At 40.5% G+C, this 139,149-nt stretch overlaps 1 protein-coding gene across 2 annotated transcripts; it reads left to right on the top strand.

Moving 5' to 3' along the window:
* Window positions 1-32,337: 32,337 nt before the first annotated feature.
* Window positions 32,338-121,627, top strand: LOC124721229. Of its 2 annotated transcripts, none has more exons than XM_047246085.1 (6): window positions 32,338-32,759; window positions 32,883-33,036; window positions 50,575-50,727; window positions 89,424-89,602; window positions 116,605-116,781; window positions 118,112-121,627. In XM_047246085.1, exons 2-6 carry the CDS (start codon window positions 32,919-32,921, stop codon window positions 120,626-120,628), a joined length of 3,144 nt encoding a protein of 1,047 aa, XP_047102041.1. In that variant the 5' UTR covers window positions 32,338-32,759; window positions 32,883-32,918; the 3' UTR covers window positions 120,629-121,627. The 2 variants fall into 2 exon arrangements, with proteins under 2 accessions (XP_047102041.1, XP_047102040.1); XM_047246084.1 differs by having other exon boundaries at window positions 118,109-121,627.
* Window positions 121,628-139,149: the final 17,522 nt, after the last annotated feature.

Raw genomic sequence — 139,149 nt, 5'->3', positions numbered from 1 at the left:
GCTCCCTGTCCGACAAGTATAATAAACTACATGCCTCGACATCTGTTTCAGTCTCACTTTCACTTGTTAAAGCACGTATTGTCATCATTGCACTCCTCATGACATTTCTGTACAGTCAAGCGTATATGACGCAACACATCAGTATTGGGACAACCTATGTTCCGCACCCAAGTACCAGTATCCAAGATGGCGGCGATGACGTCAGCTGATGATGTCATCCAAGATGGCGTCCGTGACGTCATCCAAGATAGCGGCCGTGAAGTCACCCCACCCCAAAGTGATTTCTCCGCCAAAGTACCGTTATCCAAGATGGCGGGAAAGTGTCACCCCCCCCCCTGCCACGCCCTCCCCCTGGTGGTGAGTTCAAATTCCATCAGGACAATACAACCTCTAATAACCTAAGAAAATCACGGGAATACAAGTCACTTGGGCTACATTCACCAACCTAAGTCACCCGATCGCCACTTCATCATAGGAACTGGCGCCAAGTTTGAATTTTGGTGGGAAGATAGGTCACTGGGGGTGGGGTTTCTCTACTAACCTAACAAAATCGCAGGAAGATTAGTCACTTGGGCTACCTCCACTAACCTAAGTCACCCGACTGCCATCTCATCCTAGGGATTCGTGGGAAAAGGACTCGAGCAGTGCTGGACATAAGTCTTTATTTTGTATGCACTATTTTATTTACACAATTAAAGGGCACTACCACCATCCAGTGTGGTCACCAAGGGATCTGGACTCCAACTGACCTAGTAGACCGTACTGCCATCAGAGGGGGGCTGTCGTCCGTGATGTAATCCAAGATGGCAGGGGAAAATGGCGACAGACAGTGTCTCCACCAAGAGATCTAGAGTCCAACTGACCTAATACACAGTACTGCCAGCAGAGGGTGCTGTCGTCTGTTCCATCATGTAGCCCAAGATGGCGGTCTGGGGTGGGGGAAAATGACGGTAAAAGGACTTTATTTATTTTTGAACAATTTATTTAGAGATGGAGCATATTTATCACACTGATAGAAAACACATGCCTGGGGTCACAATACACAGTCTGCACTCCTATAAACTACTCCTAAATAACGTTCTGTAGACACGCAAACAACTCCTGACTTACCAAAACAATTTCAGTATAGATCCTCAAACTGCTCCTAAATAATGCAGCACAGTGATGTGTAGACATGCTCAGGACTCGTAAACTGTCCAAATTGCGCATAGCACAGCCTACAGACCCACTCGCAAAATTATTGCAACAGATACGCACAAAGAACGCCTGCCGCCCACTGTCCTTTGGTCTGCACACACTCCCAGAAGTATCATAGCTAAACCGCCCCTTCTCTACTTTGTGAGCATAATTGTGAATGCAGATAGATGACTGCACAGTACGTCCATTCAGTGTTAATTCTCGAACACATAAACCATCAAAGTATACCAGACAGCACTCTACATATTTGTAACACCTCGAGCACAGTGCTTAATTTACAATCTATCTCTCTGCGTATGAGAGTCGCAGAGCATTCTCGCTGTCTTAGGGCACAATTAGAGCCTGAAAGACCCTCCTCACACTGTAATTGACCAACTCGCACTGCAGCACCGTTACCGAATTAATCTGCAACCGATCAGAAGTAGACAGCAACACTCCACGTCTCGTGAATGAATAGAGCTTTCCGATTCCTCGCTCATCTAAGTAGATGAGATTTCTCGAGATGCGCCCATGTCGAGGAGCTTAGCACTCCTTATCGATGTATAGCAAGAGATTTCAAAGTGTTGTGATGTAATAGTAGACGGTTAAGAAGAACAAGAAACGAATGATTTTTATGCATGATAGAGCTCCAGACAGATGGAGTTCGACGCATTTTTACGTAAATCAACAAAGCTATCAACTCTATTGTTCTAGAGTCTAGGATTGGTACCTGGAAGGTATTGATTGGTATGAGAGAACATAAACAAACGCACTCCTAAGGCTACAATGTTCTGCACTTAAAACGGGCTATAATGTTAGATTGCCTGCATTTCAAACCTATCAGTCGTATGGATTGTAGCGCTGTTAATATTCGAACGTAAGAAATATATTTCAAGCGCATGACATACATCCTTCTTCCCGGTTTCTCTACGATAAACTATGTTATCGAACCGTAAATCGAAAAAACTACTTCCGTAAAACATTTGCTCTGCATGATACAAGCACAATATAGCTTTCCGGAGAAGTATAGTGTCCACTGTTCACATCCGATCACTCTTCAGAAATTATACGATGCCTGCATCAGACCCATATAAAATGATCGTTAGTAGCGGGGGATACCTCCTACAAGGAAACAGATAAACGCATAGCAGCAGTGTCTGACATGTGAAAATTACAAGTAATTCCCTCAATAACTCTGTAAACAGCACGTCTGTCAGGCAAATGTGTACATGGGGATTGCAACGCCTCAAGCATCTATCGCTAACTTAGTTATGACGCTGAAGTCTCGATTTTACACCCAAGATGCGACAGGGGGTGGATGGAATACATCGCATAAATCGTTCTGCATAGGCAGTTTGACAAGTAAATTCTATGACGGAGGGGGTGTCCTGTAGGAATGCTATTCTGGGGAGCAACGCGAAATCTCCCTCTCCGCGCCAGTCCGCACCGCAGCCACGCCTCATCGTGTGAGCTACGGTGGCCAGGTGAATTCTATATCGGATGAAGTTAGTAGAGCTTGTACAGTTCTTAATTTTTCTCTTTTGGGGAGTAGAGAATAACGATGATGGCATGTTGGGCTGATAGATTTGAATGGACTCGGATCTGCTTTGGATTGTAGTATCTGTATCTAGTTTGGAGAAGTATCACATTGTGTGCATTTCCACCGAACGCTCAAAACACGATCCTGTTGCACAAGTCAGCGATTTTGTTACGAGGTTGCACCGTGGGTGACGTGTAATTGGAGAGCTGGTCTGATACCATATACTCCTGTGATCACCGTCACGGCATTTATCCGGACAAAAAAACCACCTCATTCAGAGGTAATGTTGTACCTCGATTTATAAAGACAGTATAGCTTTTAACGTGGATACTTGGGTGCACCTGTAGAACCATGACCGCTTGTGACAGTAACATACCGTAGTTGTTTTTTAACATATGGTGGTTAAACCTCTCTTTCTAGGACACGGTGGTGGGACTCACAAGAAAACGTATGATACATGTCCAGCCATGGTTGATTTTCTCTCAGTATTATTTTGTATCGTAGGTAATGAGTTACTGACAAAGTATTATACTTAGTAGTAGGGGGTGCGTGATATTTTCGCATTTGAGCATCAGGCTTATAAAGTATGTGTTTGTGTTCCTTCATGTGTAAAGGAAATGTCTATGCCCAGCCTTAAGCAAGGTATGGAATTGACATGGAGTACTGTGATAGCATGGGAAGAGTATGTCAAGTCATAAGAATGGTACTGACATTTCTGTTTCCAGAGCCACAGCTGTCAACAGAGTGTGTTTCCGATACTTCGCTCATTGTCGAATGTCGTTCAGCTGAGACCGCGATCGTAACATTTAGTTGTAAGTACAGGGATCAAATATATATGTAACCGATATCTTAGGATAAACATTCTACTTGCACATGCTCGGCCTCCAGCGCCGGTGACCGGTGCTGGGGTGATACAAGTTTCCCTTTAACAGTAGGAGCTGTCAGACTGGAGATGCCTGTTGGAGTCTACATCTACATCGACATCTGCATGGATACTCTGCAAATCACATTTAAGTGCCTGGCAGAGGGTTCATCGAATCACCTTCACAATTCTCTATTATTCCAATCTCGTATAGCATGCGGAAAGAATGAACACCTATACCTTTCCGTACAAGCTTTGATTTCCCTTATTTTATCGTGATGATCGTTCCTCCCTATGTAGACCAGTGTCAATAAAATATTTTCGCATTCGGAGGAGAAAGGTGGTGATTGGAATTTCGTGAGAAGATTCCGTTGTAACGAAAAACGCCTTTCTTTTAATGATTCCAGCCCAAATCCTGTATCATTTCTGTGACACTCCCATATTTCGCGATAGTAAAAAACGTGCTGCCTTTCTTGCAGGAATGTATATGAATTAACCGTGTTGTCTTCTAGACGACCACATAGCTTTCGTGATTGTGTGGATATTTGAGAATGAATATGGAGGTGCGTTTGCACTGGACCGTTATTCCCGCCCATGTAATTTGTTCGGTTGACTGCTTCTGCACATTTCGCGCCTTTCTTTAATTGAGAGAAGATTGATTAAGGCGTGTGCATCTAGTGTGTGGAAGACACATTTGCCAGTTCTCTAGAACTGAGAAAACACTTTAGTTGACCTTGTAAATTACAGGGATGATATGGAGTCTACTACATCACCGACATCGGTATTCGAGAGTGGAAATATCAGTTTCCTCTATTTGTTTCGTGTTGCCGAGTAAAGGTCTTCACAGACGGGATAAGTTTCTACTTACTCAATGGTCTAGAGCACACTCCACATAGCTAAAGTGTCGGGTTTGTAGAGAAATAATTCGGAGTCCGCATCTTCAGAATTATGTTGTGTGAGAGATCGGTAGGATACTGCTGTGTACAAACCATCCGAAAAAAAAATTTTTCTTGTACGCATTTGTGTCTAAGGGGAAATGGGCCAGTCTTTGCACAACAGTCCTGAGAGTGACTTCGATCCACTGACGGCTTTCTGATGTAAAAGGAATAATTTTATATACTGGAGGATATGAATTGTATGTTTACTACATCGACACGGTATGCAGTGATATATTGCTGGGTTGGAGATCGGTTTCACGCACTAATGTTCAAGCTCTTGTCCTCAGTAGGAGGGCAGTGTAATTGAGTAAGAGTTTGTATTTGACGATATGTATGGCACTTTGCCATACAGTTGTCGGTGCAGTATGGTGATCAGTGAAAAATAGCTTTTTTGCCACTGAAAGTCATGTCCGTAGAAAGAAAGAAAAGGCAGTTCAAAATGGTTCAAATGGCTCTGAGCACTATGAGACTTAACTTCTAAGGTCATCAGTCCCCTAGAACTTAGAACTACTTAAACCTAACTAACCTAAGGACATCACACACATCTATGCCCGTGGCAGGATTCGGACCTGCGACCGTAGCGGCCGCGCAGTTCCAGACTGTAGCGCCTTTAACCGCTTGACCACCACGGCCGGCTAGGAAAAGGCGGATGGTGCTTCCCTAGGACTGAGGAGAATCGTGACATATAGCCAGTGTGAGTGTAGGCATACCATAATTTTTTCGTGTGCTGTACAGATATAAAAGATAACTCCACTGTTTGTGTAAAATGTGTATATGGTTCAAATGGCTCTGAGCACTATGGGACTTAACATCTGAGGTCATGAGTCCCCTAGAACATAGAACTAATTAAACCTAACTAACCTAAGGACACCACACACATCCATGCCCAAGGCAGGATTCGAACCTGCGACCGTAGCGGTCGCGCGTTTCCAGACTGACGCGCCTAGAACCGCTCGGCCACAACGGCCGGATAAAATGTGTATATATTGCATTGTAAAGTTACTGTGGTTTATGTTGTGGCATGACAAGAGAAGATGACTGTGTGTGCTGATGTGAGGGACGTATAGATTCAGCACATCGATAACTGTCAGGATATGAGAGAGATTTTTTTCCCTGGAAAATTATGTGTGCTATAGATACTGAGCTTCGTTCCACAAGCACAGCCGTCACGACGAGACATTACCTGTACATCGATTGGTGTCAGACTGAAGCAGCAATCGTAATATTTAATATGTAGTTCCACTGGTAAATATGTTTCTGGATTCCAATATTCTTGTGAGTCTAGTATCTATTTGATGTTCTGTAGACAACTTTGCAGGTATAACTGTCAATGGAATTTAACGATCTGTGCAAAATAATTTTACCACTGGAAGTCTCGTCTGCAGAAAGAAAGAAAAAGTGGATGGTGCTTCGATACTGGCGGCATAAGGAATTCGGCGGGTAAATTCGAAAAGAGTCAATCATGATGCTCGATTCATTCACAAGACATCCTTTATGCTGTGATATAGGAGTCTCTACATAGCAGTGAGAACGTTTGCGTATGTTGAGATCAGGAAGGTATCACCTTAGGACCACTGGGAAAAGTGCATTCGATGTTATTCTGCACTATTTTCGTAAACAGGTTCTGTTAGGGATAGAATATGCGTGCATACAAGCTAAGACATCGCGAAACGCCTACAATTTACTAGAGTTCGACTTGGCTATTATTTTAGATAGCCATGTGGCTTCAGTATAACATTGGGAACGATGCTAGAAGCGCTTGTGATGGTATGTAGCTACACGCGGTGATGTGTCAGCCACACGTTACGCATGGTCCATTACAATCACTAGGGAGAAAGCAGCTTGTGATTCTGGAACGGATTTCTGCAGCGTTGTTTAGCAGTAAGCTGTACGCCGTATTGAAGGTAGAGGGAGGGTTCACACCAGCAGCGGTCAACGTGAATGCGTGCCCCACCTTGAAGCGTCTGTGCTTTGTATATAGGTTATCGCTCCCGTGCAGCCACGTCATCAATGGCACCTAGGTGGACATGTATTTTGTCAGGAATTGCTCGGTGTTGTGTATGAAAGGGATGCCCCCACCTCATGCATGCGGGACTCGAACGGGCACCTGTGTGTGGTTAAACAGCTGACAGCCATGTCACGTTGTGGTGCTGTTGGTCCATCCCGACTTCTGGGAGCGTGTGTAGTTCAATGGACAGGGGACAGTGGGCGGTGTCTGTGCGTGTTTGTAGCATTATTTTGCGTGCAGGTATGTAGGCTGTGCTATGCGCAATTTGGACAGTTTACCAATACTGACTGTGTCTACATATCACCGTGCTGCATTATTTAGGGGCAGTTAGCAGGTCTGTGCTGAAATTATTTCGGTAAGTTAGGAGTTGTTTGCGTGTTTGAAGAGCGTTATTTAGGAGTGGTTTACAGGTGTGCAGACGGTTTATTGTGACCCCAAGCATTTGTTTTGTATCAGTGTGATAAATATACTCCTTCCCTAAATAAACTGTTCCAAAATAAATAATGCACACTCCTTCCTGTCTCTCTCCAGCAGGCCAGCGCAGGCTGAGTCATTTTTGTGCCATTTTCCCCCTCCAGATCACCATCTTGGATCACAGGAGGTATGACAGTACCCTCTGGAGGCAGTATTGTGTACTAGGTCAGTTGAACTCTAGATCTTGTGATGGAGTCCTGCCTGCAAAATAAAGGCTCATGTCCAGCACAGGCAGAGTCCTTTTCCCGCCATTTTCCCTCACATCATGGAACAGGTGACAGTACCCACTGCAGGTAGTACTGTGTACTAGGTCGGTTGGACTCGAGATTTCTTGGCAGAGACACTGTCTGTCGCCATTTTACCCTGCCATCTTGGATTACATCACGGACGACAGCGCCCTCTGGTGGCAGTACTGTGTACTAGGTCAGCTGGAGTCCAGACCCCTTGGTGACCACACTGGATGGTGGTAGTGCCTCTAATTGTTTAAATAAAGTAGTGCATGCACAATAAAGACTTATGTCCAACACTGCTCAGGTCCTTTTCCCACGAATCCCTAGGAGGTGGTGGCAGTCGGGTGATTTAGGTTAGTGAAGGTAGCCCAAGTGACTTATCTTCCCACATTTTTTTTTAGGTTAATAGAGACACCCCAGGTGACCTATCTTCCCACCAAAATTCAAACTTGGCGCCAGTTCCTAGGATGAGGTGGCGGTCAGATGACTTAGGTTAGTGGAGGTAGCCCAAGTGACTTATCTTCCCGTGATTTTCTTAGGTTTGTAGAGGTCGCATTGTTCTGATGGAATTGGGACTTCCCACAAGGGGGAGGCCGTAGCAGGGGTCGTGGCACTTCCTGCCATCTTGGATAATGGTACATTGGCGCAGAACCCGCCTTGGGTCTGGGTGACAACACTGCCGCCACCTTGGATGACGTCATCAGCTTATGTCAGTTGATGACGTCATCGCCGCCATCTTGGATAACGGTACTTTGGTGCACAACATAGTTTGTCCCAGTACTCACATCCTACTGCAGAAACCCTAGTATTTTATCTGCCACTTCTTTCTCACTCTGCGAAATTCATTGGGTTCCTTTCTGACAAAATGTCAACTTCAGCAACTGTTATTGTACATATAATGCAATGTTTGCTTTGTTTATCGTTGCCATTGCTCTGCTTTGTATCGGCGCACTATCACTGTACCAGACTTGTGAGCTACTCATCAACTAAGCGGTTCAACTATGCTCCATCGACTCATGATGTGCTCACCACTGGATACCTCCAGTTGCCATTAGCATCCAATATTGTGGTTGCATGATAGACAGTATCTGGGACGTATAATGCCGTAAACATCATTGGCCTTTTGCAACCTCGCGCTCAAGTGGTTCCTTGGATATTTGTCATAGCGTAATACCAACTTTCCAATGCTCTCATCATTAAAGGCAGTTCCCTCTGCTTTCCTCCAGTTCCATACGCTGATCTGTAGATTGCTGTCTGTGCCAAAATGCTGTCCTCATATACCGACTGGTTGATGCAAGCAAAGAAATGAAAATTAGAAGGAGCCAAGTCCGGGCAGTATGTTGGATCATAAAACGGTTCCCATCGAAAACACATGCAGGAGCATCATTGTTGCACCTGGTCTGTGCTAGACCGCATCATCAGAAACGAAACACATGGCAGTTACTTAATGTGGGCTGTATGAAATCATGCGGAACCACTCAGCAGGCACTTCACACTTGTCAAGAGACTCTATTGTTTTAACCATTTTTACATGTTCACTATGTGTTCAAAACTTAAAAATGCGACGTTACATACTCGACGGCCATACTAGATACACTGCACAACACATCTGCACAAAGCTTCGTCAGATTTTCACTGTGGTTTTAATTTCACTACCGATCCGGGGTTGAATAAAAGTAGCATTCATATTTACTGTCTCTCTTTGTGGCAAACTGTTCGAAATGAGTTACTCTTATTGGTGACCAACTCTTTTGTTACATTACTATCCGCTTCTTTGTAGTTATTAATCAAAGTGATATATGCCTGTTTTTCCTTGTCTAATCCTTAAATTTTAGTTACCAGAGGCAAGAAACTCTTCGGCAGTATGCAGCTCTATCAACTCCATGAAAAATACGTGAGTCGAGTGTCATGATTCTGTCATTCTCTTTCGCCAGTACACGTACTAAAATAACAGTTGCAACTGCTAGAGTCACTGAGAGTAGGCTGGCAGCTGAGCAAATTTTAGAACTAATTCTGCCGTGCGTCTACATGGAAAGACTTTTCGGCAGTCTTACATGTACACAAATCTTCAGCCCGTCGGCCTTTTGCCACTTTGTCAAACTTTATCAGTTCATACAAGACTGTTCAGACTTCCGTCCATATATGACGTTTTATTTGACAAATCTGGCGTGATCATGCAAGACCGACAACAAAACGCCGGCCGCGGTGGTCTAGAGGTTCTAGGCGCGCTGTCCGGAACCGCGCGGCTGCTACGGTCACAGGTTCGAATCCTGCCTCGGGCATGGATGTGTGTGATGTCCTTAGGTTAGTTAGGTTTAAGTAGTTCTCAGTTCTAGGGGACTGATGACCACAGATGTTAAGTCCCATAGTGCTTAGAGCCATTTTGACAACAAAACGTTACGTGTAGATCAGGCTTTAGCTTCACCTTACAAATAACGCTCAAAATAAATTTTCCTTTTGCGTTATAACGTCATCTGAATCTTTTCAGTTAGTGCTAAAACACTTTCGGATGCCCTTGGAAGGGCACAAGCGTTTTGGGAGACTCAGATATAAATAGGGCTGGGAAAACGACACTTGTGTTGAAACAGTCTAGAGTAGTGGCCCGCGGACCTGATTCGCATGCTAACTTAAGTTTTTGGGTGCAGACATTCTTATGCTCGTGGGCTGCCACGTCAGGTGAGGCGACAACAGCGGCACTAGTGCGTACATTCGAAGTTATAGTGCCCCATGACGTTAACGTTAGAGGGGTAACGGATCGATATGAATGGCACCCCTTTCCCAATACGGTACGCCAACAAATTATCCTTCAAAACACCCACTTGAGTACATTCATTTTACGTTCACATCATCGTCAGATGTTTACATGTAGTTATGCGTCATGACAATTGTTTGTTAGAAAGTTTTACAGTAGCTGTCTGGAAAACATCGGTTGCAAAATTCTGTAACGCCGTTAGTAGAGAAACAACGTTCATGACAAGCAATAAATGTGAACATCCGAAAACGGGGTGCTAGGCATCTTGAAATGTCACCATGGAAAAATGTAAGCCTATAAAAGCACGTCATTGCAGCTAATTCATTATAAATTACGTTCGTTTACAGCAGTTGCAGTGTTTTAATACATCTACAAAGGACGAGTATTATTTACTAATGATAATATGGAAATATTCGAAAATAGATGTAAAACACAATGCGGCCTCCCAATTTCTTCCGCAGACCAGGCTGAAATCGATTGCAGGCCGGCCTAGATATCCAGATATGACTCAGCGCTCGATATAGTATCGATTCTGCACAAAAAATGACGTAACATTTGGTTAAAGGTAAATTCACACTTGTCGGAACTTCACCGGCACGTTATTGAGCGTTGTCGGTCAGAGCACTTCCTGAGCGTTCACACTACATGGCACGTCAACGTCGAAGAAAGGTTGTGACGTTACAGCTGGTTCATAAAATACCCATCAGAGACTCTATTTCGTAGTTCGTCGTAGATCGCCATAAAATGTCGAAATTTAGTTTAAAGCAGCTTGCAGTGATTGCTGCTACATTTGATGATGAGGAACAGGAACAGCGAGCAAAATGGAGCCGGAAGAGGAGGAGTCATCGTTCTATAAATATTTCAGAATGTCTAAACAATAGTTTTTTTTACTTGTTAAGCAAGATACAAATAACAATTACGAAGAGAAATTCAAGGTTTACGCGCCCAATATCACGACGACATAAGGTGATGTTTTGCTTAAGGTATGTCTCCATGGGCTGTCTTGCTGAACTGAACAAAACAAATATGGAGATGCTACTCACCGGCAGCAACAGGAAAATATCACGTGACTCCGTCAATGGTCCGTCGAAACATTCTTCCCGCGAAAATCTGACGCGAAGTGACGTATCGAGGACGTACCGTCGACGGTGCGCGTGATGACACCAATTGAATTACAGAGAAGAATCTCTTGACTTGACGGTGACGTCCCGTCAAGTGTGAATCCACCTTTTCTCGGCATGAGTTTTAGATACACGAGAAACTACGAACTAGCCACACGAACAAGCTATAGATATGCTTAAAATTTGACCATTTCGTCGTGTACAGGAGTAAATTGTTCGAACCGTTCGAGTAGTGTTCAAGCACAGTACTAGATTTAAAGTCTGTTGGCGTTAATCATTAACAAACACCTGAGTTCTTACTTTGTTCACTCATTTTGTAGCATTACGAGTATGAATGCATTGCGTACGATACAGTGGCGCCACTTTACACCTACAGGGGTGATTTGGCACCAACGTAAGAAAAAGATTAAATCCTGTCTATTCTAATAACAATTTCGGAAAAGTTTCAGTTGTACCCAACGGTTGGCAGCACCTGTTTTCTCAAATGAGGAGTGTTAAATTTGGAGGCTACAACCGGCATTTGACATTAGGCTGGTTCTCCGGTCACGTAGTGTCCCTCACTCCTGTGTGGTGCGATCTTTGGCTTGACCGCCGAATTTACGAAAGCGTTGCTCAGGATTTGACCACAGTTAAATATTTTTGACAAGTAAGGATGTAAATGTTATTGCTGCTCGTTTCAGTCAAAGCAATTAAGCTGCGTGGGATAGCCGCGCGGTCTAGGCGCGTTGCCGCGGTTCGCACGGTTTTCCCCTGTCGGAGGTTCGAATCCTCCTTTGGGCATGGGTGTGTGTGTCGTCCTTAGCGTAAGTTAGTTTGAAATAGATTAAGTATCGTGTAAGCCTAGGGACCAATGACCTCAGCAGTTTAGTCCCATAAGATCTTACCACATATTTCCAAAGCAATTAAGGCTTCTCTTTTAGGTTCCTGCCTAACCACACCTTCGGAAAAAGGGACATATTCAGAATAAACAGCAAAGTCTTCCTGGTAAGGAAGGCTAGAAATATGATTACTACTTGTTTCACTAGCAGCTATTGAAACTGTCCTCTTAAGTTTCCGCCTGTTCGAAAAAAAAAATAATAATAAAAACAGCTACATATCTGCGAAGATCAAGAATACAAATACTATTGCTGGAGGTTTCACTGTTTTCACTTGCGGGAATTCCAGCTTTCGTTTTTTAATCGGACTGAAGTCACAATATCTAAGGATCTCGTTCCTGAGAGAGCATGTACCTTGTACCACAATTAGTCACTTCCTTTACTGTTCCACTCGCAAACGAAGTGAGGGAAAAGTGACTGGCTGTACACTTCCGTACGGGCCCTTATTGCTATTATCTCTATTATATGCAAATAACATCGAATATTGTAGAACATACTTCTATTATTATATGAAAACGGAAAAGGGCCAGAATCTGTTACAAAAGCAAAGATGGGAAAAATATTAGCAGGAACCTACTTCCTTCGACTCCATAACAACAGAATTATGAGCACAAGACCACACAAATCGCATGTAGCTCTATGCATTAACACTGTTTATCTTAAGATCTCCTAAAGGCATTTTGCCGCCGCTTGCCGTTAACTGACATTTAATTGCAACTAATCGTACAAAGAGTGACATTTACGATAAATCTTGAATGCGCCATTGCCTTGAGACGGCATACTGTCAAAACACGCAACTTATAATACAGAAACAACAATATACGATGAAATCTCATATGCCGCCTCCAAATTAGTGAGCAAGAGATGTCAGGTGACCCAATCCGACTGCCGATTGTAGCTTCCATTGTAGCTCATGTGTTTGAGTTACTCTGCCACCTGTCATCTTGGGTACTATCTGCTAAGCAAATCTGTGCTACTGAGTTTTCGAGGTAATTTGTGTCACGAAGAAGTATTTTGCTACGAGAAATTTACTTAAACAGAAGGTAAGTGCCATTTACTTATGCGCAGAAATTAATTACTGTGTAAATCATACCCACAAAATCCTCATCAGCACATTATGCATCACTGTACAATTCGAAGCAGCCGTGAAAGTTACTTACTTGGAAAACGAGAAACTTTGCAATACTAAAGGTGCATTTACACGGTACGTAGTTTGCCAATGTGTGTCTGAAATAGTGTTGCCGTCGACAATGCTGCACTGTGGCAGCCATACGTGGCAGTATTGTAGTAAGGCGGGGCAATATTGCTGACAGAATAGGTTGTTGCAAGTAGAGGCCGACATATTGTTGAGGTGTTGCCGTTTTGTCAACCAAGGGTGGAGAATATTTCGTATGGCTGGGACATACCTGTCTCTGTCCTTGCCTGTATATGTTTCCCTCTCACTCTCATAATCAGCCTTCCTTTCTCTTTCTCATGCCGACAGTGCTGCAGTGCCAAAACACGGGAAATAATATTATTTCCTTTCATTGTGAACATAGAGGCACACAGTTTGTTTGTTGGCTACAATAATTTAGAGGTGGGAAAATGACACAACCATGAATTCCATAAATGTTACATTCGCAACTAGAACTATGAAACACAGAAAATAGTATACATGCAAAGACTGAAATCGGAAAAAAGACATCCTCTCTGCTACTGTCGTAATCGAAGATCTGTATTAATAAGTCATAATTTTATTCTACGTAGGTTCTTAAGACAGCACAAGTTTTTTGAAGCTTCCTCACGTATGTTTCTTGGGCAATAACTTGCCAACTATAGGGGGTGGACAAACGCATGGAAACACCGTGAGCCGGCCTGTGTGGCCGAGCGGTTCTAGGCGCTACAGTTGGAACCGCGCGACTGCTACGGTCGCAGGCTCGAGTCCTGCCTCGGGCATGGACGCGTGTGATGTCTTTGGGTTAGTTAGGTTTAAGTACTAGTTCTAAGTTCTAGGGGACTGATGACCTCAGCAGTTAAGTCCCGTAGTGCTCAGAGCCATTTGAAAACACCGTGAAAAATGAATGCTCTAACCTAAGTCCAGGCGCTAGTCGAGCCTTCGGGTTGTGCTGCTATATTTGACCATGAACTGCACTTGTGCGATGTCTCCAATACGTTTCAAGCGTCATTTGTGATCATAACAGTGTTTTGTGTAATTGTGAGTGCATCATGTCGGAGCTCTGTGCATGTGAATGTGGGAAAATTGTTGGTGCTGCTATTGTGGATGCTTCTGTAACCAAAATAGCCAAAGTGTTTGGTGTTTCAAGAGGCACTGAATCGAAGATGTATACTGCGTACTCGGAAATCAGGATAACAACCTCTAAATCACAATGCGGACGAAACTGTGTGTTGAGTGGTCATGAGAGACGGTCATTGAGGAGGATTGTGACAAATAATAAGAGGACAAGAGCTGCAAAAGTCACTGAAGAACCCTATAAGCACCAAAACAACAATGAGGGATCTCCATGAACAGGGAATCAGAGGGCGAGTTGGAATTCCAAAACCACTCGTCAGTGATGCAAATGCCTGTAACACGAAAATGTGGAGTAGTGGAAGAATGTAATTTGGTCAGGGGAGTCTTGGTTCACACTCTTTCCAACTTCTGGCCAAGTTTACGTCTCAAGACTTAAACACGGCAGGGGTTCAATTATGATCTGGGCAGCTGTAGTGTTGTATTCTATGGGCCCTATGGTTACTCTGCAAGGTCGCATTTCTGACAAGGACTATGTGACTATTTTGGCTGATCATGTACATCCTGTGGTAGAATGTTTATTCCCCAATGGTGATCCTGTGTTCCAAGACCACAGGGCCCTTTTCACACAGCTCACATAATCCAGGACTGGTTTTGTGAGCACCATGATGAATAGTCACATCTCCCTTGTCGACCACAGTCACCAGATGTCAATGTTATTGAGCCTTTGTGCTCTACTTCACGGAGAAGGTTGTATAATCGCTAGCCCCTCCATCATTGTTACCTGAACTTGATACAGTTTTGCAGGAAGAATTGTATAAGATTCCCTTGAAAACTATCCAGGACCTCTATTTGTCCATTCCGAGATGACTGGAAGCTGTTTTGAACGCCAGCTGTTTTCCTAAACTGTATTAGGCACAGTAACGTGTTGTGTTTGTGTTGTTTCTATATTTTTGTCCACCCCTGTAACTCTTTATGACAATTATTGTATACATTACTTTTCGTGTCCCAAAATTCTGGTCGCAGACATGTAGCATTTATGATATTAATAGTTGTCTCATTGTATTGGTGGACCCCAGCAAAATATGAGCATAAATGTTTGAGTGTTATCTCAACGTACCTTAATGAATTCCTTGGGTCCTCCCATCAAAGCGTTGCAAATGCTTTGTACCAAGAGGCATACTGAAGAGTTTTTCACTTTAAAGAGGTATGTAAAGGCAACAGTGATGAATCTAAATGAAATTTTTATATTTTATGAACTTTCCAAGAGCGTTAATAGTCATATTTCATTACTGTTAACATGATGTAATATATTTAATTTTTTTTGTTTATTCTTTGGTAGCAAAGATATGATGATTCTGGGATAGCTGCTAAGAAAAGTCAATAAAAAAGTCTTAAGCAGGCCAAGTGGTGTGTGTTCTTGGTGATTTAAAATTAGAGTAAATATCGTCGAGCAACATCTTTTGGGAACTGCCGCAAATATTACGTCACAACAGTTATATTTGGTGACCCAGAAGTGATAATAAGAAGAAATGACGACAAACGGGAGCGTTTCCGAAGATCGCCTCGAAGCAAACAAGGTTTGCATCAAAATTCCGCCTTTTTGGAGTGAAAAACTCGAAATTTTGTTCTATCAAGTAGAAGCACAGTTCAGCATTTGCAAAATTGTCACAGAAGAAACTAAATTTAACCACCTATTGTCACAATTAGAACCAAAATACATCGAGAATATTTGGGACATTATTTGCCGCACAGATGCGAATAAATATTCGTTGGCTAAGAAACGTCTACTGAATACTTTCAAAGAAAGTAAAGATAAGCGTATTAAGAGATTAGTTACTGGAATTGATTTGGGAGACCAAAAACCTAGTCAGTTATTACGCAAAATGCAAGCCTTGGCAGGCGTAGATGTGTCAGAAAACGTCCTAAAGACACTTTGGCTAGAAAAACTTCCGGATTCTATAAGAAACTATTTAATTGTCAGTGACGAGGAACTCTAAAAGGTGGCTAAATGGTTGATAGAATAACAGAAATAAATCCCCGTAACGAATTGTTCGTCACAAAAAGTGGTGCTTGTAGCCAACAGGATGTTTCGATAACAATGAGTGACTTGATGACAAGAATTTCGGAGCTAGAGCAACAAATGGCCGCGCTGTCAACTGGTTATCGAGGCAGGTCTCGTAACAGAAGCTGTGAGCGTCAATGTAAGAGAAGTCGTAGTAAGTCTCGGAATAAATATAACCCCAAGGGCAAGTACTGTTATTACCACTTTCGCTTTGGGCAGAACTGCAAGCCTGAAAAATGCACACCTCCATGTAGCTGGACTGAAAAGGGAAACGCGACCCAGCAGCTGAATTAGCGGCAAGTTCTGCTGCCAAGTCCATTGCCGCAAAACCCGGTTATTTGTAACCGACAAAAAAACGGGATTGCAATTTTTAGTCGATAGTGGGGCGGATATTTCTGTAATTCCCGCTCACACAAATGTTAATGGTGAGTCACCATATAAATTTTATGCTGCAAGTGGTACCGAAATTCCTACATTCGGAATCGAACTTCGTACTATTGATCTGGGACTGCGACGTCAATTTCAATGGCCATTTATAGTTGCGAAGATTAATAAAGCTATATTGGGTGCCGATTTTTGAATCAATTTAAATTATTAGTAGATGTCCATAATAAAAGATTAATAGATGATGTAACCAAGCTCAATGCTGAGGGTAAAGTTATGTCAATCTCAGAGGAAAACGTCCTGAGCACCATGAGCCAAAACACAAAATTTACAGATCTACTGTTACAGTATCCAGACATAGCTAACCATAATTTGGTTCCTAGCGAGATGTCAAACACTACATTACCACTGAAGGCCCGCCTGTGTTTTCTAGTGCAAGACAATTAGATCCAAAGCGCTTGGCGATGGCAAAACAAGAATTTAAATTCATGTTAGACAATGGCATCATTAGACCATCTAAATCTGCATGGGCAAGTCCTCCCCATATTGTACCTAAGAAGGATGGCTCAATACGTCCGTGTGGAGATTATGGACGGTTAAATGAAAGAACATTTCAAGACCGTTATCCTGTACCTAGAATAGAAGATTTCCATTGTATTCTTCAAGACAAAAACATATTTTCTAAAATCGATCTCTTTAAGGCATATTATCAAATACCTATTGCTGAATAGGATAAGCACAAAACAGCTGAAATCACACAATTTGAACTGTATGAATTTAATGTCATGAGCTTTGGCCTGCGGAATGCACCTTCAACATTCCAGCGATTCATTAATGAAGTTATGTTTGGGCTAGATTTTGTGTTTCCTTATCTCGATGACATTTTAATCGCCTCATCCAGTACTGAAGAACACCGAACACACCTGAAACTAGTCCTGGAGCGATTGTCTAATTATGGACTTCGAATCAACATATCAAAATCAACCTTTGGAGTAAATGAAATTGAATTCCTGGGGTACTGGGTAACATCAGAGGGATCCCGTCCACTACCTGAGAAAGTGCAAGCAATTTTAGAGTATAAGTTATCTGACAGACTGCATGAGCTCAGCAGATTTCTTGGCATTGTTAACTACTACCGTCGCTACCTTAAAGATGCAGCACAGACTCAAGCTGGTTTGCATGACTATCTTAAGGGAGCAAGAAAGAAGGATAATAGACAAATTCAGTGGACTGAAGAAGCAAAGAAAATGTTTGAGAAATCCAAACAAGATATAGTAAATGCTGCGTTATTGGATTTTCGTAACTCGGAGTTACCCCTAGCATTATGTACAGACGCATCAGATGTTGCTGTTGGTTCCGTGCTCCAGCAACTGGAAAATGGAAATTGGAGACCTGTTGCATTCTTTTCACAGAAACTGAGTTAATCACAGAAGGGTTACAGTACCTATGACCGAGAATTGTTGGGAATTTACCTTTCTGTAAAAAGTTTAAGCATTTACTAGAAGGAAGAGACTTCATAATCTCCACTGATCATAAGCCACTCACATTTGCTTTCAAGCAAAACGATGATAAGGCATCTCCTCGACAGATGAGACAGTTGCAGTACATTTCACAATTTTTGACCCATATTCGTCATGTCAGTGGCCATGACAATATTGTTGCAGATGCCCTATCCAGAGTTGATGAAGTAGTAATACTGGACTATAATGAAATTGCCAAAAACCAGCAACAAGATCAAGAACTACAGCAACTCCAAACAGGGAACAACTCCTTAAACTTCAAGTCATATCAGCTCCCATCAGGGAAAACATTGTGGTGTGACACATCCACTGCACATATCAGACCATATATTCCTCAACCTATTCGTTATCAAATATTTCTTCATTTTCATGGTTTAGCTCATCCTGGCATTCGTCATGTCAGTGGCCATGACAATATTGTTGCAGATGCCCTATCCAGAGTTGATGAAGTAGTAATACTGGACTATAATGAAATTGCCAAAAACCAGCAACAAGATCAAGAACTACAGCAACTCCAAACAGGGAACAACTCCTTAAACTTCAAGTCATATCAGCTCCCATCAGGGAAAACATTGTGGTGTGACACATCCACTGCACATATCAGACCATATATTCCTCAACCTATTCGTTATCAAATATTTCTTCATTTTCATGGTTTAGCTCATCCTGGCATAAAGACAACAGTGAAACTGTTGACTAGCAGAACCATTTGGTCAAACATCAAAAGTGATGTGCGACAGTGGACTAAATCCTGTTTCAGTTGTCAGAAAACCAAGGTCACTCGCCACACAAAATCACCGCTAGAGAAGTTTGAAGAACCTGATGAACGTTTCAGTGTTGTACACATTGACCTCATCGGACCTTTTCCTCCTTCTAATGGCATGACTTATTATTTAACTTATATTGACCGTTTCACATCTTGGATGGAAGTCATACCACTTGAAGATGTTTCAGCTGAAAAAAGGGGCAACAGCCTTCTACCATCACTGGATTGCAAGATTTAGTGTACCATCACAGGTAATCACTGACCAAGGAACAAAGTTTAGATCGCAGTTGTTTAATAATTTGGGCATAGTATGTGGAATGAAAATTCAGCACACAACGCCATATCATCCTCAATGCAATGGTAAAATTGAGCGACTACATAGAACTCTGAAGTCTGCAATCAAGGCCCATAACAGTTCTAATTGGACAGAAATTCCGCCTACTGTTCTATTGGGGTTGCGCACTGCAGTGCGAGAAACATCGAACCATTCCATTGCACAGATGGTATATGGAACAACTATAAGACTTCCTGGTGAATTTTTTGAAGAGCCCACTACAAAGATTGACCTTGATTCATTTGCATCTAATCTGTAAAAGCAAATGCTTTATCTGAAACCTAGTAGGCCTACACAAAGCAAATCAAGATCAGTATTTGTTCCAAAAGATCTGCAAACCTGTTCCCATGTCTTCCTGAGATGTGACAGGGTTAGAAAACCATTAGAACCTACATATGATGGTCCCTTTCCCGTCATTTCAAGACATGAGAAATATTTCACTAGTAAAAGGAAGTGCAAACACATAAATGTGTCAGTGGACAGACTTAAACCAGCTTATCTCCTGCAAGAAAAATGGGAATCTGAGAAGGAACTTCCAAACTTTTACAAGGACACTGAATCACAAAATCCCACAGAGGGACCATCTCTAAATATCAGAGTATCGAAGTCAGGGCGGATTATAAGGTTCCCACCTCGATTCTTAGAGCAGTTGTCTCTGTGGAGAATTAATCAAATATGATACCAGACATTGTAAAAAGTTTTTGTCATTATTTTCTATCATATCTTTTGTCATTCCAATATGTTTTTTTATTGTTTTATGTTAATGTTGTGCTGATTTTTTTTAAAGGAAATTCCTTCATCACCATGTATTAATTCGTAAACATGTTACTGGTGGGGGAGTAGTGTAAAGGCAACAGTGATGAATCTAAATGGAATTTTTATATTTTATGAAGTTGCCAAAACCGTTAATAGTTATAGTTCATTACTGATAACATGATGTAACATCTTTAATTTTTTTTGTTTATTCTTTGCTAGCAAAGATGGTATGATTCTGGGATAGCTGCTAAGAAAAGTCAATAAAGAAGTCTTAAGCAGGCCAAGTGGCGTGTGTTCTTGGTGATTTAAAAGTAGACTAAATATCGAAAACGAAAATCTTTTGGGAACTGCCGCAAATATTACGTTACAGCAGTTATAGGTACATCAAACTTCTGTACGTATGACCACTGACCAAAAACAGAAGGCTGATCCCCAATCTAGTTGTAGGTGATATAAAGTCTTTTATGTTGATATTGGCCTTACCAGTTCATGGACAAACTGCTCTTAACAATATATTCAAAACAGTGTTTCAGCATTCTGGTAAAGATATGTATTTAGCATCATTTCATGAGATAAGATTATGGAACCAGTTCGTTTACTTGAAACAGTGTGCATACAGGAAGTGCGATTTCTCTTTTTCTTGCTAATTTCTTTCCTTCTGGAATGCAAATGCAAGAGGGTTGTACTCGCTTCTACTAGTTCGCTCTCGTCCGTTTGGTGGCCATAGAGTGGCTAGTGTAAATCCCTCTAGCTTGAAAACGTACTGCTGCAGACAATAGTGGCTGGCAATGTTGCCAAACATGTGGCTGCTATTCATGTGTCTGTGTTGTTGTTGCTAGACAACATTGGCAGGCTATACTGCAGGCAATGTGCAATCTTTGTGGCCCATGTAAACGTTTGTTAAGAAACGAACAAAGTAGCCCCACAGTGTTTGCAATACTTCGTTTTAGACATAACACAGATTGGAATGAATTTAGAGCATTAAAATGAATATTGATAAGATATTAATTTTGTTTTAGTACCAAATAAGTGTACAAACATAAGCCAGGAATTCCCAATATGCACATTACAGCACTGAAAATCTGAAAGAAAGCCTTGAATCTGTAAGAAACGAAACACTTACTCAGCACAAAGCTGCTGCACATTTTGGTACCTGTAGGGCTATAATAAATGAACTAAAACAACATCACATTAAGAAACCTGGTACATTGTGTTCTCAGTACAAGAATCCTTTGTGTCATACATTGAAGCAATGAGTGACTATGGTTTCATGGTGACTCAACAAGATCCTAATAGTATCATAACTTGTTACTTCAGCAACGTTAACAGGAAAGTGGACGAGTTTTCTAAAAATGTTCCCGGAAAAGACTAGATGAAGTCAGTTTTGTTATGTAACTTGAGACTGAAGGAACGCTTTGTATCAAATATTAAACGCGGCTGGGCTGCAGCAAATGAACACCAAATGCTCCATCCGCTTACTTAAGGCTAACTTAAATTAGCTGCTTTGTGCAGAGTTTACCTTGCGGCATTTTCTGCTTCTGCTGAGGTGGTGTGTGTTTATGTTATCATCTTCATTTTGTGTGTGGCATCTGTGGGTGCGGGACTTTGTGGTTTCATCAGTTTTGGGGTTTTCTTGGTCTTCAGGTTATGATGGATGGCAGTGCTTTTCTGCTTTCAGTCTTCATCGGTCTAGCATGGCCACTGGTCGTCTGTAGCGGTCTCTGGGATTGGCTGGAACTCCTAGCTCCCTGATGAGAGGGTTTGTAGAAGTCCTTGTCCGGGTATAAAACCGTATTGCTTTCTTCTTGTGCCGTTCCAGCACTTCGTCTTCTTCGGCTGCCTCGTGGAGGTATCCACGAGGGAACTGCGAGTGCACATGGAAGACCCGTCTCAGGATCTTGTTTTACAGACACTGGAGGCGTTGAATATGTGTCCTCGCTGCGCTGCCCCAGACCTCACACGCATAATCAAACAGCGGTCATAGGTAGAGTCGAAATACGAGAAGGCCGTTCTCCGGCGACAGCTCCGATTGTTCGTTTAGGAATGGGTAGAGTGCGCCCATCCGTTGGATGACCTTTATCCTCACGTCTTCAATGTGAGGCTTCCACGTCAACCTTTTATCCATGAGGACCCCCAGGTAGCGGACGGTGTCACTCCATGGAATTTCAACATCGTAGAGGCGGAGTCTTCTTTCCAGTGCAGTCCTCTTCCTCGTGAAGACAATGGCCTGTGTCTTCGCCGGGTTAAACGCAATAAGCCATTTTGCAGCCCAATCTTGCAAGGCGTGGCAAGCTGCCTGAAGGTTAGGGATCAGCACCTCGCGCCGGCGACTTCTGGAGAACAACATCGTGTCGTCCGCGTAGACAGCTTTTTCGACCCGTGGAGGTATTGGCAGGTCCGATGTGAACACGCAGTAGAGTACTGGCCCGAGGACGAGCCTGTGAAGAAAATTTGAAGAGCATGCTAAAGAAATGTGCATGTGCAAAGAATATATGGATCTCATAAGAAACCATTCTAACTGATGACTGTGCAAAGAGCAGAGTAATATGCCGTTATGAACTCAAGTACCCAGAGAAAATTTTCAATTTTTCAGAATCCAGAATGTCTTCAATGATATATGGAGGTGCAGCTGCTGGAATGCTGCCTCGATTTGTGGGATATAAAGCCACCCAACTATGAAATACCTGTATGGAAGGAGGTAAGACCGTCTCCTCTAAAGCACTAAATCAAATTTCTTTGATTCTTTCACTTTTAACGACTGGTTCAAAAGTCTCATGTTGCCAAAATTGAAGAAATTACAGAAATTTAAGGTTATCATTGGTAAATTCTGTCCATCTTTTACAATGTTATAAGTGTCTTCAGGGCGAAGGTCGGCGGCCGGGTATAAGTGCGCATGCCGCGAAGAAGCGCTGACGGCTCATCAACAAGATATGACAACGCCCCATACCTCAGTGAACCACGGCTGCATGCTGTGCTGGCGGCAGCCTAAATATTCCGTGATACAGTGCGGATCCCACCTCAGCGCTCTCGAAGGCAGCCTATCGCACACTCAGGTGGAGACTGTAGACTGTGGTCCAGGATGACAGTTGGCGCGAAGACTAGGCCCTGGTCATCCGCCATGTATCGACCAAGACTGCACGAGTAGGCCTGGAGGCTGTGGGAACGTGTCACGCCTGCTTTGGGAAGATGGCAGTTTGTAGATCATTTATGATGATCTGTAGTGGAGGAGGGCAGGCCACACACCAGTCTTCTCATCCGCAATGGCCTAGTAGCTAGCTATGGCAGACCATGGTTCTGCCATGCAACAGGTTTGCTGCACCTTGGTGGTGAAGTCAGCGAGCAGGTAGCAGGCAGACCATCATAGAGTGTCATTCTCTTTGTTTCTAACAAGACAGAGAGAATGGCAGCACAACTGAACATGTCTTTGAGCTCCAAAAGCCTCTTTATTTAAAGGCCAAGCCTGTGCCTTTGGTGCAGTGGCTCTGGGTGTTTGAGAAGAGTCATTCAGAATGTCAGTAAGGTGTATCACCAATGTAACAGACGTCAGGGCAAGACACAAGTATTGCCTCACATCTTCCAGGCGAGGAAAGCAGAAATACAAACGTTGCAGTGCTACATAACAAGGTATGGCGCAGTAACACTAAATAACTTCAGTGCTAGGGCATCCCTGCAAAGTCAAATGTAGGCGGAAATATCCGAGGAGCTCAGCAGCCCAGAATAATGATTGAATTGACATACCTAGGCAAGGACTGCTGGTGGGACCGATAAACAACCCTCGTTTATCAGTCTCACCAAGATGTGTGGCAATACTTGCGGCTTGCCCTGACATCTGTTACATTGATGATACACGTTACCGACATTCCGAATGGCACATAGGTCCAGAGCTAGATTTCTCTGTTCTGAGCTTGCTGTGTAGCATAAAATTAAGCTACTGCACAACCCTCCTTCCCTGTTTCAAAAAATTAGTCCCAAATTTTGCCTTTTGTAATCGACTGCAACTATATTTTAGGTCTACTTACATAATTGCCCATTGTGCCCATTGTACCACATGTTTTGCTCATGTGAGATGACTTATATAGACTGTATCTTTCTTTAATAATTCTGTACCATTAGTCTTAAGTTTTGGGTAACTGGACCCTTTTCTACAGTTATGCTACATTATCCTTATTTTTTTCTTAGTCCGTGTTTCTTGTGTTATGCTAGTTAAACACGCGACAGGTATTTGGTGTGTCACTAGGTCTGTAGAATGGATACTTCTAAAAGTACTTCTCAGAATAAGTAAGTATGCAAAGTGCTATAAGAAACATCGAAAGACTAGTGGTCATAATGCTTATGGTCACCAAATTTTGGTGTCAGTTTTATTGATATTGCTAAATGTGTTGCAACATTTGCCCCATGGAGGTTTTGCTTTGCTGGTATGTTATTAGTATGTCTAAAGAGTGTATGATAGCAGGATTCAGAGTGTTAAGGTAGGTTAGTTTTTGCATTGGCAGTACTCTCGATGATTTCTCTGGCCAATGCGATGCAGAGTCATTAGTCGGAGTACAGCCGTACCCATGAGCATAGATGGGAGGCAGATGTTTGTCCCGGATATCTCACAAGTTGTGCCGTTCACCAAAATACCACTATTACATAACTCGAACTTTACCATGCCTAGAGGTTTTCCATTCTTATAACAATTCATGATCACAGTTTCTGGTACAATAACTGATTATATCCCATGTGACAATATTTCTTTCTGGCACTCCGTCGCCTCTGTTTTTCCCAGAAACTGTTGCACTTCACATGACTGTGTGTAAGCCTGCACTTCTCTGTTTGGAAATATGGGGATATTTTTTCCTTGAAACACTCTTGTAGGTGCCTTAGTGACATAAGAGCATGAGCTTCTCTATGCCCATAAATTATTAACACCTCTTGCGTCTTTAGTATTGGCTGTTCTCAGGCTCCACGATGTGATGGGTTACCAAAAAGTGTCTGCAAGATGGGTACCGAGAAACCTGACCATGAATCACAAGAATGCAAGAACTGGAATCTGCCTCGATTTCTTGATATGGTTTGTGTGAGAGGGAAATGGGTTCCTGTTCATAATCATCACAGGTGATGAGATATGAGTGCAACACATTACTTCAGTATCCAAGGCTGCCTCAGTGACATTGAAGCATCCCAGTTTACCAGTGAGGAAAAAATTTAAAGTGTGACCACCACAGGAAAGGTTGTGGCCACAGTGATCTGAGACACGAAAAGTGTTATTCTCCTTGATGTCCCCCATCAAGGGATCATCAGCACAGCATGCTGCCTCAACACCCTCACCAAACTCAGGTCCATCATTCAACTAAAGAGATCAAGGCTCTTGACTGGATGTGTTGTGTGCTCTTGGACAAAACACAAAAGCACACACAGTTAGGCTCACACAGGATAAGATTCGTTGCCTCAGATGGGAGAAATTGGATCATTTTGCCCATAGCCCTAATCTTGCACCATCAGACTTTTACCTGTTCCCTGCATTGATATGTACACTCTTGGGACATCACTTCCTGACCAGTGCTGAGGTGGAGCAAGCTGTTTGACAGTTTCTTGGCCGGCCGGAGTGGCCGAGCGGTTCTAGGCGCTACAGTCTGGAACCATGCGACCACTACAGTCGCAGATTCGAATCCTGCCTCGGGCATGGATGTGTGTGATGTCCTTATGTTATTTAGGTTTAAGTAGTTCTAAGTTCTAGGGGACTGATGACCTCTGATGTTAAGTCCCATAGTGCTCAGAGCCATTTTTGACAGTTTCTTGCATCACAGGGCACTGAGTTTTACCATAGTGATTTCTTCAAAATGGTTGCATGCGATGTCGAATGTCTCAGTGTTGGTGGCAACTGTCAAAAGATAGTGCAATGTGTTCATATCATGATGCGATGGTGTATTTGTCTTTCGCAGTAAAGTTTCATAGAGTAGCTGGGAAGGACAGTAAGCAGTGGACATGTCAATATATGGCTCAGAGCCATTTTTGACAGTTTCTTGCATCGTAGGGCACTGAGTTTTACCATAGTGATTTCTTCAAAATGGTTGCATGCGACGACGAATGTCTCAGTGTTGGTGGCAACTGTCCAAAGATAGTGCAATGTGTTCATATCATGATGCCATGGTGTATTTGTCTTCGGCAATAAAGTTTCATAGTGTAGCTGGGAAGGACAGTAAGCAGTGGACATGTCGATACCAGGGTATAAAGTCTTTGCAAATTACATTCCGTGTACTCTGTTGCACAGTAACTGTACTTAGTAGACAGGTGCGTGAAACAACATTCGAAGATGTCAGTATTTGAGAGAGGATGTGTAGTTGGGCTCAAAGATGCTAGTACGAGTGATTGCTCAAGATTTGAGTAGGAGTGATGCCACTATTCGACAATGTTGACAGGAATGGGAGAACCATGGCCCAACACAGCCTCAAGAAGAGAGCAGTCGACCTAGACAGATGACAGAAAGAGAGGACTGGGCAATCGCGAGAGAAGCACTCAGTGCTGTGAATTCATCATCATCATATATCTGACGTGCGACTGGTGCTTCATTGACAACAAGGACCATTAATATGCGGCTCACAGAAAGGGGGCTGAACTCATAGTGCCCCTTGCGCCGACTACCTTTGACCTTTGCACACCAATAAGCCCATTTGCAGTGGTGTCAGGCACATTCGGCCTGGAATCTCTTTAATTGAAGTAGAATTGTCTTCTGTGCTTTGAAATGAGCTCCAATGACCAGCAAAGACGTGTCGGGAGACGCCCTGGACAACAGCAGGATTCCAACCTGACTGCTGCTGGCCAGGAGTGATGATCTGGGGTGCCATTTCATTTCTTAGGAGGATCTCTTTGCTTGTCATCTGTGGAACGCTTGCAGCACCGCGATACGTCAGTGACTTTCTGTGCCCTGTTTTGTTGCCCTTAGTGGCAAACCGTCGTGGGCTTGCTTTTCAGCAAGATAATGCCCACCCATGCACCGCGAGAGTTTCTACTGTTTGTCTTCATGCTTGTCAAACCCTGCCTTGGCCAGCAAGGTCACGGGACCTCTCACCAATTGAAATCGTTTGGATCATTATGAGCAGGGCCCTCCAAGCAGCTATGGATTTTGATGATGTAACGCGCAAATCAGACAGCATTAGGCATGATACCCCTCAGGAGAACATTCAACAACTCTATCAAAAATGCCAAGCTGAATAACTACTTGCATAAGAGCCAGAGATAGACCAACCCATTATTGAATTGCTCAATTTGTGAAGCTCTTCCTCTTAAATAATCCAATTTTCCTGAAATTGTAATAATTTGTTTCTCTGTTCACGTGCATCAAATCTACGGCTTTCCGTCAGTTCAGATGAATCCTTCGTGGTGCGTCTTTTTTATTGTTAAGTCCCCTGTAAATCTTCAAACAATTTGTAAAACCTAACTATTTTTGCCAAGCATTTGATCGTATACTGTGCTGTTTGACGTGTTTGTCAAGAAGAGATAGTGTTTTACGTGTTTGCTTTGAATTTGGACTGACGGAAGGTTTGAGAAAATGGCAGACGTCTTTTGTGCCGATGATACGCGGTATATATTCGGCGAAAAGCTGCTTTATTACAATTTATCTCATTGTATCGTGGGTTTCTACAACTATATAAAATACGATCAAGGATAAAAACAATACAGCATTGACAGTTGCAAAAATGGTAGTGGTATCACATCTGTCCCAGCCATGTAATAGGTAGGAAGATGTTATGAACAAAATCAGTATTTTACGCATAACATACAAGTGAGATTGCAATGACATAAAAGAAATCGAAGTTCGGTTGTTTCATGGACGATGTGGGCTATATGTTTCCGCTTAGCGATAGTTTAATGAACTGCGATTAGAAGACCAAGTAGAAGGGTGTAAATTTTGGCATACTGTGCTTGTGTCCCCCCATGAACCATGGACCTTGCCGTTGGTAGGGAGGCTTGCGTGCCTCAGCAATACAGATAACCGTACCGTAGGTGCAACCACAACGGAGGGGTATCTGTTGAGAGGCCAGACAAACATGTGGTTCCTGAAGAGGGGCAGCAGCCTTTTCAGTAGCTTCAAGGGCAACAGTCTGGATGATTGACTGATCTGGCCTTGTAACACAAACCAAAACGGCCTTGCTGTTGTGGTACTGCGAACGGCTGAAAGCAAGGGGAAACTACAGATGTAATTTTTCCCGAGGGCATGTAGCTTTACTGTATGGTTAAATGATGATGGCGTCCTCTCGGGTAAAATATTCCGGAGGTAAAATAGTCCCCCATTCGGATCTCCGGACGGGGCCTACTCAGGAGGATGTCATTATCAGGAGAAAGAAAACTGGCGTTCTACAGATCGGAGCGTGGAATCTCAGATCCATTAATCGGGCAGGTAGGTTAGAAAATTAAAAAAGTGAAATGGGTAGGTTAAAGTTAGATAAAGTGGGAATTAGTGAAGTTCAGTGGCAGGAGGAACAAGACTTGTGGTCAGGCGAATACAGGGCTATAAATACAAAATCAAATAGGGGTAATACAGGAGTAGGTTTAATAATGAATAAAAAATAGGAGCGAGGGTAAGCTACTACAAACAGCATAGTGAACGCATTCTTGTGGCCAAGATAGACACGAAGCCCACGCCTACTACAGTAGTACAAGTTTATATGCCAACTACCTCTGCAGATGACGAAGAAATTGAAGAAATGTATGATGAAATAAAAGAAATTATTCAGATAGTGAGGGGACAGGAAAATTTAATAGTCATTGGTGACTGGAATTCGATAGTAGGAAAAGGGAGAGAAGGAAACGTAGTAGGTGAATATGGATTGGGGGGAAGAAAGAAAGAGGAAGCCACCTGGTAGAATTTTGCACAAAGCACAACTTAATCATACCTAACACTTGGTTCAAGAATCATGGAAGAACCCTGGAGATACTGACAGGTTTCAGATAAATTATATAATGGTAAGACAGAGATTTAGGAACGAGGTTTTAAATTGTAAGTCATTTCCAGGGGCAGATATGGACTCTGGCCACAATCTGTTGGTTATGAACTGTAGTTTAAAACTGAAGAAACTGAAAAAAGGAGGAAATTTAAGGAGATAGGACGTGGATAAACTGACTAAACCAGAAGTTGTACAGAGTTTCAGGGAGAGCATGAGGGAACAACTGACACGAATGGGGGAAAGAAATACAGTAGAAGAAGAATGGGTAGCTTTGATGGATGAAATAGTGAAGGCAGCAGAGGATAAAGTAGGTAAAAAGACGAGGGCTACTAGAAATCCTTGGGTAACAGAAGAAATATTGAATTTAATTGATGAAAGAAGAAAATATAAAAATGCGGTAAATGAAGCAGGCAAAAAGGAATACAAACGTCTCAAAAATGAGATCGACAGGAAGTGCAAAATGGCTAAGCAGGGATGGCTAGAGAACAAATGTAAGGATGTAGAGGCTTATCTCACCAGGGGTAAGACAGATACTGCCTACAGGAAAATTAAAGAGACCTTTGGAGAAAAGAGAACCACTTGAATGAATATCAAGAGCTCAGATGGAAACCCAGTTCTAAGCAAAGAAGGGAAAGCAGAAAGGTGGAAGGAGTATATAGAGGATATATACAAGGGCGATGTACTTGAGGACAATATTATGGAAATGGAGGAGGATGTAGATGAAGATGAAACGGGGGAGATATGATACTGCGTGAAGAGTTTGACAGAGCACTGAAAGACCTAAGTCGAAACAAGGCCCCGGGAGTAGACAACATCCCATTAGAACTACTGACAGCCTTGGGAGTGCCAGTCCTGACAAAACTCTACCATCTGGTGAGAAAGATATATGAGACAGGCCAAATGGCTCTGAGCACTATGCAACTTAACTTCTGAGGTCATCAGTCGCCTAGAACATAGAACTAATTAAACCTAACTAACCTAAGGACATCACTCACATCAATGCCCGACGCAGGATTCGAACCTGCGACCGTAGCGGTCGCTCGGTTCCAGACTGCAGCGCCCATAACCGCACGGCCACTTCGGCCGGCTGAGACAGGCCAAATACCCGCAGACCTAAAGAAGAATATAATAATTCCAATCTCAAAGAAAGCAGGTTTTGACAGATGCGAAAATTACCGAACTATCAGTTTAATAAGTCAAGGCTGCAAAATACTAACGCGAATTCTTTACAGATGAATGGAAAAACTAGTAGAAGCCGACCTCGGGGAAGATCAGTTTGGATTCCGTAGAAATATTGGAACACGTGAGGCAATACTGACCCTACGACTTATCTTAGAAGAAAGATTAAGGAAAGGCAAACCTACGATTCTAGCATTTGTCGACTTAGAGAAAGCTTTTGACAATGTTGACTGGAATACTCTCTTTCAAATTTTGAAGGTGGCACGGGTAAAATACAGGGAGCGAAAGGCTGTTTACAATTTGTACAGAAACCAGATGGCAATTATAAGAGTCGAGGGACATGAAAGAGAAGCAGTGGTTGGGAAGGGAGTGAGACAGGGTTGTAGCCGCTCCCAGATGTTATTCAATCTGTATATTGTCGATGAAGAAGCTTGCAGAACATAGAGTAGCATGGAGAGCTGCAGCAAACCAGTCTCAGGACTGAAGACCACAACAACAACAACGTGCTTGTGTATTCTTTTTCAGTGTGACATAGTTACTAAACGTTTCACTGTCAGTCCGCCCGAAGTCGACGTAAACATCGTGTTGTGAGCGTAACATTTCCATTTACGGTACAGGTTTTCATGTGTATATTTGTCTCTCAGTTTAAACCATTTCCCAGACGAGCGTCTTCTTTTCTTCTTCTTTAAAAATAGTGGTATAGTCAGTGTTAGAAACACTTTATCTGTGTTTGTAGACATTCATACTAGTACCAAAATGCAGCGTACACAAAAGGCATCAGCTTCAAAGGCAAGATTAAATTGACAAACTTTCTTGGTACATAAACAGACATTTTCGACATATCCTTGGCCAGATAAGAGCGAAACTGATAGACAAGTTTCTTCTTTTACGAGGGCCTTAACGCGTTTTTGTAAGTTTCATTGTTCATTCGAAGAAAGTTCATGCAATAATCGGGTCCTGAGAGTAATAGGCTCATTTCGTTTAGCAGATTTTCATGGGTAAATCTCTCATTTTAAGCCATTTTCTTGTTTTCTTCTTCTTCTTTAAACATAGCACCCAAGTCAACGCCAGAACTGCGTTTGTGGTTATTCTCACTACTGTCAAAATAATCACGAATACGAAGTGTCTGCTGCTGATCATCTTATTAGCATATTGCCTGTAAGTTTTCAACATGACCTCCCTTTTGACAGAGTCAGGCAATACAGATAATGACCAGGATCCTGGATATAACATGTCTTTTAGCAACAATCACCATGGACAGCATACTGGAGTTCGCATCCAGAGCGACTTCGAGATCACGTCCTTGTTCAAAAATTTGTTCGAATTTCATCGATACTGAACACATCTAGTTTGTCATATAATGCTGACGCAGAACTCACATAACTTCCTCATAATCTTCTGGAGCTGTGGGATCTGTGTACATTTGTGCATCTGGAGCCTGTGAAATACACGCTTTATGGTTTATAGAAACTGCTCATACGGTCCAGCCATTACCCTCTCCGTGCTGAAAAATGAAGTTAGTTATACAAACAACAATTCGTATAGATAATGGTATAGGATTATCACCACTATTGTTATAGTTATTCTGTATCAAACGTGGTGCCACAGTAGTTATCACAGCCGGTTAGAGTCTGGAGGAGTAGGATCCCTTAGATCTGTCTCATGGTGCTGATTTAGGTTTCCATGGTTTTCCAAAATTACACCAAGAGGAAGTTCACTCCCTTTCACTACTCTCCTCTATCAAAAAAGACCCTATGTCTGACGTTGGAATCAATGAGGCGTTAAAATTTCTTTAGCCTTCAGTTTCGTATATCCAAATAATTTATTGGTCTCGCGTCCTGATCATTCATGCTGCCTTTCTATGAATGCTTTCAATGCTATGCTGACACAACCTGTGACGGATTTTTGTGTTGTAATTGAGGAATGAACAAATAATTTGAATGAAGACGATATTTTAAGCAATATAAGGAAGAGATATTGTCGAAGTTAATTTAGTGACGTGAAATGAAAGCCAGCGTGTATATATTTCAGTCGTGTAATTAAGCAAGTCACATTGTAGCTGAAATTAATACGTTTCCCAGACATGATAAGCTTCAGTCTTCAAAACTTGATCATCTCATATTTTTGATGCCTTTTTTCTTCTTTTTTTGCTTGTGCTATTCCTCGCTGTCATCTTGTGATCTTTGAACGTGGGAAGAAGAAAGTGCGCCTTTGAATTGCGGTTTGCTCGAGTTTGTTGGAAAGTTGTTTGAATGTGGTACAATAGCAGAAAGCAGCTTCAAAGATTTTTCGGATACTCCTAGGTTGTGATTGTGCCGTTACATGTAGCTGTCATCGCATGGTTGACGAAGAATTGTTGCCGTTTTGAAATGGGGGTCATTTACAACAAAATACGCTGTAATTTCAATATGGCTGTACGTGAATACGTCGCACTGGAGTAGCGGGCATGATCTCTATATAGCATAACAAGGCTGACTTGCCAGTAATATGTTTTCATCTAAAACTATGAAGTGTAACTAAATACATTGTGCAGGGAAGTTGTTGTGAAATTAAATTTGAGAAATCAATAAATGAAGCTCGTTCTAGCAGCAGCAGCTGCTGCTGCATGTCAGTTATTTTGCACAGGTAGTTGCTTTTACGTGGAAATCTTTAATTAAAAAAAAGAAAATAGTTTTTTGCGACGATTACTTGCCGTGAATGTCATACCGTGAGTGTTGTTAGGCCCTGATTGAAGACGTTAATTTTCAGGTAGCTGTTGGCTGGAAATTACTTTCCTAGCCAACAATGCGGCGAACTTGGCGAAATAGAATCAAGATTACTGAACTCAACGCCAATTTGGTATGTGTGCTTTGCGGAGGATATTACATAGATGCTACAACCATCATCGAATGTTTACATTCATGTAAGTCATTGTTTTCATTACACGCGTTAGTTTATTGTAGTGGTAAAAGGAAAATGATTTGACTGTAGGGTCTTGGTTCATCCGCAATATTTGTGTCGTCGTTGAACCGTATTTATTATACTGTAAAAGTTGTGGAACAAAAGTCATCACAATACTTGCAAATTATTTTGCTACGGAAAATTGACACCTTTGATTTCTTAGGTGAGGGATCTTGTGTAATTACTTTAACTCTGGAACCAAAGTTTCTTCTTAAATAGTAGACAGCCAGGCAAACAATTCGACGTGAAATAATGAACTTAGTTTCAATAACACGATTGAAAGAGATATGTAGTTTGCAGTGGAATGACAGGTTATCTGTACAGTAAATATCCCAACAGTTCCCTTTTGTACCAATGCACTTCGCTGTTTAAATTATTTGTGTACCTCTTAGAGAAGAGGGTCATCGAAGCTTAAGAGACAAATTGACATTTTTTTCCAAAAACATTGAACATCATGTGTTTACTGCTGATTCACGATTGCCATAAAATCATTTATTTTGATATGTCATACAATGTAAATCCTCGTTTGGAAATAAGTCATTGTTGTGTAACATTGGTAGTTGTTTATGTTGGCACCAAAATAGAACTTACTAAAGTGCAGTAGCATACATTGAAAGGTTTCTTCTAGGTTACAGTCAGTGCAATACCACTTTTAACTATTAACAAACTTTATAGTATTACACCACTGAGAGATTTGTCGTAATGAGATTATAGATTATAGATTGTTCTATAACAGCATTCATTATATGTGAGTGTAGCATCTGCTATACAAAGTCATAATTTTTATCTAACTAGTAGCAGTGGACCTCCCATGTTTGTGGCACAATAAAAGATCACTAGACACAATTGATAATAATATAGATACTGTGATGATTTAGCTAGGAACATTTGATATTACTATTACTTCAAGTTTAAAGTTATGTATTGCTTTTTAAGATGATGATCTATTTAACTGAACTGATGTATTTTTCTTTATATGTGAGGATCTCTGTCAGCCCCACCACAACTGTAGACAGTATACAAAAAGTACAAAATATTGTGATTTAGTTCACAGATAATCAGCTGACACTGTTTATTAAATGCTTATGTTTTGAGTGTATTCTTGGATTTCTTTCATGTATTCTAAGCTAGCCCAAATTTATCCTTACTCTTATACTTCAGCATATGTTTCAGTCCGAAATCTTGTAATTGAGTATATGTTTCAGTGGAAAGCTATAGTCTGTGTACTGTTGTTTAGTTTGTGTTACCTTTGTCTATCTCAGACTCTGTAGAGCTAATTGAAATTCATTCTTGATCATGGGTCCCATTTAAAAGCAACATAAACTGGGTGAAGGCGAAGATTCAGTACTAATCATTGGCTTTGACCTGTGAAATAACATTAAGGGCTATTGTGACATCACTTTTTGATGAGTATTTGCACAGTTGGTTGTTAGTTGCCAAAGCCAAATTACATGAAAGCATAAAACAAAGTTGTGACACTGATCTGTAGCTTAGCCTGAAGTCTATAGTCAATGTGTGCAGTAAGAAGATCCCTGACAGTTCAGTGGACTGGGCACAGCAGCTTTGTGCACCTACTGCAGTCAGTCATGGTACTTGATTTTGTTAACATTTTGATAGCAATGCCTCAATGTTTCCACAGCGCTATAGACTGTGATTGCTCTTGTCTGCAGCTATTGACACTTTGTAGTTCAAGGCCAACAACAGCATTGCCAGCTGTCAGGGATTAACTTTTGCCGACTTGACTGTAGGTTAGGTAGGAAGGAGCTAGTTTAGTTATGAGTTGGCAAAGACAACTAATGTGAAAGCAAGAAACCTGCTTGTCATGACAGACTTAATTTGTAGCTTAGTCTCTCTGAAAAAATCACCATTAATATCACGTTATATCTCAATGTTGTTCATGACATTTGTTACATGGTTCCTGCATCACTGGTCATATCTGACAACTAGAATGAAATATTCCTCTTTATCCCATGCATTTGATGTACTGGAAGGATTCTTAAAGGGATGTGAGTGACAGTATGGTGAACTCTGTTCAGGATCATCATGGAAGTCTGTAAGAAAAGGGAAACTTGAGCAGAAATAGAAAAGTTGCCATTAAAAAAAAGGGGGGGGGGGGAAGGGGATGCTAGGGACTGTAGTAATTACAGAACTGTTTCACTTGTATTTCACACACAGAAAATAGAGGTAAACATACTAAAGAAGAGAGTAAAAAAATGACTTTTACATCAGGGAAGATCAATTTGAATTTCGATCTGGAGGCTTAGATATTAAGACATGAAAATTTACCATAAAATAATGTTGGAAATAAACTACAACACCATTGTTGCTTTCATAGATCTGGAAAGGGCTTTTGGTATGGTAAACAAGAAACTTTATTTTCAAATTTATTTAGGATCATAGAAAGCTCATTTGAAAAGTGTATCAATATCAGGCTTTATGAATAACTATTAATGGGAGTCAAAGAGCAGTTAAAATCTGGAAAGTATGAGGTAGGGCTGCTGCCTTTATTCATGCAAATGAAACATGTTTATTGAGGACAGTAAATAGAGACCTAACTCACTGCATATGATTTACTTAGTTGCAGACACAGAAAAGGATCTGAACATGATGCTGGAAGTATTAGTAGTTTCTCCTAAACAATGCAAGTTATGCTGGAGATAAATACAAAATGTCATTTCTTAAGATAACATATGTAATTCTCAAATTTAAAAGAGTAATCCTTGCTAGCATCACCTTCCAGAACAAATAAGTCCAACAAGGAACCACATGAACCTAAAGATAAGGAGGACTCACCAATGCTTAACGTCTGGAATGTACTCCTGTATTGAAGTGCAAGCAGGACAGTAAGCATAAAAGACATTCTGGGAGAAAATGTTGGGGTATGGAGGGAAGTAGCAAAAATGACCTGGACAAATTCCGTACTTTATCTTATAGAGCAATTTGTTGTGCTCTGTGCAATCCAATAGGACCCAAGAGTGCAATCATTTGCCAAGTTCTGTGGTGTTTCATTCAAGGAAAAGTAGATTTCTTTAATTCCTTGTTCATTTCCAAAGCAAGTTTAATAAGCATTGTGATTACTAAATATAGAAAATACTGCTTTTTCTTTATTTTTGTTGATTGTGTTTTAAAATATGTGTGAAGGCTCTGATGGAAGCATTATTAGCCTGTAGCTGTCTTCATAACACTTTTCTAGTCTTTCTTATTTAGACAGATGGTCAACTCTTCACATTGTTATTATTTGTAATGGATACCTCGTTTGAGCTTAATTCAGTCGTTCTGTGAACAAATTACGTTAAAAGTATAGGATCAAAGTGACTAACCGAAGTTCCAACGCAGGAGGGAAGATAGTCTTTACTGTTTTGATCCTATTTGGTAATAACATGTGATATTCTCCTTGTCCATTATTATTATTATTATTATTATTATTATTTCTTTCTTGTCTCAGACGTTATGTCTGGTTAAAAATGGAAGGTGACGCGGACCTTGATCAAGCGTGACTTCCTTTTAACTGTACGGTATATGTTACATTGCATTTAGGAACTTTCGGGTAATTGAACAAGTGTCAATAATTACAGATTTCTGTAGTTGTATATATAAGTTTGGATGTAGCTGTGTTGCATTGATGTACTGGTGGATATTGTGTGGTATGACTCCTGTAGTTGACAGTATAATTGGTATAATGTCAACTTTATCCTGATGCCACATGTCCTTGACTTCCTCAGCCAGTTGGATGTATTTTTCAATTTTTTCTCCTGTTTTCTTTTGTATATTTGTTGTATTGGGTATGGATATTTCGATTAGTTGTGTTAATCTCTTCTTTTTATTGGTGAGTATGATGTCAGGTTTGTTATGTAGTGTTGTTTTATCTGTTATAATGGTTCTGTTCCAGTATAATTTGTATTCATCATTCTCCAGTACATTTTGTGGTGCATACTTGTATGTGGGAACATGTTGTTTCATAAGTTTATGTTGTAAGGCAAGCTGTTGATGTATTATTTTTGCTACATTGTCATGTCTTCTGGGGTATTCTGTATTTGCTAGTATTGTACATCCGCTTGTGATGTGATCTACTGTTCTTATTTGTTGTTTGCAAAGTCTGCATTTATCTGTTGTGGTATTGGGATCTTTAATAATATGCTTGCTGTAATATGTGGTGTTTATTGTTTGATCCTGTATTGCAATCATGAATCCTTCCGTCTCACTGTATATATTGCCTTTTCTTAGCCATGTGTTGGATGCGTCTTGATCGATGTGTGGCTGTGTTAGATGATACGGGTGCTTGCCATGTAGTGTTTTCTTTTCCCAATTTACTTTCTTTGTATCTGTTGATGTTATGTGATCTAAAGGGTTGTAGAAGTGGTTATGAAATTGCAGTGGTGTAGCCGATGTATTTATATGAGTGATTGCTTTGTGTATTTTGCTAGTTTCTGCTTGTTCTATAAAGAATTTTCTTAAATTGTCTACCTGTCCATAATGTAGGTTTTATGTCGATAAATCCCCTTCCTCCTTCTTTTCTGCTTAATGTGAATCTTTCAGTTACCGAATGTATGTGATGTATTCTATATTTGTGGCATTGTGATCGTCTAAGTGTATTGAGTGCTTCTAGGTCTGTGTTACTCCATTTCACTACTCCAAATGAGTAGGTCAATATTGGTATAGCATAAGTATTTATAGCTTTTGTCTTGTTTCTTGCTGTCAATTCTGTTTTCAGTATTTTTGTTAGTCTTTGTCTATATTTTTCTTTTAGTTCTTCTTTAATATTTGTATTATCTATTCCTATTTTTTGTCTGTATCCTAGATATTTATAGGCATCTGTTTTTTCCATCGCTTCTATGCTGTCGCTGTGGTTATCCAATATGTAATCTTCTTGTTTAGTGTGTTTTCCCTTGACTATGCTATTTTTCTTACATTTGTCTGTTCCAAAAGCCATATTTATATAATTGCTGAATACTTCTGCTATCTGTAGTAATTGGTTGAGTTGTTGATTTGTTGCTGCCAGTAGTTTTAGATCATCCGTGTATAGCAAATGTATGATTTTGTGTGGGTATGTTCCAGTAATATTATATACATAATTTGTATTATTTAGCATGTTGGATAGTGGGTTCAGAGCAAGGCAGAATGAGAAAGGACTTAATGAGTCTCCTTGGTATGTTCCACGCTTAATCTGTATTGGCTGTGATGTGATATTATTTGAATTTGTTTGGATATTAAGTGTGGTTTTCCAATTTTTCATTACTATGTTTAGGAACTGTATCAATTTAGGATCTACTTTGTATATTTCCAATATTTGTTGTAACCATGAGTGGGGTACACTATCAAAAGCTTTTTGGTAATCAATGTATGCATAGTGTAGCGACCCTTGTTTAGTTTTAGCTTGACATGTCACCTCTGCATCTATTATCAGTTGCTCTTTACATCCTCATGCTCCTTTGCAACAGCCTTTTTGTTCTTCATTTATAATTTTGTTCTGTGTTGTATGTGTCATTAATTCCTGTGTAATGACTGAAGTTAATATTTTGTATATTGTTGGTAGGCATGTTATGGGGTGATATTTAGCTGGGTTTGCTGTGTCTGCTTGATCTTTAGGTTTCAGATAAGTTATTCCATGTGTAAGTGTATCAGGGAATGTGTATGGGTCTGCAATGTAACTGTTAAATAATTTAGTTAGATGTGAATGTGTTGAGGTGAATTTCTTTAGCCAGAAATTTGCTATTTTATCTTTTCCAGGGGCTTTGTAATTGTGAGTATAATTAATTGCTTGGGTGACTTCATGTTGCAAAATTATCACTTCAGGCATTTGTGGTATCATCTTGTATGTATCTGTTTCTACTTGTATCCACCGTGCATGCCTGTTATGTTGTACTGGGTTTGACCATATGTTGCTCCAGAAATGTTCCATGTCTGTTATGTTTGGTGGATTGTCTATTTTAATGTGTGTGTTATCTATTGTCTGGTAAAATTTCTTTTGGTTTGTGTTGAATGTTTGGTTTTGTTTCCTTCTATTTTCACTTTTTTTGTATCTTCTAAGTCGTTTGGCTAATGCTTGTAATTTCTGCTTCTTTTCATCTAATTGCTCTATCACTTCTTGTTGTGAGATTTTACCTAACCTTTTTCGTTTTTTGTCTGATATTTCATTTCTTATAAATTGTGTTAGCTGTCCGATGTCTTTTCTCAGTTTTTCTATTCTGATCTGTAGCCTGTGTTGCCAACCTGGTTTTGTGGGTTTCTTCTGTGTGTTGGTTGGTTCTGATCTCTGCTTAGTGTGTATATTTAGTGTAGTGAGTGCTCCTATATAAACCAGTAGTTGTAACTCTTCCATAGTTGTGTTTTCATTTATTTTGTTGTGTATGATTGTGTTGATAGTTTTTATTGTTGTTTCGACTTGTGGGTTATTTGGCGGTCTATACAAGAATGGTCTAATGTCTGTATTTGTGTCTTTGTATTCTATATATGTCAGCTGAAATTTTTCTTCTATATCTAACATGTGTGTCACTTCGTGTTCTATTTGTGCTTGTTCTGGTGGCTGTCTTAAGATTTCGTTTTCCTCTGACTGTTTAATTGATGCGTGTTGTTCTTTGTTTTCTCTGGGATGTTTGAGTCCATTACTGTATTTTCTTCTTCTTCTGATTGCACATTATTTTGTTCCAGTATTTGTTGTACTTGTTGTTTGATGTTTTCTGATTCTGACTGGGGTATCCTGTTATTTTTTATTATTACACGGATCTGATCAGCTAGTCGTTGTTCTATTAAAAATTTTAATTCTGGATATCTGGTAATAAATGTTGTGTATACTTGTGATCTGTATCCAGTTGTGTTGGTTCCTAGGTTTGTTGCTTGGTAATAACAGAACATGAGGTGTCGATTAACTTCATCTGACCATCTCATCCTCTGTCTTTGTTTTCCTTCTAGGGTGGTTGCAGGGAGCATATCCTGCAAAACACCTCTATTTGGATTTGAATCATTTTCCAGTTGGCTAGCAGTGTCGTTACCATTGTGGGCGGGCATACGGTTCAAGCGTCGTCCCCGACCATGACGGCGCTTGTCCGAGGCTTCTTTAGTTCTGTCCTGAACCAACTAATCACACTAAAAGGGGGGTTAGCCCTATTAGTGGTTTGTTCTTTTCGTCGCCTTTTACGACTGGCAGAACATACCGGAGGCCTATTCTTTTCCCGCGCCTCCACAGGAAAATGTGATATTCTCCTTGTCCATTATTATTATTATTAATATAATGTGATTATGCTACAAGAGGTCTGTGTACAGAAAAAAGGGATCTGCCAAACACCATAAACTTTTAGGAGCAGCTGAATTCAAATTCTGCTCTGGTCTTTCTGTTTTAAATCTTTGTCACTAAATTGCTGTACACAAATACTGGGAATTCCTTTGGCAGAACTTCAGCCACTTCCTTGCTGTCTTTGTCCACCTTTTTCATCAGAATGCAGCAATGTTGTCACGACAAGAAATTTATAGTTAATTAGGTTGGGCTTCTAGATTTTGCATTCACGTTATTAGAATTTTTTCTTGTGGGATTCGTGTTAAGTTGTACATAAGCTAACACTTGTCTCAATAAATATGGCAGGGACTAGTAAATAAATGTTGAAGGTGTCAGATGTGTTTTTGTGTGATGAACCAATTTATGTGAGTGAGTCACATGAGTGACAACCTCAGCAACTGGTCAAGTAAACACATGTAAATTCTCTTAGTACCAATGCCTAAAAATGCTAAATGTATGTGAAATAAACTGTACTTGTACATAACTAGTTACTGTGAGTTCTTGATGATTTACATGGTTCCATAATATTCTCAATATTTTTATTTCCCATTTCACTTAATTGCTAATTCTGGACAATGCCATCACAATACTCCTATTTATTTATTTATTTATTTATTTATTTATTTATTCATCCATCCATCCATCCATAATCCATTCAGCACAGTGGAATAGGAATGTCTGAAAGTTTTCATAAATGAAAAATGCACATGTAAAACATGCAAAGTAGGGAATGGTAAGGTGAGGATAGAGCAAGAAGTCGACCATGGCCTTATCAGCTGAACCATTTATCATAGTGAATTTCATGTTCCATGGACCATTTTTACAATAAATCATAATGATGTGGGACAAGTCTTTTACATACACATTACAAATTAATTTTTAATATGGTTGCATACTGTTTTTTAAAATGTCTACAAATGTGACTTAATAATTCCTGCACAACACCTATTACACATTACAGTAATAGAAATACTTCTGCAGAATAGGAGTTGTCGAGAAGAAACTTTCACAATTTGTTTTCAATTGTACTTTCCTGTCTGTCAGACAATTTGTATCACTGGGTAAGCTATCAAAAATTTTGTTGCATCATTGTCCACCCCCTTCTCTCTCTCTCTCTCTCTCTCTCTCTCTCTCTCTCTCTAAAGACAATCTTAAGTGCAAATGTGGCTGATCTAAGTTACTGTAGGTGTTCTAAAATGTGCTTTTTTCACTTTAAATTCTCATCAACATGGACATCTAAGAATCATTTAGTTTCCTCCCTATTTGTTATTTCCTCACCATGTTTTACACTTACCATTGGTGTAGTACCATAGATGTGCCGAACCATTCACAGAAAACCAGTCAATGATAGTTTTAAGACTATTGTTTACTATTACATCAGTTTCTGTACTACGCTTGGATTGATTACAATACTAGTTTCATCTGGAAAAAGGACTAATACTGCTTGTTGTTTATTAGAAAGGAGATTAAGTATATGAGGGACAACAGCGGATGTAAGATTGAGCCTCGGTGAACCCCATACGTGATTTCTCACCAGTCACAATAATGTCCCCGGACTATACTAAGTACAACTTTTGGTGTTCTTTTGGTTAGATATGACATTGTCCACTGATCGACTGTGCCATCAATCCCATAAGACTTCAATTTATCCTGGAGACTACTGTGTTCCACACAGGCAAATGCCTTAGACGTGTCACAGAAAATACCAACTGGTGCTATTTTATTATTTAATGCTTGTCAAATCTGGTGAGTGAACATGTAAATGGCATCCTCAGTACAGCAACCCTTGTGAAACCCAAACTGTGATTTGCTGAGGATATTATTGTTGCTAAGGTGAGATACTGTTCTAGAATACATCACCTCACAAAATATAGCCTCAAGTCTGTTGTCGGAATTACTGATTTCTGATATTATGTTCATGTTCCTTAATTTTTTAATAACCTTTCTTCACAAATTTGAGTAGTTTCTGTAGTATGCAACTACTGCGGAGTCTCTGCTAGTTCTTGCGAACAGATACGTTCCCCTATTCTTTTCACAAGATATTTTAATCTCTGTAGGGATTCATGTGTTTTTTTTTTTTTTTACATGGCTTTTTTGATTAGCTTTCTAAGAAAGCTTTTTCGAATTATGTCATGAATTTATCATAGAGTAGATTAAATTTATGTTAGCATTTGGTTCATTATAAATTTTGTCCCAGGTAATCTCCTGTTAACTATTCTTAAAAACATTTGCCCTGGAGCTGTTAATTATTCTAACCGATTTCCACTGAGGAATATCCATACTGTTAGGCACTGTGTTATTTATCTTAATTGTGCATCATGCTCAGGGAGAACATTTGTTACTGGGTAAATAGTTATTTTTCTTGCTTTGTTGAGACTCAGCAAAGAAAACATTATCAATTAGGGTCCTATAGTCTTTATCCACCCATGTTAGGAAGTTAATTACCAAGAAGAAATTGTAGGATCCAAATAGGGTTTCCTGGTCATTTTTCCTTTCAAAATCCAGTAGAAAATCTACAACCACCCTATTAACTGCTCGCTGCTGTATGACAGATAGCATAATAAGGAAACCGAATTCCTCATAAACATTTCCCAGTTTCCCAGTGGGGATCTATAGACAGATATAATTAAAACTGAAATATTTTTCAGTATTAATTACCAAGCGCACAGTTCTACGTGCTGATCACTACAAAATCTACTAGTCTCAATGTTTTTGACCTTGTGTTCTGTCTTAATATAGGTAACAGTGAGCTGTTGGAGTTAATCTTTTATATGAAATCTATCTATCCCTGTGGTTATGTGATGCTCAGATAGGCACAGGATGCCTAGTTTTTCAGAGCAAGCAGACAAGGAGCTCTTGTACCCTATTACTGAATCCTCTAATATTTCGATGAAGTGAGCTAACCTTACTTTTTTGTGCATTCTTACAGCCAGACGGGGTAACTTTGTACCATTTTTTGAAAATACTGGACACGCCATAAATTATACATGACAACAGACATTGTAACATTTTACATCTGTAGTTACTGAGTGCTTGGAAAAGTGAAAATGTATACTAACTATGCCTTATCAGTGTAAAATTTCAGTCACTGTCATTCAGGATAACTTTAGACCAGTCTTAAAGAGAAAAGTAATTTTTCCTACACCTAATGCTCTGGATGAATTTAAATCATGCCAGAAGAAAATCAGGTGCGAATAAGAAGTGAAGACACACAATGTTAATTGAGTACTGCAGGTTTACTTTGAAATACCAGTATATTTGTATCGACCTGGTGTTGTTCAGTGTGAATTACTGTTGCCAGAGCTTTTTTCAGAGCCAACACAATTAAAGGATGATCACAAGCCTAAGAGCTTATAGGGAGTTGGAAAGACAACTGAAATAGTAACTAGAAATACCAGAGGTGATTAAAAACTGTTACTTTTAATAGAAAATAATGCAGTTAGCTGGAGCAACAGTGATTTGAAACAAAAGTGGTAAGTGATACAGAGATACCCTGACTGGTAAAATGTCACTCTGATTGACTGTAAGCATTTTATGGGGCACTTCTGTTATTTTGAATTCATTCAAAACAGTGTGCCTGAATCCTAATTCTAACCTAAAATAGGTATCTGACACAAGTAACCACAGGGATCTTGCCTTGTGTGATGGTGGCCCCCATACATTTTCTTTAAGAAGTCACGCAACCTATCTTTCCCTTTCCTGTTCAGGTGTAGGCTGTGTCTAGTATCCCCATCTTCGAATTGTAGCAACAGGCACTGTCCTCATATTAGTTTCTATTTCAGTCAGCAACAGTCTGCTCAACTCACTGTTCACACAACTTCAGCAGTGTTGACCCAAGGTTAGTCATGGTGCTGCAGGAAGTCCACAAAACTCACATTTATGTGTGTGCACTGATGAACCAAAACATTATGACCACCTGGTTTATAGCTTGTCTGTCTGTCTTTAGAATGAAATACGTCACTGATTCTGCGTATCAGAGATCCGACACATGTTTGATAGGTTTGTGGAGGTATGTAGCATTAGACATCTATGCACAGGCCATGTAATTCATATAAATAATGGGCCACTAATTTGCGTACGCATTGATGGTGCCGTCTGATAGTGACCCAGATGAGTTCCATAGGATTTACATCAGGTGAATTTGGTCTCCGAGACATCAACGTGAATTCACTATAATGTTCCTCAAACGACTGTAGCATGGTTCTTGGCCCGAGACATGGACAATTATACTGCTGAAGGATGACATTGCCATCAGGGAAGACATCAAGTGTGAAGGGATGGAGGTGGTTCACAGCTGTCAGTGTGTCTTCAGTTACTGCCACAGGTCCCATGCAAGTGCAGGAGAATGTCTCCTAGCATACTGTTGTTCCCACCAGCCTGTGTACGTGACACACTGGACTTTTCAAGCTGCTGTTCACCTCGATGGCAGTGTTTGTGGAGACGACCATCGACCTAGTGTAGCGAAAATGAAATTCACCTGAAGAGGCGCCACGTTTCCATTCATCAACAGTTGAATCCTGATGGTCCCATGCCCACTGCAATCATACTTGAGGATGTCGTTGAGTCAAAGTGTGAACATGTAGGGGTTTGTCTGCTGCAGAGCTCCATGTCCAACGACGTACAATGAATGGTGTGCTCCGAAACACTTAGGTGTGCACCAGCATCGTGCACTTTCAGTAGAGATGCCGCAGACCACCATCTATCCACCTTTATAGAGCAAAAAAGCCTCTGAACCCTATGTTCTGTGAAGAGCTGTAGACATCCAACTATTTAGCACCTAGTGGTAGTTTCACTGCCCTTCTACCTCATTCCATAGGTGCTCATGACAGTAGCATGTGAACATTTGACAGTTTCACCATTTTCGAGATATTTGCTCACAGGCTCTCCCTAATAATAATCTGCCCTATGTCAAAGTCTCTTATCTCAGCTGATTTCCCCATTTGCAGCCCATAACTTTGCTAGGGTGACCCTCCGCCCACATCTTCTCCACTTAAATATTTCTGTTACCGCGTCTCGTGCTCTCAGCACCACCAGGCGGCACCCAACTTCGCAGTGGGCAGTGGTCATATTGTTTTGCTACTCCTGTTTATTCCAGGTCACCCCTAGTTCTGTGACATCTGTCCTTAGCCAGGCTGATCCTTGCTCCACCTACTACAATAACCTGACCCTTTTTGTCATATTCTTTGCACAAAAACCCTTTGTCCTCAAGTCGCCTGCCTTAAGGCTAGCACTTGGCTTCACAGTACTTTTGTACTAGCACCCGGTTTTTAATTTGTCCTGAACCATGTGGCCTACACCTCTCCTATGGCTACTACATAGCAGCAAGGCTCATTTCTTCCTACTCTGTTTTGGAACTGACCTACACTTAGTTTCTTTGCTAGAAATTTGCTGCACCTCATGACCTTTTCCCCCCTTCAGACTATCTAGTTAAAATTTCGCGTGTTCTAATTCAGCCTCTTCACCGATTCTTATGTCTTTTTTACATAGCCTACTGTTTTGTGGGTCAGCCTCGCTGAGTTCTCCATATACCCCATTACAGTCATGAAAACGAAATCCCAACCCACCATCTACACCCACCACTCCCTCTTTGACTATCCTATGGTAACATCCACACTTACCACACACACATTGCAACACTGATTACTTGCAGAGAAAACAGAATAAAATCACTTAACACACTTTACACTACACCAATTTTTGTTATTTGTGAGTTGCAAAAATTAGGACTACAGGTTAGCACTTTCAAGTGTATGATGTAACTTGGGAAAACCTTGGAAAACTCAACTCAGGACAGTCGGACAAGGAACGAATCCTGCCCCTCCCACCTTCCTTGATATATAATTGGGAAAGAAAACCACATGTAGCTCGTCTACAAGGAGCTTACAGTGTGCACAAGGAGTGTAATCAGTGATATTACTAGAACACAAAACTTTGTTATATTATATAAACTTTTGGAAAAATGTAAATACGTGAACATGTTACCTAACACTGCTGAAAAATATAAACGCATGGACACCTGCCAACACGTACAATTATTCCTGCAACAGATTCCCTTCTCAGAGGGGGTTGTATTGCACTTTATCTGAAACAGGGAAAACAAACGAACAATTAGAAACATTCTTGTGCAAAAACACACACAACATATAGTAAAAATTGTTTTCCATAGGCATAAATGGTAACTGTGATCCCTCTAATAACATCAGTTAGAGTATTGTAACATTTCCTGTAATAAGATGCTGCAGATGTTGTGTTGTATGGCTGTTATTTTGATCCCATTGGTGTCTACTGGAACTTCGACCCTAGTTGATAATGCTTTCTTTGGTGGAGCTCAAAGCAAGAAAATAACTGTTTACCTAGCAACAAATGCTCTCTGTGGATTATGATGCACAGTTAGTTAGGATACATAACATAGTGCCTTACAGTCTGGATACTCCTCAGTGGAAACCAGTTAGAATAATTAATGGCTCCAGGACAAACAGTTTTAAGAATAGTTTGCAGATTACCTGAGATGATGAAGAGGCGACCTGGGATGAAATTTGTTATGAACCAAATGCTGACATAAAATTTAAACTATTCCACAATAAAGTCATATCATAATTTGGAAATACGAGGCGTGTTTTTTAAGTAAGTATCATTTTGAAATTAAAAAAAAGACATGCTAAGATATCTCAATAATTTTATTTTTAGATGAAAGCCTGTATCTCAATCTACTTTTCTACATAATTTCCGTCAATACTGAGGCACTTGTCATAACATACCAGTTTTTGAATACCCTCCTCATAGAAGTCTGCTTCCTGACTGACTGACATAGAAGTCTCCCCTGACCTTGTGTTCTGGGTGACTTTCCTGAACTCTACTCCTTTTCCTTCACCCTCCGTTCCTGCCCCTCAACACTTCTGCCAGAAGAAGAAGTCACTGCTTCCAAGAGCTAGCAACCTGTATATCTGTTATATGCATGTTCTCCTGCCACCACTTGGTGAGTAGATTTACCCATCCAATTACATTATATTTTCTACATGAGCTGTATCAGTCGTATTCCCAGCATATACACTCATGCAAGTCAGCTGCATGTAGACACCATGTTGCATGAGCTCATTGAATAATTGTTAGTGCAAAACTCTTGTGAACTGTGCAATCACTGTTCGCCCTGGTGTTAAGGAGTAGAGAATCAAAGTTAATACCAATCGTCAAAAGTAATGTTTAATCATTGATGCAAAGAATTTGAAGAAAATATTTTTAAAGTGATGATACTGAGTTTGAGAGAGCCACCAAAGAAGTTTTTTTGCATGTAGTACAATAAGGAAAATACTATGTATATTTTGTCAATAAAATTTTTTATGATATTTTAAAGCAACGCATCAGTTAGATGTTCAATAAGTGCTCTTGCTTACTGAGTGAGACAGACACAAGGGTTGTACTCAGGGTGACAATAACATTTCAAATCCCCATCCAATTATCCTGATCTAGGTTTTCCACCATTTCCCTAATTTGTGATTGACCTGTTCCTTTGAAAAGGACATGGCCGGTTTCCTTCTCTAATCAGAGCTCGTCATCTGTTTTTATGGTCTCATCAATGGGACAGTAAACCCCCATCTTTCTTCCTCTCACAGTTATCTGTGTGTATATTGGTGTCTTTTTTAAACTTTTATATTCAAGCTTTCATCTCCTGCAGCATATAAATAATGGAGTAATAATAGTCCTCATTTGTAATAAATAGCCTGCTTCATTCTAGTACTCGCAGCATTGCAGATTGGCCTGGGTGATCCAATACAGTCTACTGCAGTCAGACTACTGCACATTGATGTAGGTGTAATGGTTAACATTTAATAAGTGTGTATAGTATGTATTCAATAAGGCAGTCTGCAATAAGATTTAGGTGGACCTTTTTTATCTTGTCTAAATCCACTTCAACTTCATTGTTGAGTAAGACAATAGTTTCAGTGACAGGAGGATGAATGAAAGTGAAGTTTGATGAGCACAGTTTGTCAATGCAACAGTTGAACCATAGAATATGCCCTTCCTCATGTCCTAACAGAAAGCTAATCATGTTGTTAAGTACATTTTTACCAGTCTGGTGTCAATTTGTTCTTTTATTTCCCACTTTCTACTGGATGTTTCTAGTTTTAGTGATAAACAGAGGACAACTCTATTTTTTACCATTGTACTCACAAGACATATAATAGTTGTCAAGAAAGATGTTTCTCCAGTAAATGCATAGAGAGATGACCTTCAGTCTCAATACATTTATTTATCTGTATTGTAAAGGGTTATCGACAAAACAATATTTTGTTGTCAGTGTCTTTGTGGGCATTTATAATATGTTCAATCGTATTTGTATGATTTGTAGGCATTCCTTGTTACATTTTCTCTTTTAAGACACCACAGAGAAAGAAGTTTGGAGGTGTAAGATTGGATGGTCTAGAAGACCAATTTATTATACAGCAACTTCCAGTCCAGCAACTGCTGCAATTTCTATCAAAAATCTCCTGCACTTTGCCTAAGTAATGTGTTGGCCAACTATCAAGCTGGAACCACATAATTGAAGATCATATAGCAATAAAATAAAGACCAACAAGTTTACACATCAAATTTTAATTGACCAAGGACACTGGTGATCTACTTCATCCAGTCCATGTGGGTTTATGATCTGCTTCATCCAGTCCATGTGGGTTTATTGAGCTGCAGTAAGGCATTGTTATGTCTGTTTTCATCATGATTCATGAAAATTCATCATCTCATAACACTGCATGGGGAAAAATTCTGGATTTATTTCTATTTTTCGCAAACCGGCTGTGATGTCCTAAGAACTTTAGTCTGTGATATTTCAGAGTCACAAGCAATATTTCGACAACTTTTGTGATTGTTTACACCAGTAGCATCTATCACAGCATTTTCTCCCCATTTTAGTTCATCTACATGCTCTTTTTACAACACACATTTCCTCTGGTCATGACAGCATTTGTGGTCTCCCAGGTTCACCATAAATTAATCATGACTGGAATACCATAAAACAGCAGAAAAGACTGATGTAAGTCTGCCATATGATGTTGTTCTACAACACAGACAGAAGATAAACACAGACCAATGCTCTTTGCATTTAGATATTTACAACAGGAGGATAAGAAAGTCTATCTATCAGGTGACCCTGTTGAACAAAGCTAAGTACAAACTGAGCAAAACTAACTCTCTGTTCAGTATAAATGCTCACATAAACACAACAATTTCCCATTGTGTGCTGTGAGCTGGTTCAAGCAGTCTAACTTTCCACTTAAATTCTGTATGTACAATTCTGCTTATGATGTTGGTTTTGGACCTTATTTCAAGAAAGAAAAAGAATTTAAAAATAAAATATAGTCAGTACAACTTTCACTTCTTTTCCTACAGAACATGAATAATTTTTTAAAAATGTGGCTTATCATTTTCAAAAAATGTAGTGTCCTGAATGTTTCACTAAGAGTGCTACCTGGCAGAAAGTGAACAGTGCCATATTGTATTCCCCTGTATTAATGTTAATTTGGTCTGTGCTATTTTCTAGGGGAGGGGGTGGATTGTTCTAATAATATTTTCATGCTTCAAGTTCAGTGACTTGCCATGTATAAGTTTGAAAACATAAATAAGCTTTTGGACAATGTCCTTCTTCATAGCTAACCACAGAATATACTGTCATAGCTACATGGTTGTGGCTGATTATATTGTATTGATACTGCACCTCATGTGTCGGCTGGAATGAGAGAGAGGGGCAGAGGGGAGGCTCACACACATCTGCATCGTGCATAAGATGTGACTGTGTAGTCTCGTGTATATTCAGATGAATTCTTCTTGAGAAGTCAGCTGAGTAATATCCTCACAGATAATAATCAACTTGATTTTTGTCAGTGCAGTTCACTGAGCTATCCTGCATTCACATGTAGTGTAGGTTCTGTCTGTTAGCAATAATTTGCAATAAGTTTTAACAAAGGATAAATATTTGTAAAGTATCTTCAGTTTCAGAAAAAAAACATTTTTTTGAATTCCACCTTATCTGTAAAAAGTTATTCAGTTGGTTGGTTGGTTTGAAGATTAAAGGGACCAAACTTCATAGGTCATCGGTCCAAGTTATTCAGTAAACATGTTTAACATTTTTACTTATACAATTACATGCTTCATTAATCTGAGATTAATTCTAATTATTTTAAAAAAATTAAGGTTTTTGCTATTTATAACTTAATTTGTGTGTTTTATTACTTTCAGTTTGCAAGTCTTGCATTGTCCGTTACCTGGAAGCAAATAAATATTGTCCAATATGTGATGTTCAGGTTCATAAAACACGACCTCTTCAAAATATTCGCTCAGATGCAACTTTACAGCATTTGGTTTACAAATTGGTGCCCGGATTATATCAGAGTAAGTAAATCACCACAGTAAGAGGGAAATTGTTACAGCCTTTTCTGTTTTAACTGTCTCAATTAATGTTAAAAATTTTGAACTCCTAAGTTGAGAGAAGCCTCATATATACCATCAGAGTATTGTTAAAGTACACTAGATAAGTAAACAGTAAGGTCAGTAGTGAATATGTTACATACAAACATATAGGGTGACAGTTACTGAACTACATGAAATAAAATCATCATAACTTCTGAACGGTTTGCATTAGGACATTCAAACTGCATGTTTGGCCACGGAGCATGATGGGAATTAGTATGTGCTCTATGGTTTGGTGTAGCGGCGAAGCCCACTTTCATTTGGATGGATTTGTCAGTAAGCAAAATTTGTGCATTTGGGGATGGAGAAAACACATTTTGCAATCTAGAAGTCTCTTCACCTTCAATGGGTGACTGTGTGGTGTGGAATGTCCAGTCACGGAGTAATTGATGCAATATTCCTGGATAGCATGGTGATTACTGAACAGTACATGAAGGTTTTGGAAGATGATTTCACCCCCATTAACCAAAGTGACCCTGGCTTCGACAAGTTGTTGTTCATGCAAGATGGAGCTTGACCCCATCAAAGCAGGAGAGTATTTGATGTCCTGAAGGAGCACTTTGGGACCGAATTCTGGCTCTGGGGTACCCAGAGGCCACTGGCATGGGTCTCGATTGGCCGCCATATTCTCCAGATTTGAACACAAATGACTACTTTTTGTGGGGCTACATTAAATACAAGGCTACAGCAATAACCCCAGAACCATTGCTGAGCTGAAAACAGGCATTCAGGAGGTCATCGACGGCATTGATGTTCCGACACTTCAGCGGGTCATGCAGAATTTCGCTATTCGTCTGCGCCACAACATCACCAATGATGGCAGGCATATCAAACATGTCATATCCTAAATCCGAATATCCGTAGTGATGTGTTCATGTTGAATGAAGTGTGTGCACACCGTAGTTTGTAATTAATTTATGTTTTTTTCATATAGTTCAATAACTGTCACCCTTTAGTTGTTGCATTGAATTTTAATCAGGCAGGCTGCAGTATCCTTTGAATTACAGTCCTGTGCTAAAAAAAAAACTAAAATAATGTTATTTTTCTAGCTTTATAATAGTTACTCTTTATAATGTGAAGTGATAAAACTTCCAGATGAATAATGGGATATAGTTGTAATTTTACATTTCATTCAACTCGATGAAAGAGGAGAACTCTTCAGTGTATAAGTATGGAACTGGCATCAATGTGCTCTGGAAGAGCTGCACTATGTTTTCATTGTAGTTTTATTTGTAGCAACAAATTATTAAGACAGTGTATGGATAGTTTACGAAAATGCATTTTGTAACATTACTTAATTTTTGATATAAGGTAATTTTTTTGTTATTGAAGTCAGGTAGGCCCCCCCTAAATACATTACACAAATGAAATCTTAAAATACATTTTCGTCTACTCCAAATTAGAACTCTGTCTGAGTTTTCTGACATGAGATAAATTCAGTTAAATATGACACACAATGGTCTGCTTACATATCAAGTACTAAGTGATCACCGTTATGGGTTAATTATGAAAAACTGAACATTAGGTTTATAATTAACCTGTTATTAGGTCTTCCGATCTGCCTACTTATTTCTAACATAACAAAAATAGGATTGTTTGTTTATCGTAGCGAGGAAAGAAATCTTAAATACGCCAAATGGTATTGGGAGTTAGAACAAAAGCAATACAAAAAACAGTACATCACTATTGCAGCAATTGTATTGTAAACAGCAGTGTATGATGTAGACTGAATTCCTGAGATGAACTTCAGTTGTAGTTAATTGCTGATAAGGCCTTCATACTAAAATGTTAAAACTTTTTTTAAAAAAAGTAATTTTATTATGATGCTACTTACCATTATAAAGTGTGCACTCCAGACATGAAGCTGAATAAGCTTCTGTTTCATTTCTGTCATGATAACTAAACAATCTACTGACATCACTCAACGTCTACATCTACATATATATGCTGCAAGCCACCATATGGTTGATGGTGGAGGGTACCTTGTACTATTACTAATGATTTCCTCTCCTGTTCCACTCCAAATAGAGTGAGGGAAAAATGACTGTCTATTTGCCCTTGTATGAGTATAATTTCTCTTATCTTCATGGTCTTAGTGAGAAATGTATGCTGACGGCAGTAGAATTTTTCTGCAGACAGCTTCAAATGCTGGTTCTCTGAATTTTCTCAGTAGTGTTCTTCAAAACAAGTGTCACTTTCCCTCCAGGGATTTCCATGTGATTTCACAAAGCATCTCTGTAATACTTCTATGTTGTTAGAACCTACTGGTAACAAACATAGCATCTCATCTCTGAGTGGATTCCATGTCATCCTATAAATCTGACATAGTGGTGATCCCAAACACATGAGCAGTTCTCAAGAATGGTTTACCTATGTCATATATGTGGCCTCTTTTACAGGTGAATCACACTTTCCTAAAATTCTCCCAATAACCGTTTGCTTTCCCTACTACAACAATCCTTACATGCACATTCCATTTCATATCACTTTGCAGTGATACACCTAGATATTTAATCAGTGTGACTTTGTCAAGCACCACACTGCTGTATTCAGACATTACAGGATTGTTTTTCCTGCTCATGAGCATTAACTTCCATTTTTCTACATTTAGAACTAGCTATCATTTATCACACCAACTAGAAATTTTGTTCAAGTCATCTAGTCTTCTCCAGTTACTCAATGATGACATATTCTTATACACCACAGCATCATCAGCAAACAGCCGCAGATTGCTGCTCACCCTGTCAGTCAGACCATTTGCGTATATGGAGAATAACAGTGATCCTATCACACTTCCCAGGGGCACTCTCGACAATACCCTTGTCTCTGATGAATACTACCTGTCAAGAACGACATGTTCTGTTCTATTATGCCAGAAGTCTTCAAGACACATATTTGGGAGGCAATTCTTTATGGTCATACCTTCATTAACAATCTGCAGTTGGGTACGGTATGAAATACTTTCTGAAAATCGAGGAATGTGGAATCTGCCTGTTGCCCTTCATCCATAATATGCAGGATTTCATGTGAGAAAAGGGCAAGTTGAGTATCACACAAGCAGTGCTTTCTAAAACTGCTGATTTGTGGACAGAAACTTTTCTGTCTTAAAGAAAATTATTATATTCGATCTGATAATATGTTGAAGAACTCAGCAGCAAACTGATGTTACAGATAGTGGTTTGTGATTTTGAGGGCTTGTTCTTTTATCTGCTTTATATAGAGGAGTCAATTTGCTTTTTTTCCAGATGCTTGAGACTCCGTGCTATGCGAGAGATTTGCAATAAATGTGAACTAAGTGAGGGGACATTGTCGGAGAACACTCTTTGTGAAATTGAATTGGGATGCCATTCGGACTTGGCAACTTATTTGTTTTCAACTCCTTCAGTTGGGTCTCTAAGCTAGCGATACTTATTACTATGTTCTGCATAAAGGAGTCTGTGTGATGGTCAAGCAACAATGTGTTTGTATGATTTTCCTGTGGGAAAAGTTTCTTAAATGCGAAACTTAAAACTTTGGCTTTCCTTTTGATGTTCCTACTGCCTCACGAGAGTGGTCAACGAGTCTTTCACTCACTTAGCAATGGTATGTAAGACAGAATTTTCTTGGGTTCTTGGCATGCTCTTTTGCCAAGGTACGATGGTGGAAGTGGTTGTATGCTTTCCACATTGATCTTTTTACAGATGCACAAATCTAGTTTTGCCTGTTGTTATCTACATGTTCCCTATGTGAACCAACAGTGCAACAGCCTTTGCATCCTCAGCATTTTAAGAATATCGTTATTAAACCACAGTGGGTCTCTTCCGTCCTTAATCCACTTATTAGGCACATATGTCTGCAGAGCACTATTTACAGTCTTTTTAAACTTTGCCCATAACTCATCATGCCCATTATAATGGAACTAAATGATTGCAGTTCATTGTCTATCTGGGATGCTATCAGCTGTTTACTGCTCTTTCCAGCAAAAATACTCTTAGCCTTTTTGATTGATTTATGATATTTAGTAACCACTGTCACTAAGATACCGTGATCACTAATCCCTGTCTCTATACTGACAGTGTCAGTATGGTCAGGTCTGTTAGTAGCTACAAGGTCTAGTGTATATTTCCATTGTGTGTGGGCTGTCGAACATGTTCAAAAGTACTTCTCAAGACTGTCTGTCTGTACCCCCTGCAATGAATCTATGGGTGTCCCAGCCTATACTTGGTAGGCTAAAGTCACCTCCAGCTGATATTGCATAATCTGGATGTTTCCACACTACTGACCATAGACTTTCCTTGAATGACTCTAAAATTGTCACAGCAGAATCTGACAATAGCCAGTAAAAGAAGTCCAACAATTAACTTGATTTCTCATAAGCCTGTTATAGTAGAATCTGATGGCCAGTAAAAACATCCAACAATTAAATTGACTTCACGTATGCCTGTTATACACATCCAGATAACTTCACTGTCACACTCAAATTCGGCCTCAATAGAGAGAATATTTTTGTCAATACTCCTCGTCCAATGGCATCTAATGTGCCTTTTTGATATACACACATCAAAAAAAGTTTTGCATCATATTGGTTCCGAGAGTTCTGGAACCTGTACAGAAAACTGGAATAGATATCAACGTAAACATCATTTCCGCCCTTTTTATTGCTTATGAAAACCACACATCGAATGCTGTACCGCCATACAGGAGACCTTCAGAGGTGGTGGTCCACATTTTGTACACACTGGTACCTCTAATACCCAGTAGCACGTCCTCTTGCATTGATGCATGCCTGTATTCATTGTGGCATACTATACACAAGTTCATCAAGGCACTGTTGGTACAGATTGTCCCACTCCTCAATGCTGATTCGGCGTAGATCCCCCAGAGTGGTTGGTAGGTCATGTTGTCCATAAACAGCCCTTTGCAATCTATCCCAGGCATGTTTGATAGGGTTCATGTCTGGAGAACGTGCTGGCCACTCTAGTCGAGTGTTGTCATTATCCTGAAGGAAGTCATTCACAAGATGTGCACAATGGGGGTGCAAATTGTCGTCCATGAAGATGAATGCCTCGCCAATATGCTGCCAATATGGTTACAGTATCGATCAGAGGATGGCATACACATATCGTATAGCCATTACAGCGCCTTCCATGACCATCAGCGGCGTACGTCAGCCCCACATAATGCCACCCCAAAACAGCAAGGAACCTCCCTCCACCTTGCTGCACTTGCTGGACAGTGTGTCAAAGGCATTCAGGCTGACCAGGTTGCCTCCAAACACGTCTCCGACGATTGTCCGGTTGAAGGCATATGTGAGGCTCAGTGGTGAAGAGAACATGATGCCAATCCTGAGTGGTTCATTCGGAATGTTGTTGGGCCCATCTGTACCGCGCTGCATGGTGTCGTGGTTGCAAAGATGGATGTCACCATGGACGTCGGGAGTGAAGTTGCACATTATGCATCCTATTTTGTTCAGTTTGAGTCATAACACGATGTCCTGTGGCTGCACGAAAAGCATTATTCAATGTGGTGGCGTTGCTGTCAGTGTTCCTCCGAGCCATAATCCGTAGGTAGCGGTCAGAAGTTGCACATTATGCATCCTATTTCGTTCAGTTTGAGTCGTAACACGATGTCCTGTGGCTGCACGAAAAGCATTATTCAATGTGGTGGCGTTGCTGTCAGTGTTCCTCCGAGCCATAATCCGTAGGTAGCGGTCATCCACTGCAGTAGTAGCCGTGGGCGGCCTTGAGCGAGGCATGTCATCGACAGTTTCTGTCTCTTTGTATCTCCTCCATGTCCAGTCATCATCACTTCGATTCACTCTGATACACCTGGACACTTCCCTTGTTGAGAGCCCTTCCTGGCACAAAGTAACCATGCGGACATGATCGAACCGCGGTATTGACTGAGGTGTAGGCCAACTTCTGCAGGAGGAATTAGGACCAGAATACCAGGTCACAAATTTTTTCAAACCAAGTGCTAGTCTGGATCAGGTGACAGAGGATTTAGGTTCACTCTGTAAAGGATTTACCAGGGAAGACACCGTGGTTATTGTGGTAGGGCCAGGGAACAGTATCGACGGAGATCCTGGGTACAGTATAGAGTGTGACCTGGTAAAGATTGCGTCAGCATCGAGACACACCAATGTTGAATTTGTGTCTGTCCTGAGACGCCATGACCGGCCTCATATGAACTCTTCTGTTGGGAGAGTTAATTTGGAGTTGGAACGGCTGCTTGGGTCGGGTGCGGGGACTCATATTGGTGTGGTTTCTGTTGATTCTCTCAGTAGGTGGGACTATACCAGGCACGGCCTACATCTCAACAGGAAAGGGAAGGGTAAACTGGCTGGGGTAATAGCAGGAAATTTAAGGGGGAGGGGGGGGGGGGAGTCACTGCCATGAATGGTAAACTACCAGTGGTTACGGGTGTTGGAGCAGCACCTTTTATAGGATAGGTAAGACAGAAAGATGTCAAGTTCTGCAAGAGGTCAGGATTGAAACAAACCTTCAGTTTAGGAAAGAAATTAAACAGCACAATTCTAGCACATTGGATCACCAATCACAGCTGTCAATTATAAATTTTCACCAATCACCAGAAATTTTATCTCCACCAAGTTGTATCTCAGTCCTAGGTAATTGCATTGATGCATTAAAGTCACCCAACCCAGTTGACATAATCTGCCTCTCTGAACACCATGTGACCACTGGTATAGGAACTAGGCCTAAGCACAATGAGAAACTCAGACAGGAGAGTAATGCAAATGTTAGAATAAGGAAAGGTTCTCATAAAAGTATAATTAAAAATAATGTAGGTATATTTCATCAAAATATTGGGAGTTTAAAGAATAAAATAGATGAGCTTCTGGTTTGTTTAGAAGATTTAGAAGCTGAGGATGAAATAGATATGCTATGCCTGTCTGAGCATCACATTGGTACTGATATGGATAAGGTAAATGTAAGTGGATATAAGTTCTCTGCACATGTAATTAGAGAAAATATGGAGAAAGGAGGAGTTGCCATGTATGTCAAAAGTTATCATTGTGCAAAAAGTATAGAAACAAAAAAGTTTTGTGTAGAGAAACATATAGAAGCATGTGCCTGTGAGCTTAAATTAAATAAAGGCACATTTATAATTGTAACTGTATATAGGTCCCCATCGGGAAATTTTCATCTATTTCTGAAAAATTTGGACTCCTTGTTGTGCTATCTGTCAGACAGGGCGAAGCAAATTATTATTTGTGGGGACTTCAATTTAGATTCTCTGAAAGAGGGTAATAAGAAAAATGACCTTGAAGTATTACTCGGTTCTTTCAATTTGACACCCGTTATTGATTTTCCTACTCGGGTGGTAAAGCATAGCAGCTCACTGATAGATAACTTCTTTATAGACCAAGATAAGTTTAACCAAATAAATGCTCAGCCTGTTGAGAATGGTCTTTCTGATCATGGTGCACAGCTAGTTACAATATATGACATTGCTCCATTCAGCAGTACTAAACAGTCCTCCAAAGTAGTACGTTCAGTCAACGATTTAACAATTGCAAATTTCAGGGGAAGCCTACAGCAGTTAGACTGGGATGAGGTGTACCGTGAACCTGATGCCAATTTAAAATATAATTTATTTCATGATACTTTTGTAAATGCATTTGAAAACTGCTTCCCCAAGAAAATAGTTAAATATACTCGTAAGAAACCATGTAACAAACCATGGCTTACTAAGGGTATAAAAATATCTTGTAACCGGAAAAGGGAAATGTATCTGACAGCAAGAAAGAGTAGTGACCCAGAAACTATCAAACATTATAAAAACTACTCTGCTATATTAAGAAAAGTTATCAAAAAATCCAGAAGTATGTGTATCATGTCTGAAATCGGCAACTCTGATAATAAAATTAAAACAATTTGGAATATTATTAAAAGAGAAACAGGTCAACCAAGAGCACAGGAAGACAGTATTACCATCAAATTGAATGAAAACTTTACGAACAAAAAGTCAGAAGTTGAAAATATTTTTAATAATCATTTTCTAAATGTTGTGGATATAGTAGGATCCAGGTGTTCATTAGAAGATGCTAGGCGGTTAATGGAAGAGGCCATACCTATGCAATTTGATACAATTGAAATCTCACCCACTTCTCCCTCTGAAATTAGGAAAATAATAAACTTGCTTAAAACCAAAAATTCACATGGAATTGATGGCGTTTCCAGCAAAATACTAAAAGCTTGTTCTCAACAGATAAGTAAGATTCTCAGCCACCTGTGTAATAGCTCTCTGGAACAGGGCATTTTCCCTGATAGACTGAAATATGCTATTGTTATACCTTTGCATAAAAAAAAGGGGATAGATCTGATGTCAACAATTACTGTCCAATCTCCCTTCTAACAGCTTTATCCAAAATTTTTGAGAAAGTAATGTATTCAAGAGTAGCTTCACATATCTGTAAAAATGAAGTACTAACAAAATGTCAGTTTTCTTTCCAGAAAGGTTTTTGAACAGAAAATGCCATATATGCTTTCACCAATCAAATTTTGAATGATCTGAATAACCAAACACCACCCATTGGAATTTTTTGTGATCTCTCAAAGGCTTTTGATTGTGTAAATCATGAAATTCTGCTAGACAAGCTCAAGTATTGTGGCATGAGTGGGACAGTGCACAAATGGTTTAATTAGTACCTAACTGGAAGAGTGCAGAAAGTTGAAATAAGCAGTTCTCATAATATGCAAAGATAAGCACATTCTTCAAACTGGGGAACTATCAAGAATGGGGTTCCACAAGAGTCGGTCTTGGGTCTTTTGTTGTTCTTAATATATATTAATGACTTGCCATTCTATATTCATGTAGAGGCAGTTAGTTCTCTTTGCTGGTGATACAAGTATAGTAATCACACCTGACAAACAAGAATTAACTGATGAAATTGTCAATAATGTCTTTCAGAAAATTACTAAGTGGTTCCTTGTAAACGGACTCTCACTGAATTTTGATAAGACACAGTACATACAGTTCCGTACAGTAAATGGTGTGACGCCATTAATAAATATAGACCTTAATCAGAAGCATATAGCTAAGGTAGAATATTCAAAATTTTTAGGTGTGTCCATTGATGAGAGATTAAATTGGAAGAGAAACATTGATGATCTGCTGAAACGTTTGAGTTCAGCTACTTATGCAATAAGGGTCATTGCAAATTTTGGTGATAAACATCTTAGTAAATTAGCTTACTACGCCTATTTTCACTCATTGCTTGCATATGGCATCGTATTTTGGGGTAATTCATCACTAAGGAATAAAGTATTTATTGCACAAAAGTGTGTAATCAGAATAATAGCTGGAGTCCACCCAAGATCATCCTGCAGACATTTATTTAAGGATCTAGGGATATTCACAGCAGCTTCTCAGTATATATACTCTCTTATGAAATTTGTTATTAACAACCAAACCCAATTCAAAAGTAATAGCAGTGTGCATAACTACAATACTAGGAGAAAGGATGATCTTCACTATTCAAGATTAAATCTAACTTTGGCACAGAAAGGGGTGAATTGTACTGCCACTAAAGTCTTTGGTCACTTACCAAATAGTATCAAAAGTCTGACAGATAACCAACAAGTATTTAAGAAGAAATTAAAACAATTTCTGAATGACAACTCCTTCTACTCCATAGAGGAATTTTTAGATATAAATTAAGAAAAAAAGAAAAAACCAAACAAAAAAATTAAAAAAAAATAAAAAAGTTGTTATATTAACTTAATTATGTTGTTAAATTAACTTAATTAAGTCATGTATTGGAAAATTTGACTCATTCCACATCATTACGAAATATCGTATTCATGATCCATGGAACTAGTATTAATCTAATCTAATCTATTTGAGCATGAGAAATTTCCTGAAGGGTAGTAAAGTTAGGGACATTGTTGTGAATGATGTTGTTGTTGTTGTGGTCTTCAGTCTTGTGACTGGTTTGATGCAGCTCTCCATGCTACTCTATCCTGTGCAAGCTTCTTCATCTCCCAGTACCTACTGCAACCTACATCTTTCTGAATCTGCTTAGTGTATTCATCTCTTGGTCTCCCTCTACGATTTTTACCCTCCACGCTGCCCTCCAATACTAAACTGGTCATCCCTTGATGCCTCAGAACATGTCCTACCAACCGATCCCTTCTTCTGGTCAAGTTGTGCCACAAACTTCTCTTCTCCCCAATTCTATTCAATACCTCCTCATTAGTTATGTGATCTACCCATCTAATCTTCAGCATTCTTCTTTAGCATCACATTTCGAAAGGTACTATTCTGTTCGTGTCTAAACTATTTATTGTCCATGTTTCACTTCCATACATGGCTACACTCCATACAAATACTTTCAGAAACGACTTCCTGACACTTAAATCTGTACTCGATGATAACAAATTTCTCTTCTTCAGAAATGCTTTCCTTGCCATTGCCAGTCTATATTTTATATCCTCTCTACTTCGACCATCATTAGTTATTTTGCTCTCCAAATAGCAAAACTCTGTTACTACATTATGTGCCTCATTTCCTAATCCAATTCCCCGAGCATCACCTGACTTAATTCGACTACATTCCTTTATCCTCATTTTGCTTTTGTTGATGTTCAGCTTACATCCTCCTTTCAAGACACTGTCCATTCCGTTCAGCTGCTCTTCCAAGTCCTTTGATGTCTCTGACAGAATTACAATGTCATCGGCGAACCTCAAAGTTTTTAATTCTTCTCCATAGATTTTAATTCCTACTCCGAATTTTTCTTTTGTTTCCTTCACTGCTTGCTCAACATACAGATTGAATAACATCGTGAAGAGGCTACAACCCTGTCTCACTCCCTTCCCAACCACTGCTTCCCTTTCATGTCCCTCGAGTCAAATAACTGCCATCTGGTTTCTGTACAAATTGTAAAAAGCCTTTTGCTCCCTGTATTTTACCCCTGCCACCTTCAGAGTTTGAAAGAGAGTATTCCAGTCAACATTGTCAAAAGCTTTCTGTAAGTCGACAAATGCTAGAAACATAGGTTTGCCTTTCCTTAATCTTTCTTCTAAGATAAGTCGTAGGGTCAGTATTGCCTCACATGTTCCAATATTTCTACGGAATCCAAACTGATCTTCCCTGAGGTCAGCTTCGACCAGTTTTTCCATTTGTCTGTAAAGAATTCGCATTAGTATTTTGCAGCTGTGACTTATTAAGCTGATAGTTCGATAATTTTCACATCTGTCAACACCTGCTTTCTTTTGGATTGGAATTATTATATTCTTCTTGAAGTCTGCCGGTATTTCGCCTGTCTCATACATCTTGCTCACCAGATGGTAGAGGTTTGTCAGGACTGGCTCTCCCAAGGCTGTCAGTAATTCTAATGGAATGTTGTCTACTCCCGGGGCCTTGTTTTGACTCAGGTCGTTCAGTGCTCTGTCAAACTCTTCACGCAGTATCATATCTCCCATTTCATCTTCATCCACATCCTCTTCCGTTTCCATAATATTGTCCTCAAGTACATCACCCTTGTATAGACCCTCTGTATACTCCTTCCACCTTTCTGCTTTCCCTTCTTTGCTTAGAACTGGGTTTCCATCTGAGTTCTTGATATTCATACAAGTGGTTCTCTTTTCTCCAAAGGTCTCTTTAATTTCCCTGTAGGCAGTATCTATCTTACCCCTAGTGAGATAAGCCTCTACATCCGTACATTTGTCCTCTAGCCATCCCTGCTTAGCCATTTTGCACTTCCTGTCGATCTCATTTTTGAGACGTTTGTATTCCTGTTTGCCTGCTTCATTTACTGCATTTTTATGTTTTCTCCTTTCATTAATTAAATTCAATATTTCTTCTGTTACCCAAGGATTTCTAGGAGCCCTCGTCTTTTTACCTACCATATTTACTTGAATCTAAGCCGCACTTTTTTTCCGGTTTTTGTAATCCAAAAAACCGCCTGCGGCTTAGAATCGAGTGCACAACTAACTTCTGCCATCGAATGTATGTAGCGCTGCACAGGCATGCTTTGTAGGCACAAAGATAAATACTGGTGCCAAAACCTCTGCGTCAGTAAATAAATTTTTTAAAAAGAAAAGGTGGAAGGCGAGCTTTTTTCTCCGCCCCGAGTTTCGACCACTGCATTTTCATACATTATTCAACGAAGTAAATACAAATTCCGTATTGTTCATCTTCGAATGTAGCAGTATTTCAATGTAATACGAAAATCCGACTGGCAAGACTGTTTGGGATGTTTGTCAATATGGCCAACTCTACGTTCTGAATTTTTTCCTACCTGTGAGAAGAGATGGTTGCTAATATGAACCTGATGAAATGTGAATCACTTGCAGTACTCTCTTCACTATAAGAATAATACGAATATAAACATTTTGCCATGTATTCTTTCGTGTTTGCTGCTATCTCATTTAAATCCTGTCTGCCTAATAAACTACGAAACTAGAGTGAGACAACAGCAAACGCGGAAGAATATACGTATCGTGTCATGTTTATATTCGTATTATTCTTATGCCTAATAGTGATACAGTCAGAAATGAAGCACGGCAACTGACTAAATTTTAAATGTAAGATGACTAATTTCTGTGCAGAATTTGATGTACTAAAGAAGCGGCCGCAAAGATTTTCAAACGGAGAAAAATTTTCGCTAAACTCTCGTTCAGAACATGTTCTATCATACGCATTCTATTATTTGGTTCTTGTTGATCATTATCAAAGATAGCAGCAGTGTAAGTAACAACAAATGCCATTGTTTCGCTAATGAGACGATTCCCCTTTTTTTTTTTTTTAAGCGGCGGTAGCGCGCACAAAAGCAAGTCATGCCGCGAGCGGCGACAGGCCGTAAACACGCACTATCAAAATGCGACAAACAATGCATGACACAGTACAGTAATGCATTTTCAGCTTAGAGTGACGTAAACACCTATAACAAAGAAAACGGCACTTATCAGATCAAAGCAAAATAAGCAATCGATTCAAACCAGACGAAGCACGTGAAAAAGGAAGGGTACCCGTATAAATACGGACGGAGCGCCTGACGCATAGCAATGGCTACCTGGTAAAGCTTAACTGCTAAGCTTACGACTCGAACCAAACTACTGTAGCTGTATCGTCTTTCATTCGACCTATATTGTGTCTCATATTACAATGGACCAACTTTGTTTCGATTTGGAGGTGCGGCCTAAAACTTTTCTCTCCCCTTGAATTTCGAGCCTCAAATTTCAGGTGCGGCTTAGATTCGGGAAATTTTTTTCCCTTTATTTCGAGTCTCATTTTTCAGGTGCGGCTTAGATTCGAGTAAATACGGTACTTTATCCTCTGCTGCCTTCACTACTTCATCCCTCAAAGCTACCCATTCTTCTTCTACTGTATTTCTTTCCCCCATTCCTGTCAATTGTTCCCTTATGCTCTCCCTGAAACTCTGTACAACCTCTGGTTCTTTCAGTTTATCCAGGTCCCATCTCCTTAAATTCCCACCTTTTTTCAGTTTCTTCAGTTTTAATCTACAGTTCATAACCAATAGATTGTGGTCAGAGTCCACATCTGTCCCTGGAAATGTCTTACAATTTAAAACCTGGTTCCTAAATCTCTGTCTTACCATTATATAATCTATCTGATAACTTCTAGTATCTCCAGGGTTCTTCCATGTATACAACCTTCTTTTATGATTCTTGAACCAAGTGTTAGGTATGATTAAGTTATGCTCTGTGCAAAATTCTACCAGGCGTCTTCCTCTATCATCTCTCCCTTTTCCTACTATCGAATTCCAGTCCCTTCGCTATTTGGAGAATTTCTTTTATCTCATCATATATTTCATCAATTTCTTCATCATCTGTAGAGCTAGTTGGCATATAAACTTGTACCACTGTAATAGGCATGGGCCTTGTGTCTATCTCGGCCACAAGAATGCGTTCACTATGCTGTTTGTAGTAGCTTACCCATACTCCTATTTTTTTATTCATTATTAAACCTACTCCTGCAGTACCCATATTTGATTTTGTATTTATAACCCTGTATTCACCTACCAAAGGCCTTGTTCCTCTTGCCACCGAACTAATTCCCACTATATCTAACTTTAACCTATCCATTTCCCTTTTTAAATTTTTTAACCTATCTGCCTGATTAAGAGATCTGACATTCCACACTCCGATCCGTAGGACGCCTGTTTTCTTTTTCCTGATAATGACGTCCTCTTGAGTAGTCCCCGCCCAGAGATCCGATTGGGGGACTATTTTACCCAAGAGGACGCCATCATCATTTAACCATACAGTAAAGGTGCATGCCCTCGGGAAAAATTACGGCTGTAGTTTCCCCTTGCTTCCAGCCGTTCACAGTACCACAACAGCAAGGTAGTTTTGGTTAGTGTTACAAGGCCAGATCAGTCAATGATCCAGACTGTTGCCCCTGCAACTACTGAAAAGGCTGCTGCCCCTCTTCAGGAACTACACATTTGTCTGGCCTCTCAACAGATACCCCTCTGTTGTGGTTGCACCTACGGTACGGCTATCTGTATCGCTGAAGCACGCAAGCCTTCCCACCAACAGCAAGGTCCATGGTTCATGGGGGGGGGGGTGGGGGGGGGGGGTTGTGAATACTTTGACAATTTATTGATAAAATTTAGACAGTCTGACTTCACTATTGGTGCGTCAACTGGTGAGTGTTTATCAGAGTACCATATACACTCAACAAGTACTCCGCTACCCGAGTAGCTGGTTCATTTGTGCGGTGCACCCCTGATGTATCAGGGTGAGTCCTACAGTTCTCCACCTGATAACTCAGGTTCAGAAATCTGCAGCCAAAACCATCACAGAGTTGATGAAGCCTTTGGCTGAGACCCTCCACTTGCTCCAAACCCAAGGAACCTGGTTAACTGTTGGAGAAATGCTGTACACTGCAAGCTCTGCATGCAGCCCACACATTAGGCTTTCATCACTTGTGCAAGCCATCTGCATGAAATGAGGGTGGCACTTCACCCTGTATGCTTGATATCCACAGGCAAGGCCGTCTCCACATCTCGGATGAGCCCTCCCTCCCCCCTCCCAAGCAGATGTACAGAGTGCTCATTGGCTTTCTTACCGTATCTAAATGCTATTTCCCTAAGAGGCTCCATAACTCAACTAACGTTGGAGCTCCCAGTAACTAGCAATCCCCACCCCCTCTTCCCCCCTCATGTGTGCTTGCTTGACCCTGCTGAATGAGTGGCTGTCTGTCCACCCGCAAGGTGAATGGGCAAGGCCAGTTGACCAGCCTCCACAGTGGCCTTCTCCCTTGAGTGGCACAAATATGTCACTGCATGCCATTCACCTTGTGGTGAGGGCGGACCCCCACCACATTGGGTGCACTGGAAGATGCCTCGGCAGCAGAGTGGGTGGGCAAAAGGAACAACACCTGATGTGTCCCATGCAACATGCCAGATTCTCTGCCACTGCTACAACCTGATGCTGCAGCCTGAAAGTGGTTAATGATAACCAGAAGTGCCTTAAGTTGTTTGCAGGTTGCACTGAGCTTGTCCTGTGCCTGCACACCGTATTACACAGCCTACCTCTCACAGCCCAACTAATTTAAGATGTAAACTGTAGAAGCACACAGAGATACCTAATTATGCTAATTGCTACCCTGCTGACGTGTTGCCAATAGAAGCTCACACTTTAATGAGCTGTGTAGCTGGCTGTTCAGAAGAAATGACAATTGTCCTACAAACCGCTTGACTCAACACTTTACAGTTACAGAAATGTGAGATTAACCTCATAAAAAGGAAAGCACCCATGGAATTTAAGAAATGTACCAGTAAGCTGCTACTACTACTTAGCTGTAATACTTTGCTAGGACAGATGCTTGAAGTATCAGTGTCACTGTTGTTATTTACTGAAATAATCATCTTCTCAACTGAATTTTCTAAAACAACTTCATTCTGTCATTCTCTTTCCATGGTGATCTGTGTATGTTTGATAGCTTTCTTGTATTCCTCTCAGGTGACCTTCGTAACAGTTTCTTTTGTGAGAGCTGCAACTACCGAAAGAGTAAATTTATTATTGTTTCGTGAAATTTTGGGCAAACTGCTGGATGTCTACAACTTGCTGCCACAATATTTCGGCACAGAGTCTGCTGACAGTTCACCATAAGTTTTTATTGTCGAACAATCAGTACATAGAAAAAGTTTTAAAATTCACAAATTTATAGTTATTCCTGGTAATGTAACCTTTAATTTGGTTCTTTATTAACTTTGTGTTAAAATGCCACAGCAGTAAGGTGGTAGTGTAATTATTGTATGCTTGCATTTTTTTGCCAGCTCGTCAGTTCTGTGTATTAAGAGTTGTGAATACTAGGCCCTTAAGCTCCACCTCTGTAATTTTATCGCCTACATCAACATGATGTTGAAGCCAATTCCTCCTCTCAGTTTGCCATGGTATTTGCCTTGTCAATAACAACTGAATGGTAAGGACGGTAGGAGCATCCTGTCTTCTTGCAATTAAAAAATGGGCTACATTTTGGGAGAAACTCTTGCAAGGTGTCTGCATGAAGGAGAATAAGTTGTCCCCCTTGCCAGAAGACATTTCCATTGTTTCTTTAGTTGTGTTGTCTTCCCAGCCCTGCTTGAGAACATGACCAGAATTGACCCACATTTCATCAAGTCACACCACTTTGATATTCATGCCAAGGATCTGCCTTAAAAATAGGCGTTGATGTGTAGCTAATCCTCGCTCCATCAACAGCATATGACCACAGAAAAGTCCATTGGGAAATCCTAGGTTGTGCAAAACAGTGAATAACAATATGTGACTGCATTGGAAAAGAGCTAACTCCTTAAGTGCGGGCAATAACTTGTCGAGTGCTGGATGTTCCTTTATACAATAATAATTATAAACCTGACGGTGAATCACACCCTCAGCAAATGAATTTATCTTGATTATCTGCTTACCTCTACAACATTTTTTCCATGGAGTTTCAAGCTTCAATGTTTTCCCAGCTTCCTGTTCTTTCTCAAACATTTCCTTGCCAATATCACAATAGTGTTTTTGTTTATATTCAAAGCTTAGCAGTTATATTGATTACCTTGTTAAAGGTGCACGGTGAGCAACCATTAAGTTTTTCTATCTCAAAATAGGCTTGTAATGAGCAAACTATTTCTCTTGATTGACCTTGTACAGCAATAGCAATTACCTGGCCAAGAGAACAACATGGAACATTTAACTCATAACTTTCGACTAACTTTCTTCCAACATTGTTCAGTAGCACGTAAAAAATAACGGTAACAAGTCAGATAACAATTCCTGCAAGTAAAATGGAAACAAACAAAATCATGTGGTACAATGATCATACTGTGCGCCAGGCTGCCAGAAACTTGAGCACAGTGCTAACAGAGAGTGTTGTGATGGTGGGGATTAAGGTTAGGTAACTTTGAGTGCTTTCTGCGGCTAAAAGTGTGGGCTTCTGCCACACTACATACGTGGTAGCTGTCAGTCATAAGTAATTTTGAACAGTGAATATTTTACATACAGAAATAGTGAATTGCAATCAGTCAGACTTAAGTTTACTTTGAATTACAGTTATGTGCTTCAGACAACTGGAATAATCTTTTTTTCTATCTTTACATTAATCACTCTTTTTATAATGTGAGGTCATGAAACTTCCACATGCTGGGAGTGTAATAAACAAGAATACAATCATTTCATTTGCATTGGATGAACTATGAATGTTTTTCATCTGAAGGGCAAGCTACTTCATCAAACTTTTTCCATACATCACTTTTCCTGAAATGGAGCCCACTTGGAGTTGTATACACTGCTCATTTAATATTCATCTTACAACATCCACAGATTCACAAAATACAGCTTGGTTAGAGGCTCTCTGATCCTTACAATTGGTCATTTTTCCCTGTCAGTGCTATTTTACAACAATGAGATTGGTTTTATGCTTCAAAGTACTGAACTAAAAAGGTGTTTGAATGTTGTGCAGGTGTGGTTAAATTTAATGCAGCTGAACTTCTAACTGTTGTTATTTATAGATCCCCAGACTCCGACTTCACAACATTTTTGCTAAAGCTAGAGGAGGTTCTTGGTTCACTTTATAGGAAATACAAAAAGTTAGTTATATGTGGTGACTTCAACATTATTTGTATAAGTGATTGTGAAAGGAAAAGGACGCTGGTAGACCTCCTTAATTCATATAATCTTATGCAAACCGTATTCTTTCCAACGAGAGTGCAAGGAACAGTAGAACAACCATAGACAACATTTTTGTTCATTCCTCATTACTAGAAGGGCATTCTGTTAGCAAAAAGGTGAATGGCCTTTCAGATCATGATGCACAAATTTTAACTCTAAAATATAGTTATCAACTGTTTAGGAAAGCTGATCCAGTTGCTGTAGAGACCTTTGTAAACCATAACAAGGAACAAGAGTGGCAAGATGTTTATAGTGCTGATACAGTAGATGATAAATATAATGCTTTTCTCAAGACTTTTCTCATGCTCTTTGAAAGTTGCTTTCCGTTAGAATGTTCAAAACAGGGTACTAGCACAAACAGGCAGCCTGGGTGGCTGACTAGAGGGAGAATATCTTGTAGAACAAAGAGGCAATTATACCAAAATGTTAGAAACAGGCAAAATCTAAATGCAGAAGCCCATTACAAACAGTATTGTAAGGTGCTTAAAAATGTTATTAGGAAGGCAAAAAGTATGTGGTATGCAGATAGAATAGCTAAGTCTCAGGATAAAATTAAAACCATATGGTCAGTCGTAAAGGAAGTGGCTGGTCTGCAGAGACTGGTCGCGAATATAGAATCAGTGCGTAGTGGGAATGTCCGTGTTACTGATAAGTCACGTATATGTACAGTATTTAATAATCACTTTCTGAATATAGCAGGTGAACTAAATAGAAACCTAGTCCCAACAGGGAATCACATAGCGCTCTTAGAAAAAAATGTTCCGAGACTGTTACCTGAAATGCTCCTCCATGATACTGACAAGAGGGAGATTGGGTTGATAATTAAATCACTAAAGACCAAGAACTCTCATGGATATGACGGGGTATCTAGGAGAATACTGAACTATTGTTCTATGTATGTTAGCCCAGTACTTTTCCTTTAGGAGTGGTCGGTTTCCTGACCGATTAAAGTACTCGGTAGTGAAGCCACTTTATAAAAAGGGAGACAGGGATAATGTTGACAATTTCAGACCTATTTCTATGCCATCGGTGTTTGCTAAAGTTATCGAGAAGGTTGTATATACAAGGTTACTGGAGCATTTAAATTCACATAATTTGCTGTCAAATGTACAGTTTGGTTTTATAAATGGTTTAACAACTGAAAACGCTATATTCTCTTTTCTCTGTGAGGTTTGGACGGATTAAATAAAAGGTTGCGAACGCTAGGTGTTTTCTTTGATTTGACAAAGGCTTTTGACTGTGTTGACCACAAAATATTACTGCAGAAGATGGACCATTATGGAGTAAGGGGAGTAGCTTACAATTGGTTCGCCTCTTACTTTAAGAACAGAAAACAGAAGGTAATTCTCCGCAATATTGAGAGTGGTAGTGATGTTCAGTACCAGTGGGTCACTGTTAAGTGGGGTGTTCCCCAAGGGTCGGTGCTGGGGCCACTGCTGTTTCTTATTTATATAAATGATATGCCTTCTAGTATTACAGGTGATTCAAAAATATTTCTGTTTGCTGATGACACCAGCTTGGTAGTGAAGGATCTTGTGTGTAATATTGAAACAGTATGAAATAATGTAGTTCATGAAATAAGTGTGTGGCTTGTGGAAAATAATTTGATGCTAAATCACAGTAAGACTCAGTTTTTACAGTTTCTAACTCACAATTCAACAAGAACCGATGTTTTGATCAGACAGAATGGGCATATTATAAGCGAGACAGAACAGTTCAAGTTCCTAGGCTTTCGGATAGATAGTAAGCTGTTGTGGAAAGCCCACGTCCGGGATCTTGTTCAGAAACTAAATGCTGCTTTATTTAACATTAGAACAGTGTCTGAAATAAGTGACAGCTCAGCACGAAAAGTAGTCTACTTCGCATATTTTCATACACTTATGTCGTATGGTATTATTTTTTGGGGTAATTCTTCTGATTCAAAAAGGGTATTTTTGGCTCAAAAATAGGCTGTTCGAGCTATATGTGGTGTAAGTTCGAGAACCTCTTGTCGACCCCTATTCAATAGTCTGGGAATTATGACATTGCCCTCACAGTATATATTTTCTTTAATGTTGTTTGTTGTTAGCAATATTAGCCTATTCCCAAGAGTTAGCAGCTTTCACTCAGTTAATACTAGGCAGAGATCAAATCTGCATGTGGAATGCACTTCCTTGACTCTTGTGCAGAAAGGAGTGCAGTATTCTGCTGCATCCATTTTCAATAAGCTACCACAAGAACTAAAAAATTTTAGCAGTAGCTCAAACTCTTTTAAGTCTAAACTGAAGAGTGGCTCACTCCTTCTATTCTGTCGAGGAGCTCCTGGAAGAGCTAAAAAATTAAGCAAATTCCAGTGTTACATTGTTGATTTTCTTTATTTAAACTTAAGACTTATCGCCTGAATATGTTTTTTATATTTCATTTTATCTGTTTCTACTATCGTGTTATAATTCCATGTATTGACCCGTTCCATGACCATGGAGACTTCTCCTTAATTTGGTCCCACAGAACAATAAATAAATAAATACGGGACTTCTGTACTAAGTCACAACTTGCCTTACACCGATGCATGCTTCAGTGAGAGAGAACAAGTTGTGAGTTGGAAGTGATCACAGTGCCACTGTTTCAGGCTCTTTATACTTGCAAACTATGGTGGGAATGAATGAAGTCAAGATAGGAATGACATAACCATGATGCATTGATTCCCAAAGTATGCAAATCTCATCATCAGACGCCTACTCACTCCGTTTTTGATCTCTGGAGAGGATGCACCACTATGCAACACTTACGTCATATTCATTTCAGTATGCCACAATTTAACTTATTGTATTTTATATACAATATAAAATAACAACTCTATTATGAAAAGGGCAGGCTGCTACTCACCGTATAGAGGAGGCTTTGAATTACAGACAGGCACAACAAAAAGACTGCTATACATTTAAGGTTTGGGCCAAAAGTTCCTTCTTCTGAGGCAGAAAATACACACACACACACACACACACACACACACACACACACACACACACACACACACTTTTGACCACTGTCTCAGACCAGTCCGGCCGCAGTAGCCTGAGACAGTGGTCACGTGTGCGCGAGTTGTGCTTGTGTCAATGTATGTACACACATCCACCCACTGATCTGCATCCCATGATTATGGTCTTTTTATTTATTTTTCTCTTTGCTCCGACTTTGTTTTAGCTTAAATTTTAGTTCAGTCCCACCCTATTCGCACAAGTTTCACCCATTTCCTCTAGGCTTCACCAACTCTATCCTTTTTGAGAGTTTTTCACAGTAAGTCTGGGCACAGCAGCCTGAGACATTGGTCGTGTGTGTGTGTGTGTGTGTGTGTGTGTGTTTTTCCTACTTCAGAATAAGGTACATTTGACCGAAAGTGCTTGTCTGTGACTCAGCATCTCCTATAGAGGGTGAGTAACAATCTAGCCTTTTCATAATATTGTTGTTATTCCACCCTTGAATTTCCATTGTTTGATAATATAAAATAGTTTCATATTAACAGAATCTTCCGTCAGTTCTTGGTAGAACAACATTATAATAATAAATGAAAAGCACCAGTTTGCTTTTGTTCTACAAAAGCAAACTGGTGCTTTTCATTTATTATTAAAATAGTTTCGGTATTTTATATACAACAATGCTGCTGTATTAGTGTGGGAAAAGATTATTCTCTGCCTTTTCTGATGGGTGTTGGTATTATAACGGTTATTGTATCATCTGTTCACCATTAATTTTGCAGTTTGGCTTGCATTACTCATGTCATGCTTAAATAATAATAATAAGAACAACAACAACAACAAATGTGAAACTCTGATACTAAAACTCTCATTAGATCAGAATGCTTTTACGCTTCAGAATGCCTTTTGTTCAATACAACCAAACAATTAAGCGAAATAGGAAAGAAGGAAAGAACAAATCAGGAAAACCTTGAGACCAAAATATGATGATGGAAAATTGAAATTAAGAAGTAGTAAAGAAGTTCTTGAAGGAATAGAACAAATATTAGACACAATGAAGAAGAGAAGAGCTGCATACTGTGGACATCTAATAAGGCTAGATGAAAAAAGAATAACAAAAAGGTTTTGTAACTTTTTTTTGAAAGAAACTTAGAAACATGTATGATGAGGATCAAAGAAGTTAAAGTAAACCTGAGTATAATGAGAATAATGGAGGAAGAAATAAGAGAAAGAGAAAAGTTCAGAGTAAAAGTAAAAAGTTTCAAGGGCTTCCAGGAGAATACAAAGAAAAGACAGACATAATATGGACAGAAGAAAGAAGAGAAAAACATACAAAAGGAATGAAAAACTGTTGTAAAAGAAGAATGGAGAAAATAAAGAAGACATAAGGTATTTTATGTGATCCTCAGTAGGCCAAACAAAATAATAATAATAATAATAATAATAATAATAATAATAATAATAACCACACTGGCTGCTGTGAATCAAATAAATTGTGAGATTTCTCCCAAGGATGGGAAGCTACGGTATTTAACTCACATCTTCTATTTTGACAAAACAGGCATGTATGAAATGCTTGCCTTTGCTGCACTATTTAAAGCACATGCAGAAAGTTGAACAGAAAAAAGCATAATGTATGTGTATCTTAAGCCTTCAACAGACTACAAATTGTTTCATTTCACTGATGTCACTGTATTAAGGTGAGGGGGGGGGGGGGCAGAGGCAGGGTCAGTGGAAGACATTTGTGTGCTTATTTCCTAAGGGGAGACATCCGTACCACAAAATCTATGTTCGACTCGTATAGTGCCTTTGAGAACTGGAAAGGCTTTGTCCCGAACATGTTGTTAATGACGGGTGTGATATGAGAACATTGGAGTGTGAGGATGCTAGACTCGAGATAGTTTGCCATGCAGCTTCAGCCAGTATGCATACATCTACATCTACATGGATACTCTGCAAATAACATTTAAGTGATTGGCAGAGGGTTCGTCGAACCACCTTCACAGTTCTCCATTATTCCAATCTCATATAGTGTGCAGAAAAAACGAACACCTATATCTTTCTGTACGAGCTCAGATTTCCCTTATTTTCTCATGGTGATCATTTCTCCCTATGTAGGTCAGTGTCAACAAAATATTTTTGCATTCGGAGGAGAAAGTTGGTGGTTGGAATTTCGTGAGAAGATTCCGTGGCAATGAAAAACACCTTTGTTTTAATTATGTCCACCCCAAATCCTGTATCATTTCAGTGACACTCTCTCCCCTATTTCACAATAATACAAAAAGTGCCGCCCTTCTTTGAACTTATCCGATGTACTCCGTCAATCCTATCTGGTAAGGATCCCACACCGGGCAGCATTATTCTAAAAGAGGACGAACAAGCATAGTGTAGGCAGTCTCCTTAGTAGATATGTTACATTTTCAAGTGTCCTGCCAGTAAAATACAGTCTTTGGTTAGCCTTCCCCACAACATCTTCTGTGTGTTCCCTCCAGTTTAAGTTGTTTGTGATTGTAATTCCTAGGTATTTAGTTGAATTTATGGCCTTTATATTTGACTGATTTATCATGTTACCGAAGTTTAACGGATTCCTTTTAGCACTCTCATGTGGATGACCTTACACTTTTTGCTATTTAGGGTCAGCTGCCAATTTTCACACCATACAGATATCTTTTCTAAATCGTTTTGCAATTCGTGTTGATCTTCTGATGACTTTATTAATTGATAAACGACAGCATTATCTGCAAACAACCTAAGACGGCTGCTCAGATTGTCTTGAAAATCGTTTATATAGATAAGGAACAGCAAAAGATTTATAAAACTACCATGATGAACGCCAGAAATCACGTCTGTTTTACTCAGTGACTTTCCATCATTTATTACAAACTGTGACCTCTCTGACAGGAAATCATGAATCCAGTCACATAACTGAAACAATATTCCATAAGCACACAATTTCACTACAAGCCGCTTGTATGGTACAGTGTCAAAAGCCTTCCGGAAATCCAGAAATACAGAATCAATCTGAAATCCCTTGCCAATGGCACTCAACACTTCTTGCGAACAAAGAGTTAGTTGTATTTCACAAGAACGATGTTTTCTAAATCCAAGTTGACTGTGTGTCAATAGACCATTTTTTTTTTTTCCGAGGTAATTCATAACAATCGAACACAATACTACTACTACTACCACCACCACCACCACCATTAATATTGGTGTGACCTGTGCAACTTTCCAGCCTTTGTGTATGGATCTTTTGTCGAGTGAATGGTTGTATATGATTGTTAAGTATGGAGCTATTGTATCAGCATACTCTGAAAGGAACCTAATTGGTATACAGTCTGGACCAGAAGACTTGCTTTTATTAAGTGATTTAAGTTGTTTCACTACTCCAAGGATATTTACTTATATGTTACTCATGTTGGCAGCTGTTCTTGATTCTAATTCTGGAATATTTACTTTGTCTTCTATTGCGAAGGCATTTTGGAAGGCTGTGCTTAGGAGCTCTGCTTTGGCAGCTCTGCCTTTGATAGTATCTCCATTGCTGTTGCGCAGAGAAGGCATTGATTGTGTCTTGCCACTAAATACGACCCCCCCCCCCCCCCCCCCCTGCCCGCGTGTCCGGGGGTTAGAATAGGCCCAAGGTATTCCTGCCTGTCCTAAGAGGCGACTAAAAGGAGTTTCACATGTTTCGACTTTTATGTGATGGTCCCCTGTAGGGTTTGACCTCCATACTTCTAACTTTTCCTGAAGAGTGAGCCAATAGGGGAAGGGCACCTGACATGGTGCATCGTGTCCATTGTGCATTGAGATCTTTAGCCCACTTTCTCGTCGTCGCATTGCAGTCCCGCCCATTCTCCATCTCTTGGGTGAGGACACCTTCCTGAGTGCGTTTTCCACCATGCACTATGCAGTGTTGCTTTCTGTGTCAACAATGACCATGGACTTCTTTGCACCTAATATCCAGCACGGTAGCCAGTTCGTTGTGGTGGGGCTGCCATGTACCCTGTTGGCTGTAGCCGCCTGACCACACATGGATCGCTCTGCTGATACCTGCGCCGTTAACTCCCCATGTATGTAAGGGGTAGATGCCCATCCCCCTGGGGCACCCTGGTTGAGATGGGTGGCATCAGGGCAGATGACACGCAATTAAGCATAGTCCATTATCTCTTGCTGGTGATGAAACACCAGCAGTCTCTAAGCCTTCACGAGCTCGATTCAACACACAGAAGTATGACCCCAAACCGTTCCCCTCTCTGGCCACACCACGGGAGGAACGTCAGGCTAAGGATGGCAGTGGATCTTATTTGCCCCGGTACCTTGTATGTTTGAGAGCTGATGGGGAATCTTTCATGATGATGAAGCCTCAGTTTTTTGTTGAGCATTTACAGGACAAGTTCGTGGAGGTGGAGGGCGTGTCTAAAATGAGATCTGGGTCAGTCTTGATCAAAACAGCATCCTCTGCCCAGTCATGGTAGTTACTCGCTTGTGACAAGCTGGGGGATGTTTCTGTAACCATCACACCCCATAAGAGCTTAAATATGGTCCAGGGTATCATATTTCACAGGGACCTTCTTTTGCAGTTCGACGATGAGCTGCACGCCAATTTAGAGCGGTGAGGTGTACATTTCGTCCGGCGTGTCCACCGGGGTCCGAGGGATAATCAGGTTGTCACCGGTGCCTTCATCTTGGCCTTTGAGGGTGATACATTGCCCGAGAAGGTCAAGGGGATGGTCTACCGCTGTGATGCTTTAAGTGCTGGAAGTTCTGCCGTATGTCTTCCTGCTGTATTTCCAGCGTCACATGTCGAGATAGCGGACACCCATCACATCCCAATACTCCACGTGCCCCGCCTCCCATCTGTGTCAGCTGCGGGGAGCACCATTCGCCTTGCTCGCCGGACTGCAGAAGTATCCAGAAAGAAAGGAAAATCATGGAGTACAAGACCCAGGACCGACTGACCTACACTGAGGCTAAGAGCAAATTTGAACACCTGTATCCTATGCGTATGACATCGTCTTACGCCGGCGCAACAACAGTTCTGGCACCATCAGCTCCGCCAACCCAAGTCACCTCTCAGAGCCGGAAGACTACACCTGCCCCCTTGATGGTGGGGGGCATTTCCCTCCCTGTTGCTCCTGCACCACCTGCTTTGAGGGCAATGCCCCCACCCCCAACCATTGGGGATGTCCATCCCCACTTCTAAGCCGGAGAAGCGTAAGTCTTCTTCAGCTTCTCTCGCTAGAAAGTGGTCCTTTGGGTCACTCCCTTCCCAGGTTTCTGCTAATGGGAAAGATGACACCCGCCAGTGGCTGAAGAGCCCAAAAGCAGCTGGTCATAGGGTTTCACACTCATCCTCCATCCCAGAGACTGAACCAATGAAGTCCTCTCAGCCAGGGAAACCCAAGGAGCAACGAGAGAAATCCAAAAAGAAAACACCTAAGACAAAGGAAATTGCGGTGGCACCCACACCACTGCTGCCTACGAGCTCTGCGTCTGAGGATGGGGTGGAGACTTTGGTGTCCGCTGTGGACTTAGATCTTGCCAGACCCTCAGACACAATGGATATAGACTGCTCAGGCAATAAGTCAGTGGCAGCAGGTGACTCTGAGGCATAAACTGCCTCATTGAATGTTCCATGCCTTCCCAGTCTCACGATGTCATCCTCCAGTGGAATTGCGGCAGTTTTCTCCACTGCTTGGCTGAGTTACGGCAGCTGTTGGCTTTACACCTGCTATCTGCGTTGCCCTCTAGGAAACCTGGTTCCCGGCAATGCGGACCCCTGCCCTCTGCGGCTATAAGGGATATTACAGTAACTGTAGCAACTATAGTCGAGTGCCAGGTGGAGTTCGCGTTTATGTCCTAAACTCAGTCCAAAGTGAACATGTGCCCTTTCAAACCCCTCTTGAAGCTGTGGCTATCAGAATGACAATGACGCAGGAAATACCTGTTTGCAATTTATATCTTCCTCCAGATGGTACAGTACCCGTGAATGTATTAGCTGCACTAATTGATCAACTCCCTAAACCTTTCCTACTTTTGGGAGATTTTAACGCCCATAACCCCTTGCAGGGTGGCACCATGCTTACTGGCTGAGGCAGAGATGTCGAAACTTTACTGTCTCAGTTTGACCTCTGCCTCTTAAATACTGGGGCCGCCACACATTTCAGTGTGACTCATGGTAGTTACTCGGCCAATGATTTATCAATTTGTAGCCCAGGACTTTCGCATCTATCCACTGGAGAGCACATAATGATCTGTATGGTAGTGACCACTTTCTCATCTTCCTGTCACTTCCCAGCTTCAGGCCCAGGGAGGCCTGCCCATATGGGCTTTAAACAAGGCGGACTGGGGAACTTTCACCTCTGCTGTCACCGATGAATCTCCTCCACACGGTAACATCGATGTGATGGTTGAGCAGGTGACTACGACAATTGTTTCTGCTGCAGAAAACCCGATCCCTGGCTCTTTAGGGTGCCCAAGGCGTAAGGCAGTCCCTTGGTGGTCGCCGGAAGTTGCTGAAGCAATTAAGGAGTGTCGGCGAGCTCTACAGTGGCGTAAATGGCACCCTTCCCTGGAGCACCTCATAGCCTTTAAACAGCTCTGTGCCCGCATTCGCCAACTTATCAAACGATGGAAGCAGGAGTGTTGGGAGAGATACATCTCGATCATTGGGTGCCATATGTCACCTTCCCAAGTCTGGGCAAATATCAAATGTGTTTTTGGGTACCAGGCCCCAACAGGTGTCCCCGGTGTTACGATAAATGACGTGTTATCTACAGACGCAAACACGATTGCCGAACACTTTGCTCAAGCCTCTGCATCGGAGAATTACCCCCCATCACTATGCACACTCAAGCAGTGGCTGGAAGGGAATGTCCTCTCATTCACTACGCACCACAGTGAATCCTATAACGCCCCATTTACAGAGTGGGAGCTCCTCAGTGCCTTTGCACATTGCCCCGACACAGCTCCTGGGCCTGATCGGATCCACAGCCAGATGATTAAACATCTCTCATCTGACTCCAAGCGACGTCTCCTTGTCATCTTCAACCGGATCTTGTGCGATGGCGTCTTTCCATCGCAATGGCAGGAGAGCACCACCATTCTGGTGCTCAAACCCGGTAAAAACCTGCTCGATGTGGAAAGCCATCGGCCCATCAGCCTCACCGACATTCTTTGTAAGCTACTGGAAAGTATGGTATGTTGGCGGTTGGGTAGGGTCCTGGAGTCATGTGGCCTGCTGGCTCCATGTCAGGGCGGCTTCCGTCAGGGTCGCTCTACCACTGATAATCTTGTGTCCATAGATTCTGCCATCCGAACAGCCTTTTCCAGATGACAACACCTGGTTGCCATCTTTCTTGACTTACATAAAGCATACAACTCGATCGGGTGACATCATATCCTTGCCACATTGTATGAGTGCGGTCTCCAGGGCCCGCTCCCGATTTTTATCCCAAACTTCCTGTTGCTCCATACTTTCCGTGTCCAAATTGGTGCTTCCTATAGTTCCATCCATATCCAGGGGAATGGAGTCCCGCAGGGCTCTGTATTGAGTGTCTCTCAATTTTTAGTGGCCATTAACAGTCTAGCAGCAGCTGTCGGGCCCTCCATCTCACCTTCTCTCTATGCAGACGACTTCTGCATTTTGTACTGCACTCCAGTGTTGGGGTTTGCTGAGCGGAGTCTACAGGGAGCCATCCACAAGGCACAGTCATGGGCTCTAGCCCACAGCTTCCAGTTTTTAGCCGCACAGCCATGTGTCATGCACTTCTGTCGGCGTCGTACTGTTCATCCAGAACCAGCACTTTACCTTAATGACGATCCACACACTATAGTGGAGACATATCTATTCTAGGACTGGTTTTTGATGCTCGGTTGACTTGGCTCCCTCATCTTCGTCAGCTTAAGCAGAAGTGCTGGCAGCACCTCAATGCCCTATGTTGCCTAAGCAACACCAGTTGGGGTGCAGATCGCTCTATGATGCTGCGGCTCGACAGAGCCCTTGTCCAATCCTGAATTGACTATTGGAGTGTGGTTTATGGTTTGGCAGCGCTTTCAGCTTTGTATTTACTCAACGCTGTGCATAGCAGATCAGATGTGCGCAACTGCTTTCCAGTTACGCAGCACACATTCGTAGTTCCTCTGACCATCCGAATTACCGTCTCCTTTTCCCACCCACAGCAGTCCATCTCCCGCATCAGTGGCCCAGGTTGGGGCTAACGATTGCAGTTCACGTGCGGTCCCTTCTCTCTGAACTAGAGTCCTTCCCTTTACCACCTCTACTTGCGGTCTATTCACGTACGCCTCCATGGTGTACGCCTCGGCCGCAGCTTTGTCAGGATCTTGCACGTGGCTCTAACAACTCCATTAACCCTGCAGCTCCACGCTGTCACTTCCTCTCGATTCTTGATGTGTTCTGGGGCTCTGAAGTGGTTTACACCAGCGGCTCGATGGCTGATGGTTGCATTGGCTTCACAGCGGCCATATTGAACAGCATTCCTTACCTGATGGCTGCAGTGTATTCACTGCAGAGCTGGTGGCCATTTCTCGTGCACTTCAGTATCTCCATTCATGCCCTGGGGAGTCTTTTCTTTTATGTATTGACCATTGAGCAGCCCGAAAACTATCGACCAGTGCTATCCTCGTCATCCTTTGGTAGCGTCCATCCAGAGTCCATCTATGCTCTGGAATGGTCCAGTTGTTCAGTGGTGTTCATCTGGACCCCTGGTCATGTCGGAATCCCCGGAAATGAACTTGCTGACAGGCTGTCCAAACAGGCTACATGGAAACTACTTCTGGAGATGGGCATCCCCGCAACTGAGCTGAGTTTGTTATGACGCCGAAAGGTTTTTCAGCTTTGGGAGACGGATTGGCAAAATCTCAGTACGCACAACAAACTGTGAGCCATTAAGGGGACCACAAATGTGTGGAAGTCCTCAATGAGGGTGTCTCGCAGGGACTCTGTGGTTCTCTGCAGGCTCTGCATTGGCCATGCATGGGCGACCCATGGCTACCTCCTGCGCCGTGAAGACCCACCTCAGTATTGGTGCGGCATCTGGTTGACAGTGGCTCATATTCTTCTGCTATGTCCTTCTCTGGCTGCCCTGTGACTTCATCTTCGGTTGCCAGACTCATTGTCATTGATTTTAGCAGACAACGCCTCATCGCCTGATTTGATTTATGTTTCATCCGTGAGGGTGGATTTTATCATTTGATCTGAGTTTTAGTGCCTGTTCTTTGTCCCTATGTGTCCTCCACGCTAGTGCTTTTAGAGTGAAGGTTTTAATGTGTTGCAGGGTGGCCGGCTCTTCCTTTTTATTTTCGTAGTTGGCCAGCCACTGTAATCTGCTTCCTTGTTTTACTCTCTTCTAACTGTTTCTTGCATCTCTCTGTTGCTCTCTTGTCCTCTTTTGTTCCTTTTAGTGTTTGTTGCCTTTCCTTTGTTCTTGCGGTCTTTCCTTTCTTTCTGTTTTGTGTTATACGTCTCGTCTATTTTATTCTTACACTTGTGGCATTGTTTTATTAGGAACATGGGACCGATGACCTCGTAGTTTGGTCCCTTTCCCCCTCTTTTAAACCAACCAACCAACCAACCATACGACCAGAATCTTTTTGGATTTTCTGCGAGGTTTTGAGACAAAGTTTTGTTGTGGAAACTATTATAAGCATCTCGCATTGAAGTTCACACTAAATTTTGAGCTTCTGTAAAAGATAGCCAATGGTGGGGATTTTGCATCTGTTTGAATTCGGCATGTTTGTTTCGTTGTTCCTGCAACAGTGTTCGGACTCGTTTTGTGTATCAAGGAGGATCAGCTCCATTGTTTGTCAATTTATTTGGTATAAATCTCTCAATTTCTGCCGATACTATTTCTTTGAAATCAAGCCAAATCTGGTCTACACTTATACTGTACTGTGAGCACAAGATGTGTAACTTTTCGGTGTTATGAAATAACTGTCTGCATTTGTTCAAATTTATGAAGTTGCAGACTGTAATAACACTGTTCACGTTTACGTCGCACTTCACTTAGCGTAGACCGGGACTGTGTCCTAGGCATACCCGATGTTAACTGACTGGGCACGGCCCATGCTGCCGGAGTTGTTGTTGTTGTTCTTGTTGTCATGCCGGCAGAGGTCGCATCCGAATTCTCGCGTGCCCTCTGGTGGATGGGACTCTACTTGCGGCAACTACCGTCCGTGATGCGCCGTGCCAATGTGCACCTCCCACGATCTTTCTGGTGGCTACTACACTCCTCCTCCTTCGGGGGGGTGAAGCCACTGTGATCCACTGCGTCGGAAGGTGGAATGTCGGGCAGGAGCGATGACCTCCACATCCATTGGATGGCCGGAGTGGAGGGGATCTGCCAACCCTCGAGCCGGAACCTTCGAATACAGCTGGAAGTGACCCACACGAATAGGCCCCCGTCGTCCCACAACCGGAGCCCGGGACAGAACGGACGACAAGCTGTCGAACTCCGGACCCTGTTCCATCCCGGGATGGGCAAGACCCAGTGGCGGGGACGAAGGGGAAGGGACGACCACAGGTGAACCAACCTCCTGAGAAATCGGGCCTGCTAGGGGGGCCGGCTCTCGTTGGGGCATCTCGAACAATGGCGATGCCGGTGCTGGAGCTACTGGAGGCTGCCAAGGCTGAGAACCATCGCAGTGCGGCAGAGGCACAGCGGGGAGAGGAGGCAACATCCCCTGTGAAACCAACACAGGTGCCGGCAATGGGGAAGCCGGTGTCCTAGAGGGCGGAGGGTGGGTGCCCGAACGTGGACGTAGCTGATTTTGGTGACGACGTACCACACGGTCCCCCGCCTGCAAGGTATAGAGCCGGTGGCCATTTCGGCGCAGGACCACCGCTGGTATCCAATGTGGATTGCGACCAAACCCACGGGCCCAGACCGACATACCCAGTGGAAAGCCAGGTACTCCGTTTTGTGAAGACTGGCGAGGACCAGGCCGGAGAAGGTGCAGCAGAGTCCTAGGTTGACGCCCATGGAGGAGCTCTGCGGGGCTGCGTTCTCCCATTGGTGTGGTCCGGTATGCCGTCAAGAAAAACGTCAATGCTTCCTCCGCAGGAAATTCGTGCACATACTTTTTCATCTGCGTCTTAAATGTGCGCACCATGCGCTCGGCTTCCCCATTCGATTGTGGATGGAAGGGGGGAGAGAAAACGTGCCGAATACCGAAGCGCCTACAAAAATCCTGGAAGGTCTGCGAAATAAACTGCGGTCCATTGTCCGAGACCAGGGTGATTGGCAGACCTTCCACAGAAAAGATTTTTGCTAGTGCCTGGATTGCAACTTCTGAAGTGGTTGAGGAGCAGCGAACCACATATGGGAATCGGGAATAAGCATCAATGACAATGAGCCAAAAACCGTTGAGAAACGGGCCCGCAAAATTGATGTGAACACGTTCCCATGCTTGGGTTGCCGGCGGCCATGAAGAGAACGCTGCCCTGGGATATGCTTGTTGGCTCGCACACTGGGAACAGGCGACCACCAGGTGCTCAATTTCTCTGTCAATATCGGGCCAGTACACATGTCTGCGAGCCAAGGTTTTAGTACGGGAAACACCCCAGTGCCCCGCACGTAATAACGTGAGGACCTCCCATCGTAAACTTGCAGGAACAACCACGCGAGGAGCTGTATCATCGGTAGCCAGAAGGAGAATGCCTTCCAAGACCGAGAGACGGTCCCGTAGAAGAAAATAATTACGAAGAGGGTCCGAGGCCATGACCACCCCTGCTGAATGAGGCGAACTACTTGCCGGAGAACCGGGTCAGCTGCCGTTTCCCTGGCGACTCGAGAACTAGTGATCGGGAAGCCATCAACCGCTTGGCGGGACGCCTCATCCAAATGGAAACACATAATCTCCTCTCGATCGAACGTAGGATCCGGGCCCACCGGAAGATGGGAAAAAGCATCGGCGTTGGCATGCTGTCCTGTAGGGCGAAAATGAATGTCATAATGGTACTTAGAGAGGAACAAGGCCCAGCGCTGTAGTCTGTGGGCCGCCCTATCCGGAATCTGAGAGGCGGGGCCAAATAACGATATTAACGGCTTATGGTCAGTGATTAACTGAAACTTCTTGCCATACAAGAAAGGGTGAAACTTGGTAACAGTGTAGACAATGGCCAAAGCCTCTTTTTCCACCTGGGAGTAATGGGCCTGCGCGGGACTAAGCGTTTTAGACGCAAACACCAGTGGTTGCTCGGAACCATCTGCGTTGCGATGGGCCAGGACCGCCCCCACCCCATACTGCGAAGCATCTGTAGCCAGGACCAACGGCTTATGGGGATCAAAAGTAGCCAAACAAGGGGCTGACGTGAGGAAGCCCTTCAACGAGGTGAACGCTTGCTCGCATGCAGGCGACCAATCAAAAGGAACACCCTTGTGCAGAAGGCAGTACAGGGGGTGGGCTATAGTGGAAGCCCTGGGAATGAACCGGTGGTAATAGGTATCTTGCCTAAAAACGCTTGTAACTCTTTCAGCAAAGCGGACCGAGGAAGGTTGACGATACCTTGGACCAAACTGCCTAGTGGCTGGATACCGTGCCGAGAGATGGTGTAGCCCACATACTCCATGGATGGTTGAAAGAAGGTTGACTTATGCAGGTTGCAACGCAAGCCCACAGACCTGAATTTGAGAAAGAGGGTGCGAAGGTTGTGCAAGTGTTCCTTCATGCTGCGGCCTGTGACAATTATGTCATCCAGGTAATTAATACAATGAGGAATTGTCGACGTGACATGCTCAAGATAACGCTGGATTATCGTCGGGGCACTGGATATTCCAAAGGCCAACCGCTGGTATTGGTGAGGACCAAACGGGGTGTTGACGACCGCCAACTGTTTGGAGTCCTCATCAAGTGGTATCTGATGATAAGCCTCCGACAGATCGATTTTCGAAAAATATTGGCCTCCCGCCACGGAGGAGTACAATTCATCAGCACGAGGCAAAGGATAGGTGTCCACCACCAATTGGGAATTAATGGTGGCCTTGAAATCGCCACAAAGACGTAATTTTCCCAAGGGCTTCCTTACAATAACAAGGGGCGACGCCCACTCGCTGGAAGAAATGGGAAGAACGACCCCTAGGGCTGTCAGCCGGTCCAGCTCTTCCTTTACCTGAGGGCGGAGAGCCAAGGGGATCTGCCTCGCGCGTAGAAAACGCGGGCGAGCCGACGCCTTCAACGTTAAGTGAGCTTCAAAATCTGAAACACGCCCCAGGCCCTCCTCAAAAATATCTGGAAAGTCGGAGATCAAAGATTCCAATGATTGATAGGGAACGTCTTCGGAGACCAACTGTATGGTGTCAGCGATAGAAAAACCGAAAGCTTGAAAGGCATCCAGGCCAAAAAGGTTAGCTGAGCTCGCATCATTGACAACAATAAAAGTAATAGGCCGAGTGACTGATTTGTAAGTCACGTCAGTAGTGAACTGATCCAGTAGGGGAATGAACTGTTTACCATAACCGCGTAGACGCCGGTAAACTGGCGCCAACGGGGGCGATCCAAGGTCGGAATAAGTTTGTGCATTCAACAACGAAACTGCCACACCCGTATCGACTTGCAGTTGTAACCGGCGCGACCGAACCAACACCTCGATAAAGAGTTTGCGTGCCAATGCGTCGGGAGCCTGGCCCGATGAAACTTCCTGAATGTCAACGTCCATGTCCTCTGTACCTGCTTCCTTCGATTCTTTTGAGGCTGAACGGCAAACTTTAGCAATGTGACCTTTTCTATTACATTTGCGACAAACGGCTCAACGCTGGGGGCCCTCTGACCGATCATGATGTATATAGCACGACACACAGGATGGCAACAGGGGCCGGCAGCCAGAATTCTGTTTACGCGCCATGCGGGAGCGGCCGTAACGGCCGGATTGTACCGCTTGCACGTCGTCCACCCCTGACACAGTGGACGCGGCCGCGCCGCCCTGAACCTCCGCGACGTCGCACCACGCTTCCAGCTGTTGACCTGCAGCGTGAGAGACTTCATACGATTGAGCAATGGACAGGACTTCCTCAAGGGAAGGGTTTTCTAACTGCAGGGCCCGTTGCCGGACCTCCCTATCAGGGGCTGAACGAACAATGACGTCGCGTACCATAACGTGGGCGTACGACTCTCGCGACCGCTCCGTGACAAAATGACACTTGCGACTAAGACCGTGCAGGGTAGCGGCCCACGCCCGGTAAGACTGATGGGGCTGTTTCTTGCATTGATAGAACTCGACCCTAGCCGCCACAACATGCGTGCGGCGGCGATAATATGAAGACAGCAATGAACACAATGCGTCAAAAGACAAGGACGGGGGTTCCTGCAACGGCGCTAGCTGCCGCAAAACTTGATACAGCGAAGGAGATATCCAAGACAAGAAGAGAGCACGACATACCTCCGCATCGGCAACATGAAACGCCTGGAAATGCTGCTGAAGGCGATGTTCATATGCGTCCCGATCCTCCGCCGTCTCGTCATACGGGGGAAAGGGAGGAGGGAACGGCGCCGGAGCAGACGGCGTGGAGAGCAACGCCAGAAGCACTTGTTTCATGGTTGCCACGAGTTCCGTCTGCTGCGCAACCAAAACTCGCACCAAGTCCTCCATGCTGTGGAGAAGCTGCGAAACCGGAACAACGACGCAACACGCGAAAGAACGATCCCATCCTTGTCGCCAATTGTGTAATAACACTGTTCACGTTTACGTCGCACTTCACTTAGCGTACACTGGGACTGTGTCCTAGGCATGCCCGATGTTAACTGACTGGGCACGGCCTATGCTGCCGGAGTTGTTGTTGTTGTTCTTGTTGTCATGCCGGCAGAGGTCGCAACCGAATTCTCGCGTGCCCTCTGGTGGATGGGACTCTACTTGCGGCAACTACCGTCCGTGACGCGCCGTGCCAATGTGCGCCTCCCGCGATCTTCTGGTGGCTACTACACATACACTACGTGCTTATCTGGAGCAGCTTACTTTCATTTTCTCCATGCCACACTTTACACACATACTGGTCACTGTATTTCGTGCTGTATATCACAACCTCTGGTTTCATTATAATGGAGCTCCAGAAACAGCTAGCTGGCCGCTGTGGCCGAGTGGTTCTAGGCACTTTAGTCTGGAACCGTGCTGCGGCTATGGTCGCAGGTTCAAATCCTGCCTCGGGCATGGATGTGTGTGGTGTCCTTAGGTTTGTTAGGTTTAAGTAGTTCTAAGTCTAGGGGACTGGACTGATGACCTCAGATGTTAAGTCCCATAGTGCTTAGAGCCATTTGAACCAGAAACAGCTTAATATTGCTGTGTAATCACAGATAATTGTTAACTTTGAAGAACATGAGGTAAGCTGAGGAAGACCTATGGAATAGGCAGTGTATGGTCCAGCTTTAATACCCCTTCTTTTCTCTTTGGAGGCACATTGAGTATTTGATGTACATTACTCAAATTGCTACCAGAGCTGAGCTGATTGCTTAAATCAGTGATTTGTTTCACAACACGAAACAAAATCGTGTCTTGGTTGACATGTTCAGTGGAACATCAGCCATAAAACTGTTTTAATTATAGCCATTTTGGTATGAGTAAGCACACCAATGTTGGTGTTTGACTTGGATATAGCTAGTGGTGGAAGAAATTTCCGCCTGTAGTATTTGCCCGGTAAACAAAACAGAGATGATAGTTTAAAAATCTTAACTATCAGATATTAAACAAATTTAGTAGAGTAAATAAAATCTCTCCACATCCATTGACTCGTTTAATTAGGGCATATGAAAATGTTGGTATTCAGACAGAAGCTGTTGTTATATGAAACTTAGGCACACAGGATTCTTTTCTATTATCATATTTCTAGGAAAGTGGGTATTAGGATATAGAATATTAAGAAACACGTACCTTTAAGCTGCTGGTTGTTCATATAAAAAACAGAAACGAGTCAGAGGAAAAGTTTTATGAGGCCATATCTCTAAGTGGTGCCCTTCTGAACATCAGCAGTGGTTTGAGATCTTGTTTGAGTAATATTATTAAATATGTATAAATATAATAGAGGGAAACATTCCACGTGGGAAAAATGTATCTAAAAACAAAGATGATGTGCCTTACCAAACGAAAGTGCTGGCAGGTCGATAGACACACAAACAAACACAAACATACACACAAAATTCAAGCTTTCGCAACAAACTGTTGCCTCATCAGGAAAGAGGGAAGGAGAGGGAAAGACGAAAGGATGTGGGTTTTAAGGGAGAGTGTAAGGACTCATTCCAATCCCGGGAGCGGAAAGACTTACCTTAGGGGGAAAAAAGGACGAGTATACACTCGCGCACACACACACATATCCATCCACACATATACAGACACAAGCAGACATATTTAAAGACAAAGAGTTTGGGCAGAGATGTCAGTCGAGGCGGAAGTGCAGAGGCAAAGATGTTGTTGAATGATAGGTGAGGTATGAGTGGCGGCAACTTGAAATTAGCCGAGATTGAGGCCTGGTGGGTAACGGGAAGAGAGGATATATTGAAGAGCAAGCTCCCATCTCCGGAGTTCGGATAGGTTGGTGTTGGTGGGAAATATCCAGATAACCCGGACGGTGTAACACTGTGCCAAGATGTGCTGGCCCACATAGAATGCATCACCACCTTCCCTACCCTCTGGCTCCTATCCTTGTAACCGCCCCCGGTGTAAAACCTGTCCCATGCACCCTCCCACCACCACCTACTCCAGTCCTGTAATCCGGAAGGTGTACACGATCAAAGGCAGAGCCATGTGTGAAAGCACCCACGTGATTTACCAACTGACCTGCCTACACTGTGATGCATTCTATGTGTGAATGACCAGCAACAAACTGTCCATTCGCATGAATGGACACAGGCAGACAGTGTTTGTTGGTAATGAGGATCACCCTGTGGCTAAACATGCCTTGGTGCACGGCCAGCACATCTTGGCACAGTGTTACACCGTCCGGGTTATCTGGATACTTCCCACCAACACCAACCTATCCGAACTCCAGAGATGGGAACTTGCTCTTCAATATATCCTCTCTTCCCGTTACCCACCAGGCCTCAATCTCGGCTAATTTCAAGTTGCCGCCACTCATACCTCACCTATCATTCAACAACATCTTTGCCTCTGCACTTCCGCCTCGACTGACATCTCTACCCAAACTCTTTGTCTTTAAATATGTCTGCTTGTGTCTGTATATGTGTGGATGGATATGTGTGTGTGTGTGTGCGAGTGTATACCCGTCCTTTTTTCCCCCTAAGGTAAGTCTTTCCGCTCCCGGGATTGGAATGACTCCTTACCCTCTCCCTTAAAGCTCACATCCTTTCGTCTTTCCCTCTCCTTCCCTCTTTCCTGATGAGGCAACAGTTTGTTGCGAAAGCTTGAATTTTGTGTGTATGTATGTGTTTGTTTGTTTGTTTTTCTATCGACCTGCCAGCGCTTTCGTATGGTAAGTCACATCATCTTTGTTTTTAAATATATTTTCCCCGCGTGGAATGTTTCCCTGAGTTTAAGTCCTTTATAACTGTTTACAAAAGGTTCATTCTGTTACAGATGAAATGCTACGGCGTCGTCAGTTCTACAGTGTGCATACAGATTCAAAGCCAGAACTTCCTGAGCAGAGAGGTGAAATAAAAAATGACTCCATTTTTTATTCTCCTGATGAATATGTGAAAATATCATTGCAGTATCACAGCACTTTTGACGGCGAGGGTAGCTGTGCAGATTTACAGGTATACAAATATATTGCCTCCTCTCTATAAATGTTGTTGTAATTTATGTTGAGCAGCTTTAATCAGTGTGGCCAAAAAATTTGGTTAACCTGAATAATTTATTTTTCATTATGATTGGGTTCTTTCAACATCTTATTAGTGTAGATTTATCTCTTCTATCTCGCCATACTCAATTGCTCGGGTTATGTAAATGGCTTCAATGTTGAGGACTAAGCCATTTTAATTTACCAGTTCTTTTGTTCACCATTGTTTGATAAAAGCTGTTCATTTTTCCTATGGAACAGATCAGTGAGTAAAACGTGTAGCCTTTCCTTGTTGTTGCTAATCTGTCCTGTGCAAAAGTCTTCATCCCTGTCTAACAAGTGCAATCTACATCTACTTCAAACTGCTTACCGTAATCAAGTCTGCCCCCCCCCCCCCCCTCCCCTGTTGCACATGTGTTCTCCCCCCTCGCTCCCTCCCTCCCACATTCCATTAGCAAATTAATTGTTCTTTGATTCCAAAGGATGTGTCCTGTCACCTACCCCTTCTTTATATCAGGGTGTGCCATTAGCTTCTGTTCTCCCAAATTTGATTCACTACCCTTTCATTAGTTACCTGATCTAGCCATCTAATCTTCTTCATTTTCCTGTAGCACCGCATTTCAAAAGCTTATATTTTCCTACTGCTTTGCTATTTATCATCCACGTATTACTCCCATGGAAGGTATCATTCCACACAAATACTTTCAGGAAAGACTTTAACACTTATACAAGGGTTGGAACTTTAATAGTGGCAACTATTTATTTACAGCTTCCAGAATGAGATTTCACTCTGCAGCGGAGAGTGCGCTAATATGAAACTTCCTGGCACATTAAAACTGTGTGCCGGACCGAGACTCGAACTCGGGACCTTTGCCTTTCGCGGGTAATTGCTCAACCAACTGAGCTACCCAAGCACGACTCACGCCCCGTCCTCACAGCTTTACTTCTGCCAGTACCTCGCTCGTCTCCTACCTTCCAAACTTAACAGAAGCTCTCCTGCGAACCTTGCAGAACTACCTCTCCTGAAAGAAAGGATATTGTGGAGACATGGCTTAGCCACAGCCTGGGGGATGTTTCCAGAGTGAGATTTTCACTCTGCAGTGGAGTGTGCGCTGATATGAAACTTCCTGGCAGATTAAAACTGTGTGCCGGACCGAGACTCGAACTCGGGACCTTTGCCTTTTGCGGGCAAGTACTCTACCAACAGCTTGTACAAAATAGATACGTATTTAAAAGTTTTACTGACCTTCAAAGTAGTCACCAGCATTGTGTATAACCAGTTGCCAGCGATGTGGAAGTCGCAGGATACTCGTAGCAGTGCCAGTTGTGTTGACAGTTCGAGCAGCGTGGTCTATTGCCCGATGAATTTGTAGCAGTTCTGAAGCGAATGCCATGAAGTGTTTCCTTCAGTTCAGAAATCGAGTTGAACTCACAAGGACTTAAGTCAGGGGAGTGCAGTAGGTGGTATGGCACTTAGCAGCCCCATCAGTCAAACAAATCAGTAACAGCTTGCATTGTACGTGCTTGAGCATTGTCTTGCAAAATGATGGTCATGTGTGCAGTAAGTGTCATCACTTCTGTCTGTAAGCTGGTCATAGGTTGTGTTCCAAAAATGAACAGCATAGAGACAGAAATGATGACACTTTCTGCAGGACCTGGCCATAATTTTGCAGGACAATGCTTAAGCACGTACAGTGCAAGCTGTTACTGATTTGTTTGACTGATGGGGCTGCTAAGTGTTATACCACCTACCGCACTCCTCCGACTTGAGCCATCGTGAGTTCAACTCGATTTCTAAATTGAAGGAAACACTTCACATTATTTGCTTCAGAACTGCTACAAATTTGTTGGGCAATAGACCGCGCTGCTCGAACTGTCAACACATCTGACACTGCTAAGAGTATCCTATGACTCCACATTGCTGGCAATGGGTTATACACAATGCTGCTGACTACTTTGAAGGTCAATAAAACTTTGAAACACGTATCTATTTTGTACGAGCTATAAATAAATAGTTGCTACTATTAAAGTTGCTACCCTCATATGTATTCAGTGTCAACACATTTCTCTTTTTCAGAAAGCTCCTGCTTGCTATTGACACTCTCTGTTGTATATTGTTTTATGTCTGCTTTATGTCTACTATCATCAATTATTTTTCTCAACAACAGCAAAACCTATCAGCTATTTTCTGTCTCTCATTCCATAGTCTAATTCCCTCATGAAAGACTGTACTCCATCACCCTTGTTTTACTTTTGTTAGTTTACATTTTGGTAATCCCTTTTTCAAGGCATGTATTCCATTCAACTACTGTTCAATCTCCTTTGCTGTCTCTGACAAAATTGCAGTGTCATTGCCAAACATCAGAGTTTTAATTTCATCTCCTGTAATTAATTTCATTTCCAAATTTCTCTGTGGTTTTCTATACTGCTTGCTCAAGGTGCAGACTGAATAACATGGAAGACAGGCTACAGCCCTGTTCCATTCACTTCACAACTCCCACCTCTATTTCAAGTCCTTTGACTCTTAGGATTGCATTCAGGTTTTTGTACGGGTTGTAGAGTATCTTTCATTACTTTTACTGTATTCCAGCTATCTTCAAAACATCAAAGAGGGTTTTTAAAAGACATCATGGTTACCTTTGACTGTAAAAACTTTATTCATACCTTTGACTGTAAAAACTATTTATTCATAACATCATTATTGCAATTACAAATGTGTAATTATAATGAAGTGGGATACTGCAGTAATTGTTATTCAGCACATGTCAGAAGTTTAAAAAATTTCTAGTATGTATGTATGTCATTGACATGCCCCTATGCTGAGTATTTAACTTTGCTGTTATCTTTTGCATAAATAACATGAGTTCACTACACATGATCACTGCTAATGGCAAATGAGGCTGTCCATTAATACAGTGAATCTATGTACTGATTTAATGTTAGTTATGCAAAAGCTAATAGCAACATTAAATACTCAGCACATATATATGTGATAATGACACAACTTTTGCAGTATACCACTTGATAATGGATACACGGCTGAGATTATGGTAGTGGGTTTTATGAACAGTCAAAGGTGCCCATGAGATCTTTTAAAACATTTTATGACTGTGAACCACTGTCACAAAAAGTTAATTTGAAGAATGTATTCCAGTCAACCAGAAATTATTTTATGAGACAATAAAATATGGCTCTTAGTTGTGGCAGACTGTTTACTGTCCCAATGCTCTGCTGTGCCCATGATCCAACAAGATAAATTAGTGGTAGGTGTCTTGAAAATTATGCTTACCAACACTAATTATTGTTAATTTATTTATTGCCCTCGATGTATTAGCGTTGAGCCCTGTGATGAAATCTACGCTGTGGCAGATACTGAAACCATGAGCTACTACTTAAGTTTGGTGTTGCCATTATATTGCAATTAAAATCTGACCCAGCAGATATTTTTCATACATAATTAATAGCCATAAGCAAGTTTGAGAATTTCTGTGTAACACTTGTGGGTATTTTGGCAATCAGGTGATATACCAGAATGTTATTAGCAATATAATAATGTTAACATGTGGTACATTGGACTTTCCCTTTCCATTTATCCAAATGAATGTACTAGTTTTATTCAGAATTTTCACAACTGGCACACAAATGTGGAAGGAAAATATTTACTTTAGACGCATATCTATCAATTAGATAAAATTTTGTTTCATTGTAAGTGATGAACTGAAAAGTTATCTTCCTGCTACTGTTTTTAATTATGGTTGTAGTTTGAGGTTCAAGTTGAGTGAAAGATAAAAGTTCCTGAATTTTATGTCGATGATTGTCATGTTAGATGAGACATATCTGGCATGATAAAACTGGTCGTATTCAGTTGCGCATAGATGGACTTTACATGAAAATTATCAGCATAATATTACAAACAACTGAGGACAGCAGGACAACAAAAATTAAAAGATGTTCCTTGATTAATATTGAATTTTTTGTGCATATATTTTTTGTTACTGATGTTGATTGCAGAGCTTTAAGACTTAATGTTAAAAACTAAAGTCCCTCTTTTTTTTGTCTCAAATACCATTTGCAGCAGATGGAAGTTGTGACAACAGTTTTTCTAACTTCAGAATCATGTGGAATATTGTGTCCAATACTGTAGGTTGCTGGCATTTATGTGTGCAGGGAATACTAGTCTGCTATCGCTCGTTTGGACAACTGGATGAGTCAGTGTGGGTGCCGCTATATGGGAATCAATGAAAAATTGCTACTCTCATGTGATAAGCAAAAGAATGGCTCTAATCCAGAACCAAAAGCCAGTCAGTCTGTGCAGGGAACAAATATTTATTTAATTTTTCGGAGGTGAGAGGCACACTGCTAAGTAATGTAAAAAGTTTTTGGAATGTGTTCTGTGGAGAGAGGAAAACCAAAGTGTCATGTAGTTGCACTCATGTGGGATATGGGCTTTAATTGCTTTATTTCTTTCACTCTCTGCTTCTAATGCTGTCATTTCATTTGATACTGTTAGATCCATATGTGTGAAAATAGAGAGAAAAGGATTACAGTAAAGCATCAAATAATTGTCATTGTTCTATGTTGTTGTCACTGCTTTTAACTTCAGTGTTGTTTGCCCTCCTCATCCCCCCCCCCCCCCCTCCCCCTATGCCCCTTCCCTGCACTAGTGTTGCTGAGATACATTGTTTCTTCAAGGGCTTGCTTCTGAGATGAAGACTGCAGATAAGAAAATGTGTTGTTCTGCTGTGTTATGTTAACTGTTAAAACCCACTGTGTGCTGTAATATTGTACATTGATCTTAAACCTAGTTATAAATATTTTTTGCAGTTTTTATTAATAACATATATCTAGACAAGATTTGTTATGTATTTATAATTCACATTAAATACTTTATTCATCATAACATGAGAGAGAAGAGAGATTTTTGTAGCAGAATAGTGTCTATAAATTACCTGTATCTGAAGCACTACAGAAAAGTTAATTGCTGAGATGTTAAAGATACCTGAAAGGGAACAAAGTATGTAAGCAATGTAGAATTTGCTCACTATAAAACTTCTAAGGCTTTCTGTGCATTGATGTTCTTAAAGATGGAAGTTTTTGGAAGGTATGAGGGAATTGGAGCAGGAGCTATTTTGAAGTGAGAAAATAGAATAATATGAAAATGGCAACAAAGAATTTTAGAGGCAATAGTGGTGAAGATGGTGCTAAATTAGTTCCCAGAAACTTGCTGTGGAGAAAGATATTAATAGTGTGTGTATTTTATATGTCTTTAACTCATTCAGTGGAAAATTTGTAGGAACGGAGAAAGTTGGTCAAGGGAAGCTTTGAGAGGTCATATTTGTGCTTTATCCGTGAATACTAAAAAGTGTGTCAATTTTGGATGTAGAACGAATATATCGTAAAGAGATATTCTTTCTAGTATGAAATTAACTATCAAATTTTTAACATATCTGTTTTGGATTATACATATCTTGAGAAACTGTCTACAGTTTTCATTGTTTAAATGTCAGTAGTGGCTGGAGATATTTTTGTCAACGCCATCCCAGAATGGGCAACCAATACTGAGTCAGTGCTTAGATGTTGTATCATCTTGTTGTGATGCTTTTGGGTGAAAAGTAGTCATTAGATACAGGTTGTCTTTTTTTGGGGACTGGCTGGGGAGGGGGTGCTCATATTAATGGAATTGAAATTATTGTATGAGGAAAAGTGATTTCTCTTGTTTTTATCAAGTTTACTTGGTCTGTTATATTGACATCAATATTAATTGTCTGCAACCACTGTTGTACAGAGCCGACCCCACTCTTTACCCTCTGCCTTCTCACAGCCATTCTCCCCCCCCCCCCCCCCCGCTTCCCCTCCCCTCCCCCCCCCCTGGCCTTTGTACTCGCAGTAACTGAAGAAGGTAACTGGCAGTCATTAATATTGTTTGTTCAAAACATGGTACCAGTAGCCCATCTGAATATCAAGCAATTGATCTCTAATTCACTCTTGGGAGATAATGTAAAAAAAGTCACATTGATTCGAAGTATTTTAGCCACAATGGTATTGTGGAGCCCAGCAGTAGCATGAAGCAACAGAACTTTAACATGGAGCAGTATGTTTAATTTTTGCGAATGTCTAGTAACATTTGTTCAAAGCTCAAGTGAATAAATTAGACGTAGTTAGGGAAAGGAAGATTTAATGTAAATGATTTCATGAAGTATGCAGTTTTTAGTGACATAATGTGAAATTGGCATTTTATACAAAACATCGCAAAATTTAGCATTTTTCCCTATTCCCGTCTAAAAGTGTTGTAAATCTGAGGATAGCAGTTTGCTATACTGATAGCTGGTAAGAAAAAATCGAACTTACTTAGCCACTTTTAGTGTAAATAAACTCTTAAAAACAGGAAAACTTAAAACTTTAATAAACTTTCTATAGCAAAAAATATGATGATGGCAGCACTGCAAAAAACAAGATTTACTTATGTATATCCTTTCAATCAGGTTATTTAAGGGGAGGCCAGCTTTCATTGTAAACAAAAACATATTAAACTCAATAATAGAATTTAAGTCAATTAATGAAAGACTTTCAATACAAACATTTGAATGTGCAAACAAAGTTTTTGGCAAAATGGTCAAAACACCCTAGACCACATTCTATCGGAAAAAAAGTATTACTACTTGGAGACTTTAATGCACGAATTGGCAAAGAACGTCAGCACAGATCAGTAGTAGGAAAATTCCCTCCACATAAAAGAACCAATGCAAACGGAGAAAGACTCTTATGGCTATGCAGGCAGCATAACATAGTACTAAAATTTACATTCTTAAAAAAACTGCCTAGAAAACAAACTACATGGGCATCACCAAATCTGATTTGTGATGAAAAACAACTCAGTCATGTTGCTGTAAGTAGACCCTATGCAATGGAGGTACTCAATGTAAAAGTTGACAAGAGCAACAATTTAGATTCAGACCATTTCCTGTATATCTTTAAATTCAAGGTTAGACCAATATTTAGAAAAAAAGAACCAGTACCAACTGAGGAAGTTTGATGTACAGAAATTATCTAGAGAAAATTATTACAAAATGCAGTTGGAAAAAAGAATACCTAAATGTTGGGAACAACTTCAAAAATAAATTATTGGGACTGCAGAAGGAACTATCCCTCTTAAAAAGAAATGGAAACATGCTTGATGGAATTATGATTGTGATAACAATGAGCTTGGAATATCTGGAAAGCAAATAAAAATGATAAGTACACAAAAAAAATTATAGAAGCAGAGAAACGTGTATCAAAAGGTCTCAGAGAGATGGGTACCACATATAAAAGATCAATTTAATCACATCTTAAGCAGCAATAGAGAAGGTAGAGGAAGAAGATCCATCAATACTAGGTGTGTTCAACTAGGAAGAAACCCAAATAAAATCACCATAGGTTGCCTGGCTTTTGTGGATGACATGGCGTTAACTACTCATTAACTGGATAATGCCACAGAACAAATCTCAGAACTACAGAAACGAGCAGACAATATAGGACTTAAAATATCATTTGAAAAAACACATTTCATGATAAATATCAGTGATGCCCCTCCAAATCTTAAAATTCATAACAACACAATATCAAAAACAAACTGTTGTAAATACCTAGCAGAATGGATAAAATGAGAGGGCATTCCAAATGACGAAAACTGTATGTAACAAAAAAACTTCATCCTGAAACACAAAAATAAGACACTATCAAACAGTAGTACCGCCTGAAACACTGTATTCAGCAGAAACGATTAAGCTAACAAGATTTGGGAATTTTGAAAAACTGGAAAAAGGTGATAGGAAAATTCTAATGAAAAAATTGATACCTAGAAATTATAGCAATGTTGAATACAAATTAAGATCAAACAGAGAGCTCTATTTGAAAATGAAAAATATAACTGATGTAGTAAGGAAAAGAGGACTACAGTTTTATGGACACACATACGGAATGAATGATAACAGGCTAACCAAGCAGATCTCCACTTTACTAAACAGCTACAATTTCAAACCTACATGGTGCACTGAAATTGACAAAGATATGGAAAAAACAGGAATTAGAATGGACATAATATATAAATAGAATACTTTCTAGAGAAGCAACACAAAAGGCAGGACTTCAGGACAGAAAGAGATCTGCAAAAGGAAGAAAGTGCACCCAGGAAGAAAAGGGACAACATTCTCGAAGGATGTAGGAGGTCTGGGAGCAATGGAAATTAAACACAGAGAAGCAAAACCAAAGTTGATTTATCGTACCCTTCAAAAGGGTTGCTCAAATAAATAAATAAAATAAAAAAGTTTTTCCTGTTCTTGGTCATAGTATGTAGTTACCATATTCTTTAAACTGAAGTTGAGTTTGCCAGCAACCTTTTCAAGGCTCCATAGACTTTTATTGTTGACTCTGTACTTCAGGCAGGAATTTTTTTCCGTGTCCATCTCATTCTCATAGACTGTGGTGCCTTCAGCACCAATTCAATCCCATGTGAAATATTTGATGATGGAAATTACCATGTTTTCAAATCCTGTAGCAAAATTTGCTAATATGTTCTTTAGTGAGTTTTAAGAATAGCCTGCAATTCACAGAATATTGAATAAACTCATTCATTTTTCACCACTCATTTTTTTAAAAATCATTTTCTTCGTTTGCTGTAATAACAGTATTTTCAGTGATTTATGCTTACAACTTGGTTCTCAAAAAATCTTTGATTGCCTTTCATATGTATCCATAAGTTACGAGCAGCTGTTTTGGACGATTCAATTAAGCTCACCATCCAGTTGAGCTCAGTGTGGTAGAACTGGCCAGTTCAGTTGACATTTGTGGTAAAACCATTAAGAATCCTACATTTGTGTGTGTGTGTGTGTGTGTGTGTGTGTGTGTGAGAGAGAGAGAGAGACAGAGAGAGGAGGAAGAATTTTTCCATCCAAATTATCTGCTTGTGGGTCTATTCTATTATGAAACCATTGATATTTCTGCTGATCTGACCTGAATTCCTCAGTATGTAAGAGATTGGTTAGGGAAAAATAACCACAATGAAATAAGACTCGCATACTGCAAGAGTTAAGAAGTCATGGAGAAACATATTCTAAACGCATGGGAGACCCCTATATATTTGTGTATTCGAGTCGTATAAAACCTGCTGACACCCAAATATGAAGGGGATACAGCCTCCAACTTTAAGTTAAATGAGCAGAGACAGGGCTGCTGGGCATATATGTAAACAACTCAAAATGTTCAGTACCTGCCTTTCTTGTAGTTAATGTCCACAGTTGCTGTCTGAATTTTCAACCCTAGCCATTTGCAAAGTGATATCATTTTGCAACATGCTTTACGCCCCTTCCCTCCTGTACTCCTTCTGCCCTCCCACATTTGCTACACTTTCTAGAAGAATTTGCTATATTTTGCTATGAAAGAATGTTATACATAAACCTGCCCTATATTTTGTGCCACATTTCATAGTTACACTTTTCTTGACGTTTTAAATGGACTTGTTATATTAAGTTTTACATGGGAATGTATGTCCGGACACAGATGTTAACAGAAACTCTAAGTTTACATTTTAAGCCTGCTGATGCCTGTGTTAGGGGTGAGGCTTCCTGTTATATTAAGTTTTACATGGGAATGTATGTCCGGACACAGATGTTAACAGAAACTCTAAGTTTACATTTTAAGCCTGCTGATGCCTGTGTTAGGGGTGAGGCTTCCACCTAAATGATGAGCTCAGTTGGGACAGAGCTATAGTTGAATTGGTTGTGTATGTGAATGACAGATGACACATTTTCGTTCCAGCACTCTTGTCAAAATGTGTGAGGTCTCAGTTATTCAGTGGATGTTCATATAGTTGAACACCATTTACTTTTAACAATTTTTGAAGCACATGCTGCTACACATGTACATACAATTGTTTGTAATACATGTCTTAAATATTGTCCAGATGACATAAAGATACTTGAAGTTTGCCACTAAAGATGGGCATGTGTTCCAATACCAGTCCAGCACATTAAATTTTTTAAAAATCCATGCAATTGATGTCAACATTTCAATCATCAAGAATGAAATTCTTTGGTTTTGTGTGATCTGCATAACATGCACTGTGTGAAACATAACACTCCATCTTTGCAACTGTGACAAATAGTTTTAAAATATTTGCTGTAAATCTGCGTGTCCCATTAATTTTTAACACTGTCATATATTTATTTGCTGTGATTTCATTTTATGACTCACCTCTCCCGATGCACCACACCATTCTTAACTCATATTTTAATACCGGGAGTTACTCTTTCTACATTTCCATAGAATAGAGTTTCTGAATGTACTATACTGTGTAAGGAGCTGTGCTTTCTCAGTACAGGCAGATGACATGTCAGCATTGCAGCAAAATCCACCTTTGTCATTGAGTACTCAAGTTCTGCTCGTGTACCCTTACAATTTCTGCTCAGTTGAAATAGTTCATGATTTGCATTCCAGTGACCACTTCCCCTGCGGCATAGTGTGGATTTCTGCCATCTGGCGCAAACCCTAAATTTGTCATCCCCTATTTTTGCAATTTAGCAAAAAAATCTGTGAAACTCTCTTGCTACTACATATTTCTTCAAAATAAAACATCTATTAAATTAAATTTTTACTTTGCATTTTCTTGCAATGCTAACTCTCTTAACACATTCATCAATTTTAATTTGTACCCCTTGTTTGATTGCCAAAATAGTTAAATCTCTTAATCTCAATGTGGACATTTTAGATCTTAAATAATTTTTGATCAGTTTCAAATTAGAGAAGCTTCTCTCATGACTGACATTACTTACGGGAGCTGTGAGGAATATTCTCAGCATTATAACTACACTGGTCTCCAAAATTAAAGCAACAAATCAGTATTTCCCGATTCTGTGTCTAATTCACGACGCAATCATACAAACTGTCAACAGACGTCCTTACAATCGTATTCTGCATGGAAGGTGGCATTCTGGTCAATGGACAACCACGCCAGCGATGTCAGAGCACCTATCAAATGGGGTAGTGTTTGACAGGTAGTTCCTCATTCACAATTGCTGTGTACCCAGTCACAGACAGTGTAGAATGGCACAGAGAAGACACCTGCCAGACTGTCTGCAGTGGAAAACCATATGAAGAATGGAAACAGTACAGTCGCAAACTGATGCGACCCGATCGCTTAATGTGAATCGTTCTGTTGTTTCTCGGACATGGTGACAGTTTGTAGAGACCAAAACTGTATCCTGAAGACCAGGGCAGGGCCAACCATCTGTGACATCAGAAAAAGAGGACCGTTATTTGGCTATAAGAGCATGACAGTACAGCCTTAGTACTGCACGGCAACTGGTATCTGACCCCACAGCATCCACTGGACATGTTGTATCGAGGCAAATGGTGTACAATAAATAGGCTTCTGTTGAGTGGCCTTTACTGTCGGAGACCCGCTGTATGTGTACCTCTGATGCCTCTTCACAGAAGGGAATGTCTAGAATGGAGTCATCAGCGTGCCACCCTGAGGGTCAAACAAGGGCCGATGTTCTTTTCACAGATGAGTCACGATTTGGTGTGGAGAGTGATACTTGACAGATTTGCATCTGGAGAGAATGTGGAGTTTTGAGGCCCAAACACTGTGAAAAGAGACTGATACCGAGAAGGATCCCTAATGGTGTGGACAGGGATAAAGCTAACCACACAAATAATTCTTCACGAAATTGTATGGGTGAATCGGAAAGGTTTAACTGCGTCAGGTATCATGACGAGATCTTGGGACTTTTGTGCAGTTGTTGTGAGCTGCTGTGGGCTCAGACTTAGGACTGATGTACGATAATGCTTGACCTCATAGAGAACAGATGGTTGATGTTCTTTTGGAAATGGAAGATACTGCACCCATGGCGGGCGTGCTTGCGCTCTTGATTTGAATCCCATAGAGCATGTCTGGGACGCACGCACAAGGAGACGGGTTGCATCATGTCAGCTTCCGCCAACCACTCTCACCATGACATTGATGACATCATTCACATCATGCACCATCATTGCCGTGCCTGTATTGCTGCCTGAGGTGGTCACAACCCATACTGAGCACATTAACCAGTTGTCAGGATGTGTGTGAAAATCCATTAAGTTGGAAAAAATGTCGAACATTTTTGTCTACTATTATGCATGTTGCAGTTGTTTACATTCTGTATTCTTTACATTGTTTCTTCTTTATTATCACCTGTTTTTTGTGACAAAATAAATGCAACCTTGCAAAATTTAAGTCCTCTCTGTCAGTATCTTAAGAAGCTGGGTCGAGGTTGCATTCTCCATCGATGCCAAGTGTTATTGCAAGCCTTAGGAAAGCATATTTTTCAGTTAACTTCAGGCGCTGCCGGTATCTTCCTAGAATTTCAGCAGTTACTCTATCTAATGAAAAAAAAAATTCATTTTAAATCATATTTTTGTGATCTCTATGTCCAAAAATGTGCTGCCTCCTAATTTGTGGTGGTGGGGGTTAGTAGGATGTTTAAGGGGGACTAAACAGCTAAGGTCATCAGTCCCCCATCCTAATTTGTGTTGGAGGTTTAATAGAAGAGCCAAGTTCTTTACACAAGCTTTTAGTGTAACTTAAAGCCTTATCTACAAATTTCTTCCATTTCTTCTCCAGTCCCATCAGTAAGTTGGTTATTTTTAGAGCACACTGAAATGCATTAAGACCTTCCGTATGCAAAAAATTTTGGGCATCATTCACTTCAAGCAGCACCGATTGCCAGAGACTCTAAAACCATAGAAATGAAAATGATTGCTTTGTGACTAACCAAGTCGATGCAGCCAATCATGTGTTCAAGTATTTGTCTATTTCTGTTAGCTTCTCTAGCATTGTCAAAATTTCTTTGTAACAATTTCGTGTCATGTTTACTGCACCCAGTTCCCATCAAGTACTGAATCATTGGAAGAATAAAACTTATATGTATTCATATAGTTTGTGTTATCAAACAAATGACAACAGCAGCACAGTAATGATGCTTTGGAAGGATAATAAGTTGTCTAAGTGTGTAAAACATTTTTATCATTTGTCAATGTGTGCCAAAACTATTCTTGCATTAGCCACCTCTTTGACAATAGTTTTGAAGTGATAGGAGTCTATTCTGGCTTTCTCATGCGTGGTACTGCTGGCCCATGAGCAGGGTGTTGTGACTCGCCGATCATTCAAAGTGCCGCCGCGCAATTACGCGCGTCCCCTACGTGCGGCACTGTCTGCCAGCCATGCAGCAGCTGCGCCACCTAAGCGGCCAGCCGAGCAGCGGCCGCTAGACTGGGACTCAGTGCTCATTCGAATGCTAATGTGTACACATGTCTTACTTGTCAACTTACTCTGTGACTTATATGTGTTGTTGTGTCGTTCCGAAATATATGTGTTAAACTTGTAGTTCTAAGAATTGGCGACGAGGTAGTGGATTTTTCCTTTTCACCGTTGACTCACAGGGTTCCATGGCTACTGTCGAGCAACTATTGCAAAATCTCCTTGAACAGCAAATGCTTCTAACAGCGGTGATTCGCGATTTCGTTGCGGTGTCAAATGCGGGGCGTTTCTCGTCGTTGGCTATACCTCCTTTTCCTCCTTACGACAAGACGGCGGAAGACTGGTCTGATTATGAAAAACGTCTACGACAGCACTTCTTGGCATTTCATGTCACGGACGAACAACCATGTAAGTCTCTGTTCCTTTCCTGGATTTCACCTCAAATGTATCGGTTGTTGTCGCAATTGGCTCCTTTGAAGGATCCTGCGTCTTTGTCCTTTGCTGAAATGTGCTCACTTCTGTCTGTCTATATTCAAAAGCAAATGCATGTGGTAGCCTCTCGTGTTGCCTATCGCGTTTGGGCTGCTGAACTTCACAGTCGAAAGTGTCAATTTGTTACTGACGTTCACAAAGAATCCTATGCCGATTCCATGGTACGGGATGCTATTATCCGGTCGGCACCCGACAAAGAAGTTCGGCAACGTGCCCTTCAGTTGGCGAATCCGACTCTAGATGAAGTTCTCTCCATTGCGCAGTCTTTTGAAATTTCTCGCGCCGCTGGGGCGCAAATAGAGGCGTGGGGTGATGTCGGGGAAATACAACCTCTGTGCATTGTTGACGACCCGTGCGGCACGTCCCTGCCGGCCAACGTGGCCACAGTGCGCTCCCACGCGCAGCCTCGGCCTAGCGGTAAACAACCCGCTAAGAAACTGCAGCAAAACCCCCGGCAACTTCCTTCATGTCCGCGGTGTTTTACGAAACATTCACGCGAGGATTGTCCTCAACGTTGGGCTGTGTGTCACAATTGCAAAAAGAAAGGTCATGTGTCTTCAGTTTACAAATCCGACCGCATACATAATGTTCATGAACATGACGCTGATTCTGATTCTGTGTTGTCTGTCAATTGCACTTCTTCCCTTTCAGGGAAGTTATTCCTCACTGTCCAAATCCTTGGTCGAGATGTTCGCATGCAAGTGGATACCGGTTCTGCTGCCACTATAATTAATTCGCAGACGTATCTTGAGCTGGGTTCTCCACTCCTGTCCTCTGTCACTCGGCAATTACGGACGTACAATAAACAGAAGATTTCTCTCTTGGGACAGTTTAATGCTGAGGTATCTTACAAATCCGTTGTTCGCACTGTTCCCATATTTGTGGTCGACCAGAGCAACGCAGAAAATCTTTTTGGTTTCGATGCCTTTCGCGTTTTTGGGTTCTCCATAGATGACTCTGTCAATATTGTCTCTGAGCTATTCCTTATACTCAACTGGATTCCTTGTCGACGACATTTTCGTCCCTTTTTTCTGCTGGGTTAGGCCATGCAAACGACTTTGAAGCTTATATCACGCTCAAACCCACTGCTCGGCCTAAGTTTTTTCGGAACTCGGCCCATTCCTGTGGCCCTTCGTGATCGGGTAAAACGGGAGTTGGATCGTCTCACTGCTTCAGGGGTCTTGCTTCCTGTCACTTCCAGTGAGTGGTCCTCTCCTGTCGTCGTAGTTGCTAAGCCAAATGGTGATATTCGTCTCTGTGGCGATTTCAAAGCCACTTTAAATGCTCAATGCCTCATAGACACTTACCCTATGCCCCGTCCTGAAGAACTGTTCACTAACCTTGCTGGAGGCCAGTATTTTTCTAAAATTGACCTGTCAGAAGCTTATCATCAACTTCCTCTCGACGCTGCTTCCCGGCAGTTTCTGGTCCTTAACACGCCTTTCGGCCTGTATCAATACCAACGCTTGCCATTTTCATGTCTTACAGACTGCCGGTCTTAAGTGTAATCTTCAGAAATCACAATTTTTTCAGGCATCCATCACGTACTTGGGGTTTCAACTCTCTCGGGATGGTATTCGTCCGCTTCAACAAACTGTCGCTGCGATCGATGCCCTTCCTCGCCCTACATCTGTTAAGGAACTGCAGGCCTTCTTGGGGAAAATAGCATACTATCACAAGTTTTTACCGTCTGCGGCTTAGGTGGCTCAGCCGTTACATCGCCTGTTGCATAAAAACGTGCCTTTTCACTGGTCCGCGTCATGTGAAGCGGCTTTCCAGAAGTTGAAGACTATGCTGAAACAGGCCCCGTGCCTGGCTACTTATCGACCTGGCCAACACCTTGTTCTTGCCACAGACGCCTCTCAATACGGGGTCGGTGCAGTCCTTGCGCACCGTTTTTCTGACGGTTCGGAACAACCCTTTATTTATGCCTCCAAAACGCTCACGGATGCCCAACAAAAGTATTCTCAAATTGAGAAAGAAGCTTTGGCCATCATTTATGCTCTTCATAAGTTCGGTGTTTTTCTCTATGGCTCAAAATTTCATCTTGTTACGGATCACAAACCACTTGTTTCCTTGTTTCATCCATCAACGTCACTTCCCGACAAGGCTGCACATCGCCTCCAGCGTTGGGCTCTTTACTTGTCCCATTTCAATTATGAGATTCATTTCCGGCCAACGGCTCAACATGCGAATGCTGATGCTCTGTCTCACCTTCCCTGTCTCACCTTCCCATGGGTCCTGATTAGGCATTCGATAGGGACGAACTTTTGTGTTTCCACCTGGATGTTGCTGAGCAGCGGGTTGTGGACGGGTTCCCCATCACTGGGGACAGGCTGGCGGCTGCTACGGGTTCTGACCCAACCCTCTCCCGGGTTTTACGCTGTATTCACAAGGGTTGGCCAGATCGCCTGTCCGCTAAGACTTCTGATCTGTTGCGGAACTACTGCACTTCGCGCTACCGCCTCACGGGTAGGAATGGTGTTATCCTCCTCTCCACTGACAATGTTTCTCCACGTGTTGTGGTACCTGCGTCTTTGCGTGCTTCGGTCTTGTGCCTCCTTCACCAAGGGCACTGGGGTGTCTCTCTCACAAAATCTCTGGCGCGCCGTCATGTGTACTGGCCTGGCATCGACTCTGAAATAGCACACATGGTCGCTGCCTGCGGCCCTTGTGCGTCACAGGCCGCTGCGCCGAAGTCATCTTTGTCACCGTGGCCTTCACCTGGGAAGCCCTGGGAGCGCATTCATGCTGACTTTGCGGGACCCTTTTTAGGTACTTACTTATTGGCTCCTCGTAGTTGACGCCTACTCTAACTTTCCTTTCATTGTCCGTTGCACGTCGCCTACCACCGCGGCAACCACCAGTGCTCTCGCCTGCATTTTTTCTTTGGAAGGCCTCCCCTCTACTCTTGTTACTGATAATGGTCCGCAATTTGCCTCTTCCGAATTTGCGGATTTTTGTGCTCGTCACGGCGTTACGCATGTCACAGCCCCGCCGTTCCATCCACAATCCAACGGTGAGGCTGAACGACTGGTCCGCACATTTAAGGCTCAGATGCGGAAACTTTTGACTTCTGCTGCTGATGATGCGCTTCTCCAGTTTCTGGCGTCTTACCGTTTCACCCCCATGGGCGACCACAGCCCGGCTGAGCTCTTATATGGCCGACAGCCCCGCATGCTACTTCATCTTCTGCGGCCTCTCACCTCACGTCCGCGGGTGCCTTCACTTGGCTGGTTCACCGCCGACGACCTCGTCTGGGTACGGGGATATGGCAGGCGGCCAAAATGGAGCCCGAGCCGCATCTTAAGACACCGTGGCAGACGCCTGTATGAAATCCAGATGGACACGGGTGTTGCAGTGCGTCATTCGGACCAGCTTCAGCCTCGGGTGCCAGCAACGCCTATTCCAAATGCCGCCACACCAACTTTGGCTCTACCTGACGCTCGGGATCTTGGCATCTCTCAATATTCACAACGCAGCCCTCTCACCGTCATCGCGATGCCAGCACCAGAACGGACGCCACCAGGAGACGTGCCCATGCAGGAACCGGAGGACCATCCTCTGTCAGAGCAAATCTACTCGCCTCCTCCTCCAACGGACGCCGACACATCGCCCATGTCTCCTGTCATATCAACTGGAATTGCCGCAACGGGCAGATTGGTGCATGGGGCCCCAGCAGATTCGACCCCTACGTCTCCTGTCATCTCGACCCGTTATCATCGGGGACACTTCCGTCCGTACGGGAAGCCTCCCCCTCGAGACTTTACGGCGAGTCAAACAACGCCTATGGACGTTAGCCATCTCCAGGACACCTCCATCAAGACCAGTGCAACAATTTCAAAGGGGGGAAAAGTGTTGTGACTCGCCGATCATTCAAAATGCCGCTGCGCAATTACGCGCGTCCTCTACGTGCGGCACTGTCTGCCAGCCATGCAGCAGCTGCGCCACCTAAGCGGCCAGCCGAGCAGCGGCCGCTAGACTGGGACTCAGTGCTCATTCGAATGCTAACGTGTACACATGTCTTACTTGTCAACTTACTCTGTGACTTATATGTGTTCTTGTGTCGTTCCAAAATATATGTGTTAAACAGTTCTAACACAGGGTCTGTGTTAAGGTGCCAAAATACTTTGAGACCTTGCTATTTTAATAGCAGTTACATGTTGGAATATACATTTGTATACCATTTTCCAGTATTGTTTCCAACAAAATCAGACCCAATTGATGTGGTTACAGTTTGTTCTAGTGCTTCAATTTCAGCAATCAGATTGGAAGCACTTGAAGCTGACAAATTCGTAGTATTGGTTACAGGTCCTAGTGAGGCTTTAGTGCTAGGTACCTGTACTATTCCAGCTACTTCTTGGTTTTGAGCAGCACTAGCCTGTGAAGAACTCGCACATGATGACCCTGCCATAGATTTTGGTGTCTCGCAAGAAACTTTCACAAATTTCAGTATAGTCCATTCATTTTTTTCTCATACTTTCTCCCTTGGCTTTCTTCTTATTTCAGTTTGATGCTCCTTTCTCTCATACCCTTTTCCTGGGTTGGTCGGGGTATAACAACACAAAGCCGTGATTGAAATAAAAAATAATCCTACCACGAACATGTGGCATGTGCATAAAATTAAATTACATATAGTTGAATATGTTCAAATGAACGAACAACTTTCTACATAGGTAAAATACAAGTAGTATATTTGTTTAGGCAAAATCTTATAACTGTATTTTAAACCAGTTCCACTTGTCCAAGTACTTGTGTAGTCCCAATGACAGTATAGTTATCTGATGCTGCACAGACAGCATTATCCACCCCAGCTGCTCTCTGTTGCCTTGCACATCTGTGCTTTCCGTGGCCCCCTCTGCACAGCACTCATTATGCCACTGCACTTCCCCACCTCTTTTTCCTGTTTTAAATACGAAGACAGTGTTCAGGAATGAATGGATCAATTGACAAGTGTGACACGTGATGGTGCTGAAGAATCTATCTCAAAGTCCTCAAATCACCTTAAGAGACAAACATGCTCTTCTTTGTAATAAGTGTCACTGTGCAATTAGGCAAGGTGTTTAGCTCTGTAATGATGGTTTAAATGCAGACTGACTGTGTTTGGAGAAACTCAAATCTTCTCAAATCACAAGGGCAAATGCATGAAGAAAAATTGGAGTACAAAAGGAGGTCATGTCAAGAGTTTGCATTCGCTAAATCAATCTGCTAACTTCAGAAAAGTAAGGGAAACTTCCAGGAGTATACAGAATTGGAAGTTGACCAGTAATTGTTTACATAGATGTGTTTCTCCGAAAAAGTTCCAGAGATACCATTCTGATGAAATATATTGGATCTAATGGTAACAAATAGATCTCACCTCTTTGAGGATGTTCTCATTGAATCTGGTATCATTGACCATGAGGCGGTTGTAGCAACAATGATTACCAAAGTACAAAAGGGAAATAAAACAAGTAGAAAGATTTGTTTGTTCAATAAACTAGATACAGAGATAGTAGTGTTGTATCTCAGTGAGCAATTTTGAAACATTTAACTCTCCACTGGAGCATGTAGGAGAATTGTGGCTCAAGTTTAAAACAACAGTTGATAATGCACTGCTGAATTGGAATCAGATCGGGCGAAGTGGCCGTGTGGTTCTAGGCGCTGCAGTCTGGAACCGCGAGACCGCTACGGTCGCAGGTTTGAATCCTGCCTCGGGCATGGATGTGTGTGATGTCCTTAGGTTAGTTAGGTTTAACTAGTTCTAAGTTCTAGGGGACTAACGACCTCAGAAGTTGAGTCCCATAGTGCTCAGAGCCATTTGAACCATTTTTGAGTTGGAATCGGGAGAATCTGCAATAAAACTTTCTTAAGATTTTGGGATTGGCTTACAAATAGTAAGAGACTTGAAGGAATACAAAGAAAAGCTGTTAACTTTTATACTAAAGTTGACAGCTAAGTTGGACCATCCCTGCATGTGTGCCTGAAAACCTCAGCTTATGCTAAACTACATGAAGCCTACTCATGTGGTTCAAGCAGAAGAGAGCAGAAGTTCCCGTATCTGGTCCAAAGTTAATAGAAAAACTCTGAAGTTTGAAGGAAAATTTAATGCCTGACCAGGGTAGTGACTCAGGTTAAACATTTCTTTGGAATTTGAGAAACTACTTTCTGGAGCAAGAAATTTAGTGCCAACGATGATGAAGCTGATGTTTTTGTATGCTGAATTCTTTGGTTACATTGAACAGTATTATTTTCTCCATAAGTCTAGTAAAAAAAGGCTAACTGTTATTTTGTGCACAAATTCAGCAGGTGAATTCTAGCCATTCATTATTGGCAAGTTGTAAAAACCATGTTTCATCCAAGGAATAATGAAATTATCAGTTAATTACATTCATCATATGAGAGTCTGAATGGATACTACTATCTTCAGAGATTGGTTCCATTCCATGTTTTTCTTGTTGTGTGTCCATATTTGAAGTGAAAGGTTTGACAGAGAGAGCTGTAGTTTTATTGTACAGGGCACCCTGCCATTCTGTGGTAAATGTACTTGTTTTGGATGATGGAATGGTTTTTGTATGTATCATCCACCTTTTGTTAAGTCACTCATGCTGCCAATAGACCAAGATGTGATTATGGCTGTGAAACACTTAGAGTTGAATTTTATGAAACAGCTTTTGCAAAAAAAAAGTCTGGATATTCTCTGTTTCTAGAAATTCCTGTACATGCTTGTTTGCTATTCATAGTATTTGTAAGGCATGAACTTAACATTAGCTCCTGTGTGGAAGAAAATTCCAACACACTCCACCAACAGTGCCTCTGAAGACTGCAGTGGTGAGGGATGTGGTACTGTTGGTCATCTGATGATGTAGTGACGAAAACATTCACAAGTGGTAGAATAGTGATGCCTATTAACTTGGATTTGTGTGTCCAAGTTGTGAGGTTATAGTGAACAAAGTGTCTTCTATAGATGAGAGCATAGATGAGGTGATTGAGGTACGCATTATCACCCACATTTGGGGCACTGAAATGTGTCAGTCTGTTATTGGAATATACAGGACAGAATTTAACTATATTAACATTTTGACTCTCCAGAAAATGAGAACCACAATTAGGAAAAAAATGTAAAACAGAAACAAAAAAGTTGTTTTAATAGCAATTTTGTAAGTAAGTCGTCTGTTTCTGGTGAATTATGTGTTAGTAATGCAGTGAGCTCTTAACTGACATATGTAGTACATTTTGAAATATAGCAATTAGCAGTTTCCAATGGGAATGTGTGTTTTGGATTATCCACATTTTTCAGTAAGGTGTACAGTCTTTGGTCTGCATTAACCCAGATAATTAGGAGATTGTTGGATAGTGGGATTACTCACCAGCCTGCTTGCTAAACAAACTCAGAATAATGTTGGGAATTCAATTGTATCTCAGACTATGTTTTTAAATCTGTGTTATATTACAACTGAATGCCACAACTATGTTCTTGAACATCATGATTATACTAATATGTTTACACAGAGAGAGACCATTTGCTGCTCTATTCTTTTCCTTGATTGTTTCTTTGTCTAGGACTGAGGCCACCATTGTACACAGATACACTATATAAATAAACACTATCCATGAAGGGGTGCATTTTATAGTCGTTCCCTGAATGTGTCCTCAAGTTTGACTTCTCGAACAGATTAAGTTTTTGATAAAGAAGTACTTACAGCCGAAAGGGCACTGGAGTGGATGACATATTATGCCACAAAATTACTTCTCTGCTTCAACTTGAGTGCCATTCAGCATCTCCAGTTGTTGTACACAGCAGAGAGGAAATTGTGTATCCTACAGAACTATCTTATCTCTGCTATGGAAATGGAGTCTCATTCAGCTGGGTGAAAAGGTAGATTGTTATGCAAGAAAATTATCATAAATAGAACAGCTGGTGTTGTGGTGTTTTCACTGAGCAAAACATTTTGCTGTCATTGTTCAAATTCTAGATACTTAAACAACATCCATGATATGGCTCAGTGGGTAAGTGGCAAACTAAAAAGGCAAATGTCCAGGGTTAGATCCCTGGTCAGTCCTAGGATTTATCAGTTTTTTTAACCCTGAAAAGGATTTATTAATGCGAAAAATACACAATCTTTTGTGTTTCACACTAAACTATCCATCTTGCAATAAACCAGCTATCATTACTATATGCTTGATAAGATTTCTCCAAAACATATTTTTCAGTTAGCGTATGTTGCATGAAGATCTGATGTCTTGAGTTAAGTGCATATACAGACAGTGAGAAACATTTTTATTGTGTTACCAAAGTGTTAATCTTAACCAGTGGCATTTACCATCATAATACCATGATTTGTTCAAAGTGTCAGGTGAAAACTGTCATGTGACTCTACATTAAATTATACGCACATCAAAAAAAGTTTTGCATCATCCCGGTTCCCAGAACTGCTGAAGATAGCCGTTGACTGTGGATATTGTATCACAGACACAGTCCCTTTGACTGTTCAGAGATGTCACTAAACCCAGCCAAAGATGTAAACAATCATACATGAGCAGCACCTATTAGATGGAGGGGTCAGACAGTCGATCAGTTCCAGTCATTCCACCAGGAAGGAGGTACACAGCTCATGTTGTCTGTAGTTCAACCATGCCTAGATGGTCAATACTGTGGTTCGATTGCATCTGCGTTGTTAGTGTGTGCCAGGAAGGACTCTCAAGAAGAGAAGTGTCCAGGCATCTCGGAGTGAACCAAAGCGATGTCGTTCAGACATGGAGGAGGTACAGAGAGACAGGAACTGTCTATGACGTGCTTCGCTGAGGCCGCCCAAGGGCTACTGCTGCAGTGGATGATTGCTACCTCCGGATTATGGCTCGGAGGAACCCTGACAGCAATGCCACCATGTTGAATAATGCTTTTCGTGCAGCCACAGGACATCGTGTTATGACTCAAACTGTGCGCAATAGGCTGCATGATGCACATCTTCACTCCCGACATCCATGGCGAGGTCCATCTTTGCAACCACAATACCATGCAGTGCAATACAGATGGGCCCAAAAACATGCCGAATGGACCGCTCAGGATTGGCATCACGTTCTCTTCACCAATGAGTGTCGCATATGCCTGCAACCATACAATCGTTGGAGACGTGTTTGGAGGCAACTGGGTCAGGCTGAATGCCTTAGACACACTCTCCAGCAAGTGCAGTAAGGTGGAGGCTCCCTGCTGTTTCGGGGTGGCATTATGTGCGGCTGACGTACGCCACTGGTGGTCATGGAAGGCGCCATAATGGCTGTATGATATGTGAATGCCATCCTCCGACAGGTAGTGGAACCATATTGGCAGCATATTGGCGAGGCATTCGTCTTCATGGATGACAATTCGCGCCCCCATCGGGCACGTCTTGTGAATGACTTCCTTCAGGATAACGACATCACTTGACTAGAGTGGCCAGCATGTTCTCCAGATGCCTGGGATAGATTGAAAAGGGCTGTTTATGGACAACATGACCCACCAACCACTCTGAGGGATCTACGCCGAATTGCCGTTCGGGAGTGGGACAATCTGGACCAACAGTGCCTTGATGAACTTGTGGATAGTATGCCATGACTAATAAAGGCGTGCATCAGTGCAAGAGGATGTGCTGCTGGGTATTGGAGGTACCAGTGTGTACAGCAATCTGGGCCACCACCTCTGAAGATCTCGCTTGTATGGTGGTACAACAAGCAAATGTTTGGCTTTCATGAGCAGTAAAAAGGGCAGAAATGATGTTTATGTTGATATCTATTCCAATTTTCTGTACAGGTTCCGGAACTCTCGGAACTGACATGATGCAAAACTTTTTTCGATGTGTGTATAACTCAACAAAGTATGTAATAATATCTAAAGCACTAAGTACAAGAACTCCCACACCTCCCCATTCTCTCCCCACCAACCACGATTGCCGCCACCACCACTACCACGACACCCTTTTATCAAATGCCTTAGACTACATTAATACGTGAAGTGATCATCTTAAAATGCACACTTTCAGAAAACAGAAAGTTGAAAGAGTATTTTCCAGTAGGAGAAAAGTAATACTTCAATTTGCTGTGAGGCACCTTTAATGTACATTTTATGTAAAATGTTGATTATACACTGATGGAAAAAATTGCAACACCAACAAATAATTAATGTAGAGTAATGACATTTCAGGAATACATTTGTCTAGATAACCTATTTTAAATGATTGACATTGCAAGATCACAGATTAATGTAAGCATGAGATAAGCCATTGCAAATGTGAAATGCTGGTACATTAATAACCAGTGTAATCACCAGAATGTTGAAAGCAAGCATACAGACATGCACACATTGTGTTGTACAGGTGCTGGATTTGAGTTTGTGGAGTTCCATGCCTGTTGCATGTGCTTCTTCAGTACAGGGATAGTTAATGGTGTCCATGGACAAAGCTGAAGATATCGTTTGCTGTGTTGTATGTGTTTATGGAATATACCGTTGGCTCTTATATGTGGTCGATGTGAGACAGATCTGCTGATCGTGCAGGCACTCTGTAGAGCATACTGGGTTACAGCAGTAGAAGGTTTGGAAGCACCTCCTGGAATGCAGTTCACAAATAGCAGCACAACAGGTTGAATAACCAGATTGACATACAAATTTGCAGTCAGCGTGTGTGAGATAACCACAATAGTGCTCCTGTTGTCATACAAAATTGTACCCCAGACCATAACTCCAGGTGTAGGTCCAGTGTGTCTAGCACACAGAAAGGTTGATTGCAGGCCCTAAACTGGTCGCCTCATAACCAACACATGGCCATCACTGGCACCAAGGTAAAATCAGCTTTCGTCAGAAAACACAGTAGACCTTAACCCTACCCTCCAATGAGATCTTGCTCGACACCACTGAAGTCTTAAATGGCGGTGGTTTGGGGTCAGTAGAATGCACACTACAGGGTGTCTGGCTCAGAGCTGTCCTTAAAGTAACCAATTTGTAACAACTCATTGTGCCACTGTGATGCCAACTACTGCTCAAATTGTTGCTGCAGATGCAGTACAATGTGCCAGAGCCATACTCCGAGCATGATAGTCTTTCCTCTCAGTAGCGCCACATGGTTGCCTGAAACCAGGTCTTCTCATGACCACTGCTGCCAGTAATCATGTACAGTGGCTATGTTCCTGCCAAGTCTTTCTACAGTATTATGGAAGTAACTTCCAGCTTCTCATAGCCCTATTACATGACCTCAGTCAAACTTCGTGAGGTGTAGTAATGGAGTCTTCGTTGCCTTAAAGGCATTCGCGACTAACATCAACCCACCACATCCCATCTCAAAGGTAACTAATGTTCATGGCTGTTACAGCATGTATTTAAAGCAAACCTGATTTGTATCCTCATAGTGGTGCTACTAGTGCCATTCTTATGTGAATGTCACAAAATTTAAATGGACATCATCTTTGAGATGTAGAAACATGCCTGCCAACTTTTGTTTATGTTGCACAACTCCTTTTTTGTGTTGTGATTTTTTCCGTCAGTGTAATTAAAATTGCATACCATTCTCAATAAAAGTAACAAGTTCATCAGCTCTTGTACCGTATTTTGTAAAATATGGTTATTGGAGGTAACTCATCAAACAATGCCCAACACATATGCCCAGTGTCATTAAATGTTTTAAAATAATTTGTCAAATGTCTCATTCTGTGGTGTCTTGTTTCACTCTTCCTTTACATACATTTATTACTTGAAGGATAAAAGGAAGTCCTTGTAGACACTACTTATTTCAAAATCTAATCCACACCTTGCCTCACCTGGCAGTCATTAACTTTTTAAAATAAATTGTTATCAATAAAATCACATGTATTCAATCTTGCTACTACACAAAAATATAATATTTTCCAAATGTAATGCCAAAAATATTTGGAAGTTGTAACATTCGGTTTGTCTCATTGACAATCGATAAGAAGCGCTGGACATATGTTATTGAACGTTTGTGTTCACGCGACAAAGTTTTTGAGTCCTTTGCTTGCCTTTGAAAAGACTGTATGAGAATGCCATCAGAATTAGACCACCACTGGCACTTGCCATAGAACTTTGGTCACACTGCTTTATCATATTTGGTAGTAAAGTGTTAAAAATCTTTTTTGTGGTATCATGTTTTGGGTATCCTTTGGATTTTACATTAAATAATCACTTTTTTATTAAAAAAAGTATTGCTACCTCTACTTAAAGTGTGAGTAGCAATTACTCAAAAAGCAGTGTTATTCTCCTGTATTCGGCTGGTAGTTGCCACACTGTAAAGCGTACAAAGATTATATTGGCCCATTTGGTCAAATGTTTGAAAATGACTGACTTTGAGGAATGTTGCAGGGTTATTGTGATTTGCTGCTGGTTTTACTTATTTAGTGTATGTTGTCCTGTATCTGAATTGTTTTTATTGTGAAGACTTCTGGCTTTTTGGTTGTCTGACACTTCATATGGAAATAAAGGTCTGTTTCAATCCAGACTGTTGGTGGCTTTTAATACCTCCCATCACGGGGAACTATGTTCTGTTTGTATGTGTAAGTCTTATTTGTATGTTGCTGTGGCTTATTTGTTGGTGATGTTTTTGTGCACAGTAATACACTGAACGGTCTTGTACTGAATGTGCTTTTTGACACAGCTGATCATTATTTTATATGTAGGGTTATATTCTTTTAAATGTGTTTCTGCCATGGGAGTAAATACTGTGCCGCATGTTGTGTTGCACAGGCAGAGTGCATTATTGTAAATGTATTTATTGAAGAATTTGCGTCTGTTAACAATGTTTCTTGGGTATGAATCTGAAGTGGTCATGGGTTAAGGGAAAACTGTTGTGATAAAGGTCAACTTGAGTCCATTTGATCTAATCACAGTGAACATAATATCATTTTTCAGTAGTCAAATAAATGACATTTTTATTGAATCTTAAGTTGTGCTATTATGTACAAATGCCAATGACAAATAACTGTTGTCGATTTACAAAGTCTACATATTTTATCAATAAGGGGTGCAAATTTAGATAACAGTACAAGCTGGAATATATCTGTTGGTGAAATATTGCATTCGATTGCTGGTTGGAATTGTTCAGTAACTCATATTGTGTCCATGATGTAAAAGTTATCAGATTACAGTACTTAAAATGTTTTTGTAACTGGTTGATAGTACTTGTCAGTAACATATTTATATTAATTTGAGCAATAAAATGTAGTTCTTACTTTCACAAACTATGTATTTCCAGCCAGTGAAGCGTTACCTGAGGTGCCCAGCTGCAGTAACGGTGCGTCATTTACAGAAGCTGATAAGAGCAAAATTTGGGCTAAGGGAAGAACATATTGTTGAAATTTTGTATCTAAATGAACCCCTTGATGAAGATTTTACACTGATGGATGTTGCTTATATCCATAACTGGTGCAGAGTAAGTGGAGTGTTTTTTAACATTTTTGAAAGCTTTTTTATGTATTAATTGTAGAGCATTAAATTTGCTAGTAGTTTTCCTGGTGGCTTTTGGCAAGTGATCTATGTTTCTTTCTAGTCTGAGAGTTCTGAGATGCTCCACTATATGTTTGGTACCACCTTTCTTTTTATGTGTCCAGCTGTTGCGGTATGACCCAAGATTTCATAAATTCCAAATTGTTTCTCGGCACATGTATGACAAGATGCAAAGTGTAGTATTTTTGTCATGTTTTAAATAAAAGACAAAATGCATTGTACATACTTTGAAGTGTGCCATTAGTGTACAACCTTCAGTTCACAAACTTAAAGAAATATTAATAGTATTTTTCATTTTTGGGGGAAGGGGTGCACTTCATGGTGGTGCTTGGTTTTGAGTGTGCTTAACACTGTGAGATGATGATGTTATAGGAAGCAGATTTTTATATCACAGAACTGGCCCACTACTGTCTTTCAGGGACACTTGTTCTCTCTCTCTCTCTCTCTCTCTCTCTCTCTCTCTCTCTCTCTCTCTCTTACTCTCTCATCCCCCCCCCCCCCTCTCTCTCTCTCTCTCTCTCTCTCTCTCTCTCTCTCTCTCTCAGTAGTATATTGATATGAGTATGAAAAGATATTTGCTATTTACCATATAGTGGAGATGCTGAGTCGCAGATAGGCACAACAAAAAGACTGTCAGAAAATAAGCTTTCGGCCAACAAGGCCTTAATAGGAAATAGACCACACACACACACAAAACTCTCATGCTCATGACCACTGTGTCTGGCTGGGCTCAGCAGGCAGAGACTGTGGTCGTGTGTGTGAGAGTTGCATTTGCTTGTGTGTGTGTGTGTGTGTGTGTGTGTGTGTGTGTGTGTGTGTGTGTGAGAGAGAGAGAGAGAGAGAGTGTGTGTGTGTGTGTGTGTGTGTGTGTGTGTGTGTGTGTGTGTGTTTGTTTGTTTTGTTTATTTCCAATGAGGGCCTTGTTGGCTGAAGGCTTACTTTCTGACAGTCTTTTTGTTGTGCCTATCTGCAAGTCAGAATCTCTGCTATATGATGAGTAGCAACTATCCTTTTCATAATATTGTCACATTCCGTCCTGGATTTTCCATTATTTAGTATACTGATATTTGTCAAAAGGCTTCTCATAATCCATATCCTTATTTATAGGCTTCAACTTCTTTTGTGTTGGTTGGTATTGTGCTCTTCTAGTTGTTCTGTTGGGGAAAAAATGTGACACTGTATGATGATTGTTAATTTGATATTGTAGAATAGAATAATTTTATACAGATTCTAGCAAGTCTTTATTGTTTCAGAAGGGCCTGATGAATTTGAGATATCGAATTTTTGAAAGCTGTGCTAAGAGGTTGAAAATTGATTATGGTCTGCAAGTAGAAAAAGAAGATAGCAAAGAACTAGATTTAGTTTGTGATGATGAACAAAATGGTACCAAAGATAATTTGCAAAACAAAGATGCGGAATGTGAGTTTTCTTCTTTCAGCCAACCACCTAATAATTTGGTGGAATGTGAGGACACTTCAAATGGTGATGTGCTGCAGAAAAGTGATGTATCCAGTTGGAAGGAAGTGCAGATACAAATAAGTGAAAGTGGTGTAATGAGTATCACAGATATCACTTCAGGCAACCAGGAGTTGTCATTAGAAAACATTGTGTCTACATTGAAAACAAGTGATGATGTTTTGGTGAATTCAGTTGAGGTTTTCTTCTCGGAAAGCTATGGACCAGTGGTTAATGGTTCAGGAGATTCTAATAACCAGAGTGATAAAAATTTGTTGTGTAAAAGAGTTCCAGACAATTCAGGTTGTTCAGAAATAGGATCCCTGGTTGACACAACATTTGCAACTTCCAATTTACTCCTCCCTGGCTTAGCAGAACCTCAGTATCTTCAGAAAACCCTTGATTTAAAGGAAGATGTCAGTGATAGAAAAGAGGGTACTAAGTTCTGTGATTCGCCAGTTATAACAGATAACAAAAAATCAGATGCTGGTGTAGGTCTTGTGTCACTTCCTGAATCACATTCCTCTCTGGACTACAACTATAGCATTGACAACTCAGTTTATCAGGCTGTGCCACATTCAGAAAGTTTTCACACACACTGCTTATTACAAAAAGATACATACTCTAAGCAGGAAAAGTCTATTAAGGATCAAATTCTGAAGGGACATGAGAAGCAAAATTTTGCTACCCCCGCAGTGATGTGCAGCTCAAGAAGAAGTACATATGCAAATTCTCCTGTTGGATATAAGACACTGAAAACTCCACCAAAAAGTTGGAATCCTAGTCTTTCACGTCTTAGTTATCTTTCCTCCAAGACGAATTCTTTGTTTCAAGAAAGAAGTGACCCCATTAAAAAAACAGATTCCATGAATGCTACATCACCAGATGCCTTACAGTCTTCTCAGTGCTCAGATAAGTTATTGAAAGAAGTTGGTGGCAGTAACAATACAACTGTAGCAAAACCACCACGCTTTTTTAAAATGCGCAATATGCCTCGATTTTTGGGAAATCCAGCTTCTGGTGTTAAACGTATGTTTCAGGTTGTGTCACCTGGTGGCCAGAAAAATGATGGTATGAGAACCCCCTACTTGAGTCAGCTTCCAACTAAACAAAATAATGTACAGCTTGTCAAATTGAACAGCAAACCGCCAAGTCAGCCATTTACAGGTAAAAATGGTTCTCCTCCTTTCACTCTTTCACCATCTACAAGGACTCATGTAGATTCGAACAAATTTGTAATGCCTGGCTTTTCTACTTATCAGAAGAATTTGCTACAGTATTCGGAATTTCAAAATGTTTCTCCAAGAAGTGGAATAGGTTCCAAAAATATATCTCCAAGTGGAACTACCGATAAACATATTAGTTCTGTGAGTGTACCATGTGCATCTGAATCAGTCCCAACAAGTATGTCTCTATCAAAGACTCAGAACTCTCATATTTCACCCAATGCAGTACAGCTGCTCTATGGAAATTTACCTCCAGTTTCAGCCCCAGTTGCTACTGTATCATCTCTCATTCAGCTTCATGATGATTTTCATATGCAGTCTCCTCCTTTAAAACATTACAGTCCTCTTTCATCACCTGTTGATACCTTTGTTAATCCACGACATCAGCAGAGGCAAGGTGTTTCAACTTCCATTGAAAAGGAACAACAAAATCCAGCTCTACATGGTCAGACTCTTGCTGGAACAGTTGCGCTACAGGGTCCCCCAGAGACAGAGCAACAGCAGAATATAAACAAAGATCTTTCAATTGCTCACAATAACAGTAATGACAGTAATAGTTGTAGAACTGTGCCAGCTTCCGATCAGCATAAACTTTCAGTGAGCAGGATAATTGGAACAGTGCAGCCAAAGTTTTCACCCCAATCTTCTTCCTCAGAAGATGATAAGCAGGCAGCTAAAGTCAACACAGATAGCACAAGAACAGCCCAAAATTGTGCTGTCTGTGTTATTGAGGAAACATACGTTCCACAGGTTTCCAATTCTACCACTGTTACTGCAGGGAGTGCAGATACAATTAACTATCCTGGATTAACAGGAAAGTTGCCAGTGTCAGAAAGTAGTTGTACTGATTCTAATTCAGAGACTAATTTGAAAGGAAGGTGTGATTCAGACCACATTACTCTTGATTTACAGTGTGAACAACCTCAAAATTCAGATACTTCTTGCAGTGGCCTTAGTTCAGGACTTTGTGATGGTGGTTTAAAAGGTACTGAGAAACCTGTGGAAGTATTGACAACAAATAATAATACAGAATTTTTTAATAAAGAAACTTATGTACATTGTGGTGAAAAGGAAATTATTCCAAGTGTATAATGTGTTTGTCATTTTTAACAGTTTCTTATGAACTGTGTTTTTTACACATTGTTGTGCAATAGAATGGTTTGTTTGCTTTTGTTACCATTTTAAAATTTTGCTGCGGGATATTCACAAGTCCAAGTAATATAATTGTGATCACAGATTGACCTTATTGCAGAGTGTGTATTGTACAAATTATGTTTTTAACAGGAAATTTGTTGTTGAGATTGGAAATGAAATTTTAAGAAATTATCATATTTAAATTGTTGAGAGAGAAAAGAAACAAGCTAATGTCTAAAATTATAAGAGATTTATAGCTCTTATTGTCTATTGTTAATTAATGGATACATAAGTTTGTTGTTTATTTGAAAATACTTTACTGATGCTAAAGTAAAGATGGTAATTTTTTAATATTGTATATCTCATTACATTGTGTTCTGCTTCTAATGAGTGAAGTTAATATATAAACTTTAGCAGAATATTTTGTTTTATGCAGTCATTCTTATTTTGAGTGCCTTGGAAACTGGAATAGAACATTCATGTATTACTCAACAAAGCAAAGTGTGGGCCTGGTCTTTACTTCTACTATAGTGATGTATAAGTAAGAAGGCAGGTGCATGATGCATTGTACTCAGTCAGAGACGGAGAATTCTTTGCAGCATCACTAGTGTGTTGTCAGGCCTGGTGGTCTAGTGGTAAAATGAATATCTGGAAACTGAAAGGTAACAGTTTCAAATCCCAGCCAGAGTACAGAATGTTTCAGTCTCCCTTGAACGTAGCCTTCACCTATCAGTGATACTAAGATTTGCCACAAACAACATGTTTCAGATTCCCAAATAAACTGTAGGTCCCCTTTTCCTGGTAGGCTTACTGAGGTAGATTAGACACATGCAGGTTGCTGAATATTGTCCAACTGAAATACTTGCACCAGCCATTGATCCGAACAGATTTTTTTTATTATTATTATGATTATTATTATTGTTACTACTACTACTACTACTACTACTACTACTAGTAGTAGTAGTAGTAGTAGTAGTGCCACCACCACCACCAGCCGTGGTGGCCGAGCGGTTCTAGGCACTTCAGTCTGGAACCGGGTGACTGCTATGGTCACAGGTTCGAATCCTGCCTCGGGCATGGATGTGTGTGATGTCCTTAGGTTAGTTAGGTGTAAGTAGTTCTGAGTTATAGGGGACTGATGACCTCAGGTGTTAAATCCCATAGTGCTCAGAGCCATTTGAACTGCCATTACAAACACCACCAATGTGTTGGCTTTGTCAAATACCACATGCTGTAGCCATTGTGTAGCCTGGTAACTGATAGTGATAGAGTAAACATCACACCAGGACAATGTGTCTTACTTGTGACTGTCTGTAGGTCAATATATATGTTTGGAAAACTATCTCTGCTGCTTCGTAACATTTTTGCTTTGTGCCATCCATAATGAGTACTACAGAGAATTAGTACCTTCACCACATTTAAACGAATAAGGAAATCAATACTATACGTTGTACAGGCACCTCGAAGCACATGCTGCAGACAAACATAGCAGATTGACACTCGTAGCTGGAGTGTTGTGTGATGTATTGCTTTTGCCTTTAGACACTGTGCATTGCCTCACCACCTGAGTTCTTATATGTACATCACTAAAAGTTTGATCATGTGCCAGGATATAGTCACGTTAAAGTGTAAAGTGGTGCTTGCTACTAAGTTTTAGTTTAAGCATGCAAAGCAATAACATAAAAAATTCCATGGACTGCCATGGCAGATTGTTGTTAATGTTAATTGAAAACAGGAAGAAGAGTTCCATTGAAAATGAGACATAACATGTTTCAAAATTACTGAAATATTATAAGATAGTTGCATGTAAAATAATAACTGAGTATTTCATGCAGAGGTGAGTGTTATTAGAGTATCTTCTCCAAATAGGAAGGAAAGAAGGTGAAAATGTTTAATCCAAGTGTCCTATAGGTGACATGCACAAAGGTACTACAAGAGCCTGTTCCTCTTATACTAGGCTGTTCCAGCTGGCACAGGTTGGCAGAGTTGGGTAATCAGCTGATGCTCGGGTAACCTTACAGCCAGGCCATAAAGAGTATGTGATTGTACTGCACTGGCTGAGCACATGTGTGTGCAGGCTTGGCCAAGCAGATCGTGCGTGTGCAGAACACATGTAAGAGGGTCACCTGACAGGTAGTCTAAGCTGTATGTATCTGCCCATGAGCCCAATGAGGGGCGCCCTTATTCCATGTGAATGTGTAGGAACAGCATATCTTGTACTATTAAGCATAGATTTTGTTGCACAGTGTTAGAGGAAAGAACCGATCAGATAAATTATTATGCCAGTGTGATACTATTACAAAAGGTGCCAGAATAGGTGGTTAGCCAAGTGCCAACAGTTCAACACAATTATCAAACTGAGCTTTTATGATGAAACTAAGAGTCCATAAGGCAAATAATTTCTGTTGAAATGTGGATTCATAAATTTCACAGTAATCAGTGCTGGTGAACTGGCAGCATCTGATACTGTTGTCAAACAGATTGCTACAAAAGTGTTAGATGAATACTGAAGGACACGTGCTTTGACTAATAATGAAACCTTAAAATGCTTTAACATCAGATAATGTGTACCAGTGAAGAACCTCCATTATTATTTATGGCTGTTTCAACAAAAGACTACTTCATGATCACAGATGACAAAACTCTTGAGATTGCAATAAAAAAATAACATACATGGTTATTTCTATAGAAGGTATGGACAGCATAGAAAGTCTCTTTGTTTTCTTCTTGTAACTTGACAGTCATTATAGTGATCATGTATTCGATTAGTGGTAGAGCACCCTCCACTTAACAATACTGCATCTTATCTGTTGTTTCCCCCTCTTCCAAACTGTCTCCACCCCACACATCCCCTCCCTCGTGTCTGTAAAAGTGAGGGTTTTAGCATTCTGGCCGGGACCACAGCTAGCCTTGTTGGGTAATAACCAGATCAGTTTTTGATGCACCACTTGATCACTTAAAAAGGTAATTTTTTACTATAGAAAATGACTGTTAAAGTTGTGGAGTTAAATGCGTAAAGATTTTAACAAACTTTAGCAAATCATGTAATGTCAGTATTTTTGATATTTCTGGCAGGGATGAAGGAATGTGGGATTAATGTGTAAAACGCTGTTGGGAGTGGTGGAGGTTGGGAATAGATGATTAAATAAATGTAATTACATTAAATCATTTTTTGCAGGTATTACATACAAATTTTGTGGGTAGATGTCACAGCAGCTAAGACTTTCAGGTACCTGAGAAGTAAAAAATTTTAATTTGGTAAAGAGGTGGTACCAGTAGTAGCTTTGATAGTAAAGACACCCTATTATGAGCAGATCTTAAGACTGAAATGCTGACTGGTTCTATTAAATATTTTGAAACAAATCACTAATAAAATGTCATTTACATTGTGGCAGCTAATGGAGCAGCATACCTCTGAGAGACCACCTTCTTTTTAGATATGAACTAGGAAACACATGGGGAAACTAGAAGACTCTCATTTGGCTTTAATTGCTGGGTATTTTAGCTATGAAATTCTGTATCAAATTCGACTGAAAGTAGCAACAGTGTGCTCAGATTCTTGATATAACGTATTTTGATGCAAAGAAGATGTTGTGAATAACATTAAAAATCTGGACAAAATCTGTAATCTTGGTTGAAATGGAGGTAAGGTGAGAAGTCATAGATAAATAAGAAAGCTATTAAAAGTCTGTAATTTTATGGCCAGCAGAAAAGTGTCATGCACATTTGCCAGTTATGCTGGTCAGTGCAAATCCTTTCCATACATGTATCAAAAAATTGAACTCTTTTTATCTGGTGTAAAATGTTACTAGATGAAGTAAATGATGTTGTTGTTGTTGTTGTTGTTGTATGTGTTTCGTATGAAGTTGTGTGATACTTGTACAAAACATTTTTGGGTAGTAAAGAATTTCTATCTTATAGGAAACTATGAAAGTTTCTTTTTCTTTTTTGCCAAGAATGGTTGTTTCAGTGTCGAAAAGTGTGTGGAGTATCATAATTGTTGAACATAATTTATATAGCAATTTTTTGTGTAGTACCTCATATGGAAATTATATTGTGATATAACAATTTATTCCCAAACCTCCGATGGGATATTTAATGCATGTTTGTTGTAAACGTTTTGTTGAACTTCTTGAAATTTGTATTATAATGTTAAGTAGTGTAATTTACCCTACTTGAAATGTTGAGAATCTCTGAACAGTTTTTTTGCACATTTTGTCTGTATATATCACCCCATATTGTAATGTGGAGAATTTTCTTTCTCAGCTCTGTTAAATAAGATAAACAGAAGCCATATTCACAGAAGTGCCTGTTCCAGTAATTTTGCACATAATATTTAGGCATTGTGTGGTACAATCACAAACAGCTAATTTACAAAGTGCCTGTATATTGAGGAAACTTATGATATAACATTGGTTTACTTCTTGAGCTCATATAGCCACACCACAAAAATAGTGAAAATCACATGCTATTCACATTCCATTTAACTGAATAAATATAATTAATGCATTTGACATCACAGTTGTTTTGCTGAAGCTGAATGCTAACTTTTTTCCTGTAATAAGTTTCTTACAGTGTGTGCCACAAGAATCCTTACACTTCTATTTGTTTTTTGTAAATAAAATGAAAATAAAATTGTGATAGCAAAAGATTATATATATATATATATAAAATAAATGTTGTATATATGGATAGTTTGTATTCACACCCAGAAAATTATAAAGCAATTGTGGTGCTTTGTGATGTACTTTTTAAAAGAAATTTAAAGACTTGTTTTATGTGTCTGGTGTAGATAAAGCTGTTATTTGGAATATCACCATCTTTCCACTGTTAATGTGTGTTGTGTAGGTAATGTACTCGATTTTGAAGGGACCAGAGGTACAAAATTTGTAACTTCAGAGTTTATTTTGGATTGCTTGTGATTCGATCAAAATGTTCTGTCATTAGAGCAATTTCCTTAAATTCATATACTGTGATTCACTGAATTTGTATGGAAGTATGCTTACTGTGTACTTGAAGATCTATAGTCTCTCATTCATATTTTAATGGAAAAGAAGGAAAACTTGTGAAATTTTCATTAATAGTATTCTAGTTGAGTATATATACATACACAATACAAGGTGATTGATGCAGTTTGTATGAGATGTGATCCACAGAATAAAAACATATTGAAAAATGAAAATATTTTATTTCTTGTGTTGTAATACATAAGAACAACAAATTTAAAAATATTTATTTTTTCTATGTTATTCATATAACATTTGACAGCAAGAAGTAAAGAGGTGACATTGAGCTTCTCGAAGACGCTAATTTTGCTGAAACACTTTTTCTGAAAGTGTCACTAACGGGTAAGAACAACGTGCTGACATAGTCCTAATAATACTATGGTGGCTAACATAGATGGTTAAGGCATACAAAAAAACTGCTCACTATCTTCTCAAGAAAAGGAAAGCTCAAAAGTAATTTTCAAGAATGTGTAAACATTTTAATAATTGAGGTACTTGGGGTTAGATAATGGTAAGCCATAGTAAGTATATTTTACAGTATAGACATTTGAAAGTTCACAAAATTCCATAATACATACTTTAAGGTATTCTTTTCATATGAAACAGAACATTTTTAACTACTGCTCTTAGCAAAAAACATTTAAGTGTAGGGAATACATATAATTTTGTGCCGTGTCATTTTAGATCACCGAAGTTTCAGTGCCAACATTTGGCTTCACTGATCACAATTCCCATCACTCTCAGTGTAATCTAAGATACTGTCATCAATTAATTCTGGTTCATTAACGTGCTCTGTGTCTTGGTACTGAGTCAAGGATAAATAATATCCATGATGCACCGCAGGTATATAGGGAAGCAAGTGCATGACTTCAGACAGTTTCTTATGCTGTAGAGGATAGATACTTTGATGTTAAGGCCATAATCCAAGATGTCTGTATTGGATGGCCATGCTTTTTGACATTAATTTCATGGAAGTCTCCATTAACAGCGTGCAACAGGAAAAATGAATCAGGATTTGTGGCCAAAAATTTGAACACAGTAGTATCTAATAGGAGTCATGTGTGACCAGGTATCAAAAATCTGTGTTCAATATCTTAGAGTTTGTCACCACGTACTAGTGACAACTACAGGCATGTAACCGTCCAGTTCTTATTTTTTCCAGCACAGTTATCTGAATAGCATACTATTCTGGAATCACCGCTGTTCATCTGGAGAAATTTAAATATACAGCTACATATCACTGCCGCATTTTGTGACATCCTCAGTCCACATGTACATGTATCTGATGCCTGTTCTACAATCGTGCATACCCACATTGTACATCCATAGTTTTTGCGTGTAAAAAGCTGGACCAGCTGTAAGTTTTGGAACAGGGAGGGATTGCTGCAAGTCAACTAAGATAACCACGATACTGGTTTGGGCTCTATCAATATCTGCTGCCGTGGTAGCCTGCATTGCCTTTGTTTTCCAGTGACTTAGTTCTCATTTCTTCTGCAATTCACTGACTTTTAGTGGCTCATTGGTTAGGTTGCAACACTTAAATCACAGTATCAAGCTCATCGCACACTTTACATGTGTCATATAAAGTGGCATCTTGAAGCCTATGTTGTTCTGTGCAAAAAATCCGTTTGTACTTACCTTCTGTAACAGTGGAAATTTTCTATTCCTCACAGCAGGATAGGTGTAAAGAACTGATTGTCATCTCGCAGTCAAAATAAACCTTTGCTTCTTGTGCCTGCTGTAGTGACTTTGGTGAGTGGGTATGCTTCATATATGCTCATGAACACCTTCCATCACTTCAGGTGGATATTTCTGGCGATTTGTATGGTGCTCCCTTTGATCTTTCTTTATAAACTCTTTACCACTATCAACTTGCTGTACAATGTTTTCCACTCTTCCTCTTGATTTGTGTAGTCCGTGAACATAGAGAAATGCCTTCTTCTAGACATTGATGAGTTCGCCTTGAATCTGAACAGAATACGTAGCAGTGATCTTTCAGGAAGACTGCTATTTTTTTCGGGTAGGAACGTTTTGGAGGTGCCATTGAGATACATGAAAAGATGTTGTAGTTTTGTGCATCAAAATTCATTAAGTCCCAGAAACCATGGAATATTGTGGAAGCTGGTTCTCCTACCTTTGTGCATTTCCAACAGTAGTCACATGGAGGTCCCATTTCTCTGGCAGCTACTTTTTTTTGATTGCATCACTCGTATACTCTTGACCCTTAAAAATAAAAATGATTTCATTGTTACAATTTGTTTATAAAAAAATTGTATTACTTACAATAATAGTAATATAATATTATTCTCTACTGGCTCCCCGAAATAACGATATTAATAACTGGCATTATTTAAGTAAAATTATATCATTTTTCTAATATTCTTTGATTCTGTTTAATAGCCATATTTTAATACATACTAGATTACACCGACGTTTACATTTAGTGCTTTTATTTGACTCTGGTGTCCGCTGCCACCGTTGATGCCTTCCATCCTTAGCAGCGAAGATAAGCACCTCTCTAACTAAAGGTCTGAAGTCTCCTTCGTTCCGGAAGAAAAAAAGAATTGGAAAATTACTAATAGCATGAACCTACACTGAACAATAGTGCAATTTAACAGCTGTATAGTGGCAAGCCACAATAACCCCTAGAACAATACAGAAATTTAACATCTATATAATGAAAACCCACAATAACCTCTATAGTGGGCACCTAGAGATGCCCGTTGGAAGTATGACAATTGTTTACGAGTAATGACCCCCATATAAATATCTTAGAAAGTATCCCATAGTTCATGGTTCCAGTAATTATTAGTGTTAAGAATGTTTTTCACTGTCATGGTAATTCACTTTGCCACATGATATGACATGGCATGCCACATAATTACAATGTGTGATACTTACCTCTAACAATGATGAGATATAGCATATAACTGGCTGATAATCCACATCTGCAGCACTGTCAGAGCACAAAGATTCAAAAACCATCTGCTTTCCTATCAGTTCCACAATGCATCATCACATCTATACAAGTCACACTGTTTCCTCTGCAAGTTGCCATCTTGGCTATGGCTTACCATACTAAAAAAAGGGGGCGTGCAGTGTCTAGGGGCAATATCTAACCTGGAGCACCTCAAAGTAAAGCAGTTATCAGTGGAAGATAATTGCAGCTGCTTGTCAAAATTTGGTATTGGTATAAATGTAGCTGTAGGCTCCACTAATTATGTAATAATGTTGAACTTTAGTACATGACTGCCACAGGAGGAGGAATAACACATTTGAGTGTTATTTTCACGCAAGTACCATTTTGTTATGCAAAGGGTTGCTATTTTGGTATAGCAAAATAGTTTCTACACCTTGTAGATTGCAGTAAAAAGAAAGCCCACGCACTGACTGGGACCAGATAAGAAAGGAAATGGCCCATATCATTTTCGAAGGGACCATCCCAATTTGGTTTGTTTCATTGTTCTCTCCAAAAATATGTCGGTGCAGAAATTATATGTACTTGGAATTAATCTGTTTTGGCTTATGGAAAGAACGTTTACTACAGAAATGCAGTTTCTGGTTCATGACCAAAGTTAGCTATCCTTTACTGGTGTTGGAGCCTGACAGTGCCGTAGAGGGTACAGGATAAACAGACTGCTGCAGTTTTATTATTTTTGTTGTGATGGTCATGGTACTGACATAAAAATATTATTTTTAATATTTCCTCCTGTCGAATTATTGGGTACACTGTCACTACAAAGCCTGCTATCACTGTTCAGATGACACTCTTTCCCCATTTTCTCATTTATAGCAAAGAATATGCATTAAAGGCAGTGTGGTCAACATTTAATAAGTGTATGTTTGGGCGAAGTGTGGGGGCGTGAATTCGTGCTGGTTAGTGCTGTTCCTCTCTAGCAATGTAAATATTTTGCTGATTTTTGCGAGTCTCACTGTGACAGTAATTGTTTCGGATAACAGCGAAAAGTAATCTCACTTTTGTTGTCAGATCATTAATTTTGCTGTTGTAACAAAACTGGTGTGATACTCTGTTCAATTTGGAAAATAAACTTTTAGAGATGGCAAGATGGAAATTCTGTATGATGGCAAGAAGAATCAGATAGTTTGGAAAAAAAGCATGTGGATGGGAAAAAAGGTTAGTGAAAGTTAACTATTTTGCAACGTGTGTTTTATGTTTATTAATTTCGAGACAAAAGGCTTTGAGACAATCTTTAACCTCTCACTTTCAAGAAAACATAAGTGTAACTTTGAAATTATATGTGGATCACATCATATACATTTAGAATGTTCAGCTCAGAGACAACTTTCAAGTTTGGTGAGTGCACCAGCAATACAGATGTTAAGTACCAAGGACAGTTCCAACACCACTAAATTGATTCGGATTTTGAAATCACTGATTTTTAATTTCTCTGTGGATTTGTCAAGTGATATTTGTCACATTGTAAAGATGATGATCTCTGATAGTGTTCCTGAACATTTTTCACTTTCATTTAAGAAGTTGAGATGCCTAATAACTGATGGCCTGACATAATTTTTCTGGGTACATGAGTTAGAAGAAGAAGCATATTCATTGTATTACACATTGAGTTTCAATGAAACTACCAATGTTAAGGGGCTCCGGAAAGACTCAAAATCATTAAAAGTTCAATTTTTACTTTTTTGCGTTTTCTGAATCTGCAGACTATTACCTTTTAATAGATATATAATTTATTCAATTCCGAAGACTACAACTATTTTTAAATTTTTTTTGAAATGTGTTCTACATGGGCGTGACCACAGTCTAACATAACAGTCGCGACACTCACTGCTGTAAAAGTTGTTGCCGTTTGACAGATGGAGCGACACTAGCGCTCCAAGCGGCGGGTAAGGTGAACGTCAGACGCGTCGTAAGTATAATGTTTGTTTGCATCCATTTCCTACGTAATTTCCGATTTATTTGAGTTATTTTCTTGTCTCCAAGAGTTTGTGTGGTATCAGAAGGCATATACGTTTCTAAAAATGATTCTAAAATATGCGCAAGTATGGACAAAAACCATGAATAGAGTGGCAAGCTACAACACATTCGTGAAGAAACACTTGTGACATTGGACACAATTGCAGCTTACCACGTTGATATCAAAAGAATATAAACACACAGATTTACATGTAAGAAGCACAGACACATACCTCTACATGCAAAAGCGATCGACAGCTCGTTTATCGTTCTGTAGGCTTACTGTGTTTGTCATTGTCTCCTGTTGCCACAAGTACGACCTTCATCTTTATATTATTCTAAGTGGGACAAGCAACTGCCAAATAGTGGGAGACATATGCTGAAAACACTATAATGAGCTGAATACATTACATTTCACGAAAAACCAAATATTTGAATAATTTTCAAACAATCTGTCTGTAGGCACTTTCCTTGTCCCGTAATGGTTTCGCTTCTGGGCATTCTGACACTTCACACGCTTTTGTAAGACATGAACAGCTACACTTAATTTAACCACTTCATCGTCAAAGCAGGTCTGTGTTGATGATTCACACGAATCTGGCACTGATACATGGAGAGTCGAACTGGCTGCTTCTGTGTCATAGGACTGTTTTACAGCTTTAGATTGACTGTCGAATCTTTGTGGCAGTTTCTTCTTCATCGTCAGCTGAGTGGGTTTATTTGGAATGTCAAACAGTGTGGGTACTGCATTCCAAACGAGTTTGTCATTGTCTGCGTCCATGAACCGGTTTTGTTCGAAATGTAGCGAACAAAAGCTAATATTATTATACAGGTAAACTGGGTGTTTCTTCATAAGGTCTTCTCGTCTGCTATTAACTAGCCATTTTCTGCTCCTAAAACGAAACATTCATCATTTATACACATATAGTTTGCAAGTGAATCCTGACCATACAGTTTAGTAACATGATGGTATATACCTCTCAGGATCCTTAGGAAACCTAAAAAAAGACAGCTGTGGTGTCTTCTTCCTGTTGTTGCAGCAATTTATTGCGCTACAAACGTTCGCGACGGTAAAAACCATTGTATAAATCAAAATAAACAATCACTATTCGCTTTCACGATCGCGCCGAACTCACAGTTCAACCTACCGGCCGCTTGGAGCGCTGCTCGCGCTGTAGCAACAAAATAAAGGCGAAGTGTCGCGACTGTTATGTTAGACTGTGGGCGTGACCCACTGTGGCGCTGTTAAACTGCTGTCAAATGGTGTTATTATTAACGTCCGTGTTCATCAGGTACATTTTAGTGATGTGAGATAAAGTATGTGTTGTGGCTAACCTGTGATGGTTCAATATATATCGCTGGTGTGATTATCTATTGTTTTGTATTTATTTACTGTGTCGTTATCTCGAAAATATTCGTAATTAATTCTGTTTCTTGAGTCTCTGTTTTGTTGAAGTATAATAATGAGTAAAAGTAAAGTTATTAGAAATCCTATGAAGGCTTTTAAGAAAAGGAGAAATGTTGGAAAGCCAAAGGTATGTGTTATTACTGTAAACAATAAAGACGATAACCAAGTGAGTGAACCTAACCTCTCAAGTACACCTGCCCATAGCAGTCAAAGTGGGAAAGAAAATACTTCACAGAAGAAGCTTGGTTCAATGAGTGAAAACTATGAATGTTTTATGGGCGAATCGGATGTGAATGAAATATTTGATATGTCGGTTCTCAAAGGAATTTTTTCAAACTGTGTAAGATGTATTCATTGTAGTGAAGTTGGTCTGGAACTCTCCATAATAAAGCACGTAGGACTTGCTAGTGAAATACAACTGAAATGTGATAAGTGTTCATACATGACCACCTTTTGGAACAGTGTTGCAGTAACTTCAACTGAAGAAAATGGTAGCAAAATCTACGAACACAACAACGAGCGATGCTTGCTTTAGACAAGGAACACCTTCGGGCTGCAGACAGGGCTGTAAAGAGTCTAGAAATACAAGCAAGAGTAAACAGGAGGAGGAACAAGAGGAAGCTGGAGGAGGAGTTTGCAGAGGATGAAGATAATCCATCCTATGGAACTGGAATGCACTAAAAAGTTAATCCAATCTTTGTCGCTCGATTCCCAAAACTTTTATTTTCTCATACTAATTACATGTTTTCTAAGGATCTTCCAAACATCTTTGTTTCAAACTTTCAGTAAATGTTACACAGTACCTTCTGCATAATTTAACACAGCCTTTTTCCAAAAAACTGTATATTTTTGAATATATAAATAAAAAATTGCAAAAAAATGTGAATTTTCATTACAATTGAAAAAAAATCATCTTTAATAACTGAACTAAAATTTTGTAAAATCCCTTGTTAAGTTGTAGCCCATATTCCAATAAATAATCTGTAAAAAGTTCAACTTCCTATCTCAAATACTTTGTGAGGAAAGATGTAATTTATAAGCGTTATTTTAACATTGCAAGTATAGCCCCTTAAGGAATTACAAACAACCTTTACATTTTGATCAGAGAGTAAGTGTAGCATAACAACGCACCATTTAAGAACTTGTTCAGCGAAGGAGATGGTGAAATGTTATATCAGAAATTGTGTGAGCACTTTCTGAAGCTAACTTATCCCTAAATAAATGCCTTATGCTGGGATCAGATGCACCTACATCAATAAAAAAAGTGTTTCGGATCTTAGATAGTAATCTTCAGGAGATCCAAGGCAGACAACTTACAAACATCAGAACTTACAACATGCAACATGCCTATGTAAAGGCTCTGGAATGTTTAGTTGAAGAAGCCTCTGAATTTCTGGTCAATATCACTATATTATTAATACATCATTTAAAACTGGTGAATTCCCTTCTGCACTTAAAAAATCAATAGTAAAACCACTTTATAAAAAAGACTGTCCAGATATCATACAAAATTATAGACCATTGTCACAACTCTCAGGTTTTGCTCAAGTAATTGAGAGGATTGTGTATAAGAGACTGTTGAGTTTCCTAAACAAATGCAAAATTCTAACCAATGCACAGAATGGATTCAGGAAAAACAGGTCTATAGAAACAGCTGTATATCACTCCTTGGAACAGGTTTTAACTGCAATGGATAATGAGGACTTATACTGTGGAATATTTTTAGATCTATCCAAGGCATTTGAGCTCATCAGCCATGATATTTTGCTAGAGAAACTGTATTGCTATGGAGTACGTGGAAAAGCATACAGCTGGTTTCAATCGTATCTGTGCAACAGATATCAAAGTGTTGAAATAATACATAATGGCACAAAATATTACTCAACATATCTGAAGGTCAACTGTGGTGTACCCCAGAGTTCTGTTCTAGGCCCTCTGCTCTTCTTAGTTTTTATTAATGATTTTCCTAACCATCTAACAACAGCAGAATCAGTACTTTTCCCAGATGATACGAGCCTTTTTATTAAAGGAGTTAGTGAAGCTGACCTACAAGGAAAAATAGCTTCAACAATGAATGAGGCAGCTTAATGGTTCAAGGACAATTACTTAATTATAAATAAAAAAACCACTTGGATGAACTTTAGGCACATAAGAAACAAAGTAAAAAATAACATAAGAGTAGAGATTGGGAAATGTCTGATAGAACAAACTTCTTTTACAAAAATTTTAGGTGTATGGCTGGACAATAACTTGAGATGGGAAAACCATGTTGAGCTATTGAATAAAAAAAACTTAGTAAATACTGTTATATATTAAGAAAACTTAAAGAAAACTGAAATTCTGAAACAGTACTATGTGCCTACTACTCTTACATTCATAGTAATCTAAGATATGGTGTTATATTTTGGGGGAATACAGGTTTCGCAAAAAGCTGTTTTAAGCTCCAAAAGAGAGCTATTTGTATTCTGAAGGGTGTTGCCTACAGAGATCCATGTAGAGGACTCTTTAAGGAGTTGAAAATTTTGAACATCCCTAGTTTATTCATCTATGAATCAGTATGTTTCGTAAAGTCAAATCAAGAATTCTCTTCTCTAAACAGTGAAGTACACGACTATCTGACCAGAAACAGGCACGATTTCCATAGAAACATACATTCAAAATCCCTGTACCAAAATATTGTGATGTATCTACCCAAAATAATTTTCAATGTCTTACAGCCTTACCAAAAGAAATAAAAAGCATACAAAACTTACATATATGTAAAAAACAATTAAAGAGGCTACTATTAGGTCAGAGTTTCTATAACGTTGATGAATTTCTTTGCTATCTAAACAGATAGTGCTCACCTTTTGATTTTTCTGCATAATTCTTCGTTTTTTTTTCTAACTTGCATGTAAATAGAAGACAAAATATGTGAAGTTTAACTAAGAAAAATATTAAAGTGTAATTAAGAAAATTATATTCCCCTCATGTATTTTTCTTTGTATAAACTTTGTAAATTTTTTTCTCATCTTTCATGTAAAAAGAAGACAAAATATGTAAAGTGCAACTAACAAAATGTTATTTCCCTTAATTGTTAAAAATATAAATGATGCTCTCTCTCTCTCTCTCTCTCTCTCTCTCTCTCTCTTTCTGTATGACAATTCCTATATAAATGTATATGATAAAATGGATGATAATCAATTGAACTGAATTGTATTTTTTTGACTGGTGGCCTGTTAAGCTGGGAAGAATTTGAAGAAATGTTGTCTAAGTTTAACATTCTACATCACATGTTTTTGACATGACAACCGCAAGGTGGCTTGCTTTACTAAGTTAAGCCAACAGAATTCTGGAACAGTGGAGTGGTATTCAGTATTACTTTCTTAAGCATATACTTCTACAGAAAAATAATTCTGCTATTGCTCAGTCCCCCAGTGCTACAATGCCATTGTGAATGCTTTAAAAAACCTTCAATGAAAGCTGAACTTCATTTCATAATTTCATGCGCAGAACTATTAAGTAAATTCACCCAACATTTTCAAAGCCGAACATCTTTGATTTACACATTGCACACAGAAATATAAAAGACACTTCAAACTGTTTTGATTTGTTTTTTGAACGGTTGTGCTTTGAGAAAAAATGAGAATATTTTTGAAGTTCTTCGTAATGAGTTTTTTACATTTGATAATTTGCTTCCTCTTAACCAACTTCCAGTAGTAGTTAGTGGGCAAGTAACCAATGAACGTACTAAACTGGAAGAATGTGACAAGTTGTGGTTTCTAAAAAGTGCCCAACATGTTAAATAGCAGCCTGCAAATATGTGATAGAAAAGACAAGCTTACCAAATGCAGCACTGCAGGGTTTTAGGTTTTTTGGCCCCAAAGAAAGAATAAAGAGCAGAACATGTTAAAAGTTCCAAACAGGTTGCCATTCGATGTCCAGCAAGATTACTTACTACATGAGTGGAAGATTCTACGGCAACAGCACATAAAAAAATCATCATCCATAGAGCTAAAGTATCCAAATGTTTCAAAACTTGTTAAGACTTCATTATGTTGGATTACATTGGTTTGGTTGTGCCCCATGACTGTGATGTAATCCAGGATGGAAAGGTGGTCAGCATTGGTCATAACATCATCTGTATTTTTTATTGCATAGCAGATCTAGATTTCAAATGAAATTGCAGCTATCATTGGTGTATTATAAGCAGTCATGCGTACCAAACATAGTTATAACATAAGCATTAGGGGCTAATGTTTGTGCATGCCTGAGTTACATTTAATATATGTCATTATAATTACATTCAGTTTACACAACTACTTATAATGCACTAATGATAGCTGCACTGTCACTTGAAAACTAGGCCTGTGTTGTGATAAAAAAGACAAAGACGACTGACATTGACCTTTCTGCCCTTGTTAAGGCTTCTCTTACATTGACACATGCGGACTTAGAGAGAAGATATTGCATTTTGAAACCCACATTAGGAGAAGACAAGGCTGCGATGACTTAAAGATTTTTTGACAGTGTTTTGACTGTGAGGGATGCGTTGGGACACTGCCCCCATTATCGTTCTGTGCTCACTGACTCACAATTCAGAAAGTATAAACAGCAAGCACATGCAAATTGTAATGCTTATAAGGAAGAATGTGAAAGAAAAAGAAAAGTTGAGTTAGAAGGGAAGAGGAACAAAATCAAAAGCAACTTGAAGAGGAGATTAAAAATATGAATAATAAGGAAAACATAAATTGACTATGAGACAGCTGCTCTGAAAGTAAAGAAAAAAGAACTCGATCTGCCTAAGGAGGAATGAGAAGAACTTCTCCCTCAGGTGTCAGCTAAACTGAAGAAAGCATAAAAAGACAATGATTTAAAGGCAGCAAAATTGGTCCAGGATATGTCTGAGGGTGCACAAATCCTGAAAATAGAAGAAAACGTGAAATAAAGAGCGGGGCGATTCGCACATTTATTGACTAGTTATCTATATGAGCAGACTTCCAGCATTTCTTTTGTATTAAGGTATGTCCACATGCTGCCTCTTTTGTTGTGTACAATCGGAGACGCATGGGAATTAAAGGGCATGCACCCAAATTTGTGGAAAGAATGCATCTACACATGCGCATCCTCCATGTTCAAACGTTGTCTCACTGCACAACGAGTCTGCTATGAATCTCCTTCGTTGCTTGTGAGATTGTGTTGCGTTTATTATGAAGAAAAGGTGACAGAAAAAGAAAACGCAAAAGCTACTGTAGATAATGAAGTATATGAACAACAGACACACAAGAAAGATAAAGTGATGACTACAGTGGTCTCCAAATTTCAGGAGCAGGTCACAACAAGATTTTAGATTTTCTACTTGCAAAACTTCAGCGATAAGGCTGGCACTGAAATTTTGTTAGTAACAGACACGTTACATACTCAACTGAATTATTTATTCCTCATTTCAAAACAAAGCATTTCAAGTCTACCAAATGTGAAGCTTGTAATGTGGAAGGACTGTAATTTTATTATTATTACACACTTTTACCGCCAGGATAGTGATTAACTTGAGTGATACACTATTATTCATTTTTTTCCTTGTTTGCTTCTTTCTCTCTTTCCAAAGCCTCTTCATTCTTGTCTGTGTTGCTGTTTCTTTTGATCTGTCCCTATTTTGCCAGTTTTCTTCTTTTCTTTTACTTCAAATTTCGTGTTAATAGTTTGTTTCTGAATTTCTCTTTCATTTCAATACTGACCCCTGCGTGTTTCAGGTCTTCTTCTATTTCTTGAAATCAATTGTTTCTTTCTTTTTTTTTTAACTATTTATTACATCAAAAATCCTCTTTGTAAGTCTGTTGTTGTTCATTCTGTGTATATGTCCATAGATTCTTAGTCGGCATTTTCAGAGCATCTCTGTCTGTTCATGTAATACTTTGGTTGTTCTCTTTATCCATTGCCATCTCTGCGTAATGCTCCAAAAATTTTTCTGAGGATTTTACGTTCTATTTTTTCTGTTTCTGTTATGCCTAATGCTCTGATTGTGATTGTTTCTGATGCATAGAGCGCTTCTGGTAGTTCAACTGTACTGTAGTGCCTGAATGTAACCTGTCTTGAAATATTTCTTTTATTATAGTGCACCCATGTCAGTTTGCATGCTTTCTGAAATTTTTTGTTCTTTGCCTTTTCAATGCCTTATTTGTTCCTCGTGTTTGTTTATATTCCCCAGGATATCTGAATTTTTCCACTCTATTGAACTTTCCATATTTTGTGTACATGGCTTGGTTGTTGTTAGTCTCTCTTTCCATGTATTGCATCTACTCATACGATACCGGTGTCTGTAGACCTATTTTTGTAGACTTCATGTGCGTGTTCCAGCGCTTCTTGTCTGTTGTTGCTTGGTACTGCAAGGTCATCTGCAAACGCCAGGCATTTAATGATTGTCTTGTTTGCACACTAACTGAATTCCTATTACTTTTTCTTCCCATTGTTTCATAATTTTGTACAAGCCAATGTTGAATGAAAGCGGTGAGACGACCTCCTTGTTTGAGCCCTGTATGTATCTCGACTGGGCCTGAGATTTCTCCCATAAATTTTATTTTGAATGTAGTGTCTGTTGTATATGTGTCCTAGTTTTTCTGTGTATTCCATATTCTTCTAATGTGTTAAAGAGAATCTGCATGTCTACGGAGCCGTAGGCCTTCTTAAAGTCCACGAATGTGACTACAGTGTCGTTCGTCTGACAGACCTTCAGGCACATTTGCTGGTTCTAAATTTGTTCAATACAGGACTTCCCTTTTCTGAAGCCTGCTTGGTATTTACCTATCTTTGTATCAGCTCGTGGTTATAGCTGTTGATTAATGTGTTGGAGAGAATTTTGTACGTGACCGGTAATAATGAGACACCTCCGTAATTATGAAGGTCTCTCTTGTAGCCCTTTTTGTTGAGAGAGTAGCTCAACGCACACTTACATACATGTAATTTTTCTGAATTCCATATTTCTGTAGGAATTTCATGGATTTTCTTGATGATGGTTTGGTCTTTGAGTTACAAGAACTCGAAAATAATGCCATCGTCTCCTGGGGCTCTGTTGCTTTTCTAGTTGTTTTATAATCTCTTCTACCTCAGTTACCCAAGGTGGCTTTGAGTCTGCGTTTGGTACTGTTTTCGTGAA

This window comes from Schistocerca piceifrons, chromosome X (genome assembly GCF_021461385.2).
Source record: "Schistocerca piceifrons isolate TAMUIC-IGC-003096 chromosome X, iqSchPice1.1, whole genome shotgun sequence".
NCBI classification, from domain to species: domain Eukaryota; kingdom Metazoa; phylum Arthropoda; class Insecta; order Orthoptera; family Acrididae; genus Schistocerca; species Schistocerca piceifrons.
This window is presented reverse-complemented; position numbering and strand designations above follow the sequence as displayed.

What these genes read in the sequence shown, in the direction of transcription:
- LOC124721229 (XM_047246084.1), top strand. Translation starts at nt 32,919, where the DNA reads ATGCGGCGAACTTGGCGAAATAGAATCAAGATTACTGAACTCAACGCC. An exon ending in CATCGAATGTTTACATTCAT is followed by an intron (nt 33,037 to 50,574) that starts GTAAGTCATTGT and finishes TATTACTTTCAG; the next exon opens with TTTGCAAGTCTTGCATTGTC. An exon ending in GTAGCTGTGCAGATTTACAG is followed by an intron (nt 89,603 to 116,604) that starts GTATACAAATAT and finishes ATGTATTTCCAG; the next exon opens with CCAGTGAAGCGTTACCTGAG.